This window comes from Gobio gobio (assembly GCF_949357685.1).
Source record: "Gobio gobio genome assembly, chromosome: 20".
Classification (NCBI taxonomy): domain Eukaryota; kingdom Metazoa; phylum Chordata; class Actinopteri; order Cypriniformes; family Gobionidae; genus Gobio; species Gobio gobio.
This window is the reverse complement of record NC_137113.1, coordinates 40,452,535-40,596,713: the sequence shown is the minus strand read 5'-3', so window position 1 is coordinate 40,596,713 and position 144,179 is coordinate 40,452,535. Positions and strand designations below refer to the sequence as shown.

General features: G+C 38.4%; 6 protein-coding genes across 15 annotated transcripts in view; 3 read left to right on the top strand and 3 right to left on the bottom strand.

The window, feature by feature from the left end:
• The window catches only part of g6pc1a.1 (glucose-6-phosphatase catalytic subunit 1a, tandem duplicate 1), an 8,046-nt gene extending 4,036 nt beyond the window's left edge, over positions 1-4,010 (bottom strand). Inside the window, exons 1-4 of the mRNA XM_079846192.1 lie at positions 3,645-4,010; positions 3,006-3,115; positions 536-641; positions 319-434 (exon numbers count right to left, since the gene is read on the bottom strand). Coding sequence (XP_079702318.1) covers positions 319-434; positions 536-641; positions 3,006-3,115; positions 3,645-3,862 — 550 coding nt within the window. The 5' untranslated portion in view covers positions 3,863-4,010. The remainder of the gene's footprint in view (positions 1-318; positions 435-535; positions 642-3,005; positions 3,116-3,644) is intronic.
• A 6,703-nt stretch (positions 4,011-10,713) lies between these two features.
• Positions 10,714-17,367, top strand: g6pc1a.2 (glucose-6-phosphatase catalytic subunit 1a, tandem duplicate 2). The gene is made up of 5 exons (XM_079801743.1): positions 10,714-11,087; positions 11,163-11,272; positions 11,374-11,482; positions 11,589-11,704; positions 16,027-17,367. Exons 1-5 carry the CDS (start codon positions 10,858-10,860, stop codon positions 16,527-16,529), a joined length of 1,068 nt encoding a protein of 355 aa, XP_079657869.1. The 5' UTR covers positions 10,714-10,857; the 3' UTR covers positions 16,530-17,367.
• Positions 17,368-21,798: 4,431 nt separating this feature from the next.
• Positions 21,799-32,870, bottom strand: aarsd1 (alanyl-tRNA synthetase domain containing 1). Of its 2 annotated transcripts, XM_079801742.1 has the most exons (12): positions 32,737-32,870; positions 32,293-32,421; positions 32,039-32,198; positions 29,667-29,724; positions 29,421-29,577; positions 27,940-28,056; positions 27,709-27,839; positions 27,561-27,627; positions 27,377-27,468; positions 25,910-25,964; positions 25,719-25,813; positions 21,799-24,020 (listed from the first exon to the last, which is right to left on the bottom strand). In XM_079801742.1, the coding sequence occupies exons 1-12, from the start codon at positions 32,773-32,775 to the stop codon at positions 23,882-23,884; spliced, it is 1,239 nt and encodes a 412-aa protein (XP_079657868.1). In that variant the 5' UTR covers positions 32,776-32,870; the 3' UTR covers positions 21,799-23,881. The 2 variants fall into 2 exon arrangements, with proteins under 2 accessions (XP_079657868.1, XP_079657867.1); XM_079801741.1 differs by lacking the exon at positions 32,737-32,870 and having other exon boundaries at positions 32,293-32,535.
• Positions 32,871-34,040: 1,170 nt separating this feature from the next.
• Positions 34,041-95,030, top strand: sgms1b (sphingomyelin synthase 1b). 2 transcript variants are annotated; one of them, XM_079801740.1, is made up of 7 exons: positions 34,041-34,297; positions 77,005-77,805; positions 78,559-78,676; positions 87,791-87,944; positions 93,136-93,302; positions 93,385-93,807; positions 94,168-95,029. In XM_079801740.1, exons 2-6 carry the CDS (start codon positions 77,192-77,194, stop codon positions 93,556-93,558), a joined length of 1,227 nt encoding a protein of 408 aa, XP_079657866.1. In that variant the 5' UTR covers positions 34,041-34,297; positions 77,005-77,191; the 3' UTR covers positions 93,559-93,807; positions 94,168-95,029. The 2 variants fall into 2 exon arrangements, with proteins under 2 accessions (XP_079657866.1, XP_079657865.1); XM_079801739.1 differs by lacking the exon at positions 34,041-34,297 and adding an exon at positions 73,427-73,693 and having other exon boundaries at positions 94,168-95,030.
• A 4,115-nt stretch (positions 95,031-99,145) lies between these two features.
• asah2 (N-acylsphingosine amidohydrolase 2) lies at positions 99,146-118,975 on the top strand (the record flags this gene model as incomplete). Its single annotated transcript, XM_079846322.1, has 20 exons — positions 99,146-99,275; positions 101,283-101,392; positions 101,629-101,772; positions 103,360-103,536; positions 103,653-103,780; positions 105,361-105,438; positions 107,313-107,433; positions 107,725-107,850; positions 109,665-109,751; positions 109,839-109,943; positions 111,067-111,148; positions 111,255-111,370; positions 111,576-111,670; positions 111,776-111,815; positions 114,018-114,116; positions 115,282-115,377; positions 115,474-115,626; positions 116,000-116,056; positions 116,154-116,242; positions 118,377-118,975. The coding sequence occupies 20 exons, from the start codon at positions 99,146-99,148 to the stop codon at positions 118,573-118,575; spliced, it is 2,232 nt and encodes a 743-aa protein (XP_079702448.1). The 3' UTR covers positions 118,576-118,975.
• Positions 118,976-128,188: 9,213 nt separating this feature from the next.
• a1cf (apobec1 complementation factor) lies at positions 128,189-142,710 on the bottom strand. Of its 8 annotated transcripts, none has more exons than XM_079801050.1 (13): positions 142,453-142,568; positions 138,826-138,969; positions 137,625-137,759; positions 137,188-137,318; positions 136,860-137,098; positions 136,391-136,555; positions 135,139-135,236; positions 134,919-135,055; positions 134,776-134,828; positions 133,290-133,483; positions 133,056-133,192; positions 132,182-132,318; positions 128,193-129,421 (listed from the first exon to the last, which is right to left on the bottom strand). In XM_079801050.1, the coding sequence occupies exons 2-13, from the start codon at positions 138,922-138,924 to the stop codon at positions 129,282-129,284; spliced, it is 1,665 nt and encodes a 554-aa protein (XP_079657176.1). In that variant the 5' UTR covers positions 138,925-138,969; positions 142,453-142,568; the 3' UTR covers positions 128,193-129,281. The 8 variants fall into 8 exon arrangements, with proteins under 8 accessions (XP_079657175.1, XP_079657176.1, XP_079657173.1 ...); XM_079801054.1 differs by having other exon boundaries at positions 128,199-129,421; positions 132,173-132,318; XM_079801049.1 differs by having other exon boundaries at positions 128,189-129,421; positions 134,776-135,055; positions 142,453-142,710.
• Between the last annotated feature and the right edge of the window lie 1,469 nt (positions 142,711-144,179).

Here is a 144,179-nt window from a genome sequence, read left to right as displayed (position 1 = left end):
TTAAATAACACACAAAATACTGCACTATTGACTTTAGAGCAGGTTTTTGTTGGTCAATGGCGCAGTTGTTTTCAGTTGCCTCAAAATAGCAACACGTCAACAATGCATCTGAACACACCTCGTTTTCAGACCAGCATGCCCATGGGCGAACAGATGGGCGCGAGTGCATTTGCTATTTAAACAACGTGGCATTGGACGTGAAATCGGTAACTGCATCTGGCTGAAACTAGCAAAAAACACTTGCGTCACATCGCATTGCGCATGTATTATAGGGCCCTCGAGGTCATTGACCCACTCACAAAAAAAGAAGACACCTACCTGAAATAACTCCGCTGATAACTTGGTGTGGGAAATGGGCTGCCAGATAAACTCTAGACATGCACACCAGTAACTCCACCAAACCCAGAAGCATCCAGAGCATCAACTGTAAAAATCTAAAAGCAGACATTACTGTATAGTGAAACATTAAGCCCTCAAAACAGTTGTTTTTTTGAGATGTTAAGACACAGATCTACTTTTCATGTCTCAGACTCACCTATAACTTAAAGGAGGCATTTTTCTTTCAGCAACAATGGAAAGCACTGCTGTAACCATTACATACCCAACTCCTGCAGAACCCATGGCATGACCCGACGGGCTCCCTGACAAAAAAAACAAACAAACAGTTAAAGGGTTAGTTCACCCAAAAATGAAAACTCTGTCATTAATTACTTACCCTCATGTCGTTCGACACCCGTAAGACCTCCGTTCATCTTCAGAACACAAATTAAGATATTTTAGTTGTAATCTGATGGCTCTGAAAGGCCTCCATTGGCACAATGCATGGTACACTCTCAAGACCCTTAAAAGGTACTAAAGACGTCGTTACGAAGTTCATCTCACTACAGTGGTTCTAAAATAACTTTATGAATCGGCGAGAATAGTTTTTGTGCGCAAAAAAACCCTAAATAACGACTTATATAGTGATGACGAATTCAAAACACGGTATCATGAAGCTTCGAAGCGCTATGAATCAGTGAGTCGAATGAGCAGTTTGGATCGCCAAATTTCAGCAGTTTGGCGGTTTGACACGCAATCCGAATCATGATTCGACTCACTGATTCATAACGCTTCGAAGCTTCATGAGGCCGTGTTTTGAAATCGTCATCACTAAATAAGTCGTTATTTAGGGTTTTTTTGCGCACAAAAACTATTCTCGCCGATTCATAAAGTTATTGTAGAACCACTGTAGTGAGATGGACTTTGTAACGACGTCTTTAGTACCTTTTATGGGTCTTGAGAGTGTACCGTGCATTGTGCCAATGGAGGCCTTTCATAGCCATCAGATTTCAACTAAAATAACTCCATTTGTGTTCCGAAGACGAACGGAGGTCTTACGGGTGTCGAACGACATGAGGGTGAGTAATTAATGACAGAATTTTCATTTTTGGGTGAACTAACCCTTTAAGGCTTTACAATATTGCATTACTGCCTAAAGTAACTAATTGCATTACTTTGTTAGTTTTTTAGGAAAGTAATGCATTGTGTTACTTTTGTGTTATTTTTCTGTTACTTTTTCCTCAGTTGGGCTGGGCTTGCTTTTTTATTTAATAACCAAAAAAAGTAACATTTTTGGAAAATGTCAAGGCCCTTTAAACACTGTAAACACTGACGCTCAAAATAATTAATTGGTTTGAGTAGAGCCAACTCAAATTAAACAAATTAGTTCAAACAAATGAACTTTTATGAGTATTTAGAACTTTCCTTTTCTTTTGAGTTCTCAAAACGGAAACATTTAAAGTAATCTGAATTGTTTCATTGTTTTGAGTTTTAATTTAGAACTTAAACCAAAACTGGGCTGGGATTTCTGTGGACTCTGAATGACTTCCTGAGGTAAAAGTAATGCTACATGACATTGTTTACAAGCTGTTTTATTGACGTCTTTCCACCGTTGAAACACTGATTGAGCGATTACACGAGATATACTATGTTTCAGTAAGTTGTAATGTATCCTCAACATACCTTCAGATGTTAATTCATGTTTATTCTTTGACTAGGAAGGGATAATCGCATTCACTCGCGCCGTGCTGCCGCTTGAACTGACGCGCCTACACAGTTATCTGCCACGTCACATTAAATAGCATCAAAACGGCATTTATCGTTTGAATTTCGTGATAAAATGGACAGAATACTTAATATGTTTATGTGGGAACTCGGATTTAAGTATGTTCAGGTGCCAACAATGCGCCTGAACACACCTTGTTTTCAGACCAGCACGCACATGGGCGAACAGATGGGCGCGAGTGCCTTTGCTATTTAAACAACGTGGCGCTGGACGTGAAAATGATAACTGCGTCGGGCTGAAACTAGAAAAAAACACTTCCGTCGCGCCTGACGTCGCATTGTGCCGGGTGTATGACAGGGCCCTTCACCTTTCCAGACAGGGAGACCAGCTAAAACTAGATAAAACCAGCAAACCACCTTAGGCAGAATACAAGCAGCCATTTAGATAAAATATCAGTTCATATCAGGCTATTTATGAGCCATTTTAATTGTTCCAGAGTAGTAATTCAGGTCAAGAATGAATGGATACTCGCCAGCAATATGTGTAATATTACTAGTAAGTAATATGTGTGACGGCCCTTGAACTGGAACGGTACGATAACCAGGTGCCAGATCCATTTCCACATGAGAGATTAGATCAGCAGAATAGATCAGTTAAATTGCATAACTACTGGTTTATAGAGTATCAGATTTTATTTGGAGCTGTAATTCACACATAGCATATTCAATTATAAAGTAATAAGAAGGGGATGTAATGTACAGTCAGCCAGTTATTATTGCAAAAAAACAAAAACAAACTCAAATTGGGCAGCTTTTATCAGCGCCAAGATGTATTGTGTGAAAAGAAAGAGACTGTAGAGAAAAACTAGATATCATGGCCAAGTCTGTGACCACAGAAAGCTGTGACTGACCAATCAAAATCAAGTATTTAAGATAGCTATGCAATACATATTATAGTATACCTGGTCCAGTTTCACAAGTGATGGGGAATTGTTGCAGTTCAGGATGTTTTATAGGGCCATAAAACTTAGTCTCATTCACCCACCAGTACGGCCTCTCACCGAAAAGCACCCTATGAATATCACAAAATATAGAAATATTTAAATTATTAATTTATTTGAAAAGGGAGAATAGGAGCACAAAGATAACATAGAACACAATTGAATATAAATAATATTTATTTCATGAATAACAACTTAAATAATGCACGTTGAATATTAATAGAAATAATTAAAATTGTATATTTCTGGTCCCACTTTATATTAAGTGTAATACGGGTAAGGTTAGGGACAGGGTTGGTGGTATGGGTAGGTTTAAGGCGTAAGGCAAGGGTCAACAGTCTAATTACAGGTTAATTACAGCTGTAATTACATGCAGGTATTTTTTTCAATATAAAGACATGCATGTACACAGCAAGTGCATTGTATCATTAATTTAAATGTCAGTACATGGTAGTTAAAGACACTTAATATAAAAAGAGTCAATATTTCTGATAATGCACCAATTTATTATGTACCAGCATAATGTTATATATACTAGTTCAGTGATTCTTTTCCCCTTGAGAAACTTTTTAATTAAGAATACACAAATCATCATCTCACCACTTCAGGACGAGGTTTAGCCAGTCTCCAACCACGGCTACCCAGATGAGTTTAACACCCACGTCTCTGTGCAGATGAAACCAAATGGGGAAAAACACGAAGAATGTGGTGTGGAGATCCGCCACCGAGGAGACCCAATGAAACAGATTCTCATACTCCCGGAATTCTGTCTGCAAATGGACAGCTAGGTTCACCCCCCAGCTGTGAAACAGGTCCATCTCTGCAGCCTGAGATCGGGACGCTCACCCTGGACAAATGCGCTCGGTTAGGGAGGATAGACGCAAGGTGCGGGGATGGGGATCAAACTGGAGATATGAGGGCAGCCTGCCAGGTTTCGCCTAAACTCGGACCCCAGTTTTCTGTTCTAGTTGGACTTTATTCAAGGCTAGATGGTTTGGTTTTGTTTGCATGCTGGCTGGAGAACTCCGGGGCCCTAGATTTCATGACCTTTCACCCGTGATGACGCCGATGAGGCAAACACTGATAAAAAAAAAACGATGAGTGGACACGCGGATTAGTTTTGTCTTTGGTTTCATGGAGTGTGATGTCACTATGATGACATCTTAAAGTCATGCATTTAATGCAAATTATATTACTTTAGTGGATCTGTATGGCTTGTGATCCTTTATCACTCTGTACATGGGAAAAGGAATGAATCATACTGTCTTGCTTTACAAAATCATTGATCCATTCGTGTTCTGACTGATTGTTCTGATTTTGTTTTGTTGTTCCTCATGGTGCTGTGTTCTTACAAACAGATGTTTACATTTCAGTTGGCTCTTTCCTTGTGGAAAAGAAGCACATTCACATACTTTAAAAAAGGGTACTTATTACGGAAACAATATACTTAAAAATAATACACTTAAAGGAACACGCCACTTTTTTTTGAAAATAGGCTCATTTTCCAACTGCCCTAGAGTTAAACAGTTGAGTTTTACCGTTTTCGAATCCATTCAGCTGATCTCCGGGTCTGGCGGTAGCACTTTTAGCATAGCTTAGCATAGATCATTGAATCTGATTAGACCGTTAGCATCTCGCTCAAAAAATGACCAAAGAGTTTTGATATTTTTCCTATTTAAAACTTGACTCTTTTGTAGTTACAACGTGTACTAAGACCGACGGAAAATTAAAAGTTGTGATTTTCTAGACCGATATGGCTAGCAGTGTTGGGGAAAGTTACTTTGAAAAGTAATGCATTACAATATTGCGTTACTCCCATAAAAAGTAACAAATTGCATTACTTAGTTACATTTTAAGAAAAAAACTTTACTTTTGCGTTACTTTTTCTAACCCGGGCTGGGCTTTTTTTTTTTTTTTTTTTTTTTTTTTTATAACAAAAAAGTTATATTTTTGTGAATTTTTTTTATGAAAATACCCTTTCACACCAAAATTGAAATAATAAGCCTCAGGATGCGAGGTAAAAATGCAAATTCACACGTGTACAGTAGAGGGCGCAGCTCAAATGAACCTTTCACCTGTGCTTCCATTCTCGATAATGGAAGAATAGGACGCAGGAGAAAAAAAGTTTAAAACTTACTTCACCAATAAAAACAAATCTAGTCATTTTTGCTCCTGATTTAACTGAATCATCGAAGGTCAGCAGCAAGACATTGGTCAATAAAGTCAGATTAAATGCATACAAATATTTGTTTTATTTAATATTTAATTATTGAAGGTTTGCATAGTATTCTGATTTGACAAATTTTATTCATTTTGAGAAATACTGAATCCTTATTGTGCAAGTGAGATGAGTAAATGCTCACATTTTGTATAGAACTACAATAACCCTTGTGTTCACACAACGCCTTTGCACTTACTCTGGTTTTCTCTCAACATGGGGATATGAGAGCTGGCAGTCAAAAAAATGTTAGATGTAAATTTGAAAAGTAATGCGTTACTTTACTAGTTACTTGAAAAAGTAATCTGATTACGTAACTCAAGTTACTTGTAATGCGTTACCCCCAACACTGATGGCTAGGAACTATACTCTCATTCCTGCGTAATAATCAAGGAACTTTGCTGCCGTACCATGAGTGCAGCGGCGCAATGATATTACGCAGCACCTGAAAATAGTCCCCAGCACAATCCCTGTGCAAGCAGGTTGTCACGTTGGTTATGTTGACGGAAGTTCGCCTATTTCAAACGCTGCGTAATATCATTGCGCCTGCTGCACATTACCTGTCTAGCGATGTATGTTTATGCTAAAATATAATAAAAAATGCTTTCTATTTTAAAAAACATACATTGCGTGTCGTTATCAGTCGTTATGTGTAGTGAGTTGGCTTACGTGATTTAAGTTTCACGCTTCAGAACTTCCGTTAAGGGAACACAGTGAGCATCGATGCCCCTTGGGTTTTACGGTGCATTGTGGGACTTTTTAGGGAGGGAACGTTTCAGTGTACTGGAAGGACTCTGCGATTGAGACCGCCCTTAAAATGACCGATTCCCTCATCCGTGCTCTGACTACTGAACTAGGGAGCTGATCCGAAATCAAATATTTCCATAATATATAGTATGCGAAAAACAGTACGTCAAAAGAGTGTCCGAATTCATAGTGTTTTCCGCATGGTCGCGAAAAGTACCCGGATGACCTACTACTTCTGCAGAGATTGGCAGGACACTTTACTATCCCATGAGGCCACTGGAGAGGATTTGTGAATGGAGGTGAAGCGACGCAGGTAGGTCACGTGATTGTAACAACAAGGCGGATGGAGTACTAGAACACACTTTTTTAACATTTGTGAAGTAAGTTCAAATTTAAAGAGTTAGTTCACCCAAAAATGAAAATTCTGTCATTAATTACTCACCCTCATGTCGTTCGACACCCGTAAGACCTCCGTTCATCTTCGGAACACAAATGAAGATATTTTAGTGTAAAGCTGATGGCTGAGAAAGGCTTCAGATAGGCCTCCATTGGCATTCAGTACATTTACACTCACAAGACCCATAAAAGGCACTTAAAACGTTGTTACAAAGTCCATCTCACCACAGTGACTCTACAATAATTTTACGATGCGACGTCAATAGTTTTTGTGCGCAAAAAAAAAATCTAAATAACGCCTTTATCCAACTTGTTCTTGTCTTCCGTGTGCGCCTCCACGACGCATGCGCGAGAATATGACGCAGATCCGGCGTTCGGACACATGACCCAGAAGCGATTTGTTTACAAGCAGAGGAAGACGCGCGTGTCTAAGCTGTTGGATTCTACATTGATCGTGATTTAGGTCTCGGCGTAGTTCTCAAAATGGGGCTTAAGTGTGCATTCCATGGATTCCCGAACGCCGGCGCTACGTCATATTCTCGCGCATGCGTCGTGGAGGCACACACGGAAGACAAGAAGAGGTTGAATAAAGTCGTTATTTTGATTTTTTTTTGCTCACAAAAACTATTGTCGTCACTTCGTAAAATTATTGTAGAGCCACTGTGGTGAGATGGACTTTGTAACAACGTTTTAAGTGCCTTTTATGGGTCTTGGGAGGATTAATGTACTGAATGCCAATGGAGGCCTATATGAAGCCTTTCTCAGCCATCAGCTTTCAACAAAAATATCTTCATTTGTGTTCCGAAGATGAACGGAGGTCTAACGGGTGTCGAAACACAGAGAGGGTGAGTAATTAATGACAGAATTTTCACTTTTGGGTGAACTAACCCTTTAAACGTATGCCTATTCAGTATACAATTTCGGACAGCCTTTTTGTTTTTGCAGAGTTTAGCAAACACCACTCACGCTTTGTTCGATGCAAAGATGGTCTGTAAATATGTTCGATCAAGGAAAATATAATTGAATAAACACCACAAATATCAGCTAGAAAAAGACTTGCATTCGTTTCAGTTTAGCTTGTCATTTAAGCATCACAGATAAAAGTAATAATTGATTTACTTTGTAACTATGTAACACACATGTAAACAAGCAATTCAATGCAAATCAGAAACTGCTTATGCAAGCAGCCATATGAACGCCTGTCTTAAGAGTGATAGGCTCCCACCGCTCTGAGATTATCTTCTGAACAGGATTCCCCTTCTTGCTTTGGGAAAATGTTGCTCTAGTTTCTCAAAAGTCAAAATGACGTAGGTCTATAGATTAATTACAACACATGTTTGTTTTGGCAAAAAAGAATCTCAGACTACTAAAAAATAAACAAACAAAACACAAACAAGCAAATAAATAAATAACTTGTTTTAAATTAAGAAATTATTTCAATTGTAAATTATTTTTTACTTTAGGGTGGTACTTTGTAATACTACCTTTAATTTATGCTGATTTAAATAGAGAGAAAAAAAAAACGGTATACTTAAAAGTACACATTACAAGTACATTTAAAAATATGCTTAGGGAAATTATATTGTAAAGCAAATCTTATTGGTGCTAAAATAGGCTTCGTTTTATTCATTATGTAACATGTGGGCTGCGTCCGAAAACCTGGGCAGCTGACTCGTTGCCTCGCTGCCTTATCAGACAATGACTCTGCAGGCAGCGTTTTATGCATGAAGGCACCTCACAAAACTAATTTCGGACAGACTTCTTAGGCAGTGTAACCGTTTAATGATCTACAGCAAAATAGAGAGAGCTTTGGTGAGAACTAAACAAATATTGAACTACTACATTAGTAATTTCTCGCTAGAAATGACATCAGAAGTAGAAAATGTTGGTACAAAACTTACATTTAGACAAACTGACCAGCAAACGCAACTTTCAGACGCCATCTTTTCCCCCCAGCTCAACTGTCACAGAATGGAATGCACAGGATTGTGGGATATCAAAGGGAGCGAAGGATACAAATATGCTGCCTTCAAAATTCGATCAGATGAAGGGATCTCAGGAGACAGGAAGTGAAGCTAACATTAGATTCGGAGAACGTGCCTTGGTGCCTTCCTGGCTTGAAATGTGTCTTGAAATGTATTTTCCAGGTTTCAGACGCAGCCATACACTCACCGGACACTTTATTAGGTACAACTGTTGAACTGCTAGTTAACGCAAATATCTAATCAGCCAATCACGTGGCAGCAACTCAATGCATTTAGGCATGTAGACATGGGCTGAATCCGAAATCGCCCCCCATACCCTTAAATAGGGCATTATTTGAGGGGACAGCCATTTGTAGTGGTGTTCGAAACCATAGTGGACGTTATTGAGTGCACTCATTCAATCCCACAGTACACCGCAATAACGAGTGTACAGCCGATGTACACTCAACAGCTGTCCGAATTCACTCATTCATTTTCATTCCCTCCTTCAAGTGAACTAAATTAGTGGACTAACGTAGGGAATAGTGAATGAGGGTATAGGGGGCGATTTCGGATTCAGCCATGGTGAAGAGGATCTGAACATCTGAATGGAAGAAAGGTGATTTAAGTGACTTTGAATGTTGTTGGTGCCACACAGATATCAGAAACTGGTGATCTACTGGGATTTTCACACACAATCATCTCTTGGGTTTACAGAGAATGGTCAGAAAAAGAGAAAATATCCAGAGAGCGGCAGTTCTGTGGGTGAAAATGTCTTGTTGATGCCAGAGGTCAGAGGAGAATGGCTAAACTGGTTCAACTGATAGAAAGGCAACAGTAACTCAAATAAGCACTCGTTACAACCGAGGTCTGTAGAAGAGCATCTATGAAGCACAAAACATCGAACCTTGAAGCTGATGGACTACAGCAGCAGAAGACACACCGGTGCCACTCCTGTCAGCTAAGAACAGGAAAACGAGGCTAAAATTGGTCAACAGAAGATGGAAGAAACTTTGCCTGGTCTGATGAGTCTCAATTTCTGTGACATTCAGATGGTAGGGTCAGAATTTGGCATAAACAACATGAATGCATCGATCCATCCTGCCTTGTATCAGCGGTTTAGGCTGCTGGTGCTGTAATGGTGTGTGGGTTATTTTGGACCTTTTAGTACCAATTGAGGATCATTTAAACGCCACAGCCAACTTAAGAATTGTTGCTCATAGATATACATAATAAAGGCTAGATGTCTTACGGCGGAGTCTCTAACGTCATCACCGGCGGCCATCTTGTCACAGGCAAGCTTTCTGGTGGGCTCTGTGGTACCTGATGTAAGGTGAGGGATCTGCACGAACACAAATACTCTTATCTCGCTGAAATCTTGACGGATTTACAAATGGTTTGGTTTCTTACGAACGTTATTAACGTGGCTATAATTCTGGATGCTTGAACAAATTATGAATAATTATCCATAAGTATGCAGTGTCATAACTACATCTCTGACGTTTATAACAAACCAAACAGTTTGAAAATCGATAGAAAATTGAGCAAGTTATGGTTATTTAAAAAGTACATGCACCATTAAAACACTGTTACGAGTGAATGAGCTGACTGTGACAAGATGGCCGCCAGGTGCCATTGGCCAGCAGCGCGGACGAGACATCTAGCCTTTATTATGTATATCTATGTTGTTGCTGACCATGTCCGTCCCTTTATGACCGCCGTGATCTTCTGATTGCCTCTTCCAGCATGATAGCGTGCCATACCACGAAGCTCAAATCATCTCAAACTGGTTTCTTGAACATGTCAATGAGTTCACTTAACTCAAACGGCCACAGTCACCAGATCTCAATCTAATAGAGCACCTTTGGGATGTGCTGGAACGGGAGATTCGCATCATGGATGTGCAGCCGACAATCTGCAGCAACTGTGTGATGCGTTAAAGTCAATATGGGCCAAAATCTCAGAGCAATGTTTACAGCATCTTGTTTAATCTATGGCATGAAGAATTAAGGCGGTTTTGAAGGCAAAAGGTACTAAAAAGGTGTACCTAATAAAGTGGCCAGTGAGTGTAATAAACATCATTTTATTTATTTGTAAGAATCACTCATAACCTAATATTTTATAAATTGTGCAAATATTTGTAGACTTTACGTTTTATAATATATATAAAAAAATACAATTGCATATGTTGACTGAGGCTGGATGTGTTTTTGAGGTCACAGACGAGTTCAATGTTTCACAGCTACGTCTTTTCTACGTCCTATTTCTCCGTAACTTGTTTGTGCGTTATCTCTTCTGACAGGACAAACACGCTCTTAACTCTAGCAGGGTTTTTTTCTGTTCCACTCGGTGTTTTATTACACATGTGCAAGGTTCAAAGATCAGTTTGTCCATGCGTTGTGGCGGTGGGCCTGCTAGTATAAAAACCACAGGCAGGTGGTGGAGGACTATCACTCTTGACTAGCTCTGCCTCAGAGAACATCTTAAGATGAATGCTGTGATGGATACAGTGCACGGGTTCGGGGTGAGTAGCACCCAATACCTGCAGACCCATTACAAAGACGCCCAAGGATGGTTTCTATTCGTCTCCTTCGCGGCAGATCTGAGGAACACCTTCTTCATCTTCTTTCCCATCTGGTTCCATCTGAAAGAATCAGTCGGAATCAAGCTCATTTGGGTGGCTGTGATAGGAGATTGGCTCAATTTGGTATTCAAATGGTAAGCAAAGGCAAATTTGAGTCAAATAAAATCATTAATTGAGAAAAAAAATGACCGTTGATTCATCTATTAAAGGATTCTGTTTGGAGAACGTCCATACTGGTGGATCCATGAGACTTCCTACTACATCAACAGCTCAGCGCCACATATTGAACAGTATCCCATGACCTGCGAGACTGGCCCAGGTGCGTCTTGCTCTTCTAGAAGTACCACATTTGTCCACCTAAAACCTGTTTCATCATACATCAAAAGACCACTTTGATCACTTATGTGCTTCTTGATGCAGGCAGTCCATCTGGTCATGCTATGGGCGCTGCTGGTGTTTACTACGCATTGGTCACCTCCATCCTCGCCATAATGCTGAGCAAAGAGAAGAAACCATCGTCCAAGAGCGTGTAAGTCTATGTTTAGCATAATTAGGCTACTTTCGCATCATCGGGAGCTTGTTTCAAAATGGTTGCTTCTGCAATATGTTTAAAACATAATCTTTTTTTAAATCAGATACTTACGTGGCTCACTTTGGACACTCTTCTGGACAGTCCAGGTCTGTGTATGTCTCTCCCGAGTCTTCATCGCTGCTCATTTCCCCCATCAAGTTTTCGCAGGTGTCATTTCAGGTAAGCATCTCACGAAACCATCAACTTAAAATTGATTTACGATTTTTAATGCTTTTACAAGAAGTCTCTTTTGCTCACCAAGGCTGCATTTATTTAATTAAATATGCAGTAAAAACAGTAATATTGTGAAATATTATTACAATTTAAAATACCCATTTTCTATTTGAATAACATTTAATTTATTTATGTGATGCAAAGCTGAATTTCCAGCATCATTATATACTTCAGTCTTCAGAAATCATTCTAATATGCTGATTTGGTGAAACATTTCTTATTATTATCAATGTTGAAAAACAGTTTTTGTGGCTTGATATTTTTGTGGAACCTGTGATACACTACCATTCACAACTTTGGGATAAGAAAGGTTTATTCAGCCAGAACACATTAAATTGATCAAAAGTGACCGCAAAGACATTTATAATGCTACAAAAGATTTGCATTTCAAATAAATGCTGTAAACTTTCTATCCATCAAAGAATCCTGAAAAAAATGTCTGTTTTCACAAAAATATTAAGTAGAAAAAAACTGTTTTCAACATAAGAACCATTATTAATAATAATTGAGCACCAATGTTATATTAATTGAGCAGTAAATCAGTATATTAGAATGATTTCTGAAGGATCATGTGACACTGAAGACTAGAGTAAAAATTCAGCTTTGCATCACAGGAATAAATTACATTTTAATATATATTCAAATAGAAAACAAGGTGCCATTTTAGTCTTAAGTGCTGATAATTCATGAAATGTACTCCTACTTTCAAACTTAAGTATAAAATCATCAGGCATCATCTTTTTCAGCGCTGGTTAATGTTGGGCTGAACTTGCCTTTTAAAAAATGTTTTTCCGCTATTCGACTTAATTCAGCAAGCAGTAGCGCTTCTTCCTCCCACCAATTTGGTTTTCTTTTGGATTATATCATAAAATCTAGCCTATATAAACTAAAAAAAAAGTATTTTACGATGCTGTTCACTTTTACCAATTAGATTGATTTAACACAATTATATCAGGTTTCTGGTTCAAATGTAATTGATTCATGTTAAACTGATTTAAAACCGTTACTCTTTGACATAACTTGATGTTTTCATTTTGAAATAACATGTTTCTATCAAGTAACCCAATCCAACAAGACTTTCACGTCCCATCATGCTTGAATTCAGAGAGTAAATGTTTAAATAAAGTGCTATTTGATGCATTTTTAACAAGATGAGAAAACGGAGAGACTTTTTAAAGGTCCCATGGCATGAAATTTTCATTTTATGAGGTATTTCAACATTAATATGAGTTCCCCTAGCCTGAATTTTGTCCCCAAGTGGATAGAAATGTAGATCGGTGTAAAACCGAGTTCTGGCTGTCTTTCTCTGCCTTTGAGAAAATGACAGGCCAGACGAGCCAATCCTGAAGTCTCCTGGTTTGACGTCCAAGCAGGAACGGTTTCCTCCCTTTCCTCCGCCCAGAGAATCTGGCACGCCCATGCAAACGCTCAAGCGCTCGAGAGATCATTACTTGTGAACGAGTGAACGCTGGCAGTTTCTCAGTGTTTGGATGTACAAATGAAAACAGAAGTCTTTCTTCAGTTCCTTCTGATCTGTGATCAGTAATTTCTGATGTGTAGCTAATTATTTATTATTCGTGCACACACTGCGGCTTCTCTCTCTCCCGACAGAAAGGTGTTTTCTATCTTGTGAGTCAGTGTTTTTGTACGTCCTCGTCGCGTCTATCTGTTCTTAAATGTGCATACAGTCTTTTCTGCTCAACACCAGCAGAGTCACATCTTTAGAGATAAACCTCACACACGCCGAAGCTCGGCCTTCAACATCCCCGACCCCCAGTACTGCATCTGGCCCACAGCGGAGGCACCAAACGCGGCGTGAGATTAAGCAGAAGGGGGGTAAGCGTAAGGGTATCCGGCTAGGCTAGCCAGCTTTCCCCACAATAAACTGGATTACATTCGATTACTGCTGTTGTGTCTTTGTTTGCGCTGTGTAAGTTACTCAATGCGCATCACTGACGCTTTTGATATGATTGGAACATATCTAGAAATAATGCTTTAATCAAACTTACTAACTCGTTCATCTCGCTGTAATGGTACATTGCATGTGTTACAAAGTTGGTAGAATAATGATGAAGACGAACTCGGCGTGACTGGGACTCGTGTTTATTCAGAACTCTCAGATACAAACACAATAAACTCGCGCTGACAGACAGCGCTCTCATAACTCAGTAGTTACTATAAATAACTTTGTTAGCAATCGCTCCATCTCCGTGATGTCCGGTTCGCGAACGAATCATTCTTTTGAATCGGTTCTTTTTAGTGAACCGAACCAGTTCACCAAATCGGACTGAATCGTTCTAAACGGTTCGCGTCTCGAGTCAGCGCTGATCCATAATTTACTAAAGTTACTAACTTTCTGACATGAGTGACAGCCCCTCCGACTAGAAATAAACTAATAACCTGAAGTATATGCTAGTAACTACAACAGTTCACCCTGAACTGAGACATGCTGAGAGAACTGATGAGAAGTGAACACAGGTCCATCCGTCTCTGGCAGACTCGTGCCTGCTCGTGCCTCGTTAAACCACGCCCCCTCCGCTCATTTAAAATGCAAAGATGTCAGCCAATCACAACAGTGGGCGTTTTTACTGAAGTCTCACAGCAGACGCGCCTCTTGAAGCAGGGCTTTCAGCCACAGGGCAAACAGCAGTATAGAAAAAATGCCTTTTATTTCTAAATTATGACATTTTATGATGTAAAAATCATAATAACAATATAAGTACACCTCAGGAAACATTATAAAATAATAGAAAAATGCCATGCCATGGGACCTTTAATGCTTAATGTTTTGTTATGTTGGTATTTAAAAGTTGTTATGTTAGTGTTTTTGGAGGTTACCATTGTGGTAATAACAATGCTAACCTGCTTATAACAATTAAAGTTGTTTTAATAATAAAAAAAACAACTGCTTTGGGCATGCCATGTATGTAACAAAACCATCTTCTGGCTAAATTTAATAGTTTTGGACAAAATTAAGAATGTCAACCTGATTTAACTAAATGGCATTGAATTAACCTTGTGTTAAAAAACGCAAGTTTACTGAAATAAACAATGTTAAGTAAATCCAACATATCCCTTTTTTTTTTGAGTGTAGGCAGGTCAGTTAACAGCACAGGTTTAAAATGTTTAATTTGTAAGACATGGTGGAAAATGTGGTTTCCAGTGTGTATATCATAATGCATTCTTTTCAAAACTCTTTATTGTCAAATGTGTGTTGAATGTAAACTCTTAGAAATTTCACCATTCAATGTGAATTTATCTGAGAATATTCTTAAATAAGGAAATCTATTCAGTGATTGGTCCATGCCTATGTCGTCATCCAAAATCCTGTTTGTGGCACAACAAAGTGACGTAAATCATCTCTAAGACTGACACTTAAGATTTTAGTCCTACACTACACTTAAAGTATGACTGAGATGCTTGATAACTTACTTTTAAGCCAAGATTTCAAATCAATTCTTAGCCGTGTTCTTGTGAGTAATTCTAAGAGGCTTGATAAATACGGGCCCAGTTCTTTTAAACTGTAATAATATTCCACAATATTACTGTTTTTACCATATTTTAAATCAAATATATGCAGCCTTAATGAGCATAAGAGACTTATTTCAAAAACATTACAACGTTAGCCTGACCAGCCGACCCACATCAAGATGTCGGGTCTGGGAACTCACCATTGGCAGGGCTCAATCCGAGGGGCGGGATAAACGGTTGTCTTTCAAATTCCCTCTGCACGCAATAGGATAGCGCTACACCCAACCAGAGCAACGAAGAAGGTGAAGCGAAGCTAGTTGATAGATTAAACTTTCGCCGTATCCGGTCGGCAAAACTCCGAACATATCTTCCTTTCTTAAGAAGGACTTCAGTGCTGTTCTTTGTTCTTTTCTCAAAGAAAAGCTTAACTCCAAGTCTTCCAGAGTCACGGCCAAAGCCGATTCAAAAGACCGCTGTTCGCCAGCTTCTTTGTTTACAAGTAGCACGCGGAACTGAGGCCATCATTATGTTAAGCCCGCCCACCGACTCTATACACGATGTGATTGGCCTGACCAGAGTTTGGTTTTTCCAGCTCGCACGCAAGCCAAAGGAGAGTTGCTAGACTACCCTGGCTGCAAATTACATTTGCTGCCGCTAGGGTGCGTCTAGATTTCTAGGCTATTACAACGTAATTATTCCAAACTTTTGACAAGTTATACACTTTGAGATACTGGAGCACAAAAGAAATGTGTAAAAGTATCGAGGTAGTACAAGTGACTTATTATTGTTCTTTACAGGCATGATTGTTGCTGAGGCCTTCAACAGACAGAAATGGATCTATAGTGCCAGTCTAAAGCATTACTTCAACGTCACACTGTTCCTGCTCTCTTTTGCGGTGGGCTTGTACGTGCTCCTGAAAGCTCTGGGCGTGGACCTTCTGTGGACCCTTGAGAAAGCCCAGAGGTGGTGCGTCAATCCAGCCTGGGTCCATTTGGACTCCACACCGTTCGCCAGCCTGTTGAGGAACATGGGCACCCTGTTCGGTCTAGGACTCGGTCTTCACTCCCCACTGTACACGGAAAGCAAGAAGAGCAGCAGCGCTCATGTCAGGATCACCTGTATCGTCGCCTCTCTGTTTCTGCTGCATCTCTTCGATTCCATTAAACCTCCCACACACACGGCTGTCCTCTTCTACCTGCTGTCATTCTGCAAGAGCGCCACCGTTCCTCTCGCCACGGTTAGTATCATCCCGTACTGCGTGTCCGGGGCCCTCGGTTTACAAAGCAAGAAACAGCTTTAAGCTGGGAAAGAACTGTACAAGACTGTAAGCAACTGCGCAACTATTTACAGTATTTCAGACTAGCACATTTTCCATAATCCATCCCATCAGTCGAAGGAACTCTGCCTGACGAACAATTTGCCGGTTTAAATGCGTTTTTTGTAACTAAGGGATGCAAAAAAACAGAGTTTAAGTTAAGCATTGTTATATTGCATGTATTGTTCATGGTGATGTATTGTGTGAGAATTTTAGAATTTTTATATCTTAGGGGCCATTTACACGACACCATTTTCAACTAAAAATTTTAAACGTTTTGTGTGTTTTTCACGACAACAGCGTTTTGGGGGCATGAAAACGAAAACTTTTGACAACGGGATTCAAAGTGCAAGTTTTTGAAAACTACAAAAACGCAAATTTGTGACAATGGTGACGTCATGTGTATGCGAATTATGTGTTCAGTCTATAGACGTGTAGTGTTTCTTTACAAAGTTGCATTGCCAACTACTGGCCTGGCAGCATTTTTAGTCATTTTTGCGGATCCGTGTGAAGGGGGATCGTTTTGACCACGTTGTCATGAGTACGTGGAAAACGCATATAGGAAAAACGATTCAATTTTTAGTGCATTGTTGTCGTGTAAACGTACCTTTAGTGTCTTTGGATCTAGACGAAAAGGTCTGGTATTTGACAAAAGAAGTGTTAAGTTCTTTTTTGAGAACTGAAATAATAAAAAAACTACAGTATATATAGGAGGACACATTTTGTCCTTCCTAAGATGTGTACTTTTTTTGGATGTATTTTCTGTAATATTCTATTTTTTGGAAATACTTTAGGTCTTTTTTAATAAAACACTGAAAATATGTCTTGTCCAGCATTTTCTTTTAATTTGCATTTTTTAGGTTAAATTTATAAAGTAATGTATAATGCAAAGTGTGCAATGCAGTGAGCCAAATTCATACTTGTAGTCATTAATATGAGGTCATAAAAATGGCATGCTTCATAAAATCTGATTAACCAAATCATCTTCAAGAAAACAAGGTATTAAGCATGCTCCTCGTTTGATATGCACTGTACACCCTGCATTTTAAGATTATTTATTACAAGTTTTGTAGTACAGTAGGGTATGAGTGAATCGCTTGTATCGTATAGCAACCTACAATATTGCACTTTTTTAAAGAACATTTTCAGTCTTCAGTCAGTCATATTTATTTATAAAGCACATTTAAAAACAACAGCTGTTGGCCAAAGTGCTGTACAAAGTGTAGACAAACACCCTAATAAGTAAACATAAACAGTACACTACAATTTATACCACTGAACATACTTATGACCAGTGTTGGGGGTAACGCATTACAAGTAACTTGAGTTACGTAATAATATTACTTTTTCCAAGTAACTAGTCGAGTAACGCATTACTTTTCAAATTTACAACAAAATATCTGAGTTACTTTTTCACATTCATTTGACTGACAGCTCTCCTGCCCCCATGTTGAGAAAAATAAGTGCAGAGGCGTTGTGTCTAAACATGATGGTTATTGTAGTTCTAGACTAAATGTGAGCATTTATTTATCTCACTTGCACAATAAAGATTCTGTACTCCTCAAAATGAATAAAATCAGTAAAATCAGAGTACTATGCAAACCTCCAATAATGTATACATAAATGTTAAATAAAACAATTTTTTTTTATACATAATCTACCTTTATATTTAATTTACCAATGTCTTGCTGCGGACCTTTGATGATGAAAATGACTTTTGTTTTTATTGGTAAAACTTTTTTCCCATGCATCCTATTCTACCATTATCCAGAATGGCAGCACAGCAGAGCTGCGCCCTCTACTGTTCATGATTGAATTTGCATTTTTACCTCAGCCTGGAGCTTATTATTTCAATTTTGGTATGAAGAGGTCTTTACCGTTGCACAAAAATATAACTTTTTTGTTATAAACAAAAACAAGTCCAGCCCAGGTGAGAAAAAGTAACGCAAAAGTAACGTAACACATTACTTTTCTTAAAAAGTAACTAGGTAACTCAATTAGTTACTTTTTAAGGGAGTAATGCAATATTGTAATGCATTACTTTTCAAAGTAACTTTCCCCAATACTGCTTATGACCATATGCAACAGTAAATAAATGGGTTTCAAGCAAAGATTTAAAATCATTGTATGTAGGTGCAGTCTTTATATAAAATGGCAAATTATTCCAAAGCTGTGGAGCAGCCACTGAAAAGACACAGTCTCCTTTCAATTTTAAACGTGTCCTTGGAACAGTCAACTGTAAACTACCAGTGGACCTGAGTTTTCTGGAAGCATTGTGATGGAATGAAAGGAGATCAGAGATCTTATAAGCAAACCCTTATAAGCAAACAGTAGCGTTTTAAACTCAATACGATATTTAACTGGGAGCCAGTGGAGAGAAAACAACACTGGCGAAATATGTTCACTTTTTCCTGTTAACAATCTTGCAGCAGCATTTTGAACAAGTTGGAGACTGTGAGACACCCAGTGCATTACAGTAGTCTATTCTGGATTAAATAAAAGCATGCATCACAGACTCCATGTCTCTGGGTGTTAAAAATGACTTTGGCAGTACTCTTTAACTGATGAAAACAACTTCTGACCACACCACTGATCTGTTTGTCAAAAGTCAGAGCAGAGTCGAAAGTAACGCCCATGTTTCTAACATGAGTAGAGAGATTGCCAGCTAGAGGTCCCGATTTACTGGCGACTACCTCTGTAGAAACAGAGGAGCCAAAAATCAAGACCTCCGTCTTGAAGTCATTGAACTGAAGAAAGTTGGCAGTCTTCAACCAGCTTTACTTCTGGTGATCACTAGGCCTGTAAACTAAAACTACAGAATCCCTGAGAGTGAAATGACTTTGGTTCCAAGGCCCTGTTTACACCTGGTATTAAGATGAGTTTTGGTTGATCGGATTACAAGTGTAGACGAGCAGGACACATACCCGTTTACACCTGGTGTTTTGATCCATCTCTTTTGTCCACTTTCAACCACTTCTGTCCAGATTTCTTTGAGGGGAGGATCTGTGTCTTTCGATCTAATGGACAAAATAAGCACGCACAATATACATATGAACACGACCGGAGACGATGGAAAAACATACAGAGAGCAGCAGCTTTCATTTCTGCTATGACAGCCGCAAAACCACACCGAACGCTGTGAGTGTGTGTTAGAAATCAGGGATGCTGAGGGAACATTGTGCTTGGTATGTTTTTCCTCTTCAAACCAAACTTGGGTCTTCAGCCGACAAAGTTTAAATCCCATCTGGCAAGCGCACTTCCCATTAGTTGCTGTTTGAAGGCATTGGACCACAAGAGCGTCTCCACTACGAAAGCAATCCGGTCAAATGTGTTTCCGACTACCTCTGGAAGTGGTCACAAGTGGACAAGCTCAAAGCGTTTCAGACCCCATTTACACCTGTATTTAGCGTTGTCCACTTGTGATCAGATCGACCAAATCACCAGGTGGCCTAAATGTACACACTGATTTCCCAGTCCTATTTTGTGATTTTAAAGGGATAATTCGTACACAAATAAAAATTCTGTCATCATTTAAATTTTGTTCAGATCCTCTTCTGAAGACTATAGTATAACACATGACGCAAATGACTACTTTCATGGTTGTCTGGCTATCACCAAACCAGGCTCAATTTAAGTTTGAACATTGGTCTGGGGTGTCTGCTCTGTATTTTCTACTGCACAAGAGGCGTGATAAACGAGCATAATTCAAATGACTCTGTCTGTACGCAATTGACCTATCGGTAAGCCCCTCCCCTCGAACGCAGATGAGCCAATAGCAGTTGAGTATCAGTTGCGCTGGGACCGGAACTCGGACATCTTTAGGTGTCAGCGCCATAGAGAAACATTGGAAAATCAGATGATGGTGTTTATTCTACAAAAATGCTAAAATGTCGTGCCTGGGGTACTGTAACACTGATTCCAGGGATCCTGAGAGGATTTTCTGTTTGTCGTACTCTCGTTAAGTTACGATTAAAGTCCCTGCTAACATACAAACCGAAATAACTAACTGTTCTCACGTCATGTAACACTGTAGGTCAAAAACACGAAGGTCTACATTTCAGTGCCTCTCCATATTAAACTGGTTATATGTAAATTATTTTCATTTTAGATATGTTTAAGGTCTACATTATCTGTCCTACTAAGGGGGACTCCTATTTTGATGGGTATTATAGTCTACCGGTAGTGAAAGGAAGAGCTTGCACGCAGTTTATCGGAGTTGTTTTGCAGATACAAAGTTTACCAGTTATTAACTGCACCCTCGAAAAGGCATACGGTCTGTGTATATGTTTGTTTACTGTTAGTTGTATGAGTGTTTTTGTGTAATTTGCTGTGTATGTTAATGGTAATGCAACGGAGAGAGATAGTTTGTGAATGAGACGTTAATGCGCACTTCTTGTGCTTTGTTTGTTCAGCTCTTACGATGATTTTTTGGAGTGAATAACGATGCAATAAACTTGATAAACCAGCAGTTAAGTTTGGCCATCATTTGGACGGGATATACGCTACAATCTGTGTCCAAAAACATCTTGGGATAAGGTTTTCACACTGACAGCTGTACATTGTAAGATATAGCAACTCCGTTTGTTTGTCCGAGTTAGCAACAGTAACTAAGGGGGGCGGGGCTTACCGATAGGTCAATTGGATAGTCCTTCAACCAATCAGACCACAAGAGGCGTCATCAACGGGTAACGACCTATCGCTTCTCTAGCCGTTATCGTGTTAAAACCGCCAATAGCGCGCCAGGTGGATAAGCCAGTCTGTGATTGGTTCCCGCAAAAGTGTAACAGAAGCAGTAGAAAAGAATGTACAGAGTTGCAGGGCGAAATCAAATCGCCGGCAGATAAGGCTGGGTTTACTCAGTCTACTCTCATGGACAATTTTTACAGAATGTACAAAAAAAGTTACTTTAAGTGTATGGGGGAAAAAATGGCTTGTCTATCTCTTTTATAAATCTCTATTTTGCTAAATTCATATGGATTTGCAATGAAATTAGGTTTTCAGGTAATCTATAAACACAGCCCAATGATTCAACGCAGTCGGAGTATATATACATATATAAATAAAATGTGATTTTATACAATTTAATTCAGTATTTTCCATCCATCTGTATTACGAAACAGTCAGCTGACAAATAATCATCAAATCATGAAAAATATGGCTTTCTGGCAGATTTCTGGCAGATTTCTGAAGGGTGCGCATTACTTCAAATTAACAAACCAAAAAAAAAAATCAACAATACAATATCAACTTCATATGCCATGGAATAATTTAATTCTGAGCAAACTAAGACAATGTTTTTGTAAACTCATACATACAGAAGTACTCCAATTTACGCTCTCTCAAAATGATTAATTTACTCCAAATTCCACCGGTCAAGAACTGTTTCTCTGATCACAGCAGCAATCGAAGCTGCATCTTACCGCAGTGGCTTGAGTTTGTCTTCACTGGACCTGTCGAAGCTTTCGCCTACAAATGTTTACAGACCAATCAGCTGTAAGCTTAAGAGTATCATTTTGTTTCCTACTTTTTTTTTTCCAATAAAAATAAATTTGTATAAACAACTGAATTTGCATGGGCTATTTAAGAATCATGAAAAAAAAAAAAATTATACGTTAGTACCCTAAACATTATATCACTTGCACTTTACTTAAAGCCTTTATATATTATGCATTATAAAAGTTGGATAAAATGCACCTTATAATGCATTATAATTAGTGCTGTCAATTGATTAAAAATATATATATTATAAATCACAATTTTTTTCTGTAATTAATCACGTTTTTAAATCATGTTTAAAGCATCTGAGTTTTTAATATTTTTATACTGTAATAATTTCCTAGTTACTCTCCAAATTAATATAGAAAGAACTTAAAAACAGTATATTTGAAATATTTGTTGTAATGGCATCTTTTAATAAATTAAGGCCAGTATCACTGATACTAATACTGACACTGATGTCTCTATGAAATTGATTTTTTTTTAAACATGAAATGACATTAAACATATAACTGAAAGCTATATAAATGTTAACATTCATTAGGCTTTAAAGAAATAACTTTTAATTTAAGTGGACTTTAACCCAATGTAATAAATGTCATATTTACCTTTCTAACAGGCAGGGAATATGCAGAAATTGAATAAAGTTATCAAACAGTATGCACTGCATAAATAATAAATTAAATATAGATTAATCCCTATCAAAGCTACAATTTTCTGTTATCTTTGTTCTTTGATGAAAAATAATGACAAATTAAGCTGCTTTTAACACATTTAAGACTGCTATTATGAGAATATTCGACAACATTTTTATGTGATATTGTTCGCTCAAGCACACGTTCTGTGCGCACGATACTGGCATGTGTCTTTCTGTGCGTTGTGTGTGTGTGTGTGTGAGACAGGACATTCACAGACAATGCATTTTGTGACCCCAGCATCCGGAGACGTTTGCCACGCAATACAAACAATAGAGAATCTTTGACTAAACTGCCCAACAGTTAACCAAACGTTAATTTAAGACATAACAGATCATGTCTGCGTGAATACAGTAAAATACAGTTTAAAATACAGTAATTCTGTGTATATAGGGATTGCGTGCTGTCTGAGAAGCGTCCGTCAGCGTGAGTAAGATCGCTTGGTTTACATCAGCATGAGTTTGAAAATCCTATTTCATTGGTTCAGACTCATGGCATCGAGAATTCGCAATGAATATTTACAAATTTGGAATTCCAAACTTGTGCTGAGGGGAAGCGCAGCGCGAGTCATCGAGAAGCGAGCAGAGAAAAACAGCATTTTCCATGGACAGAGGAAAGGTACAGAAAACGTACAAATAAAGATACTTTTAGATGTTTAATTGCTATTTGGAGCATTGGGATCACTAGACGAGGGCTTAATGATCTAATTTTTGTGAAAACCTCAAAATCCACCAAAAATTTTCACTTATTTTGCCTGTAGCTTGAAATTAGCCCGTGGGCATTCTGACTCTCTTTGCCAGCACGGGTCACATATACACATATATACGGCGAGCCTGAGTGTAGTTTTACACATCAGCCAAGTCTATTCTGTAAAGTTAGTGATAGGCCTATGCAGAGTGCACATTCATCTGACAATAAATGTCTCTTTTCTGGCTACGCTAGTGTAACACATTATGAATACTTTTATAATGTATAATACATGAAGGCTTTTATATACAAAACCATTTTTTCGAGTAAAATTACTTAAATGAGAAGGCCTAAGATCAAAAACATCAGCGGTGCAGCAACTTGATGCATGTGTTCGGTGTAGACAGAGTCCGGATCATCATCAATGCACCTGTATGTCAGCATGTGCCTGTGGTCGTTTTACTCCTCTCCAGCGGTGAGTTTGCTGCTATGCTCCTGCAATAAGGCCTCAGCCTCTGCCCTCTTCACCAGACTGTTGGCTTTACCCTGGTAACGTCCAGCCTTTCCAGCTCCTTTACCCTGCAGCAGCTCTGACACCCTGCACATGATGACACAAAGAGAGGAGCATTTAATTCAGAAGAGAACTAATACAGAATAAGTTGCCACTTTTTCTAAGGCATCTAAATTATTAACATGATCAAAACTTTACTGAAAAACCTGTTGTACACAATCTACTATGTGCCTTCTGTGGTCTGACTGATAGTTTATACTTTTCTAGCAAGTAAACAGCATTTTAGAATAATTGTGGCACATGTTAGACTGGGTAAGCCCAGCCCGATCTGTCAGCGATTTGATTTCGCCCTGCAGCTCAGGCTGTAAACCTGTACATATTTATATCCTGCTTGTTCTGTTATAAATTTGCGCGGACCAATCACAAATCGGCTTATCCACCTGGCGCGCTATTGGCGAGTTTAACACAATGACAGATAGAGAAGCGATGGATCTTTGGTCTGATTGGATGAAGGACTATCCAATTGCGTACAGAGTCATTTGAACTATGCCCGTTGATCACGTCTCTTGTGCAGTAGAAAATACAGAGCAGACTCCCCAGACTAATGTTCAATCTTAAAAGATTGAGCTTGGTCTGGTGATAGCCAGACAAGGCACATGTGTCTTTTGCTGTGAACTCTTTACTGATTTATGAAGTAAACGAAAAAATTACTTTTATATTGTTTGTAATATTTCCCTTACTGGACTGAAGCAACTTACTTGACTATCCATACATTAAAAAAAATATGATTCATCAGGCTTTTGAGGAACATTTCTCTCTCAATCATGTTTGTATTTCTTTGCATTTTATGTTTTGCTTACACAATAAAAACTACAGCTTTTTGGTCATAAAACTAAGCATTTAAATATCATCTTAATAAGACATATTACTGGGCGCATTTTTCCTGCTTCTAACACATTAACTTTGAGGAAATTTTTTTCACTTGCTGCCTAATATATCCCACCCACTAACAGGTGTTGTGATGAAAAGATAATCACTGTTATTCACTTCACCTGTCATAATGTTATGCCTGATCGGTGTATACTCTTATGTTTTGGCCATATACTGTACTGTAAATATTAGCAATGGCGTAACATTTTTATTTTTGTTCAGTTTGAGCCTAAAACTTTTGTTTTTTTCCTCATCGTGTGAACTCCATGAAGCCTGATGCTCAACAAAAACACACATGCAAAACCTTTTTTTTTGTTTGTCTAAAGGTTAAATACATTGTTCCATTTAAAATTTTTTTTATTTAGTTACACTTTATTTTAAGGTGACGTATTTACATATTACTATATGTACGTACTATAGTAATAACAGTAAATTATGCATAATTACAAGTAACTAAGCTTGAACCAAACCCTAAACAGTTACTCTATAGTAAATACATGTAGTACTCTATAGTAAATACATTAATATTACTTAGCATTTATATTAATAAACTGCTCCGGGTGTGTGTTCACGGTGTGTGTGTGTGTTCAATACTCACTGCTGTGTGTGTGCACTTGGATGGGTGAAATGCAGAGCACAAATTCAGAGTATGGGACACCATACTTGGCTTCACGTGACTTCACTTAACTTTACGTGACTTCACGTAACTTCACATATGATTAAGTACAATGTAACTATGTCACCTTAAAATACAGTGTAACTTTAGATTTTCCTGACTATTTCTTCATATGTCAGATTTAACAGGGTTAAAAAACACTGCCAGGACGAAAAGTCTTAAATTAATATTGGTCTTACCGAGGTCCCACTTCAGTGACAATATTCTCAGGCCCTGCGAGTAGGAACATTCCTGCACCCTTCTCCTCACCCACGGTCAGGAAGATCACTGTGTCCTACACAAGCACAGCAATGAGAGTGTAAACTACACGTCAATCTCCAGAATGGGCATCTGTGAATAACACTGCACATATACAAAAGCTGTGGTTCACCTGAAATCCAATTTCATTCGCGATGATGTTCATGAACTCATTATCACCATCTTTGCTGTGAAAATATCACCAAAAGGCAAATCAATCTTTCAATCTTTCCCTACTATTTTCATGTCAAAAATCTTGTTTCTTCTGGAAATATATCAGGTCATGGTAGTAGAAGGGGTTGAGAACAGCATTTCTAGATAATTCTATTCCCTCATAAACCTTTAAAGTCACCATCAAAATTAAGGGGCTGTTTACACAACACCATTTTCAACAAAAAAACGGAAAAAAAAATACACGTTTGGTCATTCATTTACACAACAACAGCGTTTTGGTGGCGTGAAAACGAAAACTTTTAAAATCGGGTTTCCAAATGCAAGTTATCATCTTAATGTAAACAACAAAGGGCCCTATTATACAATCGGTGCAATGCGAAGCCATGCGCGAAGCAAGTGGTTATTTCTAGTTTCAGCCCGCTGTTCCCATGGGCGTGCTGGTCTGAAAACGAGGTGTGTTCAGGCGCATTGTTGGCGTGTTGCTATTTTGAGGCGACTGAAAACGACTGCGCCATTGACCAACAAAAATGTAGTCGAAAGTCAATAGCTTTTTTGTGTTATTTAAAGGGCGTGTTAGTAATATGAGCCTATAGGCGGGTGCACAATGCATGTACACTCTGCTTATTACACACAGGGACACGCAGCAGCACACAAACATTTTAAATATAAAAAATAAAAGGATTCCTCTCTGGAGACGCGTTCAGTCTTTCTGCTTGCAAATCCTGCCATGTAAATAGCGAATCCGCCATGGTGCAAGTGCAACTGGCTTTTAAAGGGAATGGGAGATGAGACTCGGATTGGTTTATTGTACGTTACGCCCAAAACACACACGTGACTCATTAAGAGACTAGGTAAAACCCTTTTGGACCATGCGCCTGGCGCGCTGACCGCTGTTTTTTCGTTGTTAAACTAGCAAAAGTGGATTCGGACATGCCCTAAGTACGCTTCAGACCATACGCTCAGATAATTGAAATAGGGCCCAAAAACGCACATTTGTGAGAACAGTGACGTCATGCACATGCGTATTATATTTTCCGTCTATAGGCGCATAGTGTTTCTTTACAAAGTGACATCGCCAACTACTGGCCTGGCAGCAGAATACAGCTTTTTAGTCGTTTGAAAACGTTGAAGTCTTTATGCGAAAAACGTTTCCGTTTTTAGTACATCGTTGTTGTGTAAACATACCCAGAAATCGATCATTTATTTAATATTGCAGTTGTATTATAAATGTATCTATGCACACCATTTTTCAATTCATGTGTACTCAATCTGCTCACATCTCTTCTCAAATGCAATCGTCCACAACCATTGAATTATCCAATCAATATCCGATGGACAAAATCAAGCCCCGCCCTACATTTTTTCTTTTTCAAGAAGCTGTTTCACTCAGATATAAGGCTTTAATAGGAGAAGTTAAGCACCGCACTTGTGTAAGCTGAAGAAGTTTCCCTTGTCCGGTTTGTTTTTGAAGCTCTGCGCTATCAGAACAGCCATTTCCCTCAGGATAATAAGATTGCTCTGTCACAGGAACACATGGTAATGATTAATAAATGCTAAAGTGAAAGTTTAATCCTCGTTTTCCTGACACAGTAGGTTCTACAGTAGCTTACCTTCTGAAGACGTTTGACCGTCTTTTGTAGCTTGTCCACGGCATCAACATGCTCATCAGCCCCTGTCCTAATACACCACATGGACAAACGTTAGTTCATGCTCGAGAACAAGCAGACAGGTCGCCTGATTCAAAGGGAAGTAACTCACTTGAGGAGGACGGTCAGAGATTTTTCAATGTTGTAACTCTTCTCAGCATATTTTAGCACTCTGTTGCCCGCTATGAAAATCAGGTTGGTTTTATTCTTCTTCCCTTTTTCGGTCCCCAAAATCTTTATAATCTAATGATCATGTAAACACAATTTTTTTGAGAGATTAAACAGAACAAAACATCACTATGTCTCACAGGTTATGACCTAAGACAAGGACACAAGGACTGACCTGTAGGTGACTGAGGTTGGACACATGAGTCCCACAGCACATGTTGGCATCTACACCCTCAATGTCAATGATCCTGACGGGTCCAGCATGGTCGTCAGGAAGACCACGGCTTCTCACCTATTTTTAGTTAATCAAAAGTGACAGTAAAGACATTTATATTATGAAAAACTAAACTTAAGCAGAAAAAGGCTGTTTTCAACACTGATAATAATAAGCAATGTTTCTTGAGCACCAAATAAGCATATTAGAATGATTTGAAGGATCATGTGTCATAGAATAATACTGTTCTTACTGTATTTTTTTTTAACGAATAAAAGGAGCATTATTTTTTTTAAATCTTAGCAGTCCCAAACTTTCAAACATCAGTGCATATTATAGTTTTTAGTTTCGAATATGAAAGATAAAATGAGATGCGTTATCTTTTCATTATTACTGCACACTAGGGTCGGGCGACATGACCAAAATCTAATATCACGACGATATGAGTAATTTTATTTCATGATAACTAAATATGTCAAAATATAGTTATTTTTGCTTTAAATAAGGTTTTTGTGATATCAAAATGTTTGATACCACTACAATTTCATAATTCATATCACCATTTTCAATATAATTAAAAAAAACTAATACTAGCCTAAACAAAACACTCAAGCTCACTGAAGACAATTAAACAAACAGTGATAAAGAAAGAGCAAAGAAAACAAACTACAATAGAACAAAGACAAATGAAATAGACCTACTTGAAAAACTACATAAAATATAATGTATAATCATATAATGATTAAAAAAATTAATCAAACGTATACAAAACAATGCATAGTCTTTACTGTGTAAATTAAATATACATTTATTCTTATTAAAGTTACAAAAGTGATTCAGTCAAGAGCAGTGAGTGAGATGCTAACGGTCTAATCAGATTCAATGATCTATGCTAAGCTATGCTAAAAGTGCTACTGCCAGATCCGGATATCGGCTGAATGGATTCAAAAACTGTTTAAATCAAGGGGAGTTGGAAAATGAGCCTATTCAAAAAAAGTGGAGTGTTCCTTTAACCATTCAAGCCCAATTAGGTTGCAAAAGGCACTCAGTTCAGTTCTCACTCGCTTTATGAGCAGCGGCTTCATGTCGCGCGCTCTCTGAAATTAGTTCTCAAAGACTTTATATATAGGAAGACGGTGCACTCTGATTGCTTATGAATGGGAGAAAGTGCAACGCCCAATATGGCGAATAAGCCCCGCCTTCTAAATGAAAGAGCCAATGGTTGATTAGAAGGTCCGGTTGCTATAGAAACGGGCAGTGTTCTGAGACGCGCGTTTATATTGCACATGTGCATTAGCTTTGTTCAGGCTGAAAAACAGTCATGATTCGAGCATTTAGAAACAAAATTTATAAGACAGTTGTATTCTTACCTACCAAGGTAAATGCAGTATTTGAGCTTTATAATAAAGACTAAAAGAAGATTTATAAAGTTGCACTCATGCCTTCTCCACAGCAGGATCATCAATGGACAGAAGGTTGACAGTGACTGGAATGTGTGCACGAATTTTCTCATTCACAACAGCCTCCAAAGCCTCCATTTCTCCAGGCTTCACCAAGGCTGTGTCCAGCTCTATGCTGCTCCGCTGACGTCCCAAATCCCTGTATCATTTCATAACCAGCAAGCTTTAACATTTGGAAATCTAATTTATTTCTGAGTCATTTAATAGATCCTATACCAAAGCTCTTACCAAGACGTAGTTTTGTATCCAAACATTGTATCAGCCAAAGCTGTGATCAAGTGCTGACCTTTAAAAAAGACAATATGCATGAGATAAAATCAGTTTGGGCTTTATTTAATTCTATTAATTTTCATTGCAGACAATATGAACACAAAATATTTCATGTTTTGTCTGGTCAACTTCATGTCATTTGTAAATATGCATCATTTCCTGTCATTCAGACCTGCAACACATTTCAAAAAAAGTTGGGACAGTAAAGCATTTACCACTTTGTAATGTTGCCATTCCTTTTCACAACACTTAAAAGACGTTTAGGGACTGAAGACACCAAGTGATGAAGTGTTTCAGGTGTAATTTTGTCCCATTCTTCCTGCAAACAAGTCTTAAGGTGGGCAACAGTACGGGGTCTTTGTTGTCGCATTTTGCGCTTCAAAATGCGCCACACATTCTCTATTGGAGACAGGTCGGGACTGCAGGCAGGCCAGTCAAGTACCCGTACCCTCTTCCTCCGCAGCCAGGACTTTGGAATGTGTGCAGAATGTGGTTTTGCATTGTCTTGTTGAAATATGCATGGACATCCCTGGAAAAGATGTCTTCTTGAAGGCAGCATATTATGCTCCAAAATCTCTATGTACTTTTCAGCATTAATGGTGCCTTCACAGAAGTGCAAGTTACCTTTGCCAAGGGCACTGACACAACCCCATACCATGACAGACCCTGGCTTTTGGACTTGTTGCTGGTAACAGTCTGGATGATCCTTTTCTTCTTTGGTCCGGAGCACACGGTGTCCATTCCTCCCAAAAAATACCTGAAATACTGATTCATCTGACCACAGTACACGTTTCCACTGTGTGATGGTCCATCCCAGATGCCTCCGAGCCCAGAGAAGTCGACGGCGCTTCTGGACACTGTTAACATAGGGCTTCCTTTTGGCACAGTACAGTTTTAACTGGCATTTGTGGATGTAACTACGTATTGTGGTACTTGACAAAGGTTTGCCAAAGTAGTCCTGAGCCCATGTGGTGATTTCGCTTATAGATGAATGACGATTCTTGATGCAGTGCCGCCTGAGGGATCAGAGATCACGGTTGTTCAGCTTAGGCTTGCGCCCTTGTTCTTTACGCACTGAAATTCCTCCAGATTCCTTGAATCTTTTAATTATGTTATGCACTGTTGAATGTGAAATATCCAAATCTCTTCCTATCTTTCTTTGAGGAACATTGTTTTTAAACATTTCAATAATTTTCTCACGTATTTGTTGGCAAACTGGCGATCCTCGGCCCATCTTTGCTCCTAAAGTATTAGACCTTTCTTGGAAGGTGCTTTTGTACCAAATCATAATTACAATCACCTGTTGACATCACCTGTTTCAAATCACATCATTATTTAACCATTTGACCTCATTACTTGCCCTAAATTGCTCCTGTCCCAACTTTTTTTTAAATGTGTTGCAGGTCTGAATGACAGGAAAGGATGCATATTTACAAATGACATGAAGTTGACCAGACAAAACATGAAATATTTTGTGTTCATATTGTCTGCAATGAAATACAAGTCAAAGTAAATTTAGAAATCACTTCTTTTTTTTTTTATTTGCGTTTTCCATACTGTCCCAACTTTTTCTGATTTGGGGTAGTACATTTTTTTACAATGTAAAAGGTCTTTTAGTTTAACTCTAATTATTGTGAAATTGTGAATTTGTTGTGAATATAACTGTAAGAATAGCTTTTATATTGTTAGTAGTATTTCAAGAACAATTACTGGACTGAAGCGACTTGGGTTTACTTATTTATCCATGCATAATCTTTTAGAAAAATCAAGTTGAAATGTGAGTATTAAATATGATGCATCAGGGTTTTGAGGAATGTTTATTTGTTCATCTCTCAATCATCTCTGTATTGCATTGCATTAAATTGCATTTTGCTTCCCCAATAAAAACTACAGTGCTTTTGCATTTAAAAATCATCTTAATAAGACATATTACTGTGAGATATAGAGAGATTGACATTTAGATGCTCTTTATTCAAGTAGTCTGGTATACTGTTATAAAGATCTCGTTCATTTACATTACAAGCTAGCAGAATTTCATCTTTTTGGCCATTTAATTATATCAGCAACTGCCCCAAATTGCATATTTTGCACAGTTTAGACATCTGAATAAAATGTTTTTTCCCTCTTCAAGCTTTATATGAACTTCATATTCTCCTATTGCATATTATATGAGCCATAAAAGCTTGAAAACGTTTTTTTAAGATATATATTTTGTATTTTTTTCTAAATAAACTGTTCAATAACCTTTTACCGTATTATTTTATTTCACATGTCAGGTTTTACAGGATTAAAAGGAATGGTTCTCCCAAACACATTCCTTCCTTCCTCACCTGAATGCTGCTGCATGTGGTCAAACCGTCTCTCCCAGTCCAGTTTGATGTGGACCTCCTGACCCTCCTCCAGAGCAGAGCTGATGAAATGCACTGCATCTGGACCCTGTCTCAACACACGCAGGACTGGGACACCTCCGACCACCCCATGATCATCAGGCTGGGAATGAAAAAAAAAAAAATACATCAATCTCAAGCAATAAAAATATAGGCTATATTCAGTGATTGCATGACATTAGAGAAACGAAACTCACCTGTCCTCCACCCTCTGGAAACAGAATTGTGTCTTTCAGTTTCACATTAAAGCCCTTCAGCTTTTCTTTTTTCCCATTATTCTCTAGTTTTAATTCTGCAGGCACGCACGACACGACAGACGTGTCAAACTGTAAAAGGCAAGTTGACAAACAAATGGACATTAACTTTTTGGTGTACATTTATACGTAGCTGAACTAAATCGTCCTGAAGTGCATTTTTACACAATATTAAACTTACACTCGTGATTAATATCAACGAGTGTAATAATTATACCTCCAATTATAAGAATTGAATGCAAGGAATCTCTGCAGCTGTCACTGCTGGACATGTGCTGTCACTGAAAACACTGCAGAGATGGTCACACATTCAGATAATGTTCCTCATACACTGCTATGGCGCTACACATATATTGAAATATCATAAAGTCTGAAAAAGCCACATACCTCCTGCATATAACTGTCCCTCTGACACTGAAAAGCCATATTTCATCAAACGGAAAGTACAACTGATCACTACAGTAAACGCCACCCAACAAAAAGTCAAAACACGGCCATTGTTTTCAAAATAAAAGTATCTTGCTTTCATTTCTTTTTCTACCGTATGTAGTTTATTTATTCCTGTAAATATGTATACATATATATATATATATATATATATATATATATATATATATATATATATATATATATATATATATATATATATATATATATATATATATATATATATATATATATATATATATATATATATATATATATATATATATATAAAATGTAACGTAATCTTGTATCAATGTAAGACATTTTGCCCACAGCCACTGTTTTCAAAATAAAAGTCTCTTGATTAAACCGTTTCCATGTGGTTTATTTATTTCCGTAAATATGTATTAGTTCGTATATATCTCTGTGTATACACATACATCATGTAACGTAATATTGCATTAATGTAAGACATTATGCCATAAAGCTACTTCAATACTTGTTTGTGATGTTGTTAAATGTATAAATAAATAATTGATTGTATACATAATGATTTGCTATAACTGGATAATAGATCGTGTATTTTATTTAAGAAACCAGGCAACCTGAAGAGAACCAAATTCCCTTAAAATCAACTCTGGATATGGCACCTCAATATTTTTTTTCTTCTTAAAAGAGTACATGTAGAGTCTTCACAGAGATGATAATTATCATATGACACTTAATTTGACAGATGTCAAGGAACTTCTATCTATGAACAATGTAGACATAAATATATATGTCCATGTGACTTTTCTACGTTTTGTGAGGGGCCGTTCACATTATTAACCAGTAGATGGCGCAATTGACCACAAATAACAGTCTAAAGCAGGCTATTTTAATTAAAATAATTATAATTTGTTTTAAATGCGGCATACGCAAGTCATACTATTCACTATAGTCTACTCATAACACCTCAATATGTGTGTTGTATATGCTTGTGTTGTATTTGTATTTGACATATTATTTACATTATTATAATTGCCTACATTTCAGGGAATATTATCTATATGTAATAAGAATAAAGCAATAAGTAACTTAAGGGCACGGCCTATGGCAGTATGATAATTTTCTCAGCAATCAACAAAACAATCAATAATTGCATTCAACTGAAGACAACAACATCCCATTAACTGTGAAATGAATATCGCACGACTTCGATTTTCCCATTCTCATCCTTTTTGCCCCCCCACACACACCCAACCCAAAACACGAGGTCTCGCCCCGCCTCCAGAGTGGTCAGTGATCACAAACCCTAGAAAACTCTATCGGAGACCTACGTGCCTCAGCTACCAATAATCCATCAACTTCACCCATTGATTCTATGCAACTCCCGACACAACACATGCGTGGTGAGTGAGCTGCCTCGAGCAGCGGAGACTCTTCCAGACGTCTGCAGGCGCGTTCACGGTGACTTACTCCAAGATGAATCTCAAAGCACACGCATCCTGTGGGTTTGTGGTGAAGATGAGCTCTCGTGGTGGTATGTTTTCCTGCATTAAACAATCTGTTCACTGTATTCGCCCAGCGCGTTTTAATGTAACAGCCTGGACGTCGCTGCATTTACAATGTTTCATCTGTTGATCATCGCAACTTTCTGCTGACCTGAATGCTTACAGTTGTTTTTGCACTGAATCATGCTAGAGCTGCTGGTTTAATGTTGTTGTTGTCCCAACTGTTGCGAATTCACCATGTAGCCAATGCACACCGTGGAAATGTATGATTTATGTTGTAATATCGAGCGGTGGCAGGATGATATTGTGACCTCAAAGGTTGCAGTCTTTATCATGATGCCAATGTTAGCCTACTAGCATCCTAATACTTTTTTGGAAGTACTTAAAAAGACTCGGATTCTCCCTGTCACAAATCCGTTGAGGAGAAAACAGTTGGAAATGTAAGGCCTTGGCTACAGGTTACTGTGCCATGCATTGCTATCGTATATGAAAAATCTGGAAATATTAGGGAATTGTGATTCTTCTGGCCTGGAAAAGTCATCATCTTGCGGGAACACTGTAATGTAGATCCCAGTAATGTGAATGTAATTGTTTTCACATTGGTTTCATTTGTTTTTGTAAGTTTGTATAACGTTTTCAACCGAAAATCTGATATAATGACTCTAAAATGATAAAAAGTAGCATACTTAAAAGTTTACTGTAGAAGTAATGCACTGATATGTTGAAACTAGCGCTGTCAAATCGATTAATCGCATCCAAAATAAAAGTTTGTGTTTACATAATATATGTGTTTCTACTGAGTATAATTATTATGTGTATATATGCACACACATGCAAGTATATATTTAAGATTTTTATATATATATATATATATATATATATATATATATATATATATATATATATATATATATATATATATATATAAATATGTATAATTTATATAAATATATACATGTAAATATTTCTTAAATATATACATGAATGAGTGTGTATTTATATATACATAATAATTACTCAGTACAAACCATATATTATGTGTAAACAAACTTTTATTTTGGATGCGATTAATCGTGATTAATCGATTTGACAGCACTAGTTTACTATTTTGTCTAAAGAAAAAGTATAAAATCAGTAGTTTTTAAGGAACACGCCGACTTTTTGGGACTTTAGCTTATTCACCGTATCCCCCAGAGTTAGATAAGTCCATACATACCATTCTCATCTCCGTGCGCCATAACTCTGTCTGATGCACCCACCGCTAGCCTAGCTTAGCACAAAGACTGGAGGTAAATGGCTCCAGCTAGCCTACTGCTCAATAAGTAACAAAATAACGCCAACATTTTCCTATTTACATGTTGTGATGTGTATACAGGGCTCCAGACTGCAACTAAAACGGTCGCAAAAATATTATTTTGCGAGTGATATTTTTGCTGAGATCGCCATTGGCGACCATTCTTATTCATTCTTTACAAGTTCCAAGTACTTGTACAAGTGCAGGAAGGCATGTGCCTATTTAGAGCACACAACTTGGTTAACCACAACAGATAAACATGCAAGCTGTGTGGACGCCAACTAATCAGTAACAATTCTTGTTTTTAATTGATACTGATATGGATTCTTATTCTCAATATATTTTACTCTTATATATTTTAAACTTTTCTTTTACTGCCTTAACTTCACAGGAATACGCAAAACGTATCACCGCCCTGCCCGACCGTAGTCAGCCTAGTGAAAGGGGGGGGGGGGGTTGTTTTTTCCAGAAAGTGGACCTTTTTCAGCACCCAAAAGTTTAAATCACAAATTCACGTGATAGAACTATAAGCTAACATGTTTGTTTCATGTTGTGAAACATGAATTTTTGAAGAAGTCTTAATTTACATTTGTACGAGCACTAACTTATTATTGGGCAGGAAACAAAGATGCTTTAATAATTTGGCTAGGTAGTTAAGGGGGTTAGGGGGTCCCTGAGAAATTTGATTTCTCTGATCTACATATGTGCATTTTAAGATGTTTGAAGGCCAAACAAATTATGAGAAATAGCTTTAAAACTAAGTCAGTGGGCAGTAGATTATTTGTCAATTCCCGCTCTCTGCTCATCTCCATATTGTAGAGTGTTATAATATAATCATGAAGATGTAAAAAAAATTGTCAAACGATTAATTGCATCCAAAATAAAGGTTTGTGTTTACATAATATATGTGTGTGTACTGTTTAATTATTCTGTATATAAGCATACACACACATGCATGCATATATTTAAGAAATATCTGCATGCATACTTCATATATATTTATAATTTATATAATATATATATATATATATATAATATAATATTATTTTTTCCCTCTAAATCTATAAAAAAATTCAATAATTACAGTACACACACATATATTATGTAAACACAAACCTTTATTTTGGATGCAATTAATCACGATTAATCGTTTGACAGCACTCTTTAGGGCCCGAGCACCGATGGTGTGAGGACCCTATTGGAATTGCTCTGTTTATTTGAATATGTTTTTGAATAACTTGATAGATCATCATATTGTTTACCCCATTTATCTCCGATAACATTGTACACCGTGTATTAAGCTGCATGCTTGTTTACTGGAATATTCTGGAAACCATATGCTTCAGGGAAGAAAAGGGTGTTTCAGGTTTTGTAGGTTGACATAATGCAGCATTTGTCTAGATGGTTTCAGTGCATGCGTTCTCGGATGACTAATGACTAAATGTAATTAGGATTAAGCAGGAGGGATTTATTAGCTAGTGGGAAGACTGGAGCATGTGGTGATCTCTGGGTAATTGGATGTCTCTGAGGTGTGTGTGCTCTGGAAGTCACTGGAAACACAAGGCTAGCAGCTGGGTTTCAGTCTCAGAGGGTTCAGCTAGACTTCTGTAGTATGAAAATGTGCGGTTTGCATGTGGAATGAAATGTTTTCTCTGCAGAAAGTTATTCAGCTTTGCATAAAGCTGTTTCTCGTAAGTAAACAGGACAGAGTGACATTTCAAGTCAAATGATCTAACCTCAGTTTTAAGTCTGAATGTTACTAATGATACTTATCAAATGGTTTAGCAGTATCCATCCACTTTAATGATGATTCAGTTTGTGGCTATTCACCTCAGGCTCACACACTAGTATTTGTTTCCTGTGTGGTCTCTCTCTGTGGAAGTTGCTTACACTTGCAGAACCAAGAGCTCCCGGCTGTTTATGGAAAATATGAGGCATGCGCACTCTATGGAGACACGTGCTCCTAATATAGACTTTTACTGTGGAAAGCAGTGCTGTCAAGTGAGTCTGTGGATAGTTGGCCGCTGACACACTGATGCGTTTGTGTGCATTGCAAAATTCGACTTACAGTATGCAGTGTAAAAATTATTTTGAAGAAGCTGTGAATAAATAAAATAATTATGGGAATATGCACTGATAAAAATTAATCATTGAGGCTGGAAGTGTAACGTAAAAAAAAAAATCATAATCTTTGTTTGTTACTTTACTTGGATAATTTGAGTAGCTCAAACTTATTTTTTATAATTATATATCGCACTTCTTATCCTGAGTAATTTAGACAAGGCTTTGTAGACATGTGCATTTCCTACATACTATTTAAGTTACATTTAGGGCTGTAATCTCCCAGTCGATTAGTCGATTATTAGTCGATACGTTCTGGCTCGACCAAAATTCTGATTGGTCGATTTTTTTGCCGCGTTCATTTCATTAGTTTTGCTGCGTTCATTTAATCAGTTTTGCCGCGCCACGTTCATTTCATCAGCTGGAAAGCACTAATTGCTAATGGGGGTGCTTTGAGAGCACCCCTGTTTCACAGGTAACAGTCTGCCTTCAGAACACCCCCATTGTTTCCACTTCTTTTGGATTAGCCCAGCCAACTGGAGAAGAGAGACAGATTGAAGAAGGCTAGTTTTCTTGTATATTATTTATCTAATTGTGAGAGCGTTTTTTCTGCTCTTGATCTGGCTTGTTTAATAAATATTCCCTTTTTATTAAAGTGGACGTGCCTTTTGTGTTTAAGAGTTAAAGCTTTAAGTTAATAGTCTATTCGTGTCTCAGCCGCGAAGCTGAGCTCCTGTTCGAGCTGCACAGAGCGGCTGAAATGAGTGTCTGTCAGTTATTATAATACATATGACAAAAACAATTGTCTAAATTATGTTGCATATTCCTCAAAAGTTCTTGTGATGATATCTAGTTAACAACATAGCCTATGACTTCCGAAAATATAGTACTATGATATTGCGCAGGTGCACGTGATGCAACGCTGTCAGAGCCGACAGACTCATGTGTCAAAAGACTAATTTCAGTGCAAAATAATCAGGTCAAAAACGATTTAATATTCTGCAAATAGCCTACTAGTTTTTTATGTTTATTTATAATTAATTTAGGCAGACAACAAGGCTACCAAGTACTGCGCACAGTGTGCAGCTTATTCATTTAACGTTTTTTTCCTAACGTCATTTTAGTCGATTTTTAGTCGAAAATTTCAGGACTTCAGTCGACTAAGATTTTCTTTGGTTGATTACAGCCCTAGTTACATTTACTTAAAATATTTACTGCTGGGTTTGACTGATGAAATGAACCCTTTTCACATGGTGATGATGTATTTTTCCTTAATTTTGCAACATAAATCTAGCAAATGTTCTCATATTTCAGGGTAATTTTTTAATAACAGCGTTGTCTACATCAGGTGTGACCGTTGTTGTTTCGAGGATGTTTGCTGCTTGATCAATATATTTAAATGAACATTTTATCACAACTTAATTATGTTGCGTACAATCCACTTACCGGGGGTAAGTATAGATTTATAGTTCCCAGAATGCTTTGCGTTAGATTTCATTGGAAGAGAAAATGTTGAATTTATTTATCTTCTTATGTTTTTAAGGAAGATAAATGAAGTAGATGGCTTGTTATTATTGTGTAATGTTCTATTAAGTTGGGATTTAGAATTTTTTTTGTCATGTTGGAGTTTTGCATCATATGAATTGCCAAATATGTCGTATAAGTGTATTCACTTGTTATTTTTACATCTAATTTTATTGCCGCTTAGTTGAATTATGTTTCTGCTACACTAAGTATTTGAGTTGTGTTGATGAGGAAAATTGAGTTGAAATTACTTAAGGTTGCATGTTGAAAACATGTAAAGTCTATTTGGTCAAACACAAATTAGATGAGTTCAAAATACTTTTGCTGTCTGATGCAAATAGTTGCCTCAATTTTTTGGAGTAAAACCAAGGCAATATTTTTTAGTGTGTTTTAAAAATTGTCAAATTTTCGGGGCCGTTTCAACTAAAAAAGGAAAACTTTTTATGCCTTTGGTCTAGGGCTGCACAATTATGACAAAAAATATAATTGTTGATTATGTTATTATTTCCTTGACATTGTCATTGCGATTTTATTAATTATGATCACAATTTACATTGAATGATGTTTTGAATAGCTTTATGCCATTGTTTGAAGCAACTGGATTCCATATTTCTATATGAAAAAAACTCTTCCTGAAAAACTTGTATTGCTTTTCTATAGAATTAATTCTCAAATGTCAACTACATATGGTTTGATTTCTTCTTTAAAGGGGCTATATGCGTTTTTCTTAAATTTAAACTCGCGACTGACACCTGTGGCCAAACAACAGAACTGCTCTTATTTTCTGCTCGCTCTCGCAGCGGTGGTGACGTCACATCCGCAGACAGCGTGGGAAAAAACGACCCGCCAGAAAATAGGAAAAATAGGATACAGGCTTATAGGTGCACCCACTGTGAGCGGACAAGGTGTCAGTATGATCATCAGGAGATGTTTGAGTCATAAATGGTAAAATAAAAAGGCTATTGTTACGTTTATTTTGGGGGAAAAGTTGCATATAGCCCCTTTAAATAAAAAAAAAAGTAAAAATATATTATATTAAAACTAAAATTAAAACCATGGAAAAACTCTTAAGATAACTTGTAGAAAGAAAAAAACACATCTTAAGCACACAGAATAATGGAAGTAGACTTTTTTTTTGTAATTGCGCCTTTGAACGATTATGTAATTGTGGCATTCGTAATTGTAATCCCTGATTAGAATTTCGATTAATTGTGCAGCCCTACTTTGGTCATTAATTTATACGACAACAGCATTTTGGGGGCCTGAATTTTTTTTTTTAAAAACAGAATTGAAAGTGCAATTTTATGAAAACGATACCGTTATTGTCTCCATGTAAACTACAAAAATGTGAATTTGTGAAAACGGTGATGTTCAGTTTATAGGCGCGTAGTGTTTCTTTATAAAGTGACATCGCCAACTACTGGCCTGACAGCAGAATACAGCTTTTTAGTCTTTTTCTTAGATCTGTGTAAACGGGGATCATTTTGACAACGTGTAATGTTTTTAGTACATCATTGTCCTGTAAACGTCTTCAAAATGTCACATTTATTCAATGTGCTACTTGTGGTTTCTTTGTAATTATTTGTGAAATTTACTTTTTCACTCAATTTTAGAGTGAAAAATGTTTCCCAGCTTTATTCAAGTAAATGCTTTTTTTTTGTGTGTGTGTGAATTAGTGTTTCTTTGTAGTGTTGTTTATTCATCCAGTGTAATTTATAAGACAAATGAATACAAATTACTGTTGTATTTTGCTAATAATAATTGTTTTAGAAGATTGTAAAATTTTGTGAAAGTTGATGTTTGTTAAAAAACTCCTATTCTCAAAATTTGCAGGTTGTTTTCTCTAAAATTGCAATACTTTGTCATCTGTCACAGGACTAGGGCTGAAACGATTCATCGAGTTCCTCGATTAACTCGATTACAAAAATTCCTCGAGGCAAAAATTCTGCCTCGAAGCCTCGTTCAATTCCTATGACGCGCACTATACGCGCAGGGATCTGATTCACACGGACCGCTGTTCAATGTTCAGGAAGCACACCATAGCGCGTGATACATTTTGAATTTAGTTGGCGCGGTGGCGGAGAGTAAAGATGTCCATAAACGGAAGAGAATGTCTAAAGTTTGGGATCATTACATTCTTAAAAAAGAAGAGAACAATGTGCAATGTGTCTGTTGCAAAGTATACCTGGCATTCCACAGCGGTAGGACTTCAATGGTAACGTAGCCTAAAGGCCTGTACACACCGGGACGAATATCGCGTGCGCTTATCGCCAGCTTTTTTCGTGCCGTTTTTCGGCGCGTCTTGAGTGTTCACACCCAAGCGATTTTCACGGGCGCTGCGCCGAGTGAACGTGCACATTCAGTCGATGCGCTCCCGGTACACCAGGTGGTGCTGCGGCACTTTAAGCCTCTGACACTCGCTTGTCACACAGAAGGAGAAGAGAGACAGTATTTACGTGCTTGCCAAAACCATAGACATATTGGGCCCTATTTTATCGATCTGAAACGCAAGTGTCAAAGCGTGAAGCGCAAGTAACTTTGTGGGCGGGTCTCGGCGCTGTTGCTATTTTCGCGGCGGGATAAATGGTTCTTGCGCCCGGCGCAAATCTAAAATGGGTTGGTCTGAAGTAGCTTCATTATTCATAGGTGTGGTTTGGGCGTAACGTGAATAAACCAATCAGAGCGTCATCCAACATTCCCTTTAAAAGCAGGTGCGCAAGTTCCATTATGGATTGCTATTATTATGGCGTATTTACCAGGCGCACGCCAGGAGCGGTTCACAGCCGAGGAGACTGATGTTCTTGTAAGAGCAGTGAAAGACAGAGAAGTGAAGTTGTAATGTTGTACATTATGGTAAAGGTGATTTCACAGTCTTTTTTTTTTTTCAGTCTTTCAGTTTTTTCAGTTTTTCAGTCGATTTTTTTTTTCCTGGTTCTTGACGGACAAACCAATTTGTCAGGTGTCCTTATATACATATATGTCTTGCCACTATTGGGCAAACAGGTCTTATCCTTAATTATTACAATTAGCCTGAATCATTTGTAAGCTAGATTTATGCCTATTTTTTTCACATCTTCGTGGCACACCACAATGATTTCCGTCATCTCATGTGTTAATATTTTTTTAGTGTAACAATTTATGATTTGCAAAAATAACTGTTGCATCTGTGTAGATTACATGAGCAAAGTGTATGCGCGTTGTGCACGCTATACATTATGGTCAAGCATGCGCCCTTAAAATAGCATAATGAACAACGCGCAACGCGCCACTGACTTTAGACTAGGTTTTTTCTGGTCAGTGGCGCAATTGTTTAATGGAACAGCAAAATAGCACCAGGGATTGTTTGCGCCGGAACACGCCTCCTTTTTTGCGCTGAACCGCCCAGGTAGCGCAAGTTCATTCACTAGTTTAGCGACGTGCTTCTGTAGAGGGAAAAGCGCGCTTTGCGCGGGTGCAAAATAGGAATGACACATGCGTCGGTGTACAAAGTCAATTGCGCTGGGTGCAAGATAGGGCCCATTATGTATATGGACAAAACCATTCACACACTTTTTGCTAACTGGCAAGCAGCATTAGCAGTTCATCTTCTTCTTTGTCTACTTACCACTTCTTTGTCGTATCAATGCGTGCTCGGCAAGACCGTTTTGTGCTCGAGCGCCACCAAGTCGTGTTTTACTGTCACTTCAGCAGCTCCAGGCACGTGAACAAAAGCGCTGATCTCATTGGTCGGACAGTTTTTTACGCGCCGCGTCAAAATAAAAAAATGAACCCGAGGCGTTTTTTTTTAAATGACGCTTTTATGCCTGGCGTTTTGCGCGTCGGTGTGAACACTCACATTGGCGCCCATTGTTTAGTCCCGAGGCGTTAAACGTCGGCGATAAACGCGTGCGAAAATCGTCCCGGTGTGAACAGGCCTTAAGGCCTGTACACACCGGGACGAATATCGTGCGTGCTTATCGCCAGCGTTTTTCGTGCCGTTTTTCGGCGCGTCTTGAGTGTTCACACCCAAGCGATTTTCACTGGCGCTGCGCCGAGTGAACGTGCACATTCAGTTGATGCGCTCCCGGTACACAAGATGGTGCTGCGGCACTTTAAGCTTCTGACACTCTTCTGACACTCGTCTCTCTCACGCGCCAGTCAGACCAATCGCGGCAATGCATCACATATGCTTAAACTTTTATGTAGCCACGCAACAATAATTTCAGCATGCATTCATTGTATACACTGGGACGTGATGTGACACGATTTTTGACACGAACGGATGCTTCACCTAAAATGCACCGCAATGCAAGTGATGCAAGCCAAATGCAGCGTTCTACTGAAAATTAATGTATGTATTTCTGCCGTACCAAACTGCAATGAAGCAACTGGTCTGACTGGGGCGTCACTTTTCCTCACGCACGGCACGCGTACACACAAACCTGTTGTGCATATTAATAGATTAAATTGCTTTTCCTCTTCATTTTCGTTATGCATTATTTGTTTTGGTTGTTTAAAAACACACAAATTATCCGATTAATCGATTAATCGATCGATTAGGTGTTAGATTAATCGATTACAAAAAGAATCGATAGCTGCAGCCCTACACAGGACTATCTTTTTGACCGACCAATGGTAGATGTATGTATCCAACGCAAATTTGAGATGTTATAGGGCCATATTTTCTAACGGCTTGAGTCAGTGCAAACCCTCTTTTGGCGTTTAAAAAAACTACTGTCAGGATTTACTAAAGACGCAGTGAAACATTAGCGTTGAAAAGGCGTGGACAGAGTTATTTTTGCAGCTGATCTTATTGCATATGCATTTGTAGGAGTTTCCCTTTCAGATGCAAAATTTATAGGAGGAGAGTATTTAAATTAATCATGCAAGGTGATTTGCTAAGGTTTGCGCTTGTCAATTTACTGGTGTTTGCACCATTATTTACCACCCAAAAAGCATGTCTTAAACCAGACACTAACTGGTAGATTGTGTTGGTCATTATGGAAATGACCCGGCTGCGTCTGTGGTCTTTAATTTGCACGTCGTCAGTAGGTCACGCGCAAAACTTTCCACTCCCATCTGCGCTTTTTTGGATTTGCGTTCTCGCGCTAATTTGCCCTGTTAAGTAAATCTGGCCCATAATCAACAATTTAACAATAAAATGGTTCAAATCTGAGCCTGATACATTCAATGTTGAATTTAGTCGCATTGAACATCAGCTGGCGAGAATTTGCTTTAACAAACAAATGCTTCGATTTCAGGTAAAAAGAAAAGTGTGGTAATGTTTGCATACATTTAGAGATCTGCTGTTTTACATTAGGGAAATTACTCAGCTAGATCAATAACTCCACTTTGTGGTTTACAGTCATTTTTAGAATGGTTATCTTGATACTCTAATAGAGGGGAAAATCTTTAGATGTCAGGGAGAATGTTTAACCAAATGAAGCCTGAAGGGTTTTTTTTATGCAGTTTATTGCTTGACATTTTCCCCTTACAAGTAAAGTTTCCTTTGTTTTACTCTTGCTTCCTTTTATGAGAGTGGAGCCAAACATTGTGTTGATGTGATAAATAACATCTGGGACTGGTCTTCCTGGTTCTTCACTTATCTGAGAGTATCCTGTTTTCCTGTGATTGCAGACTATGATTTTACTTTTTTTTTGTTATTGGTCATTTTGCATTTTGTTAAAGCTACACTATGTAACTTTTCCGTCCACTAGAGGTCGCCTGTTCAAAACAAAGGCATAGTTTGATGACGCCACGTTTGAGCGCAGAATCTCGGGACATGTGGTCTTCACCTCACAGCCGGTGGAAAACAGTCAGGATAGGACTCGGGCAGAAATCATGTTCATGGATGCGATTATTAACATTACTGTAGTCTGAAGCAGAGCATGAGCGAGTGTTGTGGAGCTGAGCAAGGCCGCAGGAGCGATTGAAGAGCGGGACTGTTATTATGGCATAGTCGCTGGCGGGACTTTTATTATGACACGGTTGCCGGCGGCACTTCCTCTTCTCCAGTGCAGAGTGTGAGGTAACGCAGCTCTGTTTATCGTATTAGATATATCTGAGTGTGTTGAAAAGGAAATTATGACGTTCGCTCGGGAGCTGCTATTACACTTGTTCACACTGCACTGAGAGTAAAGTGTTTCACTGAATAAAACCGGAGACCGAGGGTGACGCAGATATGACGCAATCGACAGGCGACTCCCTCACACGCATAACTCACACGTCCCGGCTCCTTGGTTAAAATAGCCATTTTCTCACGATTTACAAATAGTTGAAAACATTTGGGATATTCTAAGTACTCAACTGAACAAAATATATAACACTGGCCTAGTGGTTTCTGGATGTTTTACTGCAAAAATCCTACATAGTTCACCTTTAAACGTCAGTGAACATGTAAACAAGTACTAGGGATGACAGTTAACAATTGTGTGTTCTCCTTTGTGATTGGGATTCCATCCAAATCTTTTACTTTGAAAGAAGCCCTCTACAACTGACCTCCCTAATTGTTACTTTACAACATTTTTTGTTTACTATTTTATTTGAATAAAGAGGCCATATTATGTCTTGAAGTTGTTTTTGGGGTCTACTATAAATAGATTTTTTTTTAAATTTATATTATTCACGTATTTTACATTATTGCAGCACCTCTCTTCCCAGTCTTCCAGTAACGCTTTTTTTTAAAACCTCCTGTCTCTATAAAGCCCCTCCTTCCGAAAAGCTCAGTGTGCTCTGATTGGTTGGCTAAACTAGTGTGTTGTGATTGGTCAATGGTCAAACCCCCCACCCCCCTTTTTGTGTATATGCCTTGGACAGGAATTATTTAAATGATGGATACTGTGAAGCTGTCTTTTCTGGAAGAGAACTTAAGGCGTTTCAGGGAGTTCAGAAATAGTGCTTTCTAATATAGAGAGTAACTCCCTTTTCGGATAACCAATAATTCTGTATATTTGAAAGCCTATAACTGATATATTGGCCAATAAATCTAAATTCAAATTTGTATATAATTTATGAGAACCCGATTACAAAAACAAATGTCTCACCATTAATTCAATGTCCAAAGCACACAATTATAATGATGTTCTTATTTATGTAGCCTATATGACAGATTTGCGTTGCGCATGTTGCACTTAATTGTATTTTCCTTTTTGAAGTGATTTCAAATCATATTTCAAGCAATTCAAAAACATCATGGTGAACAGTGTGCATCTGAAGATATCGGCCAAATTTTCTTATCAGGCCAATAACGATAACATTAAAAATAAATATACACTATATTGCGAAAAGTATTGGGACACCTCTCCAAATCATTCAATTCAGGTGTTCCAGTCACTTCCATGACCACGGGTGTATAAAATCAAGCACCTAGGCATGCAGACACTTCTACAAACATTTGTAAAAAGAATAGGTTGCTCTCAGGAGCTCAGTTAATTCAAGCCGTGATAGGTTCTCACATGTGCAAAAGTCCATTCTTGAAATTTCCCCACTACTAAATATTCTACACTCAACTGTTAGTGGTAATAAAAAGGGGGAAGCAATCGGGAACAACAGTAACTCGTAAAACCACAGAGCGGGGTCAGTGAATTCCGAGGCACACAGTCCGCAGAAGTCGCCAACTTTCAATAGCTACAGACTTTGTTTGGCCTTCAGATTAGCTCAAGAACAGTGCATAGAGAGCTTCATGGAATGGGTTTCCATGGCCGAGCAGCTGCATCCAAGCCTTATATCACCAAGAGCAATGCAAAGTGTCTGATGCAGTGGTGTAAAGCACGCCAACACTGGACTCTAGAGCAGTGGAGACGTGTTCTCTGGAGTGACGAATCACGCTTCTCTGTCTGGCAATCCGATGGACGAGTCTGGGTTTGGCGGTTGCCAGGAGAACGGTACTTGCCTGACTACATTGTGCCAAATTTGATGGTGGGGGGTTATGGTGTGGGGTTGTTTTTCAGGGGTTGGGCTTGTTGGCCTCATAGTTTCAGTGAAAGGAACTCTTAATGCTTCAGCATACCAAGACATTTTGGACAATTTCATGCTCCCAACTTTGTGGGAACAGTTTGGGGATGGCCCCTTCCTGTTCCAACATGACTGCGCACCAGTGCACAAAGCAAGGTCCATAAAGACATGGATGAGCGAGTTTGGTGAGGAGGATCTTGACTTACCTGCACAGAGTCCTGACCCTCAACCTGATAGAACACCTTTGGGATGAATTAGAGCGGAGACCTAAACCTTGTGGAAAGCCTTCCCAGAAGAGTTGTAGCTGTTATAGTTGCAAAGGGTGGGCCAACTCCATATTAATCCTTATGGATTAAGAGTGGGATGTCATTAAAGTTCATGTGTATGTAGGTGTCCCAAACTTTTGGCAATATAGTGTGTATGTCGGTCGAAAGCATTATGATGGCCGATATACAGGGAGTGCAGAATTATTAGGCACGTTGATTTTCTGATCTTATTTTTTTTCCAGGCACATTTGACCAATTCCAAACCACAGTAATCCTAATAACTACTATTGATTTAGTATTTAATAATGTATAAGTGATATATAATTGTTCATGAAGGCTGGAAATGAAAATCACCTTATATTCAGGTGTGCAGAATTATTAGGCATGTTTTCTTTTACAGATAAATTGAGCCAAAAAAGAGATTTAACTCAGACTGAAAAGTCAAAAAGTATTAAATGCCCATGAGAAGGATGCAATACTAATGCAATACTAGACATTGCAGTTAAGGCATGACCATTGGACAGTGAAATGCTCGTTGGGTCAGCAGGATCTGACAAAAACAGGTGGTGAAGAAAAGACACCTATTAACTGCAAAAGAATTAAGAATTAAGGTGAAGAATTAAGGGTGAAACCATCAGGAACCCTTTAGTCTCCAGCGCCACCATTTTCCAAAGCTGCAACCTACCTGGAGTCTCCAGAAGTGCAAGGTGTCAGGATCTCAGAGACTTCAGTTAGGTAAAGAATCCTAAAAAATGACCCCCACTAGATAAGAATCACAAGCTGAAGTGTTGTAAAATACATGAAGAAGGTTTTTTTATAGGCTTTATGGACAGATAGGTTGAGAGTGACTCTTGAAGGACCAGCACCACATCCTCTAGTACCACTGTTTGAAGAATTCATCTTCCAGAATCTGGCAGTACGTTTTGGGAGTTCATTTTTAGTCCATCTCTGCAAAACGGACTTCAGGATGGACTAAAATGAACTCCCAAAACGTACTGCCAGATTCTGGAAGATGAATTCTTCAAACAGTGGTACTAGAGGATGTGGTGCTGGTCCTTCAAGAGTCATTCTCAACCTATAAAACCTATAACGCCTATAAAAAAGCAGGCTTCATGTATTTTACAACACTTCAGCTTATGATTCTTATTTAGTGGGGGTCATTTTTTAGGATTCTTTACCTAACTGAAGTCTCTGAGATCCTGACACCTTGCACTTCTGGAGACTCCAGGTAGGTTGCAGCTTTGGAAAATGGTGGCGCTGGAGACTAAAGGGTTCCTGATGGTTTCACCCTTAATTCTTCACCTTAATTCTTAATTCTTTTGCGGTTAATAGGTGTCTTTTCTCCGCCACATGTTTTTGTCAGATCCTGCTGACCCAACGAGCATTTCACTGTCCAATGGTCACGCCTTAACTGCAATGTCTAGTATTGCATTAGTATTGCATCCTTCTCATGGGCATTTAATACTTTTTGACTTTTCAGTCTGAGTTAAATCTCATTTTTTGGCTCAATTTATCTGTAAAAGAAAACATGCCTAATAATTCTGCACACCTGAATATAAGGTGATTTTCATTTCCAGCCTTCATGAACAATTATATATCACTTATACATTATTAAATACTAAATCAATAGTAGTTATTAGGATTACTGTTGTTTGGAATTGGTCAAATGTGCCTGGAAAAAAAATATGATCAGAAAATCAACATGCCTAATAATTCTGCACTCCCTGTATTATGCATCCCTAAAAGAAAGTTGAAAATGTAAAAAAAGAATGACAGGTCCTCTTTAAAACACAACTTTTCTCACTCAAATCAATAATGAGGTAAGACCATCATTGTAACTAAGTAACCGGCTCATAAGAGTCACTTCTGAATTGGACTATATAGGCTACAGTTTTTTTGTTTTTGTTTTTTTTAGTGTGCCACCAGAGAGAACAGTGCAATATTTTAAATTTGATTAAGTTTTCATGTTTAATAGAATTAGAATATGAAAAAGTGAAGTAAGACCTGTTTCAGACCTCATGCATGAGCAGTGCATAAGCCAGGCTGCAACATCAGCTACACATATTCATATTTTGATGAATAGCGTATTTTATTAGTGTGTTGCTTCTTAAAAGACTACATTGCAAAATATTGTGTTGATGAATAGATTTATAATGCATTTTCAACATTTTTTCAGTTCAGCTCACAACATGCTGCAAAAATAGAGTCAACTTCAAACCAGGGTTGGGCAATATGGTAAACATAGCAAGTTCTTTCACACAGGACCACAATCTTATCACAATTCTTTTTCATATTGGCTTTTGAGACTGTTTTGCAAATTGTTGAGAAATTTAGCCAAACTATGTTCACTATGTATTAAAAAATACAGTTCTACAAGATAAGAAAATACCCGTTTTCTTTAATAAAAGAAGAATGACAGTAATTTTATTTCATGATAATACTTATTTTACACTTTTGTTATTAAAAATAAGATTAATGATGAAAATATTGTACAAGTACAATAAAAATACAAACGGGGAGCAAAGGCAAGGCATTGAGAGAATAGTTAACCTTTGAAAAATAATGCACATTGCCTTTAATAAATAAATGCATTTTTAAAGGCAAGTAATTGATATCCTATGGTGAAATGATTGTTGATCCCTAGACATAGTGATAAAGTCTCTCAGTGTCAGAAAGGGCAGATACTGCCTCCAATCTTGAAACCTTACACCGGCACTAAAGGACCAGACAATGGAAAACTGTTCATGCTAAAGATTACAATAGAAAACCATCAAACTGAATAGGTTTCATCGCAGTTTCTTCAATAATTATTTTTTAAATGTATTCAATTTTTCAAACCAAGGCAAGGTGGGAACAAACTAATAAAATAAAAGTGTTAGTGAGGGGGTGTGTGTGTTTGTGCACATTACTTGTATCAACAACCTTAGTGCTGTACTGACTGATTCACTGCTTTGTCTCAAGTGTGCAGGGAAATGCATCTATATGAAAGAAGCTCTTCCCATTTTGATATCTGACTTTCTGAACTGCTCAAATGTATGCTAGTGTGAACTCAAGCCGTGCTGGTAATGCTAATGAGGTTTCAGCTTATGGAATGTGTGTGTCGAGGAGTTTAGAAGAAGACAGAGAGTGATTGAGAGACTCAATGGATCTATTGTGGCCTGTTCTTCCCCATCAGCAGTGTTGCTGGCCATCTTATTCTGACCTGTAGTTTTCGAGTTGAGCGTTTAACTGACCTTTCACACCCCAGTAGATTGTAGATTTGAAATCTGTTACGATGAGTTGGGTCGGTTGATAAATTACAAAACAAAGAAACCGTATTATCAGCCATTTCACAATATTCAATAGATTTCTCTATTTATTAATATTTATGTTCATATGCAGTATTGTATTGTACGTGTTCATTTGCCATTGCCTCAACATGTTTATTTTAATTTGACAATTTTATGATTTTAATTATTAGCTTTTTATTAACTCACTTTAACCCCTGCAGTTCCATCATCAACCCCAGTTTGGGAAACCCAAGGAAAGAATATCACAGACAATTGAAATCACACTTTAAAGGGCAAGTTCACCCAAAAAAATAAAATTCTGTCATTAATTACTCACCCTTATGTTGTTCCAAACCTGCAAGACCTTCGTTCATCTAAGGAACACAAATTAAGATTAGTGTTCGACCGATATATCGGCCGGCCGATATTGGCCGATACAAGGCTGCTGCGTTCGTCGATATTTTCCCCCCGGCATTATCTACAGACAGGCGTCCACAGGCAGCTCTGTGGTGCTGGAGACGCTGCAGTTCATGCAATGCCCCTCCCCACTAGCAGTGCTGTAATCTTCTCTTCAAGACAACGATACATTTTAAACTTTCAAAGCATCTTTTAACTGTTTGACTAAGTTGAAATATTGCTATACACTTTGAAAGTGGAAACACGTTGCTCTATATGTGCTTGCAACTATAGATAAGCAAGTTTGTGCATCCAAATGGAAAACGCAAATGCTGAATGCCTCGTCTATAAAACTGCTTGCCATTGTATTTAGGGAGCTGCAAATAGCTAAGTTGTAGGCTATCCATATGCATACGTTAGCTGTTACGAACACTGGTCATAGGATTAAGTAATGCCGACGTTGTTCCATGGTATTTGTGGGAGTTTTGTTCAGCGACCACCTGGCTGCGATTTGGACGTGTGTGTGTGTGTGTGTCTCTCCAGTGTTTCCCACTCATAACACGTGCGCCACAGAATCAACACCGGCCGCCACATATTGCGTCTTTTGGCAGCTGCCAAAGTAGGGATGTGACGGTGAGGAAATTTCCCCACCGGTTAATTGATGTGTGACAACACCGGTAATACCGGTATCACCGGCGGAGGCTTTTAAATCACTAATTCTATCTAACCGAAAGTAACATGCACACGACCGCTCTGAACTGAAAACGCGTCAGTGCGCACTGCGCACACACCGTGAATGACAGCTCGTCTGTAAATGCGCGCTCTGTGAGGCCATGGGTGCGTCTCAATCAGTTCCCTAGTTCAGTAGTCAGGGCACTGATCAAGCATTGATCAGTCTATGATTGAGATGCACGCCATGAATGAATAACAGTTCGTCCGTAAAGCCTTGTTTATACTCGGTGCGCGTGGCAAAAATAAATGCGCGCAGTCAGCGTAGCGCGGAGGCTCGCACTGCGGAGCCAGGCGAAAGTAAACAATGCGCGCTCTGTGCGGCCGTGCACATTTTACTTTCGGTTTGAATTAGCGCCAATTCGACTGCGGGTTGCTTGAATTGTGGGTTCATTAGCCTATTATTTTTAATGAAAAACACAACAACAAAACAAATGACAAACTCCCTTAAATAGGCGCTTTTACGTTTCGCTTTGAAACCAGATCTTCCGCGATCATCTCCGTCAGCTCCTCACTCTTAAATCTGATGAATGACTCCTGCCGCTGCTGAGACTCACGGTCGGATTCTGCTTTATTAAGCAGATACAGTTCAGTTTTTATTTGTATTGTCTGTTCTCTAACTGAACTAAATTATTTTATTACTATAAAAAAATCAAAAAGACGGTGGGCGGTGCCACGGTGGGCAAGTGATGTAACCGGTGTTGAGTCTGGACACCGGTAACACCGGCAACACCGACTATCGTAGCAAGCCTATGCCAAAGCAAATTTTTATCCTGCTAAAGCCTTATTTGATCGGTGAGTGATGTAGCTGCGCTTGTGATGAGTCGTATGTTGCTGAGAGAACGAGCAGAGAGCGCACCCCCACCGTCTTCAAACTGTCTTGCTCTCCCTCCCTCACGCATATTAATCAAAATCAATTGAGAATTGACACGATGGTAAAAAAAGGTCGGCAGACCAAAATTTCATGTGGAGCATTGGGAGATTTTTTCCTGAATTACCGCTGGTGTTGCTCTACAAGAGATTAAGTTAAGTGCATCTAAGCATTAAATGACTAGGTTGTAAATAGTTGGTTACTTTTAAAATTAAGTATAGTACATTCAGTGTGCACTTTATTATGCTGCTTGCTTGTTGCTACTGTGTGCAATAGTTTAATTATTTTATTTAAGCTTAAATATTTATAAATATTTATTTTCAGCACCGAACTCTTTTTTTTTTTTTATTTTTTTTTTTTTTACTTGTTCTACCTTACCTGTTTTTACTATTTGTTAAATATTGTTTTTTTTTTACTACAATGAATGTTCCTTTTTTTAAATTGAGACTTGTAACATTGTTATCATCATGATCATTGTGTCATTTTTATGATGTAAATTGAGGGAGCAAAAGCAGTATCGGCTCCAAATATCGGCTCAAGAAAATCGGCAGCCCGTGTCAGTCATCGGCTAAGGCTGATGAAAAAAAAATCGGTATCCGCATCGGCATCGGCACTAAAAAACCCATATCGGTCAATCCCTAATTAAGATATTTTTGCTGAAATCCGAGAGGTTTCTGAACCACCACATAGCCAGCAGCGTCATTACAACTGTCAATGTCCAGAAAGGTACTAAAGACATCATTAAAATAGTCCATGTGACTACAGTAGTTCAACCTTAATGTTATGAAAAAACAAGAATACTTTTTGTGTGTAACCTGCCCCCCCCCCCCCCCCAAATAACGACTTTGTTCAACTTTCTCTTCAACGTCAGTCTCCTTAGCCATTCACATAGTAAACACAATAAAGAGCTTCCAGGTTCTACGTCAAAACGTCGGCTCATCATTGGCTAAATTCTGCGTCAGCATCACACGCATGCGGCGTTGTGCTCTGACGTAGTTCCCAGAAGTGCTGCACTGTGTTTAATACCTGAATGGCTAAGGAGACTGACGTTGAAGAGAAGAGAGAGTTGAATAAAGTCTTTTTTTTTTTGTGTGCACAAAACGCATTCGCATCGCTTCATTACCTAACATAACACTGTAGTCACATGGACTGTTTTAACGATGTCTTTACTACCTTTCTGGGCCTTGAAAGTTGCAATGACGTTACAGGATATGTGTGGTTCAGAAATCTCTTGGATTTCATCAAAAATACCTTAATTTGTGTTCCGAAGATGCTTCATGTCATTCTAAACCTGTATTGACTTCCTTCTGCACTGTAAAAAATAATCTGGTAATTTTCTTCCAGGACATTATCCAGTAATTTTGCAGAAATTTCTGCAAACCCTAAAACACAACACAATACGTAATTAAAAAGGCAGTTAAAATACTTCAATGCGGATCAATAAAGAAAAATGTCTTCATGGTTATACAGTACATTGTGCTCTATTTTTATGTGACTTTTTTATAGTCTGTGGGACACAAAAAGGGAACAAAAAAACACTGTGAAAGTATCATAAGTTGTTCACAGGACTATCATGTCTTCTGATGCTATATGATAGATTTGTGTGAGAAGTGAGCTGTTAACCACTGAGATCTGCTCAGTTAGTCATACTTGAGAATGAGATCATTCTAATTCATGAACCATTTCAGACCAGTTTTGTAAACGTAATTAACAGATTAATGGAAAATATTCAAATAAAATCATACGAGTTTGGAACGACATGCGGGTAGGGCTGGGTATCGTTCAAAAATTTGATATCGATACCGATACTTTGACTTCGATACCGGTTCCTGAACGATACTTTTTTTTCAGTACCAAATTTATTTTTGTGTTTTAACAAGATTACATTACCTCAAAAAACAAAAACAAACATTGGATTTAATTTTTTCAGTTTGACGACTTTTTTTACAGACTTAAAGATATATAGGTTACTGGGGGCGGAATATATGCCTCGCACGTAAAGTTTGCAGCAAAGCACAGGCAAAAGTAGCCTAATGTTTATAAATGTAAAAATAGCAAGGAGACATTCATTTTAATTATTTATTAATAAACTAGTGTTTTCTGAGTCCATGTTGGGCTGCAAAGATTAAGTTGACGATGCTATCTCGTCTTCTCCACAGTAGTGAATGCTTGCGCCCCTATAGAGGGAAATGTACCTTTCATTTGGATTACATAAAGTATTCGTTTTCAATTTGAATTGGTTTGTTTGAACATAGATATTTCAAGCTTTCTATAGGCCTATTTCTCATGTCTGTGAGGAAAGTATATGCTGAGTTTCGGTTCATGTATGTGACGCGCTGCAGTTCTTCTTGCAGTCGAATACGGAGAAACTTTCTGCTCTTTAGTTTATTCCATGCACTGTCAAGTGCTTCATATTTGTCGTGTTGTCGGTCTTAGTATCAATTATCTTGTTGTGAATATTGCATTGAATAATGCTGTTGGCATCGAGCCTGGTGACATGTAGCCACACTTTTGATCTTTTCCAAATCTTTTACGTCTATGTGGGTTGGAACGCTTGCCCTCTATTTACACTACACAACGCATCACGGCTCCGACGAGCTTTTGTTCCGTCCTCCTGCCGCGGCACGGCCGGTATAAACATTAGGATTGACTAGAGTGGACGCAATCAGCTCCGGAGCCGCAATGCTCCACAGACGGGGTTACACACAACAGCCTCACGGTCGAGCTGCGTCCCTGGGCGTAACCGCTGTAAACAAATGTTTTTTCCACCACAGCCAATCATGCTGCCTGCTTATTGGCTCACTGACGTTGACGGGATTAACCCCTTTGGTATCGAACGACAAGACCTTTTACGATACTCGATAGTATCGTGGCAATTCGGTACCTAAAAAGTATCGAACTCGATACCCAGCCCTACATGTGGGTGAGTAAATGATGATGGAATTTAATTCTGTCGGATCTCCTCAGTTACATCAGGATAGATGTAAAAACTTGGATGAATATGAAATGGGCTATGCTATGCCCTTTCTGTGGCCTTTGTAGTTATCATAACAATCAATCTAATTTTTATCTTTTCCACTCTGTATTCTGTTACGATCAGAAGGCCTTTCAAAACATTTCAGTCCACGTGTTCTTGAACAAATAAACCTGGATATAGCAGGTGAAAGTAAGTGACACACAATACCGGTGGGAGTAAGAGAGATGGTCGTTTTGTTCAGCATCACACCTTCTGTTTGCTTTGCACAGGAGAAGCTGTTCAGTAACTTAAAACCACCTCGGTTAACAAAGGCTGCCTGAGTTCTATAGATGAGTTAAAGAAATCAGGCGTCCATTTTTACTAGGTTTCTTTTTACAGAAAGTTTTGGTTTGATTGTTCTAAAAAGGAAAGCGTGACTCAAATAAGAACCTGCCGTCATTTCTAAAATATATCCAGCAGTAGTTATAGCAACTGCTTTGCAAATACATGGTATGAGTAAGTTCAGATGAAATATCACTTATTCCTTGTCGCAGATTGTGTATTTGTATAATGAGTAACCAAGCAACTGGATAAAGGAGTGAAGCAACTTCCTTAACTTATATATGATTTTTTTTTTCCTTGAATGAATAAATTGGAGTGGTTACTTAGGAAAAGCTGCCAAGAGGTGTCCAGCATACATGTGCACTCTTTCAGTAGTGTTTAAAAAACATCCCACCTGCACCTTGTGAAGCTGGTTAAGGGAACATAAAGATTGTGCAGAGCTAGAATCAAAGAGTGGCAACTTGTGGATGAACATTTGTCACTACATAATTCTTCAAGAATGTGACGTGAGAGGAAGCATGAGGGTGGTGAGAGAGCCTTTTCTGTGACCACAAAATGTGAGCTCGACTTGGTTGCATGGTTTGTGAATCCGTTTAAATAAAACTATTGTTCAGATGTGTAGGTCAGTGTCTTACTTCCTAAATCTGTATGCAGGGCTCGACAATAAGCACCGCCCCAATGACTCGGGGCCTGCTGAACATTGCTCTGGACATTTGAAAGTAAAGTCAATTGCTCGATCGAACCAGTGTCACATTTTCACAGAAGTTTATAATTTTCATGTGTAGCAAATTAACTGAAAAGCAAATATGAATACTATTTATACATATTTATATCAGCTGTAAGAATTAAAGTTCACCTAAAAATGAATATTCTCTCATTAATTACTCACACTCGTCGTTCCAAACCCGTAAGACCTTCATTCTTCTTCAGAACACAAAATTAAGATATTTTTGATGAAATCCGAGAGCTCTGACCCGATAGACAGCAATTTAATTACCACTTTCAAGGCCCAGAAAGGTTCCGAGTTCTATGCATAGACTGTAAAAAAAAATATGGACGTAGTGTCCGTGAAGTCACCCGTAGGTTTCTGAAGAGTTTTTGAAGCGTAAAGTCGGCCGTTGGATGTAATTTGTGTACTAACTGTAATTTCATGTCGTTTGAGTCTGTAATTATTTACAAGTATTTTGTCATCAAAGCACAGTATTTTGTCATCAATGTCATCAAGTATTTTGTCATCAAAGCACAGCACATAATCTGGGTCATTCAAAAGTCTCTCCACTGCTTTTCACCTTGTATTCTGTAATTAATAAATGTAATAGAGATGCTCCAATTGCAATGTTCTTGGGCGATTACGATTTCCTTTTTTTTTTTTTAAGTGTGACCTGCCGATTCGGATTTTAATTTTGATGTAATTGACAGCATATACAAATAGAAATCTACTTTTTTTTCAATGCAAAATTTTATTTTCATTTAAAAAAAAAGTCGGTAATAAAATAAGAACAAATAAAGTGCAAACAACAGCACAAATAAATGCAATAGAATAAAGAGAGATATGAAATAAACACAGCTTTAAGTTTTTCAGGTGGGTCTAACAGTAGGTGAGTATTCAGTTAAGAAATACTACAGAAATTAAAGTAATCAAATGTAAAATAACTGTATGGTCTTCATTGTAAAAATTAAATACAGATTAATGTTTACAATTAAAGTTACAAAAGTTATTCAGTCAGGAGCAGAGAGTTATTTTCTCTTTGTCTTTTGTTCTTTGATTAAAGGGATAGTTCACCCAAAAATGAAAATTAGCCCATGATTTACTCACCCTCAAGTCATCCTAGGTGTATATGACATTCTTCTTTCAGACAAATAAAATCGGAGTTACATTACAAAAGTCCAGGCTAATCCAAGCATTAAAATTTGATTCATAGTTGCTCTGTTTTTGAAGTCCATAAAAAGTGCAGCTGTCCGTCAAATATCGTGCTCCACGCGGCTCTGGGGTGTTAATAAAGGCCTTCTGAAGCGAATCGATGCGTTTGTGTAAGAAAAATATCCATATTCAAAACTTTATCAAGTAAACTTTCGGCCAACCGCCTTCCCTGTTCAATTTATGGAAAAATTGTTGAAAGTTCCCCCGCCGATCGAAAGACTAACGCGACCAGGTAAGCTCGTCATGACGTCACGTACGCATCTTGAGTTTCACTTGCAACATTCAACACGAAGGCGGTCGGTCGAAAGTTTCCTTGATATTTGACCAAACGAGACCAGTTGAATCTTTAACCGGCTATATCTCGGAAAAGCACCGGCGAAACCTTCTGTAATTCGGGTTGATCGTAGTGCCTGACGTAGGGTTGTGCCGATGGACGATATCATCGTCCATCGTGATGGCAGACCGACATCACGATGGAGCGCGACCATCGTGATGCCACGCCCCCGTTGCGAGTGCGACACACACTAATCTCTTCTATAGTATTAGTTAAACTAAAAACTTAGCAGGAATTACTCTGTAAATTAAATTGAGAATGTAACTAATGCATATAGCCTATGCTATTTTAAATACTGTAGTCTATGCCAGATATATGCATAGCCTACATTTTGAAATCATTTGAGGCTGAAACATCCATATGCATGCGTGTTTATTTTAGCACTTCCGTCAGTGAAACAACACAGCCTATAAAACATTTAAACGATTTTCAGTAAATAATCGTTACCTCAAGAATATAAGAAAATTAAATATTAGTTAGAAAAATATTTTATTCATACTATTTCCCTGCAAAGATGCGTCATATAGGCCTACCGCTCTGCGCTTTGAGAGGAATGTGGGACACGAGCTGGATAGACACCTTCTCGAATATCTTCAAGTTTTCTCCTGATGTTGCAAGGCAACACTTGTTGTAAAAGTTCTGAAGAGCGGATTTTATCTTCCACAAGGGCAAGACATTTAGGCAATGTTTGATTATTCACTGCCAGAGAAAACGAAACTAAAATCACCGCGGCGTGTGTGTGAAATGCGCTATTCAAATAGACCGCTATTCTTGACGCGCCTAACCAAGTTTAATAACAAGAACAAACTGTGTTAAATACAATTTGAAGTAAAAAGGTATTCGTCCTTCAGTGTTTTTTATACTTTACCGCAGTAAAGGATGTGAATAGTTAATAGACTTAATTATAAGCAAACGAAAGGAAGAAACGATTATAATCCCCTGCGAAAATGGCGACGTGAGTGAAGATTTAGGAAAAGAAACGAGATGTCCATGTCCATTGGGATAAAATGGACTGGGCCTATTGTTAAAATTCACGGAAAATCGAGTGACCAGATCCAGATTGCAAAGCAGAATGAAAAAGTGCTATCTGACCATTATTTCCTTTCTAGGCTAAAAGCTTTGTGCTTCACTCCTGTAGTAATATTCACGTGCAAGTTGCAACAGCATTCACATACAAAACACTGGGTTAGTAAAATAACGAAATTATTTTTTAAGAGTAGAAAATAGTATTTATGTAAAGAGATATAATTTTTTTTAAAAAAGAGCTCAACTCTTAGTGGAAGGAACCTATTTTTTTCCCCTCACGTGCAACCTATAGCGGATGATTCATTATTTGGGTTAGTAAAAATAACGAAATTATAGTTTTAAGTAGAAAATAGTATTTATGTAAATAGATATAGTATATTATCTACCTATTTACATAATTACCCCCCCCCCCCCAAAACGACGATATCATCGACCATCACGATGTTTTACTGTAAACATCGTCAACTGCCAATTTAGGGGACATCGCCCAACCCTAGCCTGACGAGGCCCTTTGAGGATCGTGGTCGTAACCGGGAATAGGTGCTTTCTTTGCGGGGCACGCCACTCGTCATCTCTCCACCGGGGGATGAGACGGAGCCCCCGGCGTCCGAGTCTCCCTCTGCACCGCTCGTTACTTTTCATACACGAGAAGCGCGTTCATACCTGGACACAAGTAGCCTAGTTGCCGTGGTTATTAACAATACCTTAACGTGCTGACTTATGTGGACTAACTTTTATTTGAGGAAATCTGTTTATAATATAGGCTAAGCAATTAGGTTTGAATTATTGGTCCTACGCTGTCTATTGACTGTTGATTTATCATTTGTGATTCGCCATTTAAGCACGGAATGAAGGAATGACAGGCGCACCTCTCGCTCCTTTGTAACATTGCGCATGGCCAATAAGAGGGTGACATCTAGTGGAGAAGACTAGTAATTAGATTTACGTTAATTTATGTTCAATTTTTACTAAATAAATATGTAAAAAATGTATTCTTGGTCTTTGAGAATCGATTTTGAATCGACCACATTTAAAAAAAAAAATATTTTTTTTTGCCCAGCCCTAACTCGGACATGTATGGGCCAGGGCTCGCAAAGCCCAATGTCCCGGGGCTATGCGTTTTCAAGACGGGCTATCTCAAATAGTGAATTAACATTCCTTTCTTGATGTGCTTTGTTCACTCTCTTGACTTGATATTTGAAGGAAAAATACAATCGCGGAAGTTTAGAACATGCTGATTTGTCTGACTCTGCAGTGAGGCGCATACGCCTGTGGGCAATTCATTTCGGTTGCTGTTTTCGGTCGTGGTGCTTCGTGAGTTCACATCAGAGGCCTAGACGGAAGACAAGCACCCCTTGAATAAAGTCATTTTTTTTGTTTGTTTTTGCGCACAAAAACTATTCTCGTCGCTTCATAAAATTATTGTAGAACCACTGTAGTGTGATGGACTTCGTCAATAGCAACACATAACAGCGCACATCCATGTATCACAACGATTCTCTCTCATTTCATTCAACTTGCCTTCTTGCGTCTCCGTTTTTGATTGTATTAAAAATTAATCCGAGGACTTTACTATTAATACTACTATAAAGGCCTGTTCACACCGGGACGATTTTCGCACGCGTTTATCGCCGACGTTTAACGCCTCGGGACTAAACAATGGGCGCCAATGTGAGTGTTCACACCGACGCGCAAAACGCCAGGCGTAAAAGCGTCATTTTTAAAAAAACGCCTCGGGTTCGTTTTTTTATTTTGACGCGGCGCGTAAAAACTGGCCGACCAATGAGATCAGCGCTTTTGTTCACGTGCCTGGAGCTGCTGAAGTGACAGTAAAACACGACTTGGTGGCGCTCAAGCACAAAACGCTCTTGCCGAGCACATATTGATACGACGAAGAAGTAGTAAGTAGACAAAGAAGAAGATGAACTGCTAATGCTGCTTGCCAGTTAGCAAAAAGTGTGTGAATGGTTTTGTCCATATACATAATATGTCTATGGTTTTGGCAAGCACGTAAATACTGTCTCTCTTCTCCTTCTGTGTGACAAGCGAGTGTCAGAGGCTTAAAGTGCCGCAGCACCATCTTGTGTACCGGGAGCGCATCGACTGAATGTGCACGCTCACTCGGCGCAGCGCCAGTGAAAATCGCTTGGGTGTGAACACTCAAGACGCGCCGAAAAACGGCACGAAAAACGCTGGCGATAAGCGCGCGCGATATTCGTCCCGGTGTGTACAGGCCTTAATGTTGTGAGCATCTTGTCTGGACAATTGTTTTGTACACTGTACAAAATTAATTTATAAACAGGTAAGATTTAAAACATTAATCTCAATTCAAATGCCCCCGTAATTATTTATGTGGTAAAAAAAATATGTATAATAAGTGTACAATGAGTATATATTATTATCCCTTAATGCACCTTAACAGTCTTGTTTGAACTTATTCGTTCATCTTTGGCTCAAAGCCACTTGCTGCAAACTTTTCTTCGTAATAGCTTCACGTTAATTTCAAGTGAGTTATATCAAATATTTCAACTCAAAACAGCATTTTGTGTCCAAATATTTCCCAGACATAGTTTTGGTGTTAAGTTAACTTGCCAGCACATCCAGTGCTGCCGCTGATGAATGTGCGCTGCATTTCTGCTGCACTATGAAGTGATGAACGTGATAAACAAATTTTGTTTATACAGTCGTGTGATATGGGAACATTACAGGTTCTGTGGTTAATCTAGCTGAAAAATGCTGCGGCCATGTAAATGCATGACGAGGTAAATTGATAACGGCAATACACACAACTACAAACTTGTCAATCGAGCACCACCACACCTTTATAATAATTAGGGTTTTTAAAGGATAATTCAACAAAACATCTTTAAAGTCTGGATCCCATGAATTAAGGACAAAAAGCTTTTTTCTCTTTAAATGTTTTATGAACTTTTTAATAGTTCTAATGAAATTTAATTTAAATGTTATTTCAATGAGAGCCTCATGAAAGATAGATATCAGTGTCTTACATAAATTATGTGCTAACTCTATAATATTATTGTTTTTAAAAGGGTAGTTCAACCCAACATGTGATCATTTACTCACCCTAGTGACATTCCAAACCTGTGATCATTTACTCACCCTAATGACATTCCAAACCTGAATTAATTTCTTTCTGTGTAAAATAAAATAAAATAATTTGAGTCTGTTTTTTTTACATACTATATGTAATGGTTGCCTATGGTTTGGTTGCCAACATTCTTTAAAATATCTTCTTTTGTGTTTAACAGAGGAGAGTAAGTCAAACAGGTTTGGGTGATGATGAGTAAATGATGACAGAATTTAATAGCAGTAAATTTACTTAAATGTATCCTAGCTCAAAATCAGTGCTTTACTGTCAAGTGCATTTCTGTGTGACAAAAGTGCAATATTAAATTTGTTAACTGCATTTGCAGTAAATTCAATATTCTCCATCATTATTTGTCCCTGTCCTAGTTTTATTTATTTACTCGAATTTAAGGCCTTAACCACAGCAAAAACATTCACAGGGGTACTCATGGGCAGAATGGGCTGGGTTTGTCCAGGGCCGAATTTTAGCCCCAGTTCAGCCCTGGTCATAGTTACAGTATAGGAATGTACAGGTGGGGTAATGTGAAGTAATCAGCAATCATGGGATTCATTAATTCTTTTTGATGCCAGGTTAGGGTTATTCTCTAATTTTCTGTCATGGTCTATGAACCCCCTGAATTAGCCTGGCCACCCCCTGTATAAAACTGTAGTTCCGCCACTGCTTTTATAGCCACTGAACAGCTGAGCAGTTTTGTTCTGGAAAAACGAATGCCTGGGATTAATGTATAGCTTTACTCATATAAGTTAATGTTCTAAAGAAGCACATGAGATTGTGTGACTCAGAGCAGGTGACCAGCTCAAATGAGGATGGTTGTTATGGAGTTTATATGTGAACAGATTTTCCATTCTCTAACATAGTTCCACATCTTTATTTAGCTGTGGAAGTGTTCCCCCTTCTAGTTACCCATTGACATTTATGTATTTAGCAGACATCTTTATACAGAGTTCATTCAAGGTATAATGCTCTCAGCATTGTGCTGTCAGAAGTCGTTTCATGAAACTATAAATTCAAACCTAAAAAGATTTGATTTTATCTTTTGCTTTGACGACTGAAATGTGGGTTTGTTTCTACTATTAATAGTTTATTATCATCTTTGGGTTTTGACCACATTGTTACGGTAGATTGCTTGTTTAAATGGATTACTCATTCAGAGTTTTAGAAATAATGTCTGTAGGCCCTGAAAACTATTGCATTGCAAAAGCAGATACCTCATATGACTATAGAGAGACAGACTAAATCTGTCTTGAGAACTTTATTAAGCTGTTAGTCAGGAGTTACCACTGGTGTTTGACATTAACTGTCACATTCTCAGCCTGGTTATCTTTACTTTTTTACCCCTCTGTGGAGGAAAGGCTTCTGCATGTCATTCAAAATGCATTGCAAGTTAAATAAAAAGGCCACACTGAATATGTTTTTATGTTGTTAATCCTTTAGTAAAAATGATATATAGATAAGTAATATACTTATGATGACGAAAAACTGACTGTTTGTTTATCCTGCTTATTGTATGATTAATACTTTCCAACTAAAAAAGCTATACAATTTTTTACATTTTCTCTCATACATCTCTTAATTTAATATAAATATGTTCCTTGAGGTTCACTTATAATTTTAATTAAGCATTTGGCACAAAATAACCCCAAATAAATACACTACTCCAAAAGTCTCAGGCACATTCACTTGTATTTTCACCCCCAAATGGTTTTAAGACTGTTATTTATACCTTTTACTGTAGTGTGTCAGTAGGAATTATCAGTTTACATTTTCAAACATTAATTTTGCCATTAATTGTAGTAATCCAGTGATATTTCGAAAATAATGTCATAAATCGATTTTATGTAAGGGATAATATACATCCAGTCGGTTGTAAGGGGTTTATTTTGCGATAACAACTGGCTAAATGTACATAATCCTGCTTATTACACGGCTACTTGCCACGTATAGACATAAAATATTGATCTGAGTCAAAATATTTTATTAGCTCTTATTTGCAAAGCTTCCGAATAAAATATTTAAAACTTTACATAAAATATTGATTTGACTGAGTTTTAATATTTCATTAGCTCATCAAACACAAAAAACGTTCCTAGCATTCAGTGAAAAGCGCCAACTTCAGTGACAGATACCCAGATGTGCCTGTGTTATTAGTTTTTAGCGGTTGTTATCGGTGACAAACATACCACTGGAAGGCGCAATTGTTAGAGGTCAAATGACTTAGTGAGAAGGAATGTTTTGAGGTGCTTTTTGAACATGGGCAGGGACGGGGCAGAGCGGACATGGAGCGGTAGAGTGTTCCAATGCGTGACTTGACTGGCAACCAGTGGAGCTGTTTGAGGATGGGAGTGATATGCTGCCAGGGCTTTGTGTGGGTTAAAACCCTGGCAGCTGAGTTCTGGACATACTGGAGTCTGCTAAGGGCCTTGGTGGGCAGTCCAGACAGGACACCATTGCAGTAGTCCAGACGGGAGGTGATGAAGGCATGGATGAGTGTCTCAGTTACTGAAAGAGTAAGTGAAGGCCGGAGTCGTGAGATGTTTCTGAGATGGTAGAAGGCAGACTTAGTAACGTTTTTGATATGGGACCGGAAGGAGAGAGTGGAGTCCAGGATAACACCCAGATTGCGCACCTCAGGAGTTGGGGAAATGGAGCAGCCATCCACAACCAGAGCCAGGTCTCCAATTTTCCTGAGCAGTGGTGGAGGGGCCACCACCATGAGCTCTGTCTTTTTGCTATTTAGTTTGAGTAGGTTTGTGGTCATCCATGATTTGAGTTCCTGCAGGCATTTGAAAAGTTGTGTGGGTGGGAGTTGGGAGGAGGGGTTTGTGCTAATATAAAGTTGAGTGTCATCGGCGTAGCAGTGGAAGTTGAGTCCATGTTTACGGATAATATGACCTAGGGGTAGTATGTAAATGGTGAACAGCAGAGGACCAAGCACAGAGCCCTGGGGCACGCCATGGTTGGCCGGTGCTGGATCAGAGTTTGAGCCATTTAGGGTGATGAATTGTTTCCGTTCTGTGAGGTAGGACCTGAACCAGGACAGTGCTGTGCCACTGAGGCCGATGAGCTCAGAAAGGCGGCGGAGAAGGATGGTATGTAAGACTGTATCAAAAGCTGCAGAGAGGTCAAGTAGGATGAGGATGGTGATGATGCCATTGTCAGCAGCAAGCAGGAGGTCATTAATGATTTTAATGAGGGCAGTCTCCGTGCTATGGTGGGTTCTGAAACCAGATTGGAAAGGTTTAAAGAGCTCATGGTGGGACATGTGAAGTTGAAGCTGGGCAGCCACTGCTCTTTCAAGGATTTTGCTGATAAAAGGGAGGTTGGAGATTGGACGATAGTTGTTGGGGTCATCCGGGTCTGACCCTAGCTTTTTGAGGGTGGGGATGACTGCTGCCATTTTGAAGCTGGATGGCACCACTCCAGAGGCAAGTGATGCATTTATGATGTTTTCTACTGGACGGCAGAGAATGGGAAGACAGGCCTTGACCAGGGTGGTTGGCATAGGGTCGAGACAGCTAGTAGAAGTTTTAGCTGAGGTGACCAGTTTTTTTACTTGGTCAGCATCCAGTGGAGAGAAGGTGGAAAGGCAGCACTGAGGTGAGCGGGCAGCTGAGTGGTAAAAATCCTGTTGGGCCAGTGTGGGGCAGGGAGAGAGTCCCAGAGACTGGAGCTGCCAGTGGATGGTATCCACTTTCTGCTGGAAGAAATCCAGGAACCTGGAGCAAAGGTCAGCTGCATCTGAGGGTTTAGCAGCATCAGGAGGGTAAAGAAGACGGTTGATGGTGGAGAAGAGCATTTTGGGGTGTTTTTGTTGGTTACTGATTAGTGTGGAGTAATAGCTTGTTTTTGCCTGAGAAAGGGCTCCTTTGTAGTTCGTGACGTGGTCTTTAAATGCTTCATGATGGACAGTGAGGCCGGATCTTTTGTATCGTCTCTCAAGCCTACGTCCTGTGGTCTTCATCTTGCGGAGCTCAGGGGTGAACCAAGGAGCAGGACGAGAGAAAGACATGTATCGCGTGGTAAGAGGAGCTACAAAGTCCAGGCTGAGCGAGAGGGCACGGTTGTAGTGTTCCACCATGTCATCCACTGTTTGGTAAGGGTGGTGGGTGGCGAGGTGGGTCACTAGGGAGTCAGATAACGTGGAGGTACACACCCGCTTGATGTTCCTGAAAGTGATGTGCCATTTAGTGCACTGCTTTGGGAGAGGCACAGGGACCCAGAATAGGATGGCATGGTGGTCAGAGACAGCCAGGTCAGTGCACTGTAGGTTGGAGGGGGTTATGCCAGCACAGCACACCAGGTCCAGGGTGTGCCCTTTGACATGCGTGGGGCCCTGTACATGTTGAGTAAAACTGAGGCAGTCCAGCAGTGATAGAAAATCAGTAGCAAGAGAACAATTTCTGGAATCCACATGAATGTGAAAATCACCCAGCAGGATAGTAGACGGCGATTTCGGGCATACAGTGGAAAGCAGTTCAGTGAGCTCAGATAGGAAGCAGGCAGAGGCTTTGGGGGGGCGGTAGATTAGAACAACCTGTAGCTGTGCGGACCCAGTCAACATGAAGTGAACACATTCAAAGGAGGTAGTATTCACTGGGATCTCTTTGATCAAGATGTCAGCACGATGGATAACACCAAGCCCGCCACCACGGCCAAAGCTGCGAGGCTTCTGGATATATCCATAACCTGGGGGAGTGGCTTGATTGAGAGTTATGAACTCATGCTGGTTCTGCCATGTCTCAGTAAGACAAACAAAATCCAGTGATTTTTCTGAGATGAGATCATGGATAAGGAGGGCTTTGTTATTTAATGAACGAATGTTAAGCAGCAAGAATGATGTTGTCCTGGTTAGTGCAGTTGCAGAGGTGACAGTGTCCACACAGACCAAGGATCGAAGATTAACTTGTGATGGGCGTGGTTTGCATCGATGACGTCGCCAGCGTGAAGCATGGCACCAAACATCGGGGACAGACAAAGTTTCGTGAGAGTAAACAAACTTATGACGGGCAGCCCTATGAACATAGGGGGAGCGACGCAGGAGGTGGAGAGATTTTATCACCTCAAGGCAACTCAGAGATGTATTTGAGCTAAGACTCATGAGTTCCACTGCAGTGTATTTGATGAGAGTCGTGGCCAAGGGGCAGCACACAGTTGCTAGCATCCTTGCTCGGTTTGCTAAATCCATAATGATAACAGGAGGCCTGAAAGACCACAGCACAGCGAAGGAAAAACGTTTTTGGATAGCAGTTTCAGTTACACGGTAAGTCACTGTACTGCAGTACACAGCGACTTCAGTGTCGTCGTCTAATGAGTTGTTGGTGTAGCGGTGGTAAAAGTTTGCAGCGGCGATAAGCAGCGTTAGACAGCCGTGACAAACGCAACAGCATCAGGCAAGACAGAGCTTATGATCCCGACACTGATGACACTAATGTCCGGATGGCCAACGTGTTTAGGTTGTTTGTAGAACATAACAGCCACAAAAACATTGGTTTAGGTCGGAGATGAGAAGCGGCGACATACACGCCTGCGTCCTCTCAACATCCATAGCTTAGACACACCGAATGTTCCGGCAACCAAAATTATTTGGCCGAAAATAAGTGAAAAGACTGAATAAATTTTACCGAGCAATGACGTTTTTGATGACGCAATCAAATATAGCAGCCAGCGCGTGTGTGAGAGAGGGGCGCACGCTTCTAAATGCAGCAAACATGTCGGAAGTGTGGAAGCATTAAGCAAAAATGGCCATTTGCAGACACTGTTCTGCTGAATTGTCGAAGCACCCTCGAATGCAAGCAAGAGCACCCTCAGTTGATACTGTAATAATATATTGGCAAATGCTCCAGTGCATATTTGTGTCTGTAGAACGTCAAATGTATCCATTTATAACGTGTTTCTGCAGCGGTGACATACTTGTTGATCTCTTGTACGCAATGGCCAATGTGTTTAAAGTTAGTCAGACTCCACCGACTGCTCAAACCGCCAGAGTTTTTATTCAGTCCTGAGATATACAGGCTTGCAAAACCTCTCATGAACAAACAAACAAAGTGTAGACACGAATCGATGCAAGTAAGATATTTATTGTACATTGTTAGCAGCTTCATTGAACTTTCTGAGATTGCGATGAACTGACATAGTGACGGCGTTTAGTAATCGTAAATTAAGCGGTCTTGGCTCGCTTTCGAGTCTACAGTCTATATAATCCATTGAATAAAACTAATGTTTTTCATGTTGCAAAAAGGATTAATGGCCAATTGCATGCAAGTTTCGAAAGTGACAGTGAAATAGTAACACATTAAAGATTTTTCATTTCGGTGCATCCCTAATTTACTTCTATTAACTAAATCAAATCAATATTTAAAAAAAAACGTGTTTCTTTGTACACTTGCACAGTTTTTCAGGTAGCTTTGCAGGGGTTTCTTCAAGCGTCTTGGAGATATTGGCACATTTCTTATGGATTTAGTCTGTCTCAGTTTTTTCTGTTTCTTCATGTAATCACAGACAGACTCGCTGATGGTGAGATCAGATCTCCGTGTGGAGCAGACTGGCTGCTGTCAGACACTTTGCATACAAAAATCTCACTGGATTATTACAATTAATGGCAAAAGGAAAGTTTGGAAATGTAAACTAATATTTCCTATTGATACACTACAGCAAAAGATAAAAATAAATGTCTTTTAAAACCATTTTTTGTTTTGTGTGAAGGGTAGTGTATGTGTAAAAACTTTTGTTTTCTACCCTCATTCTGACTCTCTATCTGAAATGATCCGTGTTAAGGGGCGGCTCCTTTAAGGCTTGTCAGTAAACAGCCACTGTTATGATTTTCAAACGTCATTGCATAGGAAACCGTATCAACGCCCACTCGGTATTGCATATCAATGTTTTTAAAACACTTAAAATTAGCTGTCAGATCCAATACAGCTGACTGCTTCATCTGTCAACACAAGTTTTCTTTTAAACTCGCCATTACACTGTGCCTCTTTTACAAAATCTGCTGTCAAATTCTCTGAACAAACATATAATCCTCAGACTCGACCCAAGACGCCATTAAAAATAAACCATCCACTTGTTCCTGACGCTGGAATCCTTCTGAAGTCTCTACAAAAATTAGCGAATTAGCTGTTTAAACAGGACACGTAAAGCGATCGATCCGTTATGCATCCATTTACTCTTCCATTTGTCTTGTTGTCGGCAGACTCAAGCGCGCGACTTGAGAATGTCAGAAAGTGAACATGCATCTGTATACTGTATCCAGTGTAGATCACATCAGTGATTAATAATGGGTTTTAATTGCTTTTGAAACAATACTTACTTCTGGTGTAGGCAAGTCAGCCGTGACTGAACGCCAGTGGGCTATCCCTATGGTGCAATGTATAACTATTCGTCGATGCATATGTAAATGTATTTGCCCATATGACTTCACAAATCCCACCATATCCAAATGAGCCATTTTTGGAGCTTGATTAAATAAATGTTTTGTCTATAATGAGGAGGATGTTTTAAGCTATGAAACCTGCAGGATGTATGTGTATGTCCAATATGTCCAAAGATTAAAGGGTAACGTCAGTGATTTAGCATTAAGCTTTGTATTTAAACTGGGTCATTTATGCAGTAGAAATGTGAAATTATTTTTGAATTTGGTGCCTTCTAGACTGAGAAAAGACAGAAAATGTATTTTTGTCTCATGTGGATGAAAGACAACAACTCCCAGAATGCACTTGCTTCGCTGCCCTACGAGGCCACTCCGTACACCGTCGTTTTGATCTTCATAGTAATACCAGTCCCTCCAGAAAAACGCGATTATGCGATCGCGTGATTTAACGCATAATCAGCCAAAGTCCGCATATTCATTGGGGGCCGCATTTTTTCCAATACGCCGCACTTTCGCCGCATAAATTGCCTATATTTCCGCGTGCAAAATATGCGGGGCTATCATGATTTCATAATCCCTGCATTTTCGTTGCAAAAAAAGTCATATATATTAGCAGAAAGTTGAAAAATTTTCGTTTACTTCACACAAGAGCCGCCATTTCCGCCTATTGCCATGGGAACGTTTTGAAGTGACGTGATTACCCAACGCGAACGTCATTGAAAAGCTTCAAACCCCGTGGAGAAACCATTGATACCGGTGAAACCATGATGAAGCACAAACTCTCATTGGCCAACAAAAATAACAGCAAAAGAGCAAAGCAGTTTCCCTGTGTGCTGACTGATTTCAAAACACAGCATCATGAAGCTTTGAAGCGTTATGAATCAATGAGTCGATTCAGCGGTTTGAAGCGTTATGAATCAATGAGTTGATTCAGCGGTTTGAAGCGTTATGAATCAATGAGTCGATTCAGCGGGTTGGATCGCCAAAGTCACGTATTTCAGCAGTTTGACACGCGATCCGAATCATGAATCGACTCGATGATTCATAGCATCATGATGCTGTGTTTTGAAATCAGTCATCACTATATAAGTCGTTATTTAGTTTTTTTTGCACACAATAACTATTATCGTCGCTTCATAAAGTTATTGTAGAACCACTGTAGTGAGATGGACTTTGTAACGACGTCTTTAGTAGGCTACCTTTTATGGGTCTTGAGAGTGTACATTGTGCCAATGGAGGCCTTTCTGAGCCATCGGAATTCAACTAAAATATCTTAATTTGTGTCCAACAACATAAAGGGAAGTCATTAATGACAGAATTTTCATTTTTAGGTGAACTAACCCTTTAAGAGATTGCACTTTGTGCATTGGAAGCACTCAAATGTCTGTTTTGTATAGCGACATCTGTAAAACAGGAAGTTATTTATAAATTTTTTCAGAAGTTGTAGCATATTCCTTTTGTAAAGCTACAGAACTTGATTGACTAAATGTTTTGTAAATTTGAGCCATTATTAAGGTCTTCAATAAAACAAGATGAGAACTTAAATATTCCAGCACTTTCTGTGATGTAGTGCTTTTTTTCTCTTTCTCATCAAACCGCAGTTTTTGCAAGTTCCCGCAATTTTATCGCATAAAATTGCATAAATATCCCGCATTTTTCATCGCATTTTTTAAGAAGACGTGCCGCATAATCAAGGATTTTTGCCCGCAACAATCACAAAAAAAAGCCGCATTTTTCTGGAAGGACTGTAATACAATCATTTCGTTCAGTTAGAGAATAAACACTACAATTAAAAACTGAACGTGTCTTTTCAATAAAGTGTGAGTGAGCCGAACGAAAGTCACGTCACAGACGCAGCAGTGTCAGATTTCCTCAGCAGTGTCAGATTTCCTTCCTCACGAAGAGCTGAGGTAACGTTGAGGTAACGATCGCATATGGAAGCTTAACTATCACAGGAATTAATTGAAAAGTTGAAACACTCACTTTGCTCTGCACCGCACTCCGTTATTATGATCGTCTGTGCGGCCATCTGTGTCTTAATTGCATGCTGTGCGTGAGATCTCTCCCCTATGGGCGGGTTGATAACATGCGGAACAGCTCCATCTAGTGGCTGTAGTCTTTAGCCTCTGGCCAAAAAATCCTCAGATGACGCAAAATGACGATATTTGCGTCATCTGAGGATTTTTGTAGGTGACCAAATACTTATTTTCCACAATAATTTGCAAATAAATTCTTTAAAAATCAGACGATGTGATTTTCTAGATTTTTTTTTTCTCATTCTGTCTTTCATAGTTGAAGTGTACCTATGATGAAACTTACAGGCCTCTCTCATCTTTTTAATTGGGAGAACTTGCACAATTGGTGGCTGACTAAATACTTTTTTGCCCCACTGTAGTGTACACACTGTTCATACTGAAACCGCCCAAGGCCATTTTTAATTACAGTTGGTAGTAAACCATAGTAACCACAAGATAATATGATAACAACAAGAGTTTAGCGCTTATTAAGTTAAGTTGAATGACACCGGATGACATCTTCTCCTGGCTGAAAGCTACATAAGTGACTGCAGAAGGCTGCATTTCATATGCATTTTAATAGAAAAAAAAACCATGAATATGCTCAATATACCATGACCAATCAGAATATTGTATTCGGGATATCTGCTTAATAAAAGTGGGGATAAGAAAGTTGGGATCTTAGGGATGCCATTGTGTGATTTAACGCATTGATCTTGCTCAGTTTGATTAGTAATTATATACTCAGTTGCATGCAAGGGTGAGAACGTCACAGGAAACCACAGTTACACTCTGATATAACTTTAGTGCATGAGAGCTACATTCTGTTATTTTAATTTGCTCTGCATAGCAAAATCATTTAAACTAACAGGGAAAGTTTTGCGCTTCTCTTAAACCTAGTCTTCTAATATATTACTGATTCCTGCAAAATGGGGAAGGTTTATCGTGGCTAAAACGGCTTTTGTGTGGTATAGCCTGCAGTCAGCAACGAGTTGTGACAGGAAGGAAGGCCATCGCATGCGTGTTGAAATAAGGACCCCTCCCATTATTTATTTTGTACATAAGCAGCTTGTAAACACAAAATGAACTGTGTCAATTTACATGTTGGTCAAACAATGTCTGCCTGTCTAATTAGCCTGCTCTTGTCCAAAATAAACTGCAAAGTGAACTGGGCTTCAGGCCAATATGCAAGATTATTCTTTAAAGTCTCAATTAAATGGAGTTAGCGACAGATCTTTTCTTTCATTATTGTGATGTACATTGTGATTATTGAGAGAAAAATGTAGGACGAGGACTTGCGTCTATGCATCAGTTCGATTGGTCTTTGAGATGTGGTCAAAGTTGGATAAAGTACTTTTTTTGTTGTTTTTTTAATAGTGATGTGCACAGATAAATCATTTATACTAAACACTGCTATATTCCATAAAGAAATATCATGGTGACTTTAATGTGTTATAAAGAGACAAATACAGAATAGTGATACATAAATATCATTAGATTATTATACTTTTTTCTGTTAAGTCAAGCAACTCATGCTAGAGTTTTGCTTTACCTAAATCCTTCAGTATCATGTATTGCACAAAATTGATCTCATGGTTTTTCAAATGTTTTTTAGTGTTGGCAAGTGAAAAGTTTTTAGTCAGTTAGTTTCATTCACTAAATGCAAGCCAGATGTTGTCCCTGATAGATAGTTCCCTTCCCCCTACTGCTGTAATGTAAACAGTCCTGCCACACCCATGGAAACACACTCGAGAGCTCCTGAAATTCCTGCAGTCGGACGATGCATGTGGTCCTGATCAGTGTGTTTCTGCTTTAGCGCTCGTCTGTTCTGAGAACTAAATGTGCTTCTTTTTGTAAATACAAGAGGATAAAATATAGCGGGAGGTTGTAGCAGTTCACGGTTGCTGTGTCGACTGCATGGGTCCAGTGTCATGCAGTTTGGAAAAGTTTCTTTCAAGGAGTTTCTACTCTGACAGTAAATTATGCCAAACTCGGGAGGAAAATGAAACCTGTGAGTACAGTTACAAGTGTTTTTGAACTGTTGTTTTGCCATATTGGATAGCTCACTGGGCGTTGTTGCACTCTTGAAACTGTGAATCTTGAATCGTTTCATGCATTTGCGAAACACATTTGACTGAATTTGTCATCCTAAAGATTTTTAAATATATCTAAAAGTTTGTTCTTAAATAGTTTTGTACCTAAATATGAATTAAATGATGAATATAGACCAAGGTACTGTTTATATACCGGTATATATTTTATTTTGGTATGTATTATTTTATTTGTATATGTATTTCTATTTTAATGGATAAGGTGGAGCAGATAGCGAAGGAAAATCAAGTGTCAGCATGGATGAGAACTTTTTCAGGACTTTTTAAATGCATCCCAACACCTCATGAATGAATTGGAAGAATTTTTGACAAAGCTTAAATATAATGTTAAACTACTTTTACATTTGATGCATATGATTAGTTTAATGCCTTGGTCACCACATGTTTCCCATATTTCCGTTTGTGTTATTTTATACTTTTAATGACTTTACTATTATTCTAAAATGTGAAAAATTAGTTTTAAATAGAATGAGTATTTGTGTCCAGTTGGGGTGTAACGGTTCAATTTACTCAGTTCCTATTTTATTGCGGTTTTTATTGCGGTTTTAGAGGGTCACAGTTTCGGTATGGTTTGGTAGTTTCGGAATGGTTTGTGCCATGTAGGCTACAGGAAAACATTACTACTGTGACTGTCAAATAAAAATAAAGAAAATAAGAACAAATAATCCAATTACAAGCAACAGCACAAATAAACACCCTGCGCTTGCTATCAACACCCGGGTGATGACGCCGTAAATGACTGGTCATGAGCATACGGCACTCCTGTTGAACAAAGTTTACAAAGAGTGACTGTTTTGTCCATATTTTTGGATCAGTGCACTTATAACGTATTGGGAAGCCAGAATGCATACATCAACAGAAACATATGCTGCATCCCAATTCGCCTACTTTTTTTGTGAAGAAAAGGTACATACTTTTGAGTGTGTAGCAGAAGAGTATGCACGCTTTGGGACATACTAATTTGTCATCTTTAACGGACTCTGAAGCTTAGTTACGTGCATCCCGTCACCGTTTAAACTGCCCTGTCAATCATCGTCACAGTTAAAATCCTCCACATTCAGTTTCATTTCCTACTGTATCGGAGAGAAATGTAGTAGCACATTGATCTGCCATTTGTGGGTCCACAGAGACTCCCCTCATGTGTTTGCAGTTTAAATATAATGATGCATTTACAATTTAATGGGCAAACACATCATTACAAAAGATCACGATGCTGCTGTAGGTGAAATATAATGTGGATAACATTGAATAAATATCTTTTCGTCAGGTTAAATACTGATAATTGATCACTCAAACTAGGGAAGCTCATTTCGGTGTATTTTCCCAACCGACAACCGCCGCTCATTATCCGAATATTTACCGTTAACTGATAAGATTATAATATTGAATTGGCATTAAATAAAAATACAATTGACGAGTGTCTGTGACCCGTTAAAAAGACACTTTTTTTTTTTTTCACTGATTTATTTTACCATGCAAACAGCAGAACAGCTCAACAACAACAGAACCTGGGTTCACACTTTTCTTTAACCATGCAGTAAACAAACAAACAAAATAAAAAAAACCTTTTAAACCGTTTAACTGATAGCATTAATCGGTCAAAATTCTTATTTTCGGTTAATGGTTAAATGGTCAATGTGAGCATCCCTAACTCAAACCCCTTTATATAAACCTCTCTACTTAACCGTCGGACTCGCACAACCATCATGTTTGTAGTTTTTTAACACATTTTATCCACGCTTGTATTTCTAGTTTGTAGATCGAATCCTTGTCCAACTCACAATCGGTTTTGGGCAATATCAGCCGTTAGAGTGTGCATCGATCTGCACTTCGAATTCTGACACTTCTCTAATTCGGAAATGTTTGGCCATTCGGGTATCTTTGGAATACTCTTTTCAACATACTACGATTTGGGACGTACTAATTCTATTTTCGAATACTATTTAGTACGGATAATATGCAAATTGGGACGCAGTGATTAAAAGCCGAACATTATTTTCAACAAATGCGGTTTCAGATTTAAGATGAATCGTTGTTGGAGAACGGTACGTTTAAATTTTTTTTACCCCCCTAGTGTCCAACATGTGAAATAACACATGGTAAAGCATTGTTATTTCAGTATCATTAAGATACTATAGTTTTTATTGTTTTTATTTCAGTTTTAGTTATTTTAGTAGGCTATATCAAGTTAAACTAAATAAAAAAGAGAAATGTAGCTAGCTGAAATAAGTTTAAGTAGTAAACTTTAGTACTTTTTTCAGTTAATGAAAATGTTTTTATGGTTTTAGTTAACTATATTAACCCTTAAAGGGTTACTTCAGTGATTTAGCATTAAGCTTTGTATTTAAACTGGGTCATTTATGCAGTATAATTGTGAAATTATTTTTGAATTTGGTGCCTTCTAGACTGAGAAAAGACAGAAAATGTATTTTTTTCTCATGTGGATGAAAGACAACAACTCCCAGAATGCACTTGCTTCGCTGCCCTACGAGGCCACTCCGTACACCGTCGTTTTGATCTTCATAGTAATACAATAATTTCGTTCAGTTAGAGAATAAACACTACAATTAAAAACTGAACCTGTCTTTTCAATAAAGTGTGAGTGAGCCGAACGAAAGTCACGGCACAGACGCAGCAGTGTCAGATTTCATTCATCACGAGAGCGAAGAGCTGAGCAGAGCTGAGGTAACGTTAAGCGCCAGTCTGGCACGTTTTCAGATCGCATATGGAAGCTAAACTATCACAGGAATTAATTGAAAAGTTGAAACACTCACTTTGCTCTGTATCGCCCCGTTATGAATGTCCGTGCGGCCGTCTGTGTCTTACATTCTGTACGTGAGATCTCTCCCCTATGGGCGGGTTGATAACATGCGGAACAGCTCCATCTAGTGGCTGTAGTCTTTAGCCTCTCGCCAAAAAATCCTCCGATGACGCAAAATGACGATATTTGTGTCATCGGAGGATTTTTTCCAGAAATAAAATGCATAATTCTCTCGTCTCAGGGGATATGAGGGGGGAAAGTACCATAATTTGAATATACTACCGGGTTTCTACTGATACAAAGCCTAATGCTAAATCACTGAAGTAACCCTTTAAGCGTATTAGAAAATGTGGGGCACAAGCCTGCTTTGTCTGTGTAATTAGATATCTGAACAAGTTTAACATGTAGTGCTTTTAAAAAATGAATGTCCTTTTGTCCTTTCTGTTACAGGACCGGCGTTTATGAAGAGGTGGTAGGTGTGCGTCACATTTGGATTAAACCTTCTGGAAGTTGTGAGCCAGTCTTCCCCAGAGCCCTTCACTTGTAATGAGCATGGTCGGAGAAGGACTTCGTGTTTCGTAGCAGTGTGTGCCTATGTCGGATTCTCCATTACTTTTCTACAAGCTCAAGGGCTGATATGAATAAAGCAGAGTCGTGGTCAGAGGAGGAGGTCTCGCTCTGGCTGACCGATCAGGGTTTGCAGGAATACTCTGAACCGTTGCGAAACTACGACGGACAAGCTTTATTAAATCTTACCACGGAGGACTTCAAGAGGGCATCTCTCTCCAGGGTCACATCAGATAGTGGTCGTTTGCTCCTGGAAAAGATAGAGACTCTTAAGATCGAGCATCACATCGTTGTCCACAAGAATGGACATGCCAATGGGCACATGGTGGTGAATCATAATGGGAATGCCGGGAGCGCTGGCAAGGCTCAGCGGAATGGCATGGTAAATGGCTTTCACAAGGAACTGGTGCAGATTCCCATACCAGAGCCAGCTTCTCCGCAGTTCCCTCCCGAATGGGGAAAGACCGCCGTGGCTCTTGTCTATGCCTTATGCTGCTTCGTCTTTACCACCGTCATTATTTCTGTGGTCCATGAACGTGTGCCTCCTAAGGAGGCAACTCCACCACTCCCAGACAAGTTCTTTGACTTTTTTGACCGGGTGGAGTGGGCTTTCTCTGTATGCGAGATCAACGGAATGATTCTGGTGGTCTTGTGGATTATACAGTGGAGTCTCTTAAAACACAAGTGAGTTTTCTATATAGCACACACGTGTATGTGTATCATTTGAGATTCCTTCGTGAATGTTGTCATGAAAACCTGCATCAGATATATTTCACCCCAAAGTGGATTAAAAACAATGAAGAGGATTTTCAGATTTTGACCATTTTTATATGAGGATTAAGCACAGTTTTCACTTAAATTAATATTGCATTTTCTCAAAAATGTAATTAAATGATATTTCTTTCACCCAAATTAGATAGAAATACATAAAAACAGTAAAGAGAATTTTCAGACTTTGACTATCACAATTAAACACAATTTTCACTTAAATTAACATTAGTGTAAGTCTGAATCAAGTGTGTAATTAACTGTTATTTTCTCAAAAAATTATATGATTACTGTTATATGAATAATATTATTCATATATTTTCATATCAAGCACCATTTTCACTAAAATGATCATTACTGAAATGAAAGAAAATTGTCATATTATTCTCATACGGTTTTCTTCCGATTGACTAAAATTATATTTTATATATTTTAATGACAAATAGCAAATTTTTTTGACTTGCATGGTCATGTAATGCAAGAAAATATTATTTTCATTGCTGTTAAGCAAAACAATTATTTTTATATTTTGTTCTGATTGCTGTAATATGAATTAAGCAAATGACAATTAAGCATATTTTTCACACAAATTCTCATCAAAAATTATTTAAATATCTGTAGAACAAATGACTGTAGTTCGCTCATATGAACCATATCTTCCTTCCACAGATCAATTGTTGGTCGACGCTTCTGCTTCATAGTCGGGACGCTCTACCTCTACAGGTGCATCACCATGTACATTACTACTCTTCCAGTGCCTGGCATGCACTTCAAATGCTCTCCAAAGGTAAAAACAAAATAATCTCACTTTCTTTTCCTTTTCTTATATTATTTGTTTTCTTTTCAACATAGTTACTTCATAATCAGCAAAACTAACTTGTTAGACAGGCATGTTGGCCAGAGTAGTTTCCCCAGAACATTCCACCCAAATTTAAAGGTGCCCTAGACTGAATTGAAACAATATTTTAAATTGTTCTCTGATATCTACATAGAGGGTATGTGGCTTATTTAAGGGCAAACATTTTTTTAATTGGTTTTACAGATCCATTTACAACCCTAGAAATTGTCCCTAGAATGAAATGGTCTGTTTTTGCCTGATTTGGAAGGGTCATGAATAATAATGTGGAGTTCTGCTCTGATTGGCTGTTTCACTGCGCGTCAGCAGCCCCTCACGCAATGTTGTCATGACAACAGGTACACAACATACACTTCAGGAGGTTACTATTATTAGTATTATTAGTATTATTGTATTATTTCTTATCAAATACCTTTATAGAAAAGACGAGTCACGTTTGTTTCTATTGAGCTTGATTTCTCAAAATGGTGCGTGTGTGTGCTTATCCTGGGTACCATGACAACAGTACGAGTTATAGTAAGCATAAGCACCGGCTGACGACTCGCACACACAAAGTAACGACCGAAAACTGTATTTTGACTGAATAATACGGTTTCTTTCTCGCAAAACCTTATAGTAGGCCCCCTGAACACTTACCATATATGGTGGATAAAATCACTACTTGCTGCTTGCGGGAATATAGTTGGAATTGCCCCCTTCTTCAGTATCAGACGCTGAGCGAAGCCTGCTTGATATTGTCCCAGGTTAGAAAACTGTCCTTGGTGAAATGGGCCAAGCAAACAAACAACTTTGAATTAAATTGGTGCGGTATCCGGTTATAGATAAACATCAACCATGCCTGTTGACAGTTTTGTTCTGTGGGAAGGGTATGAAAAATCCCCTGCACAGCCTGGAGCCTAACATTTATTTCCATGATCTGTCATTTTAGCTATCCTCGCTTGACGCTTGTTTCTTCACAATACCTGCAGAACTTCCGATGATTCGGCTGTGCAGTTCCGCCTGGCCTTGAACATGGGCTGGCATATGCAAATGTTGGGGGCGTACATATTAATGATTCCGACTGTTGCGTCACAGTCGGTGTTATGTATTAATCTATTTTTCCGTGGTGTTTTTCACGCACGAGATTTACATATGAAGGAGGAAGCAATGGTGTTTGAGACTCTCTGTATGTGATTTCCATATACTGAACTCTTGTTTTTCAACTATGCCATGGTTAATTAAATTTTTCAGTCTAGGGCACCTTTAAGCCATTGTTCAGTGAAAATCTTTGTCGCTAAGTAAAAAAACAACTGTACACAAACTAGAGAACATTAGATAAAACCAATAAAGTATATGCAGGGCTCGACATTAAGCCAGCTTTGACATATTTAAATAGGCATATTTGTGATATTTTTACCTTTTTATAAATGGCATTTTTCCATAATCTTATTAAATAGAGGCTATGCTTCAGCTTTCATTTTATATTTTTAAATTTGATCTAGAAATTAAAAGACACTATAGGCTGTTGCCAATCAAATTAAATTATTAACACTGAAAACAACTGCATTAAATAATGCAATGAGATAATTTTAAATATTTTTGAATATACAAATAAGAAATGTTGGAAAGATGAAACTAAACCACCAGTAGGTGGCAGCAGGTGACCGTCTTAATGAGTGAGTCATTGAGTCGATTCGTTCAAACGGCTGATTCATTCAAGAATTAGGCGGTCGTTTACGAACATGGATATCCATAATAAAGGCTAGATGTCTTACGGCGGAGCCTCTAACGTCATCACCGGCGGCCATCTTGTCACAGGCAGGGCTCTGTGGTACCTGATGTAAGGCGAGTGATCCGCATGAATAAAAATACTCTTATCTCACTGAAATCTTGACGGATTTACAAATGGTTTGGTTTCTTACAAATGTTATTAACGTGGCTATAATTATGGATGCTTGAACAAATTATGAATCATTTTTCATAAGTATGCAGTGTCATTACTACATCTCTGTCTGACGTTTATTACAAACATAGAAATTTGAGCAAGTTATGGTTATTTAAAAAGTGCAAGCACCCATGAAAACAATGTTACGAGTGAGCGAGCTGATTGTGACAAGATGGCCGCCAGTTCCGGACGTCGACCTCCATTGGCCAGCAGCGCACACGAGACATCTATCCTTCATTATGGATATCTATGGTTTACGAATAGGTCATTGAATCTTTGATTCAACCAATTCATTCAAAATGCTGAATCATTCAGTAACACACTGTTGCTGAGAGATGCGTTACGTTTCTGTTGTGATCTTTGTTTGGAGCTATTTTCGCTGCTGAAATAGAACAAAAACAGTCCATATTGCATCTAAAATGTAAGTGACTTAATGTTAATTTATTGTTTATTGAACTGGCGTATGAAATCAGCGTCATTTTCAGTCGTGATGGTATTCAGGAAAACAACACTCTTGTTTGTGTGATGTTGCTTAACTGTATCATATGTTATAAATATAAAAACTACACAATTTTAACAGTGTATGTTTACCATAGATGTTAACTGAGTTTCTTTGTATGAGCGGCGCTCATTTGTTTTCTCCTCGAGAGGCTGCGCAAGCCTCAACAGGACAACCTTGTTAACGTCAGTTCTTTTATATTATTATCCACTATCGATCTCCACTTACACTAACTGAATGCCGAATCATTATTGCACTTTGGTGATTCCCTAGTTATTTTTTTGACGTTTTAACCAGGATACTTGTCCGTCGGGCAAGTAAAATTATTTTTCACTTGCCCCTTCAAAAAATCCACTTGTCGCGGACAAGCGTTAATGTCGAGCCCTGATATGTGTGTTTTCTTTGCTACAGTGAATAGTGCTGTGCTTCTTATTGATGGGTTGTAAGCATTTTATGGGGGAAAAAAAATTATCCAGTGAATATTCTTGATGAGTTCAGTTACAAGAGTAAAAAAGACCATGTAATTTTCTTAGCTCTTGTAATGATCAGTACTGTACTTGTATGATCTTCATGTCACAAAATGTTTATATGTGATTTGTATGTGTTCGAATTTACAATTTTATCCCAGAACCTTTTCAGCTCATTCTGTGTAAGAGGATGAGTCAGGCAAGCATCTATGTTTTGAATGGCTGATGTAAAGAATTTTGTGACCGTTCTATAAATGTCCTCAGAGCAGAGGTCACAAAGGGACATATTTCACATTGAACGGAGAAGCCGTTCATGGAAAATGTGAAGTGTGCTATTTTCATCTGTTTTTCTTTTAATATGCTCTGGCAACCCATTTATATTGTGGAAGACACTGGGGGATAAAGCGACTGAAATATGTTAATAGGACTTTTGGTACTTCATTTCAATGGTCAGTGCTTTTATGGGATCTGCTTATTGTTGCCAATATATACCGCCAATATAATGTTAGGAGTTCCTTACATGCATGGATACAGCCTGAAACGTGGGGTGGAACAAATACTAAATGATTTTTCATTTTCAGAAATGTAGTTACCATGGGTTCTTGTTTTATACATAAGTTGGAGTATCGTTTGAATTTTAGGGATTCCAATTCTTATCGATTCCCAGTTTCGATTCTAATATGGTAAAAAAAAAAAAAAATTCAAATTTTTCAAATTTCACAAAAACAAGTCAAGCATTTAGATATCAAACACATTTATTCTGGGTCTTTTTGCAAAACATTCTGTTGCAGCTGAACAAATATCAGCAGCCCTAAAGAACAGCTAACAAATAAACTAGCTAACTAATAAAGTATGCAAATGAGCAATTTGCACAAATGCATGTAACTGAACGAAGTTTAGAAATTTGAAATCACATGTAAAATAACATGGCATAGTTTTCTTTTTATAAATAAAATATAGATTAAAAAATGTATTCATTCAAGATCAATGAGTGATTTTCGTTTTCTTTTATACTTTGATTAACAGTAATGACACAGACTTCGGCAGGTTTATTAGGCTTCTGTCACTTAAAAAAATAGGCTCATTTAGCAACTCCCCTAGAGTTAAACAGTTGAGTTTTACCGTTTTCGAATCCATTCAGCCGATATCCGGGTCTGGCAGTAGCATCTTTAGCATAGCTTAGCATAGATGATTGAATCTGATTAGACCGTTAGCATCTCGCCTGAAAATAGTCCCCAGCACGCTCTCTGTGCAAGCAGGTTGTCACGTTGGTTATGTTGACGGAAGTTAGACTATTTTCAGGCGCTGCATAATATCATATTGCCGCTGCACCCATGGTACGGCAGCAAAGTTCCTTGATTATTACGCAGGAATGAGAGCATAGTTCCTAGCCATAGCGGCCTAGAAAATCACAACTTTTCATTTTCCGTCGGTCTTAGTACACGATGTAACTACAGAAGAGTCAAGTTTTAAATAGGAAAAATATCAAAACTCTTTGGTCATTTTTTTTGAGCGAGATGCTAACGGTCTAATCAGATTCAATTATCTATGCTAAGCTATGCTAAAGGTGCTACCGCCAGACCCGGAGATCGGCTGAATGGATTCGAAAACGGTAAAACTCAACTGTTTAACTCTAGGGGAGTTGGAAAATAAGCCTACTTTCAAAAAAAGTGGGGTGTTCCTTTAAGACCTAATCACGGATCCAATATACTGTTACACATGCGTTTTCTTTCTCAACTGTTTACTTAAGACATAACCGACTGTTTATGAGGATGTTTTTACATCATTTTGTGTGTATATGTCTATTCAAGCACAAGTAGACGAAAAAGAGAATTAAATTCCGTATTGGTGCACTATATGAGATGCTGCTTTTTGTGCGCTCACTCTGAATGTGCCCAGCACAGAAAACCGCACGCGAGTGCCGAATTGAGTTCTTATTCGCATCATCTTGCGCTTGAATGGTTTACACACACTCTCCATAGACGTAATGGTTTTTATACTGTACAAACTGTATATTCTATCCTTTTACACTAACCCTACCCATCACACAACTTTCTGCATTTTTACATTTTTCAAAAAAACTCATTCTGTATGATTTATAAGCTTGTTTCCTCATGGGGACCTCAATTTAGTCCCCATGAGTCAGTGTGCATTCAGGTTGGCAAGTCACCACCGGGATAGAAAAACACAACGCACACAAACAAATAAATTACAAATTAAAATGACAAACGAATACAATTTTGTTTATAATATTCACATTTTGTGAATGTTTAACTCTATAAATGTTTAACTCTAATAAAGGTGTATATGCATGATTAAGATCGTGAGACCGAAATGTTGCTAATAAAACGTTTTTGATATCTTCTGCAAGTATCGATGGTGTGCAGGATTTCCTTTAACTTTTGTGAAACAAATGTTTAAAAAAGTAGTTGCTAAATACAGTATTTAAAAACATGTTTTTAATGTTTACCTTTTTAATGTGTGAGAAGTACTAATGGTTAACTGTTTAACATGAATTTTTACTTGATTTGTTTTTCATAGTGAATTGTATTGAATCCAATTTTAACATAATCAAATGATCAATTAAAAATTTTAACATTTTACATTTTTTACATTTACTTAAAGTGCTGCCACACAAACTTTTGGTGTAAAATAATACAAACAAGTTAAATTTTTTTCATAATTTAAAGGGGAACTATTTTCCCCACCAGTGGGCCTCTTTCTGGACTGAATGACTCTTAAAACAAAGACTGCACCCACCGGAAAATTTAGAAATATTATTGTGAAGCGATTGTTTACAGTGTATCTGCTCTATTGTTGCTATGCTCCCAGTCCACTGATGATCTTTTCGCAACTGTGTTTGTGACTCAGTGTGGCTGATGGGAGGCTGTGAACACACACTAGCTGCACAAGGCAGGAAATCCACACCACAGGACATGCAGGAAACATTTATTATCAAACCCACCAACTTGTTCACTCTTGTTAGAACCTGATTTCCTGTTGAAGGCATTCGCTGAAAGAAAGCCTAAACACAAACGCCTCGCTTTCTAGGAGCCGGTTGTTGTGTTTATGTTGCGTCTCAAAGCGATTATTTGTTGTTTTGTGCTCTTGACCTGAACATATGCTTAACAAATTGGGTCGAGTAGTGAATGGAAACAGATTAAAGGAACACTCCACTTTTTTTTGAAAATAGGCTCATTTTACAAGTCCCTTAGAGTTAAATAGTTGAGTTTTACCGTTTTTGAATCCTTTCAGCCGATCTTTGTATCTGGCGGTAGCACTTTTAGCATAGCTTAGCATACATCATTGATTCTGATCAGTCCATTAGCATCTCATTCAAAAAATTACCAAAGACACTTTCAATATTTTTCCTATTTAAAACTTGACTCTTCTACAGTTACATCGTGTGCTAAGACCAACTGAAAATGAAAAGTTGCGATTTTCTACACCTATATGGCTAGGAACTACTTTCTCATTCCTGCGTAATAGTCGCGGATCTTCGCGGCCGTACCATGGCTGCAGCAGCGCAATGATATTACAGCGCCTGAAAGTAGCCCCCAGCTAGGTAACTTTCAATGTGACCGGCACTAAGTTTGTGTAGTTGCAGAGAAAGTTTCAGGCTTGCAGCCGACAAATTGTGTTGTGGATTTTCCTGTGTGATTAGCCATGGTTCTGTGTGTTGTAAAGGGCTGTGATAGTAAGTCGAAGGTGTATACTAGAGAGCTGCATTGGGATTGAGTCCCGCCAGGTCCCGCGGGACCCAACGCAAATCTCGCGGGAGCGGGCGGTTTGAATTTTGCTGCGGGCGGGAATGGGCGGCTAAAAAAAACACAGCGGGAATCGGCGGGATAGGGATGTTGCCTAACGACATGATGGAGAAGATGTCAATAGATGATGTAGAAAAGAACCTCAAACAAGGTATTTACAGCACAAAAGCTAAGCAAGGAAAGTCTGACATTTGGAGAAGTTTCTCAATTGTTTTGGTAGGCAAAATCATGCGGTATAACGTTATATGTATCCACATATTGCGCAGCTGGCAAATACATAGCTAACGTTACTTGATCATACCTCACCAAAAACGCTCAGCACTCCCTGCAGGTCAAGTTGACTGTTTGGTGTTTTTGACAAACAATACATTCAAGATTCAAGATTCAAGATTCAAGAGTTTTATTTGTCACATACACAGTTATATACACAATATACAACTGGCAGTGAAATGTAAACAGGTCCGCTCCATGGACAGTGCAAATAACAGTTACAAGAAATTAAATAGAAATAGAATAAAGTTAGAATAAAAAGTATTAACATAAGTAGAATTATAAATAAATCAAGTAAAAGATAAAAATAGGAAATAAGATAAAAATAAAAATATAAAAAATATGTGGATGATAAGTGAGATAAACTGTAGACTTAAAAATAAGTGGTTAACATAAAATATATAATATGTATATATAAAGAAGTATAATGTGCAAGGTTTATTACAGGTTGTTACGCAGTAACAATAGGGACGTAAAGTAAAGTGCAGTGCAATTGCAGTATGTGGATGTTAATGTTGAAAGACCGTATGTTTATGCGTGTGCGGGGGTGAAGTGAGTCACGTGACTGAGTTCAGGAGTCTGATGGCCTGGGGGAAGAAACTCCTCCTGAGTCTTTCAGTCTTTGCCATCAGGCTACGGAAGCGCTTACCAGATGGCAGCAGGGTGAAGTGAGAGTTTGCAGGGTGATTAATGTCTCTGATGATTTTAGTAGCTCTACCTCTGCAGCGTTTGGTGAAGATGTCCTGCAGAGACGGGAGAGCTGAGCCTGAGATGCGCTCGGATAAGCGCACCACTCTTTGCAGGGCTTTGCAGTCGTGACTGGTGCTGTTCCCGTACCACGCTGTGATGCACTGAGTCAGGACACTTTCTATCGCCCCTAGATAGAAAGTTTTCAGGATGGCTGGTGAAACCCTGAATTTCCTCAGCTGGCGCAGGTGGTACAGTCTTTGCCTGGCTTTTTTCACCTGTGTCTGGATGTGTGTAGTCCAGGTCAGATCCTCGGAGATGTTCACACCCAGGTATTTGAAGCTGCTCACTCTCTCTACCGGTGTCCCGCTGATCATGAGAGGGGAGTATGACCGATACATAGAAGTTTAGTGAGTGGAAATGGATTGTTTCTAAATGTCCGTTTGCTATTTTGTGTTCACATTACGTTCTGTTGAAGCATGTTTTCTCAGGTTTCCTTTCAGTCGGTCACGTTCAACGTACGTCGGAACTGACCGACGAATTGGGATCTGTTTTTTGTTTCTCAATGTGTTTTTCTGTTTTCTGTTTTGCAAAGCAGTCTATTTTTATGTGCAAAGTTTTTGATAAAAACGAAATTATATTTGAATGTATTTGTCTTTTTTTTTTTTTTTTTTTACATGCAGGCCAGGGAAACGAAACAAACAACCCCATGAATCTCTTTAATAATATCAATACAAATACGTGTTTTTTTTCCTGCGGGACGGGAGAAGACACAAAATCAATGCATCTCTATTATTGTGCGGGAATAAATTCTCAGAGTTTTGCGGGTGCGGGCGGGAGTGGACATACATATTGCGGGAGCGGGCGGGAGTGTAACACATACGTTGCGGGAGCGGGCGGTAATGGTCAGAAAATCGGCGGGTGCGGGCGGGAGCGGGATGAAGAAAACAGTCCCGCGCAGGGCTCTAGTGTATACTACCACCATGTTTCACAGAATACCAACGAATCTTTGCGCCGCTGCAGCCATGGTACAGCCGCGAAGATCCGCAACTATTACGCAGGAATATGAACATAGTTCCAGGCCATATAGGTGTAGAAAATCGCAACTTTTCATTTTCAGTTTGTCTTAGCACACGACGTAACTGTAGAAGAGTCAAGTTTTAAATAGGAAAAATATTGCAAGTGTCTTCGGTCATTTTTTGAATGAGATGCTAATGGACTGATCAGAATCAATGATGTATGCTAAGCTATGCTAAAAGTGCTACCGCCAGATACAAAGATCGGCTGAATGGATTCAAAAACGGTAAAACTCAACTATTTAACTCTAGGGGACTTGTAAAATGAGCCTATTTTCTAAAAAAGTGGAGTGTTCCTTTAAGGAATTATGGGAGAATAACATGATGCTAATGTTTGTTTGTTTGTTTCTGGCAGCTGTATGGTGACTGGGAATCTCGGATGCGGCGGGTGATGAAACTGATTGCAGGAGGGGGTCTGACCATCACGGGCTCCCATAACCTGTGTGGCGACTACTTGTACAGCGGCCATACAGTCATGCTCACCCTCACTTATCTCTTCATGAAGGAGTGTGAGTATACGATTTGGGAAAACACCGCCCCCTAGTGGACTGTTTAATACAGTGGCACCAAACACATTTAGAAATGTATGAATGGTACTACATTAGATAACAATACAATCAAACTAATTTATCATGTATTTTAAGCACAAATACTTTTCAAACAAAATATTCACAAACACAAGTTTAATTTGTAAGTGGAGTATCTTTAAACCCCTATAATGCATTCAAAATAAGCACACACTTTTTGCACTAATTGAAGGTCTGTTTGGATCAGGTGGAACATAAGCTTATGAAGCAAGTGTAAATTAATATTTGTCATTTAAAACTCTATTAAATCTGATAAGTAGCTTCTCTTAAATGAGTGAATGCATAGTGATTTCAAAGTTATTTCCATGTTACCATGTTATTACTAGATTTACACCCTTTCTATTACTAAAACATTCTTTGAAAGTTACATTTTTATGAGCTTTTTCCATATTTTGTTTCAATATATCATTATGTGAAATTTAACAGAACATATAATCTGAGAATTAACTTTAAATTCCATTTGAAATCAACTAATTTAATTTTAAATCCAAAATTAATTTCTTTGTTCAAAATTCATGAAGTGAACTCCTGACTGTTCAAAAATTGTCCCAATTTATAAAACATACATATTCTTTTTCTAACAAAACAACCTACATTTTACTCTTAAGATGTTTTCATACAAAATATAGCCTATTCTTTGTATACATTTTCACTTTCAGATGAAAAAGATGATACATTTTTCATGCTGCAATGGTTCACAAAAGTGTGGTTCGCAAAAGTGTGTGAAATATGGGAAAGAGGCTAAATATATATTTTACAAAAGTCTGCATAACATCATGTGTAAAGCCTTGGTTGATACGTGGGTCAAAATGGATCCATCCTGAAGGCCTTTACACACCGGTACGAATATCGCACGCGCTTATCGCCAGCGTTTTTCGTGACGTTTTTCGGCGCGTCTTGAGTTTTAACACCCAAGCGATTTTCACTGGCGATGCGCCGAGTGAACGTGCAAATTCAATAGATAGCGCTCCTGGTACACAAGGTGGTGCTGCGGCACATTACAAATTCAAGATTTCAGAGTTTTAGTGTCAGTACTACATTAGACTACTATAATATATAATGTTGAATATAATGTATAATAATGCAATGGGGGGAATATATAGGCTTATCAGAATATAACCGATCAGGCATAACGTTATGATTGTGTGTTGGTCCCACTTTTTCTGCAAAAAAAGCCCTGACCCTTCGAGGCATGGACTCCACTAGACCCCTGAAGGTGTGCTGTGGTATCTGGCACCAAGATGTTAGCAGCAGATCCTTTAAAGGGTTAGTTCACCCAAAAATGAAAATTATGTCATTAATTACTCACCCTCATGTCGTTCGACACCCGTAAGACCTCCGTTCATCTTCGGAACACAAATGAAGATATTTTTGTTGAAAGCTGATGGCTGAGAAAGGCCTCAGATAGGCTTCCATTGGCATTCAGTACATTTATAATCCCAAGCCCCATAAAAGGCACTAAAAACGTCATTACAAAGTCCATCTCACCACAGTGGTTCTACAATAATTTTACGAAGCGGCGACAATAGTTTTTGTGCGCAAAAAAAAAATCAAAATAGCGACTTTATTCAACCTCTTCTTGTCTTCCGTGTACGCTTCCACGACGCATGCGCGAGAATATGACGTAGCGCCGGCATTCAGGAATCCATGAAATGCACACTTTAGCCCCATTTTAAGCACTACGCCGAGACTTAAAGCACAATCAATGTAGAATCCAACAGCTTAGATACGCACGTCTTCCTCTGCTTGTAAACAAATCGCTTCTGGGTCATGTGTCCGAATGCCGGATCTGCGTCATATTCTCGCGCATGCGTCATGGAGGCACACACGGAAGACAAGAACAAGTTGGATAAAGGTGTTATTTTGATTTTTTTTTGGCGCACAAAAACTATTGTCGTCGCATCGTAAAATGATTGTAGAGCCACTGTGGTGAGATGGACTTTGTAACGATGTTTTAAGTGCCTTTTATGGGTCTTGGAAGTGTAAATGTACTGAATGACAATGGAGGCCTATCTGAGGCCTTTCTCAGCCATCAGCTTTCAACAAAAATATCTTCATTTGTGTTCCGAAGATGAACGGAGGTCTTACGGGTGTCGAACGACATGAGGTTGAGTAATTAATTACATAATTTTCATTTTTGGGTGAATTAACCCTTTAAGTCCTGTAAGCTGTTAGGTGGGACCTCCATGGATCAGACTTGTTTGTTCAGCACATCCCACAGATGCTTGATTGGATTGAGATCTGGGGAATTTGGAGGCCAAGTCAGCACCTAAAACTTGTTGTTGTGCTCCTCAAACCATTCCTGAGCCATTTTTGCTTTGTGGCAGGGCACATTATCTGCTGAAAGAGGCCACAGCCACCAGGGAATACCATTTCCATGAAAGGGTCTGCAACAATACTTAGTAGGTGTTACTTGTCAAAGTAACATCCACATGGATGGCAGGACTCAAGGTTTCCCAGCAGAACATTTTCCAAAGCATCACACTGCCTCTGCTGGCTTGCCTTCTTCCCATAGTGCATCCTGGTGCCATGTGTTTCCCAGATAAGCAACGCACACGCACTCTGCCATCCACGTGACGTAAAAGAAAACGTGATTGATCAGACCAGGCCACCTTCTTCCATTGCTCCGTGGTCCAGTTCTGATGCTCACGTGCCACTGTTGGTGCTTTCGGCAGTGGACAGGGGTCAGCATGGGCTCCCTGACTGGTCTGCGCCTATGCAGCCCCATATGCAAAAAACTGTGATGCACTGTGTATTCTGACACCTTTCTATCAGAACCAGCATTAACTTCTTGAGCAATTTGAGCTACAGTAGCTCGTCTGTTTGATCGGACCACATGGGCCAGCCTTCGCTCCCCATGTGCATCAATAAGCCTTGTCCGACCCTGTCGCCAGTTTTCCACTGGTCCCTCCTTGGAGCCCTTTTGATAGATCCTGACTCAGATAGACCCAGTCGTCTAGCCATCACAATTTGGCCCTTTTCAAACTCGCTCAAATCCTGATGAAGAGATAATCAGTGTTATTCACTTAACCTATCAGAGGACAAAATGTTATGCCTGATCGGTGTATATGGGTCCTGATATTACCAAATGTCTGATATTACCAAAGAATCATATTTTTTTGTTCTGGTATCACCATTGTCCTGTGCATTGGGTTTCTAGCACCAAGTCGAAGCGTATTCACTTCCACCCCTAATGTAATACCAGATTTAGCATTTTAATCAACAGTACATTTTTGTTAACCTTTTACCATATGTCTTGGAGTATCATAAAATTATATCGTATTGTTCTGTATCGTGATATGTATCGAATCGTGACACGAGGGTCGCACCCCTAGATACAGTGAGGAAAATAAGTATTTGAACACCCTGCTATTTTGCAAGTTCTCCCACTTAGAAATCATGGAGGGTCTGAAATTGTCATTGTAGGTGCATGTCCACTGTGAGATACATAATCTAAAAAAAAAAATCCAGAAATCACAATGTATGATTTTTTAACTATTTATTTGTATGATACAGCTGCAAATAAGTATTTGAACATGTGAGAAAATTAATGTTAATATTTGGTACAGTAGCCTTTGTTTGCAATTACAGAGGTCAAACGTTTCCTGTAGTTTTTCCACCAGGTTTGCACACTCTGCAGGAGGGATTTTGGCCCACTCCTCCACACAGATCTTCTCTAGATCAGTCAGGTTTCTGGCCTGCCGCTGAGAAACACGGAGTTTGAGCTCCCTCCAAAGATTCTCTATTGGGTTTAGGTCTGGAGACTGGCTAGGCCACGCCAGAACCTTGATATGCTTCTTACAGAGCCACTCCTTGGTTATCCTGGCTGTGTGCTTCTGGTCATTGTCATGTTGGAAGACCCAGCCTCGACCCATCTTCAATGCTCTAACTGAGGGAAGGAGGTTGTTCCCCAAAATCTCGCAATACATGGCCCCGGTCATCCTCTCCTTAATACAGGGCAGTCGCCCTGTCCCATGTGCAGAAAAACACCCCCAAAGCATGATGCTACTACCCCCATGTTTCACAGTAGGGATGGTCTACTCATCATTCTTCTTCCTTCAAACACGTTTAGTGGAATTAAAAATGTTTGTCAATGACCAAAAATTTTTTTGGTCTCATCTGACCACATGTCTTTCTCCCATGACTCCTCTGGATCATCCAAATGGTCATTGGCAAACTTAAGACGGGCCTGGACATGTGCTGGTTTAAGCAGGGGAACCTTCAGTGCCATGCATGATTTCAAACCATGACGTCTTAGTGTATTACCAACAGTAACCTTGGAAACGGTGGTCCCAGCTCTTTTCAGATCATTGACCAGCTCCTCCCGTGTAGTTCTGGGCTGATTTCTCACCTTTTCTTAGGATCATTGAGACCCCACGAGGTGAGATCTTGCATGGAGCCCCAGTCCGAGGGAGATTGACAGTAATGTTTAGCTTCTTCCATTTTCTAATGATTGCTCCAACAGTGGACTTTTTTTCACCAACCTGCTTGGCAATTTCCCCGTAGCCCTTTCCAGCCTTGTGGAGGTGTACAATTTTGTCTCTAGTGTCTTTGGACAGCTCTTTGGTCTTGCCCATGTTAGTAGTTGGATTCTTACTGATTGTATGGGGTGGACAGGTGTCTTTATGCAGCTAACGACCTCAAACAGGTGCATCTAATTTAGGATAATAAATGGAGTGGAGGTGGACATTTTAAAGGCAGACGAACAGGTCTTTGAGGGTCAGAATTCCAGCTGATAGACAGGTGTTCAAATACTTATTTGCAGCTGTATCATACAAATAAATAGTTAATGGATTTTTTTTTTAGATTGTCTCTCACAGTGGACATGCACCTACGATGACAATTTCAGACCACTCCATGATTTCTAAGTGGGAGAACTTCCAAAATAGCAGGGTGTTCAAATACTTATTTTCCTCACTGTATATCTGTTAAAGTCTTTTAAACAGTTAAAAATCTAAATTATGTGTATTTTGATCATCTTGTCTGTGGTTGTCAATGTCAATGGATCATGGTGATAGTTAATGTGACAAACTTCACCTTTGCTTATGTTATTCTTCATAAAACATAAAACATTCTCTGTTATAACACCCCCTAATTTTCTTGCACCTCACAGATTCTCCTAGAAGGTTCTGGTGGTACCACTGGGGCTGCTGGGCTTTGTGTGCAATAGGAGTGTTCTGCATCCTTCTTGCACATGACCACTACACGATTGATGTTGTTGTGGCCTACTTCATCACCACACGTCTCTTCTGGTGGTATCATACCATGGCTAACCAACAAGTACGTCTGTCTGTTTTGACGTCAATATCCATTCAGAGCCCTGTGTTGTATTTTAACCTCGAACCATCTGCATCTGTTTTAGGTGCTCAAAGAGACATCCCAGACCAACTTTTTCACCCATGTGTGGTGGTACAGATTTTTCCAGTACCTGGAAAACAACGTTCCTGCTGTCGTCCCCCGCCGCTACCAGAAGCCCTTCTCGTGGCGATCGCTGCAGTGGGGCCACGTGAAGTACACACGGATAGACTCAGACTGACTAACGTGCAAACACTCCATTTTGGAAGTTTATCTTCAAAACATGTGCCCAAAGTGCCGGAACAAACCTGACATTGTAGCTAATCCCTTTAACTAACAGACTAGCCATCCAACGCTTCTCATTCCTCTGTGACGTCCTCACAGGATTGATTTTTGGATGTAAAACTTATCGTATGGGGCTGAGAACAGTAGAGAAACCATGGTCAGTGATAAGCAAGTTGGCCTGCGATGGCCTGTAATATCATCCTACGTCAATAAAAATTAGGGCTGTCAAAAGATTAATCGCGATTAATCACATCCAAAATAAAAATTTGTTTACATAATATATGTGTGTGTACTCTGTTAATTATTATTAATATATAAATACACACACAAGCATGTATATATTTAAGAAAAAAACATTATTTTTATATATAAAACATTTATATTTATATATATTATAGATTATATAAATGTGTATACAGTATATACATGCAAATATTTCTTAAATATATACATGCTTGTTAATTATTATTTATATATAAATAAACACACAGAGTACACACACGTATATTATGTAAACAGAAACTTTTATTTTGGATGCGATTAATCGCGATTAATCTTTTGACAGCCCTAATAAAAATATTCATAAAAAACGAGCCAGCAAGATAAATTGGAAGTTATTTATTTTCCAGTATCTTTGCCCCTGTTTACAGGCGCACAGCCATCTTCTCAAGATATTTTTCTTAACTCAAGTAATTAATGTATTGACGCATTAAATATTGCAAATCTGAGCAACATAAATCAGTTTTGTACAGCCTTACATTTTTCTAGTCGTCTGCTAAACAACACGTGCTGTCAGAGGAGGTTTATATGAATATAATTTGTATTTTTGAACTAATTCTTTGATTTTTTTTACTTCGAGAGCTACAGAAGACGTATATTGTTTGGATAATCGAATGCTCCTCAGTGCCTTAATAGTTCAGAGGGAACGGTGTTCTGTCAGTCATCTATAATAATGTATTTATGTTCATTCAAAGACAATTTCAGTGTTTTGGACTATATTCAGGGTGGTCGTGCTGTAACCACCCTTTGCGAACCACATATGCTTGAAACAGAACTCACCTTGTCGACCGAATGTAACAATCCTGCTCGTTTTGAATGATTATTTCCATGACAGTGTCAGCTAAGCTAATTTCGTTGTCTATAACCATTTCTCTGATGTTGTTTTCGGAATGTATTTATTAATGAATTGTTGTGTATTTCCATCTGGAATCATATTTTGTCAGACAGCTGGTGCTTTATGGCTCTTACCGAGCTCCAGGTGTCTGGAGGTTGTTCTGGGTTTGAATGACAAGAACGATGTGACCCGATCCATCCTTTCCGCAAGCCAGAGCAGATGTTCTGTCCCAATTCAACAAGCTGCTATATTGTGATGTAATTGTAGGAGGTGTTCGTCCATGGACCAACAAATAAATTACAAATATTAGCACAAAACTGCTTTGTATTATTATTTATTTGATAGTAAAGACTATATAGTGTGAATATAGACAGATGTATATGTGTGAATGTAGACAGAATTGTCGAAAATCATCAATGCTTAAATGCTTGAAATTAGTTTGGTAGAAAAATAAGTTGTTCCTGGTCATGAAACACTCCAAAATGAAACTTAATGGGCAATAAAAGGGCAATAAGTCCCTTTGATTATTCTCCAATTCATTTATAATTCAGCACATTTGGCAAAGTCCCCCGGTAGTCAATAATTCTATACATTAAAACTTATCTTTGGTCACCAAAATGACATTTAAAAGTTGCCTTAAAATAGCTTCACCAATAGTAATAGTAAAGATTTTTACTGCTTGTTCAAATTGCTTGATTAAAATGAGCTAAAGCAACACAATTGCTGTACATTTTGTCCTAACTTAATTTGATTGTGTTCAATCCACTTAAATATAAGTCAAATCGAAGTTTACTTAATCCGTTTGTGTTGAGATTGCATGAATGATTTGTGTTGCATTAACTGAAACTGGGCGGGGCATGCTTTGCATATGGCTAAATTAAGAGAGAGTAAGTGCTGTTATTGTATATGTAAAAGTGTTATTTTATGTATTTGAGCAAGATGAGAAAGAGAGAGACTTGCTTGTGTTCAATAGTGTTTACTATTCAATTATGTTGGAATTATTAGAACAATTTAAATTACAGTGGGTTACCATTGTGGAGAAGAGTGGAGCATTTGCTTAGGGTGATGCTCTTCGTTTAGGGGTTGCATTGGTTGTCTTCCTGGTCATAAGTGACCGGACATTTAAAAATTAAACTGCCTCCACCCCAGTAAAACCAAAGCAATTTATTTGTCTTCAATAATATTTTCCTTTTTAATTTTGTATTTTGGGATTATTTGATGGCATTTTTTATATAAAGTAATAATTATGGTCTATTTTTACCATTGAAAATTATATATATATATAAAAAAAAAAAAACATTTTTTAATTTTATTAATTATTGCAGTATTGGAGGTTAAAAATAGAGACTAGGGCTTCAAAATGATTTTTTTTGAAGGCAGATTAGCACCCTGTTTTGGAATTATTTAAGAAATCATGCAACCATGGGTGTAATCACTAGAGGTCTCTATGGAGAGGCTTGAGAATTCCCTAGTTCTCTTTTGAACACATTTAATGATTTTTTTGATGGTTTTGAATATATATTTAAAAATATCTCAAAGACTATTTATTATAAAGTTTTATATATATATTTTTTTTTGTTAGAAATATCGATTTTTTTCTGTGAATTTGTGTTTTTGCAGATTTCCCATTAATTTCCTATGGTGGTCATTTTTGACTGAAGAGCACAAGCAGGAGTATTTTTTTACGACCACTTAGCATGCTCGAATCATGCCCTCAATTTTTGTGTGTGTTTACATACCTAATGTTAGAAAAGTCACCAGTTTCATATCATTCTGATGAAGCTGTGATTTTTAGAAATTCAAAATGTGTTTCATAGGTTCAGTTTTTCATAGGTGTATGTGTGTGTGTGTGTGTGTGAGTCAATATCACACTCTTGATGTTTTAGAGTGTCACCCCTTTACTGCTGTGTTCTTTTTTTCAGCATCGTGGCCGATTTGTAGATTGTACACACAAATATTCAGAGAATTTTTGTGTTTTTGACGATTTCCCATTCATTTCCTATGGTCAGTCATTTATGGCCGAAGACAATGAACGCTACACGATGAACTCTTTGTTTTTACGACCAATTAGCATGCTCGAATCATGACCCCAATTAGCATGCTCGAATCATGACCCCAATTTGTTTGTGTGTTTACATACCTAATGCTAGTAAAGTCACAAAGTTTCATATCATTCCGATGAAGCCGTGATTTTTAAAATTTCAAAACAGAAAATTTTCCGGTCAGAAATGACCGAAGAGCACCAGAGGGTTAATGTCATAATGGCTTTGCTAAAGGAACTTTTAATGCTTAGCATTTAAGATGCTAATGTGTGCTATTGCTAGCTAAAATTATTATAATTCAGTTGTGTAACATTAAAATATATGAAATTGAAGTGGATGAATATGAAATTGAATGTCTGAATCATGTCAGGGAGCCATATAAAAAACGTTCCTGTAGCTCAAACAATAGAGTGTGGCGCTAGCAACGCCAAGGCCATGGGTTCGATTCCCAGGGAAAGCAAGAACTGACAATGTAAATGTGTACCTTGAATGCAGTGCAAGTCGCTTTGGATAAAAGCGTCTACCAAATGCATAAATGTAAATGTAAAATCACTGAGACTACTTAATTGGGTCACTTAAAATGTATTTATTCCATCATGTTACATGAACAAATTATGTTTGTTTAACTTAATTGCTTCATGTTGGACCGATGTACACAATTAAATCATGTAAAGCCTACACACTCTTTTTCCGTGTGCGTTCCAGGCTGGTTTTTGAACCCGTGAGTTACAACTTCAAACCACGACTCGCGACTTTGTAGCGTTCGAGGCAAAGTCACGCCAAACTGCCTGAGCGCAAGGAATTGCGGTAGCTAGATGTAAACAAAGCTTGGCGGACCGTACGGGGCTCATTTACAATCATTTCTATAGCCAAAGGTGCTTACTCCTTGATTATTTGATGGAAATGGAGAAGAAAAAACGGCGCATAAGGCAAGAGATGTTACCTTTTATTACGTTATTTGTAAAATACTGTGTAAGACTTCCATAAACAAGGCATCCGTAGGGGCTGCCATTGTTGTTTTGCGGGCTATGTGACATCAGAGCTCGTAACTGGGAGTATATCGATCTAGTATGAGTTCACGGGTGGGAAGTCACAGGTTTGACTGCTGTTCCAGTGCACTTTCACGGGTAGAAGGTTGGAAAAACACAAGTCACAGGTAACACGGCATAAATCTTCACCCAGGCTTCATTTAGTATACGCATATTGTGGTATTTATCATTAACTGAAAATTCCTTCTGTAGTTAAAATTAACGTCTTGATGGTCTTTGTTATCTCAAAAGTTATGCAACTAATCTAATCTAATCAGAGAGTTTGGTTTCATACTGTCAACATTAATATGGCTATAAACGGTGGACAGAATACCACCTTTGTCCTTGTGCTATACACTATAAGTGTGCACTTCTTACACACTTGATTCATTTTGCGTCCTCTGGACACAACCTACACCATTTACTGAGTTTGCACCCAGAGTAACACATGTAAGTAGTTTCCTGCATATTATGTATAATTATTTGATCATGTGGAATGTTTGTACTGAAATGTTGCTGGTATCTGTGTGTGTGTGTGTGTGTGTGTGTGTGTGTGTGTGTGTGTGTGTGTGTGTGTGTGTGTGTGTGTGTGTGTGTGTGTGTGTGTGTGTGTGTGTGTGTGTGTGTGTGGACTGGTAATCATCACGTTATGGGGACAAAATGTCCCCACAAAGATAGCAATATCCGAAATCCTCATCCTTGTGGGGACATTTTTAGGTCCCCATGAGGAAAACATCTTATAAATCAGACTAAGTGATGTTTTTTGAAAATGTAAAATTGCAGAATGTCTCCTGTGAGGGTTAGGTTTAGGGGCAGGGGCAGTGTAGGGGGATAGAATATACGGTATGTACGGTATAAAAACCATTACGCCTATGGAAAGTCCCCATAAAAGATGAAAACACTACATGTGTGTGTGTGTGTGTGTGTGTGTGTGTGTGTGTGTTAAACCACACAACTGTTTTCAACATTTACAATAACAAGAAATTCTACATGAGAACCAAATCTGCATATTAAAATGATTTCTGAAGGATCGTACTGAGACATTGAAGAAAAACTTCAGCTTTGCTTTATTATATGTATTGTATTAAATGGTATTTAATATAATACATATAATAAACATATTTCAAAATATCACCTTTTATTATATTTTTGATTAAATAAATGCAGCGTTGGTTCATGGATATTAATGAACTAATGTACTTACTATCAGGTTAGGATTTGGTTTAGGGTTAGTTGCATATAATTATGCATCATTTATTGTAACTTAATGTAACGTGTAACAAGGACACTGTAAAATAAAGTGTTACCATATTTTGTATATTGCCTGACACGTATGTTCTGTGTGTCTCTCAGTGAAGAATGGCACGTAAGACTGTGTGCTGTCGTCTCAATGGTCTGGAGCTCTCGCTCATAGTTCTCTTCCTTTTGATGACAGCAGTGTCAGTGGGGCTTATTACGATCTTGGCCCTCAGAATGGATTCGGAAAAACGTAATTACACTTGGTTTAATTACACTTTTTAGAAAAAAGGTTCAATGGTGTTCTATAAAGAGCCTTACGGTTCTTGACTCTGGGTTCTATATAAGGAGAAATGTCTTGATTGCATCTTTCATGTTTAATGGGGTTCATGTTTAATGTTTCTAGTGACAAAGTATGTTCACGAGCTGTTTAATTCATAAAATGTCATTAAAATTAATTAAAACTAAATCCATAAAATGATCTCATGATGGAAACTTCTAATATGAAGCACATGACAGATCCATTTTATTCTATAATAAAATATAATATTCTATAATAATAAAATTATATATGGGTCAATGACATGACATGTATTTTTTTTTGTCTGAATTAATTTATATTATTATTATTGGTGCGACCGACCGTCCGAACGTACAAGCAGAAAACAAACCTGCAATAAAAAGGTTAATTTTCTCAGTAAAATTCTTAATCAAATAGTTTGGCATGATTTTACATTAAATTCCTTATAAATGAGGAGGGAAAATAGTGTATCAGTCCTATTTCAAAACTATTCTATTACTTAAAAAACTTTAGTCCGAAAAATTTACTTCTCCAAATGTCAGGGAGAGCGACCGACATAAAAATGCCATTTTATTCAATGTTACTTTAAGAAAACCATGTGACAGCATATGACATCACACAGAAGACCCCAGAGGACCCTTTGATGCAGTAACAATGTTAGTCACCCTCCCATAAATATTAGATCATTTGACATTTTTAAGTAATGATGAGGTTGATTCAACTTAAGTCAGGTGGTATGACCCCTGGAAAACTTTGAAAATGTGTTGTTATTATACAAATGTGTATTTGGTTTAAAAAATGTATGTATAACCTTGAGCATATGGTCAAACATTTGTATAGGTGTCCAAGTTAATGCCTGTTAGCAGTGTTGCCACAGTTACTTTGAAAAAGTAATCTGGTTACTGATGGCTGATTACTCCTTTAAAAAGTAACTTAGTTACTTTACAGATTACTTGATTTTAAAAGTAACTAAGTTAGATTACAAGTTACTTTATTTACCTACAACACCGTTTTTGACAACACTCACTTTATTGGAAGTGCATTTTTAACAGTAACGTCGACAATGTATCTCCTTTTTAATTGAAATTAAAAAATATTTCCTGAAATCTTTCTTGACTTCACTTAACATAAATACTCTCCCCAAGACGCAAAAATATTTTTATTAAGGGAAATTACAAAAATAGTAGCGCACAGTGATTTGGATAAATTACTTTAATCTGATTACTGGTTTGTAAATAGTAACGCGTTAGATTACTCGTTACTGGAAAAAGTAGTTAGATTACTGACATCACTGCCTGTTAGATTTGAATTGAGTTTGAAATGTCAGGTGGTGCGACCAGCAAATTTACATTTAAAAGTATCAGTTCCCGCTGCAATTGCAAAATGAAGTAAGAAATATAACCGTAAACGTTGTACAATGTATACAAATCATTTCTACAGTTAAAAACAAAACATAAAAAGTCCTTATGGAAAATTGGGTGTTTGAACACATAGAAAAATGTCCGTTTATATGAATTGGACAAAAAGGGCAATACATAAAGAAATGGAAAGGGAATTTACCATGTGATATGATTTTTAGACACTACAATGATTTATATGTATATTATTTTAAATGAACATATGGTCGCACCACCTGACATTTCCTGGGTGGTAAAATCAGAAATTTAGTTTAATAATGAATTCATGCGGCCTTAAAAGCTGTAAAACCAATATGAATCAACATCATACATTTTTTTGGACATAAAAATGCATTTTAAAACTGTCTTGCTTAAAATTATTATTTTTTTATCTTAAAAATCTTATTTGTCATTGACTCATATATCATAGACCTAAATGTATTTTTCTTGAGCAATAATATCAGCAAGCACTAGTGGTCTTAGACTTGGTTCCCAAGTGTAATTTGTCCATTCAGCTTATTGAAAAATCACTTTGTGTCTGGTTTGAATGTGTGTGAACCAGAAGAAGTGACTCCAGATGAACCGACCCCCACAGTAAATCCTCCGGAGAACCCGTATCTAATCGGTGTGGGTCGTGCAGACTGCACAGGGCCCGTGGCTGATCTGCCTATGGTTAGTTTCATTTTTTTAATATTCAGCTGATTTCTTAGATTTTGATCATTTGATTTGACTAAATCTATTGCCAGCTGTTCTGTTTGATTATTGGTGAGGCCATCATCTTTATGAGTTGTTAGAGTCTGATAATGTTTATGACTGTCCAGATTGATCAGATGGAATGATAAGAGGCAGATAAGGCCTTTAAGATTGTTGTGAATGCTGATGTTTTTGTATTTTTCTTCATGGGAAAGATGGGTTATGCAAATACTGAGCAGACGGCGAGAGGGATCCACACACGTCTTTTCAGTAGAGCCTTCATTGTGGATGACGGCGGTAAAAGAGTGGTGTTCGTCACTGCGGACATCGGCATGGTCTCTCAGAGACTGAGGCTAGAGGTAGTGCACACTACACTGACACATTCACATTAGTATGGCTTCTGATTACTGTATTAATGGTAAATGCTTACATATAAAGCACTTATATTATGAAAAGTTGCATATGGGCCATTGATGATGGTATTTTTTGTTTGTTTTTGCTTTTTTTGTTAGTTATTCAAAAATGAAAAAAAATGTAAAAACAAATTTTTATGAATGTAAAAGCATTTACTTTGAATCAAATTTTAGTCAGACATTGCTAGTAAATTTCACAAATTACAAAGAAATGGCATGAATGTGAAAATTTGTATAGAAAAACTGAAAACTTGAATTGTATTTTCCTGTAAATCATATATACTATATTACCAAAATACACTATATTGCCAAAACATGCTTCGCTGCATCCAAGCCTTACATCAAGTGCAATACAAAGCGTCAGATGCAGTGGTGTAAAGCACGCCGCCACTGGAGTGATGAATCACGCTTCTCTGTCTGGCAATCTGATGGACGAGTCTGGTTTCACCGGTTGCCAGGAGAACGGTACTTGCTTGACTGCATTGTGCCAAGTGTAAAGTTTGGTGGAGGGGGAGGGGGTTATTGTGTGGGGTTGTTTTTCAGGGGTTGGGCTTGGCCCCTTAGTTCCAGTGAAAGGAACTCTTAATGCTTCAGCATACCAAGACATTTTGGACAATTTCATGCTCCCAACTTTGTGGGAACAGTTTGGGGATGACCCCTTCCTGTTCCAACATGACTGCGCACCAGTGCACAAAGCAAGCTCCATAAAGACATGGATGAGCGAGTTTGGTGTGGAGGAACTTGACTGGCCTGCACAGAGTCCTGACCTCAACCCGATAGAACACCTTTGGGATGAATTCGAGCGGAGACTGTGAGCCAGGCCTTCTCATCCAACATCAGTGCCTGACCTCATAAATGCGCTTCTAGAAGAATGGTCAAAAATTCCGATAAACACACTCCTAAACCTTGTGGAAAGCCTTCCCAGAAGAGTTGAAGCTGTTAGAGCTGCAGAGGCTGGACCAACTCCATATTAAACCCCACGGATTAAGAACGGGATGTCATTAAAGTTCATGTGCATATAAAGGCAGGCGTCCCAAAACTTTTGGCAATACAGTGTGCGTGTGTATATGTGTGTGTATATGTATGCATGTTTGAAATACTGTTTTGTTGTTGTAAATAAAGCAAAGATTATTGGAGTTTTACATAGAGGCAGTATTTTTAAATATTATTTATAAGTTGAAATTTCTATGACCGTTTTTTAGGAACCCTGAGAAAACAAATATGATAGTTCAAAAACTTCAGATTTTTACACCTCTTCTCTTTTCTTTCTTAAAAAAAAAATATTATAAAAAATATAATTATATAATATATTATATTGTATTATATTTTATTAATTAATTAATTAATTTATTTATTTTATTAATTATATTATATACCACTTGACATTTTTGCAATCATTAAATACAATTTTGGTCCAAAATTGTATAAACAAAATGAATACAAGGGTCTTATGGCTCATGTGTTTCAAACTAGACTTTCTCCTTATAATCATCCCTGGCATTTGTTTATTTGTCTCTGTCTCATACATTTTAGGTTTTTCAAGAGCTAAAGGCGAAATATGGAGACCTGTACCGACAGGACAATGTGGTCATGAGTGGCACGCACACACATTCAGGCCTGGGAGGCTATTTCCAGTACACACTCTTTATGATCACCAGCAAAGGCTATATTAAGCCATCTATACAAGCCATCGTCAGTGGAATAGTCAAGGTATGCTTGTACTGGCAAACGCTAATTTGAAATACATTCCTGATATGTTGGCCTATATAATGCTTTGTAAATGCCTTCGACATGTCATTGATAATGATTTCTCTCCTCTCTGTTAGAGTATTGATATAGCTCATAGAAATATGAGACCTGGGCGAATTTTCATAAATAAAGGACAAATAGCCGACAGCAACTTGAACAGAAGCCCACATTCATACTTGAACAACCCTGAGGAGGAGAGAAACAGGTTTGTTTGTTTGCTGACATGCTCATATTGATCCAGCTGCTGTTTAAAAGAGCTGAAACCCACCAGTGTCAGAAATTGACTTTTGCTGTACTACTACTCCTACTATACACTCTAAAAATGCTGGATTGTTTTAACCCGATTTTTGGTAAAATATGGATAAACCCAACCATTGGGTTAAAAATTTAATTTAAACCAACGTTTGGGTTCGTCCATATTTGACCCAAAATTGGGTTGAAACAACCCAGAGTTTACTACTACTTCTACTAAAACTTAACACTTCAAGGTCTCATTTGTTAACACAAACTAACCATGAGCAACCATACTGTATTTTATTAACAATTGTTAGTTAACTGTTAGTTAATAAAAATGTTCTTGTTAGTTCACAGTGCATTAACTAACTAAACTGTTAACAGATACAACTTAAAGGGATAGTACACCCAAAAACACCCTAAACCTGTATGAATTTCTTTGTTCTGCTGAACACAAAGGAAGATATTTGGAAGAATATGGGTAGCCAAACCGTTGAGCTATGGAACCATTGACTTCCATAGTATGGAAAAAAAAATAGTATGGAAGTCAATGGTGCTCAACTGTTTGGTTACAAAAAATCTTCAAAATATCTTCCTCATTCATACAGGTTTAGAACAACTTGAGGGTGAGTAAATTATGACAGAATTTTCATTTTTGGGTGAACTATACTTTTAAAAATCTAGTAATAATTGAGATTATCTATAAGATTAATAAACGTTGTAGAAGTATTGTTCATTGTGTTAGCTAATGTAGTTAACTAACGTTAACAAATGAAACCTTATTGTAAAGTGTTACCTGTAATATAGTATTATTATTAATAATATTAAAGAAATATAATAATATTTACATTTTTGTAACTTTCTTGGTAATTAAAAAAAAAAAATTCCAAAATGACAAAAATCTTCATCTGGAAATAAAGAAATTAATTAATTCATTAACAAAATAAAATACAGAAAGTCTGTAAATAATGCATAAGACATAGACAGGGTTATTGTCACACACATATATTCCAATAACTTAAGGTTTAGAGTTACATTTCACAAATGCTTGTTTTTTTAACATTCTAGTATCTTTATATTTTTGTAATAGCTCTTGGAAAAAACACAAAATGTACAGGTTGACCGTTCTAAATTTATACTATGTATCGTATTGTAAAGTGAAAGCAAATTTGACATCTTTCTCACTTCTGATCAATGTAATCAATCTCTCAATATTTGTTCCTCTTTTGGGAAGTTTTTGTAGTTTATGTTCACCATATAGTTTACCCAACTATGGCGACTTCCGTTTGAAAACGGTCCATTATTGTAAGTTGGAATATTATTGTCACAATAGCATTTTTACGATTTCATTGTTTTGTCTCTCAAAATTGTTTTACAGTACAAATGTGTGACACAACTAGCCCCAATCTCTGTTAATGTATTAACTTTTTCATCAAAAATCACTTCATATTGGCTACACATTAAACAACACTCGCCTCTGAGACGATTAATACAGATTTCTTACAGCTGAAAGTCACTACAAGTTAATTTATGACTCTGTTTCCAACCCAGATATGAATTCAACACAGACAAGCAGATTGTCATCATGAAATTCACAGATCTGGATGGGGATGGCATGGGGTTGCTCAGGTATTATACACCTTTTACCATAGATATGTATACATAGATGACACATTCGACCGCTCCTGACACGTCGGCGCACCCGCCATTTTGGAACGGCCAGCTTGTTGTCACTCACATAAGAATCGATGATGCCACAACATTGCGTGTCTTCGGGTTGTAAAACCGCTGTTATTTAAAGTACTGATGAAATGAGATAACCTTTCACAGGTGAGAATGTGTTGGTTTATGTTTTTATATGTATTAACTCAATATTACAGGTTTTTACTCTACTAACATTTTAATATCGTGTTAGCTTGACGCCTTTATCTTGTATTGTGTTAGTTTAGCACAATCATCTACTGAAGTCTATTGCAGATATAGATATTTACACATGCGTCTAACTACAGTTCAGACGCTCAGTCAACTTGCTCTCGAATGTTCAAGGACTGGCTTTGACTGTTCCAAAATGGCGGATGGCGCGTATAGCGGCCCATATAAACAGCCGCTAATGAGGCTTCTACTATGTATATATACACTCACCTAAAGGATTATTAGGAACACCTGTTCAATTTCTCATTAATGCAATTATCTAATCAATCAATCAATCACATGGCAGTTGCTTCAATGCATTTAGGGGTGTGGTCCTGGTCAAGACAATCTCCTGAACTCCAAACTGAATGTCAGAATGGGAAAGAAAGGTGATTTAAGCAATTTTGAGCGTGGCATGGTTGTTGGTGCCAGACGGGCCGGTCTGAGTATTTCACAATCTGCTCAGTTACTGGGATTTTCACGCACAACCATTTCTAGGGTTTACAAACAATGGTGTGAAAAGGGAAAAACATCCAGTATGCGGCAGTCCTGTGGGCGAAAATGCCTTGTTGATGCTAGAGGTCAGAGGAGAATGGGCCGACTGATTCAAGCTGATAGAAGAGCAACTTTGACTGAAATAACCACTCGTTACAACCGAGGTATGCAGCAAAGCATTTGTGAAGCCACAACACGCACAACCTTGAGGCGGATGGGCTACAACAGCAGAAGACCCCACCGGGTACCACTCATCTCCACTACAAATAGGAAAAAGAGGCTACAATTTGCACGGGCTCACCAAAATTGGACAGTTGAAGACTGGAAAAATGTTGCCTGGTCTGATGAGTCTTGATTTCTGTTGAGACATTCAGATGGTAGAGTCAGAATTTGGCGTAAACAGAATGAGAACATGGATCCATCATGCCTTGTTACCATTGTGCAGGCTGGTGGTGGTGGTGTAATGGTGTGGGGGATGTTTTCTTGGCACACTTTAGGCCCCTTAGTGCAAATTGGGCATCGTTTAAATGCCACAGCCTACCTGAGCATTGTTTCTGACCATGTCCATCCCTTTATGACCACCATGTACCCATCCTCTGATGGCTACTTCCAGCAGGATAATGCACCATGTCACAAAGCTCGAATCATTTCAAATTGGTTTCTTGAACATGACAATGAGTTCACTGTACTAAAATGGCCCCCAAAGTCACCAGATCTCAACCCAATTGAGCATCTTTGGGATGTGGTGGAATGGGAGCTTCGAGCCCTGGATGTGCATCCCACAAATCTCCATCAACTGCAAGATGCTATCCTATCAATATGGGCCAACATTTCTAAAGAATGTTTTCAGCACCTTGTTGAATCAATGCCACGTAGAATTAAGGCAGTTCTGAAGGCGAAAGGGGGTCAAACACAGTATTAGTATGGTGTTCCTAATAATCCTTTAGGTGGGTGTATATGCCCTGTACATTAGAAAATCACAAGTTTCATTACAAACAGAGTATGATCTTAGGGTCTTCAAGTTAATTGACTTCTGCCAAATATACTGATAATTACTGCATTGGCAATTGATTCATTGGCTTTGCATCTGCCCTCAGCTGGTTTGCTGTCCATCCCGTCAGTATGAATAACACCAATCGCATGGTGAGCTCGGACAACCTCGGCTACGCATCCTATGCCTTCGAGCAAGAGAAAAACATTGGCTTTCTACCCGGTGAGGTAAAAGGTCATCCTTTTAATTAGTCCATCTCCCTCTGAGCTCCACCATCAAGGTTAATTGATTGTCTTTATTACTTGTAATCTACTCGAAGAGAATACAAGGACGTTTGTCACTTCAGAAAGTCAATAGTTCCCATGAGAATGCTGTAAGCACAGAGGAAGTTTAATGAAGATGGTTAATTAATGCTGTTATGCTTATGTTACCTTGACAGTTACGTTTTATTAGACTTTTTGAGTTGTGGACATTATGAAAAGCTCAGCGCCAACGCCTCACGGTCTGTTTACCTCCAGGGTCCTTTTGTTGCCGGCTTTTCCTCCAGTAATCTTGGAGATTCATCTCCCAATATTCGCGGCCCTGTCTGCGTGAACACGGGCGAGAAGTGTGACTACCTTAACAGCTCCTGCCCCGTCGGTGGAGTGAGTTATTATTACATACATGCTGTACTGTATATCAACAGGGTTGTGCATCATTTACTGTCAAACTGAACTGAGGATTTCTTTAATTTTTACACACAGCATATGTGGTATTTCCAGAATAGTTCAGTCTCTTAAAGGGATTTTTTTCCAAAAATGAAAATTCTGTCATTAATTACTCACCCCCGTGTTGTTCCAAACGAGTAAGACTTTCGTTCATCTTCAGCACACAAATTAAGATATTTTTGATGAAATCTGAGAGATTTCTGTTCCTCCATTGACAGCAACGCAACTACCACTTTTGAAGAGACCACTTTTCTCATAAAGAGATCGTAAAATCCATAATCCATATGAATTGAACGGTTTAATCCAAAGTTTCTGAAGAGGCTCGATCACTTTATAAGAGGAACAGATTAAATTTAGGCTTTTATTCACATTTTAACATTCATCAACTCCTCAGTTAAATGGAAGCTTAAGCATGTTCGCAGCACGTGCGAGAACCAATGAGGTTCATTCTCGTGTTACGCATCACATTTGAGCTTCCACAAGAACCAATGAGGTTCATTCTCGTGTTACGCAGCACGTTTGAGCTTCTGCAAGAACCAATGAGGTTCATTCTCGTGTTACACAGCATGTTTGAGCTTCTGCAAGAACCAATGAGGTTCATTCTCATGTTACGCAGCACATTTGAGCTTCTGCAAGAACCAATGAGGTTCATTCTCGGCTTACGCAGCACATTTGAGCTTCTGCAAGAACCAATGAGGTTCATTCTCGTGTTACGCAGCACTTTAGAGCTTCTGCAAGAACCAATGAGGTTCATCCTCGTGTTACGCTGCACGTTTGAGCTTCTGCAAGAACCAATGAGGTTCATTCTCGTGTTACGCATCACATTTGAGCTTCTGCAAGAACCAATGAGGTTAATTTTCATGTTACGCAGCACTTTAGAGCTTCTGTAAGAACCAATGAGGTTCATTCTCGTGTTACGCAGCACTTTAGAGCTTCTGCAAGAACCAATGAGGTTCATTCTCGTGTTACGCAGCACATTTGAGCTTCTGCAAGAACCAATGAGGTTCATTCTCATGTTACGCAGCACGTTTGAGCTTCTGCAAGAACCAATGAGGTTCATTCTCGTGTTACGGACGTTTGTTCTCACACGTCAAGCAGGCTCGGTTGAGGTTCTGTTTATGTTCGCTGATCAATTTAAATAAAAGCCTAAATAAAATCTGTTCATCATATAAAGCGATCCCATCTCTTCTAAAATTAGGACTCAATGGCTCAATTCATATGGATTTGTTTTACAATCTCTTCATGAACTTTTTGAAGTGTCAAAGTGGTAGTTGCATAGCTGCCAATTGAGGGAGAAAGCTCTCAGATTTCATTAAAAAGATCTTTAATTTTGTTCTGAAGATGAACGAAAGTCTTACGGTTTTGGATCGACATGAGGTTGAGTAATTAATGAAAGAATTTTCTTTTTTTGGGTGAACTATCCCTTTAAGTACCACCTACCACTATTTTTATCTTTAATTCTTTCTCCTTTTTTTCTCTCTCAACTTGAAACTAGAAAATTCTTGTTGCGGGATTGTGAAATTGCATTCCAGTAAATTTCTATTTTCTGTCATTCCAGTTCAATACAGTCACTCCATTTATTTTATTTGATATACTCTATCAGTCAAAAGTTTGAATAATTAAGGTTTTTTATTTCTTTGAAAGAAGTATCTTATGATCTCTCTTTCTAACTTTAACCCTGTATTTCAAAACAATTGTAGACACTTGGAAATATTCACTCACCAGTTCTAATTCACATTGCCTTTCAATAGAAAAAAGCTTGCATAGCTTTTGGGCCGGGTGAGGACATGTTTGAAAGCACCAGGATCATAGGAGAGAACATGTATAAAAAAGCAAAGGTGTGCGTCACTTCTCATATTCCTTGATTCTTATGAGTGTCTGTGCAGCATGAGTGCTCTTCTTCACCTCGTGAATTTGTTCTGCAGGAGCTGTACAGCAGTGCAAAGCAGGAGTTACACGGGCCGGTTTACGGTGCACATCAGTGGGTCAACATGACCGATGAGACTGTCCCAATAAACTCCACTCATACAGTGAGTACAGGGTTCCTGTGCACAAAATACGGGTAATGAAACCAGGAACATGCACTAACACTAACAAGTAAAAAAAAATTGTACAACACTTTTCACAATATTGTTTTAAAGCAGCTTTACTTTTTTCATCCTGTTGACTTTATACATTTAGACAATTATATGTGTATGCACAAGACTAGTGAGACACTTACCAACTTCTGTAAACTGTAAAAGGGATGCGACATAATGATCCATAAAGCACTGTTAGGAATTATTGAACAAACTTCACACTCAGGAATTACATACGTTAATCTACCCTAACAAGTATTACTATCTCAAAAGGGCAATTTATACAACTTCAAAATTAAAAATCACATATTTTGCACTGCATAATTCCTGTAAGTGCTTTTAATATTAAATACAAGCCTCTTAATTCTGCTTTTAACCCTCTAAAATGTCTTTCCTCGTGGACTGAAATTGTAAGTGCATCACCATAAACACAGTTTTCCTGTTTTTTCAAACTAAAGGAAGAGTTCAAATGATATTCTATGGTTATCAGCAGACTGTCACAGATGCTGTCTGTAGACCTTAAATGCATAGTTCACCCAAATATGAAAATTATGTCATCATTTACTCACCTTCAAGTTGTTCCAAATCTGTATGAATTATTTCTTCCGTTGAACAAAAAATAAGATATTTTGAAGAGCAAACAGCTGATGGACCCCACTGACTTCCATAGTATGGAAAAAACAATACAATGTTGTTTTTACCAACATTCTTCAAAATATCTTATTTTGTTTTCAGCAGAAGAGAGACATTCATACAGGTTTGGAACAACTTGAGGGTGAATAAATGGACAGATTTTTCATTTTTGAGTGATCTATCCCTTTAACATGTATACAGTAGCGTGGTTAAACACCTGTTAATACATGCAGCTGGTTTTGTCTTTTGCAAATTTCATGTGAAATGACACCTTTACAATGCCACTGAAGAGCAAAGTGACATATTTCAGAGAAAAAAACAATTGTGCATAAGTGTGCACACCCCTGATCGTGTACTTCACTGAAGCATCCTTTGAAACAGAGGCGCACTGTAGAATCAGAAAACTGTGCAAACTTCATGCTGACACGCTTTCTGTCACCAGGGACGGACGTGTAAACCTGCTCTGGGCCACAGTTTTGCCGCTGGTACAACTGATGGAGGAGGAGAATTCAACTTCATACAAGGTAAGGAGATAGGCAAATAGCTATGTCACAAGATTGGCAAGTACTTTGACAGTTCTTATTGTTGTTACATATCTGATAATCATGGCTATTTTTTTCTTGTCACCAGGGGATACAGAGGGAGACCCCTTTTGGGATGGCATAAGAGATGCACTTGTGGGACCCCCGTCTAACGAGTCCATGGCTTGCCATCGGCCTAAACCCATCCTCTTCAGCACCGGGGAGGTATACATAAAGCTCAAAAACAAACAGAATAACAAAATCTGATAATACAATACATTATCTTTTGTTATAAACAAAAGATAACAATGTGGCAATCACTCCAGAATTGGCTCAGTGCTTGACAATGGCTAATGGAAAGTACTGATAAGACACACTTGATTGTTTAATTTGTTTTGAAATAATAACAGCGATTGCCGTTTTCATGCAGCTGGATACACCGCTCCCATGGCATCCAGCCATTGTGGACGTTCAGATCCTCACTATTGGCTCTTTGGCCATAGTTGCAGTCCCTGGAGAATTCACGTGAGTTCTGTTGATTTGCAAAAGCAGCAGCTGTGTTAATATAGGAAAAAAGTGGCTCCATAACCAATCAATATTGTTCAGCTCAAGTTGTCTTCAATGTTCTAGTACCATGTCAGGGAGAAGGATACGGGAGGCAGTCAAAAAGGTGAGAACTGCACATACACTCTTGGTCAAAAGTTTAGAAATATTTTTTTTTCTTTCTCTTATGCTCAACAAGGATGCATTTGTTTGAAAATTGTAATGCTAAATGTATTCCTGTAATTGCAAAACTTAATTTTCAGCATCATTACTACAGTCGTCTTGTCTGGCTATCACCAGACCAAGCTCAGTCTTAAGATTGAACATTAGTCTGGGTAGTCTTCTCTGTATTTTCTACTGCACTAGAGGTTTGATCAACGGGCATAGTCCAAATGACTCTGTACGCAATTGGATAGTCCTTCAACCAATCAGACCAACGATCCATCACTTCTCTATCCGTCATTGTGTTAAACCCGCCAATAGCGCGCCAGGTGGATAAGCCGGTTTGTGATTGGTCCCAGCAAATTTGTAACGGAAGCAGGATAAAAATATGTACAGGTTTCCAGCCTGAGCTGCAGGGCGAAATCAAATCGCCGACAGATCGGGCTGGGTGTACCCAGTCTAACAGTCTTCAGATCTGTCAGAAATCATTCTAATATGCTGATTTGCTATAATTGTCTTTACTGTCAATCAGTTTAATGCATCCTTGCTGATTAAAAATGTATTTCTTCTTTCCCTTAAAAAAAAAATCTTACTTAGCCCAAACATTTGAATGGCAGTGTATCAGAATTTCCACAAAAATACTAAGCAATGACAATGTAGTTGTTTTCAACATACAACACAAAGATAAAACCTTTTCATATCTTCAATATATTCAATATTTAAAGGAACATGCCAACTTTTTGGGACTTTAGCTTATTCACCATATCCCCCAGAGTTAGATAAGTCCATACATAACATTCTCATAACCATAACTCTGTCTGACACACTCACTGCTAGCCTAGCTTAGCACAAAGACTGGAGGTAAATGGCTCCAGCTAGCCTACTGCTCAATAAGTGACAAAATAACGCCAACATTTTCCTATTTACATGTTGTGATGTGTGTAGCTACATCGTGTACTAAGACTGACTGAAAATGAAAAGTTGCGATTTTCTAGACCGATATGGCTAGGAACTATTCTCTCATTCCTGTGTAATAATTAAGGAACTTCGAGCCGTACCATGAGTGCAGCGGTGCAATGATATTATGCAGCACCTGAAAATAGTCCCCAGCGCTCTCTGTGCAAGCAGATTGTCACGTTGTGTAGCGGACCCTGTCCGAATGATGGCCAGACTTTACTGATGTTTCATAGAGTTTATTGAAACCGTTTGATCTCCAAAAAATCACTGTAAGAGCTGAACAAATAAAGCAAAGAAGTGCGCATTAACACCTCGTACACAAACTCTCTCTCTTCATAGCATTATCATTAACATACAGCGAAATACACAAAAATACTCATTACAGATGACAGTAAACAAGAACATACCTTTCTGCCTTTTCGGGGGGTGCTTAACAAACTGCAAACTTTAAATCTGCCTAACCACTCCGATGAACCGCGAGCTCTCACTATCTTTCCGTAGACCACAACATCCGTCAAAATAAAAGTCCCTACTTATTAAGACAGATAATGCAGACCTTAAACCTATTTAAACACACAGAAATGTCAAAAATGTACACAAAAAACTAATTATAAGATAAATCACAATGGAGTCTGTTACACGTTGGTTATGTTGATGGAAGTTAGCCTATTTTCAGGTGCTGCATAATATCATTGCGCCGCTGCACTCATGGTACGGCAGTAAAATTCCTTGATCATTACGCAGGAATGAGAGTATAGTTCCTAGTCATATCGGTCTAGAAAATCACAACTTTTAATTTTCCGTCTGTCTTAGTACGCAATGTAACTATACACATCACAACATGTACATGTTCACAGAAAATGTTGGCGTTATTTTGACAATTATTGAGCAGTAGGCTAGCTGGAGCCATTTACCTCCAGTCTTTGTGCTAAGCTAGGCTAGCAGTGAGTGTGTCAGACAGAGTTATGGCACACACGGAGATGAGAATGGTATGTATGGACTTATCTAACTCTGGGGGATATGGGGAATAAGAAAAATTCCTAAAAGTCCACGTGTTACTTTAATGGTATCAAACCTGGCACAACAGGTTGACACACACCATTTATGAATCCGAATAGGAATTAGATTATTCAAAATTCTCTCTTTTTTTACTGTATTCAGTTATGTTAAATACATTTTTTTAAAAACATGTATCACATGATTTTCATAGGAGTTGGAGGTGCAAGAGTCTTTCAGTAATGCAGAGGTGGTCGTCGCTGGTCTCTGCAACATCTACACCCACTACATCACTACATATGAAGAGTATCAGGTATGCTTCAGTTTTAGTCCTGACCACCGACCATTGATCACCGTCGTGGTATCAAAAGGATAGTTCACCCAAAAATTTAAATTCTGTCAATAATTACTCACCCCCATGTTGTTCCAAACCCAACTTTTGCTCATCTTCAGAGAGCTTTCTGTCCCTCCAGCAGTTTAGTCCAAATTTTCTGAAGAGACTCGATCACTTTATATGATGAACAGATTGAATTTAAGCTTTTATTCACATATAAACATTGATAATTTAACATAAACAGAGGCTCAACCTGCTTGACGCACGAGACCAAACCTCTTGCAGAAGCTCAAACGTGCTGTGTATCACGAGAATTAACCTCATTGGTTCTTGCAGAAGCTCAAACGTAACACCAGAATGAACCTCATTGGTTCTTGCAGAAGCTTAAACGTGCTGTGTATCACGAGTATTAACCTCATTGGTTCTTGCAGAAACTCAAACGTAACACCAGAATGAACCTCATTGGTTCTTGCAGAAGCTTAAACGTAACACCAGAATGAACTTCATTGGTTCTTGCAGAAGCTCAAATGTAACACCAGAATGAACCTCATTGGTTCTTGCAGAAGCTCAAATGTAACACGAGAATGAACCTCATCGGTTCTTGTAGAAGCTGAAATGTAACACGAGAATGAACCTCATTGGTTCCTGTAGAAGCTGAAATGTAACACGAGAATGAACCTCATTGGTTCCTGTAGAAGCTGAAATGTAACACAAGAATGAACCTCATTGGTTCTTGCAGAAGCTCAAACGTGCTGCGTAACATGAGAATGAACCTCATTGGTTCTTGCAGAAGCTCAAATGTGCTGTGTAACACGAGAATGAACCTCATTGGTTCTTGCAGAAGCTCAAATGTGCTGTGTAACACGAGAATGAACCTCATTGGTTCTTGCTGAAGCTCAAACGTAACACAAGAATGAACCACATTGGTTCTTTTTCATCAAAAGTATCTTCATTTGTGGCGAAAATGAATGAAAGTCTTAGGGGTTTGGAAAGACATGAGGGTGAGTAATTAATTCAAGAATTTTCATTTTTGGGTGAACTATCCCTTTAACATGGTGCTCCAAGGTACATAAACATGTCAAAATGAGATGACAGACATGATGTGTTATTTGTCTTTTCAAATGGTTTTCTTCTTCTCTTACAGATCCAGCGATATGAGGGCGCATCCACCATTTTTGGCCCTCACACTCTCTCGGCTTATATCCAGCGCTTCAGAGGACTGGCCAAAGCTATTGCTCATGTAACGCTCCACCTTCCATTGCCTTGCAGTGATTTGTAACTTTTTGATGAACTTAAATGATCTGGCTGATCTCACGAATGAACCAATCTTCCACAGGGAACAATAGGAGAGTTGCCCAAGGGTCCAGAACCCCCTTTCTTTGATGAAGACAAACTTTTTAATCAAATGACGGACCCCGTGGCAGATTTAGCACCAACTAACACCACCTTTGGTGATGTCTTAAAGCAGGTTGACCCTGTCTATAAAGTGGTAGGTCAATAATTGTGATGTACATGCAGTAAAGTTATGGTCACGAACCTCGACAAAATTTTGTGGGCGAAATCCAGTCATTTCAATAGGAATGAAAATTTTGCATGAGGGCGAATAAGTTCCCTTATGCAGATTTGGCTCATTTTCAAGTAGGTCACATATTTCACATAATTCCCATATTTGCTGTACTGACCAACAGAAAGCTGCTTGTTTTGAAAGTAACTTCTGTGTTGGCAGTTCAGACATTTTTGCCCGCAAAATTTCACTGAAATATCATTAATGTGACTAACATTTTACTGAAATGATTGAAGTCTAAGCTTGCAACATACTTAAGCTTGCTATTATAAATTGACAAGATTTATTTATTCTAAAGGGAGAAATCGCATCTGTCACATTTGTTGCTGGAAACCCGAGACACTCTGGAGATATTGTGAGTTCTTTAGTAGCAATAACCATACAGTAATCTTTTGCAAAACATGCTCTTTTATGCATGAGATATAACTAATCTGTGGTTATTATGATATCAGAGAGATAAGACACTCGTCACTGTGGAGATGTTTCACAATGACACCAACATATGGGAAATAATTCACACGGATGCATCATGGGAAACAAGGTAATGTTATTTCTACATACTTTATACAATATGTGTTTTTTTAAATGTTCTCTGTGCTAATGTTTATATATCATATTGATTTGTATCATTCTATACTTTGAGCTTGTGTTAATGAAGCTGACAGTATCTCTCAAGGTCTGTCCCCCGATAAGGCAAACGCTGAGTCAAGGTCTTATCACTTATTATATAGCCAATTCAATCCTCGGGCCGAAATCCACAATCCTCAATCACTTGTAGATTAGACAACATTGTACAGATTCTGTACATGTATACTGACATAATTGGCAAAGGTAAAACGCAAGTACGTCAGTAACACTGAAACGAAGAAAATGGCTTCAAGGTTTTTTGATTGAATGTTGATCGGTTTTCAAACTCTGTTTCCCTCAATCTGAGCGTAGCCAAATCTGTCTGTAATATAAAATAGTGTAAAAAATGTTAAATGATAACAATTACATACATATGGCCTACTATAATAGCAAAGATTCTGACTTATTTGGAAACACTTTACAATAAGGTTGTATTAGTTAACATTAGTTAACATGAACTAACCATGAACACCTCTCTTCAGCATTAGAACTTTGTTAATGTTAGTTAATAAAAATACAGCTGTTCATGGTTTTTGCTTGTTAGTTCACAGTGCATTAACTAATGTTAGCAAGATTTTAATAATGTATTAGTAAATGTTGAAATTAACATTAACCTCTTAAGCTCTGGGGCCATTTTTGGGATTTCCGCCTGGATTTTGCCTACCCAAATTGAAAAGCTTCCCATACCCACAAATAAATTAAAGGAAACCCTTTGAAGTTCGGAAAAGGGTTTCCACCACACCCCCGACCCCCCAAAAAAGTATCATTTTGTATGCAAGATTTATGGAACAAATGGATCTGAAGGGATCCCCCCCCAATACCAATATACAGTGGTATAAATGCAATATCCCAGTGTCATTGAATTCTTGGTAAGGGGCAGACAGAAATTACATTAAAAAGGTCATATTCCTCCATTTAGATTCATTTGAATAAATCTTGCATACATGATCCAGACAAAAATCTTTTTACCAGTAAATCTTTTTTCCAGTATTTTCTGGAATTTAGTGGAAACAGCCCAAACTGTCTGCAGGGTGCTAGAGCACACAGGGCACACAGAGTTACACACCTTCAAAACTGAATTTATAACCAAAAAAAAATCAAAAAGTGCCTCTTTTTTTGAGCTCAGACAAAATATACTTACATGTTTATCACTTTTAGCAGTGTTTTATGTAACTTCAAAGGGTTTCCTGTAAAATGACACAAATCTTGAATTTAGACCACTGGATGTGGATATGGGAAGCTTTTCAATTTGGGTAGGCCAAATACAGGCGGAAATGGTACCAGAGTAATTTAGTGTAAATAAGTTACTTTTTGTAAAACAAATGCCAAAGGGATGCATATCTCCAGAAAGTAGAGACTCTGAGCTTTCAAATGGTACCACATATGAGACCTCCTCCACAGACATTTAAAATTGAAAGTATATACATGACGATGTCATTCCAAACCCTATACATATAGTTTTATTTTTACCAGCTGAGAACTCACGAAGAGCTCATAAAATGTTCAAAACATTCAAAACAACACCAGGATTTCCTCCGTTGTATGCAGAAACGAAGATCTGCTGCAAAGAGACGGCAGTTCATGCTCGTCGGACCAAATATTGATGAGGCACTTTACCTCCTCGTTGCTCCACGTTTGCCCTCTACTCATTTTGGATACACCGATCTTTCCGCGTCGTCAAATCAGCTGACTTGAAGCGTCGCATCTTGTGACAGCACGTCCTGTTTTTGGTTCGTTTACATGTCTTTGGTCCGTGTTGCGTTCATATATCAATCGAACCGCACCAGAGTTCATTTGGAAGCGGACCGAGGCCCATCGGCCCGCTTGTTTGGTGCGCACCAGGGTTCGGATGGCAGCGTTCACATTATGTTCAAATGAACCACACTAACCGAGCAATCGCACCAGGGTTCGTTTTAATCGAACCAAACAGTGGTTAACAAAGATAAATAAAAGCTTTATAAGTGCAGTTCATTATTAGTTCATGTTAACTAATGTAGTTAACTAATGAACCTTATTGTAAAGTGTTACCACTTATATTTTGTAACCAGGTTTTACTGGAATAAAGGATTGGGCGGCCGGAGTCAGTCAAAAGTGGAGTGGCACATCCCGCTCAGAGCGCAGACAGGAACCTACCGGATTCAACACTTTGGACACTTCAAACAATCCATTGATAACAACACCATCATCACGCCATATGTGGGCACCTCTGATGCTTTCAAAGTCACCAAAAGTTTTTACTACTTTTGATCAGTGCATCACTGAGGAAGAACATTAGATGCTGTAGAATATTAGCTGCTCAGTCTGCATCAATCTGTAAAATAATGCTGTTGTCTAGGGTAAACTTTCATATGTAACGAGGGTATACGTCAAATGCACAAACATTGACCTTTCTGCCTTTTTTTTTATTTCTAAGGTAAAGTAGTTGTTTGGTGAAGTAGCCTATATCTTTTCCAGTCCTAACTTCTGATTGGTCTCTATACTGCTAAAATACACAATATACAGTTTTCACAATATTGTACAGCACACACAGAGGCAAACTATTAAAGTTAGGTAGGTATGTCTTCTCAACTTTCAGTTGTTTTAAACTGTGCTCTAGAAACACATTTGACGTTGACATTGAATGTATTTAATAAAATCATGTAGGCCTATTTGTGTCCTATTATTTTAATTATGCACTAATTGTTTTGTAGATGTATATAGCAAGCACCTTGCAAGCGGAAGAACAAAATGGCTCAATGAAGAATAACCAGTCTTAATGATAATAATAAGACTTAACTATAGTGACTAGTTCACCCAAACATAAAAATCCTGTCAATAATTACTCACCCTCAGGTTGTTCCAAACCCAACTTTTGTTCCCTGACAATCATTTTTGGCTTGAGAAAGCCAAAGCACGTCTGTTCGATATAAATAAGTTAAGTCCGATACTATAGCAACAGTAGACACCGGTGCGTTTTCTTTCAGAATCATCAAAAGGAAAAAGTTCCGTATAAAGAGAACAAAGAAGGCTTTTCTTTCTATTCCGTGACGAAAAGTTAGTGTAGGATTAGTTGGAAAAGTGCATGATATTCTAGTCTCTCCATGGAAGCATTGCATGTTTAATGCCTGGAACACTTTAATAAGGTTGTGTAGCCATTAACATTATCCTACACAATAGTTAGCATTAATTAACAATCATTTTAAAGCCTTTTTAAATATTGGAAATTGTACATTTCTAAAAATGCACCTTTTATAGGCTATTAAAATAAAGTGTGTAATAATAAAAAAGTAATAATATGAACAAACATTAAAAATGGACAGAAGTTTTTTTTCGCCCACTCTCTGACCTCCTGAAGGCCGCTGTGTAATTCACACCCTGACTAAGAAATATTGGGGGAAGCATTTTAATAATCCTATGAATGCATGTAAAAAAATTTTATCAAAATTATCGAATCACATCGAATTTGAATGTGAATCGTTCTGAATTGGCAAAAATCGTTCTTGAATCGAATTGAAAACCTGTTAATCGTGAATCGAATCGATTCTCTGCATACCCAAAGATGAGAGGAGGCAGCTCTATGATTGGATATGATCGGTTATTTTTTTATGGTCTATCTATGGTTATGATTGGTTTGTGTGATAAATCCCGCCTCTTGTTTTCGTGCGTGTTCTCATCGGCCTGAATGAGTCATGGCAATTGGGAAGACTAATTAAAAAGTAAGTAAAGAACTCAGCCATTTCACCGCTTTGTCACGTCAAACTTGACATGATGACTGTGGGGGTTTAGCTTGGGGGTAATTAAAGGTACATCTTCGTGTCTGTGACCAGTACAAACTTGCTGAAAATAAGTGGACTATTAAAAAGAAAAGCTTATAATTATGGTACAATGGGGTTAAAGTCACACCTTATGAAAAATTAGCTTTTCACTCCTCCCATAGTGTATGATTGCAGAAAAAATATATACAGGTGCTTGTCATATAATTAGAATATCATCAAAAAGATTTATTTCACTAATTCCCTTCAAAAAGTGAAACTTGTATATTATATTAATTCATTACACACAGACTGATATATTTCAAATGTTTATTTCTTTTAATTTTGATGATTATATCTGACAACTAAGAAAAATCCCAAATTCAGTATCTCATATCTCATATTCATAAAATTTGAATATTGTGAAAAGGTTCAATATTGAAGACACCTGGTGCCACACTCTAATCAGCTAATTAACTCAAAACACCTGCAAAGTGTTTCATTAACACACCTGCTCTCAGTCCAGTTCTGTAGGCTACACAATCATGGGGAAGACTGCTGACTTGACAGTTGTCCAAAAGACGACCATTGACACCTTGCACTAGGAGGGCAAGACACAAAAGGTCATTGCAAAAGAGGCTGGCTGTTCACAGAGCTCTGTGTCCAAGCACATTGATAGAGAGGCGAAGGGAAGGAAAAGATGTGGTAGAAAAAAGTGTACAAGCAATAGGGATTACCGCACCCTGGAGAGGATTGTGAAACAAAACCCATTCAAAAATGTGGGGGAGATTCATAAAGAGTGGACTGCATCTGGAGTCAGTGCTTCAAGAACCACTACGCACAGACGTATGCAAGACATGGGTTTCAGCTGTCGCATTCCTTGTGTCAAGCCACTCTTGAACAACAAACAGCGTCAGAAGCGTCTCTCCTGGGCTAAAGACAAAAAGGACTGGACTGCTGCTGAGTGGTCCAAAGTTATGTTCCCTGATGAAAGTAAATTTTGCATTTCCTTTGGAAATCAGGATCCCAGAGTCTGGAGGAAGAGAGGAGAGGCACACAATCCACATTGCTTGAGGTCCAGTGTAAAGTTTCCACAGTCAGTGATGGTTTGGGGTGCCATGTCATCTGCTGGTGTTGGTCTGTGTTTTTTTGAGGTCCAAGGTCAACGCAGCCATATACCAGGAAGTTTTAGAGCACTTCATGCTTCCTGCTGCTGACCAACTTTATGGAGATGCAGATTTCATTTTCCAACCTGCACACAGTGCCAAAGCAACCAGTACCTGGTTTAAGGACCATGGTATCCCTGTTCTTAAGTGGCCAGCAAACTCGCCTGACCTTAACCCCATAGAAAATCTATTGGGTATTGTGAAGAGGAAGATGCGATATGCCAGACCCAACAATGCAGAAGAGCTGAAGGCCACTATCAGAGCAACCTGGGCTCTCATAACACCTGAGCAGTGCCACAGACTGATCGACTCCATGCCACGCTGCATTGCTGCAGTAATTCAGGCAAAAGGAGCCCCAACTAAGTATTGAGTGCTGTACATGCTCATACTTTTCATGTTCATACTTTTCAGTTGGCCAAGATTTCTAAAAATCCTTTCTTTGTATTGGTCTTAAGTAATATTCTAATTTTCTGATATACTGAATTTGGGATTTTCCTTAGTTGTCAGTTATAATAATAACATTTGAAATATATCAGTATGTAAACATTGAAATATATCAGTATGTGTGTAATAAATGAATAAAATATACAAGTTTCACTTTTTGAATGGAATTAGTGAAATAAATCAACTTTTTGATGATATTATAATTATATGACCAGCACCTGTATGTTTCTATTGAACATTTATGGAGCAACAGATTTTGTGTGAAAATAAATCATAAAAGTGGTTTATTTTGTTTAAAAATCTTATAAACACATGGGGTGGCAAGGGGGTAAAAGGCTCACCAGCATGGGGGAAAAGACACACACAGTATTGATACAAACACTTTAGCTAAAATAATTTTTAATCATGTCTAAGTTCATAATTGTCCAAAGCAATTACTTTAGCAATTTTCTGTTTGTTTTGATAAATAAAATAATTTATTTTTGTACAATGATGTCATTAAAATATGTTAATATAGAAATATCTTTAAAAAATATTTGAACAAAATCATTTTAAAAAGTAAAGATTCTAAAGTAATTCTAAAAGATCCCATAATAATTCAATATAGAGTTACAGTAGTAACAATAAATTATATTTTATTATATGATATTATGTAATTTTTTAAAGTAAATATGATGGTTTCATTATAAATATGGTGATTAGGTGGACACCCAACTTATTATATGATATTTCCCATCTGAATCTAACCATGTCATGTCAACAAATGGAAAAGTCATCCATGCTGTTTATTATCATGTTAAATATGTAAAACAAGTGCCTTTAAGCCTTACAGCAATGGCGCCTTTTACCCCAAATACCATACTTTTACATATTCTTCCGTTATTAAAAAACTTGCTTTAATTATCTTGAACAAAATTGAAAATCATTAAGAAGACCTTTGTCTCAAAACATCATTTTAGTATTTGTTCATATTTACGCGGTGAGAAGTCATGTTTACGACATCATGTGCGTTCAAGTCTCTTTGGTCGGAGCAAGATGGCAGTGCACCTTCTTTTAATGAATTTCTCGAAAATACAGCAACGTTTGTTAACTCTGCTTATAGAAAATGAAGAACAAAGAATGCGCATCAGGTGAGTTTTAATCTTTTACGTTTTTAAATAATCTATGAAGCCACTGTGTAATCTGTAGCTATCATTTTAGGCTAATAGGGCCCGAGCACCCTATTGGAATTGCTCTGTTTACTAGTGTTATATTACAATGCTAGCTTATTTTGTTGTAAATGACAAATCCTGGCAGTGTCACTGCTAATAGCCGTTATATTCAACTACAGATGTTGCATCGATTGATTCCGCCATGTTTCTCACTGACACGCCCCAACTCGTACAGATCTGGTCTTAGAAAATCCCGAACTGTATTTACGACTTCGTGGAGGCGTTCATTAATGCGATCTTTACGACATGACTTGAACGCACCAAAAGAAAAAACACGAATGTAAACATTGGTACGTCTTACAAGAGGTTGAAAGATTTGATGATAGAGTAGCTTGTGATGCCCAAGTTGCAGCTTTTTGTTGGAAAGGTAAGGGGATTCGTTATTTTGTTTACTTCTCTCTAAAACTCACTAGTAGGCTTATCAGTGTAATTTACATAAAACTCAGACGACATCCCTGAAGCCTCTAACAGCATTGTGGTATCAGAACAACGATGCTAACGCTAGCTAAAAAAATAGCCTGCTAGATGCTTTAATGATAAATGTCATTAAAGCATCTTTAATGCCCTTTAATGATAAATGTGCAACCTACATGATAACATAATAAAAATCTGTTTTGGGTTTCATGACACTTCAAAACACACACACACACACATTTAATTATTTTATTTGGAATGACAAATACTGATTAAAGCAACACAGCATCCAAATATTCATAAAGAGCTTATCATGTTTAACCTGACAATACAGACAATGTAAACAGTCCCGACCACATCAGTCAATGGGCTATGGATAAAGATGACATCGTCTTCTCCAAACATGCAGACTGCCTATGATTGCTGACACAGAGCAATATCTGGCTATTTGCTTAGAGCTCTTTTTACTCAGTCCAGCAATCTGCAAGCCTCGGACACATAATCTGTGCACATGCCCTAAGCTACCCAAAATAAGAACAATTAGTTTGGTCCTGTAGCCACACACTGCCATAGCATTTGTTAACGGCTGGTACTTTAACATTTTCTCAGAAAAACACACGTCCATGTAAGCATCAAAACAACAGCCCACTTCTAGAATCACGCTATCTTTAGAAAGTTCATCAATGACTACAATGTCTGGAGTATTTGGGTGTTCACTTAGAGCACTTTTAAGAAAGTTTATATTATCGTTCAGGTTTGAGAACCAGCTGGTTTGAACAGTCTTATTTACGTGTATTGCACTTTGTCCAGAAACTTTGCGCAGTTCTTGAGCTATTGTGTTTACGATGCGATCGTGGCGCGCAATGTAAAGTCCTTTGAACGCAGGGCATCCGTTCATTATGTGCGCTGTAGATTCCATTATCTTATCTCGGTGTAGTAAGCAGAATGGTTCGTGATGTTTTGGAAACCACAGGGAGAGATTGTATTTGGTCGGGAGTGTTTGTAGCCTGGCTTTAATAACAAACTTTAGGATACCGCCGTTTACGGCTGAGTTTTGTAACGCAGAGTGAGAGACTGTATGGTCCGCACTCTGCAAGCATGCCAGCTTTCCTTGAAGGCGCAGGTTAAACCAGTAATCGCGCTGTTGTGTTTGAAAGTACTGAAGGATTTCATACCTGCACGTCAGGCTGTTCAGCTTCTTACTGTGATGAAGAGTCGCCTCAGCATACACATTAAGATCCATAATCTGTCCCTGGCTGATACTCACCTGCTCCCCACCAGTTAACTGTATATTATTATTGCTGCACAAGTCATTCAGATCAGGCCAATCCGAACGTACTCCGAATCCCGTAGCCCTGGTGTCCAGCTTTCCGCTAGGTTTCTTTCGGAAGCCGAGGAAACCCGATTCTCCGACTGCAGAAAAGGGGACCTTACGTTTGCTCAGATCCAGCACCAATGAGCGCCGGGCAACTTCACGAACTGTAAGGTCGTCGTTATTCAACATATGCAGTAGATGCTGTACTCTGGTAGCTGTATAAATCCATTCAATGTTGGGAATCCCCAGTCCCCCTTCGGATTTGCTGATAAAGAGAATACTTCTTGTCGTGTGTGTATTGAGATTTAACCATTTTCTTACCAGTTGCACGGTCTTATTGTTCAGCTCCGTCAGATGTTTTTTAGCGATGTGGACGTTGGCAAACAGATGTTGGATCTTAGATAGTGCTATGTCCCGAATGGCCTGGAGTTTAATGCAGATCGGTAGAGGACACTGGTCTATCAGGTCCAGTCTGCTGGAGTATTCTTTACAGATATCGCTCACTTGCTCTTGCCATTCTCCCGCAACATTAAACATATGTCCTAGATAACTGTACGATTCATGTCTTGAATAGACTCTAATTGTGCTTCCGGCGATTGTAAATGATGGAGGCTGATCATACTTGGCCCTATACCATCTATTGCCCCCGCTGCGTCGTTCATAGAACACCGCACATTTGTTGTTCTTAACTCCAAGTCCAGACCATTGCAGGAAGCGATCGGTGTATGACAGCATGTGTGTAATGACATTCTCCTCTCTTGATACAATGAGGACGTCATCGGCAAAAGCCTGAACTGGGTTTGGAGATGTAATGTCAAGCGGGGCAAGAGAGCATAACCACTTCAGCCATTGGTTTAAGGCCAGTACGAAATTCACGGCACTCCACGGACACCCCGTCTTAATGCCAACTTCGAGTTTAACCGGTTTCGTTAGTTGATGTCCGCAAATCACTTGTAAAAATGAATTATCGTACACATTCTTGATTATATGTATATACTGTTCCGGCAGTTTTATTTCTTCAAGGGAGTGAAGCATTACGCTATGTGGTAGAGAACCAAAGGCGTCTCGAAAATCGAGGAATACCGCATAGAAGCGGGAGGATTCATGTTTAAAATCATCAATGGCAGTTTTCAAGCAGAATACGTGCTCATTCATTCCCTGCCTCTCTATATATGCTTTCTGTTTTGGTGACAATGTTCCTGATTCCACTAGCCAAGGTAAAATCCTGCATAAAATGCAGTTCATAAATACCTTGTTTATAGTGGGGAGCAGCGATATATCCCTCCAGGTGGAGGGATCTTCTGGAACGTTGTTTTTCTTGGGGATCCTATATATAATAGCCCCTTTCCAGGAATCGGGAACTTTCCGGTTGTTTAAACAGACATTAAAAATCTGAGTGAGTGTCACTATTGAGAATTGTTTTGTTGCCTTAAGTACTTCATAGGTCACACCGTCTGCGCCGCATGCTTTGTTATTCGGGAGGCTGCAGAGCACGGCTGAAATCTCCTCCGCGGTGAAATCCGAGCTTACGGGATAACACCTCGGGTCTTCCAGGTCAAGAGCGCCGCTCCACGGAGGACTGCTGGTCTGCTGGTGTATCTGTGCTGGTTGGCATTTCGCAACATAATACTCATAAACGTTATTGACGTCGTTTATCGCAGGTGGGGGATCTAGGTAAGTGCTGTTATTTAGAATAATATCAATTGCCTTACTCCTACGGTGATCCCAAAGATAAGCTAGTTCGTTTCCGCTTACCACTCTGGTTTCTCTCGTGCTGCTGGAATTCGTCGCTTCATTGAGCGCCGGCTGGATGGTTTCCCGTACGAAGCGCAGCTGCTGATTTATCCATTCAGTGAGCGTCTCTGGATCGGGCCTCGGTGAGAGCGTTCTACAGAGGGGGAATTTCCGAAGAATTCTTACGGTGTACTTTAGCAAAGGTATTCCTAATGGTCTCCCATCTTTATGAGTTGGTGTGTAGGATCCATTCCTGTAGTATACTCCACATAGGATGGTTATAAGTTTAGTCCAGTGACGCGGGTTGTTTCCGGTGAATTGTACTGTTTGTCTGTCATTAATTAGTTTCACATCCAGGGTTTTCCTGAACTCTCTCTCCTGTACCTGAAAGTGCATCCATTCTTGATCAGAAAGTGGGCGATTGTACTGTTCAAAGTTCGGCCAAGTGGCGTGCAGATGGTTACTTTCAGGACAAACATTTGACGGGTCATGGATTCTCCATCCGATATTACGGATCTTACCTTCTTAATGCAGCTTTGGTTGCAAACTTCAGGGTTGAAACCACGCACATTGTAAGTAGTCCTGATATTAACATGTTCAAGCTCTTTCTGCGTTTTCGCCGGCAGCTACGACGGGTGTAGATGTTAACTTTCTTAGTGCAGCATGTCAGCGTGAAGCGTGCGAGCATGCCGCTGCCGCCATGACAGCATGACACACACACACACACACACATTCACTGACACGCCCCAACTCGTACAGATCTGGTCTTAGAAAATCCCGAACTGTATTTACGACTTCGTGGAGGCGTTCATAAATGCGATCTTTACGACATGACTTGAACGCACCACAAGAAAAAACATGAACGTAAACATTGGTACGGCTTACAAGAGGTTGAAAGATTTGATGATAGAGTAGCTTGTGATGCCCAAGTTGCAGCTTTTTGTTGGAAAGGTAAGGGGATTCGTTATTTTGTTTACTTCTCTCTAAAACTCACTAGTAGGCTTATCAGTGTAATTTACATAAAACTCAGACGACATCCCTGAAGCCTCTAACAGCATTGTGGTATCAGAACAACGATGCTAACGCTAGCTAAAAAAATAGCCTGCTAGATGCTTTAATGATAAATGTCATTAAAGCATCTTTAATGCCCTTTAATGATAAATGTGCAACCTACATGATAACATAATAAAAATCTGTTTTGGGTTTCATGACACTTCAAAACACACACACACACACACACACACACACACACACACACACACACACACACACACACACACACACACACACACACACACACACACACACACACACACACACACACACACACACACACACACACACACACACACACACACACACACACACACACACACACACACACACACTTTGTTTTTGTGAAATGTGAGGACATTCCATAGGCGTAATGGTTTTTATACCGTGCAAACCGTATTTTCTATCCCCTTACACTGCCCCTGCCCCTAAACCTAGCCCTCACAGGAGACTGTGCAGTTCACTTTCTGTGAAAAAAAACTTGTTCTGTATGATTTATAAGCATTTTGAAAAGTGAGGACATGGGGAACGTCCTCATATTTCACCCTCTTTTTGTAATACCTGTGTCATACCCATGTCATTATACACATTTGTGTCCTGATATTTCACAAAAACATGCCCACACACACACACACACACACACACACACACACACACACACACACACACACACACACACACACACACACACACACACACACACACACACACACACACACACACACACACACACACACACACACACACACACACACACACACACACACACACACACACACACACAGACAGTAGACATGTCTTTAGAAGTGAATTTGGTTTATTGATGGTTAGTTACACGATGGTTAGATTTACTGGAATTATACTTAAACAACTCTCTTACTTTGTAGCACTATGAAGCTCTCAGCTTATTTTTTTTTTTCCCTGACGATGCCCATCCAATTCTCCCTCCAGTTCCGATGCCAATCACCGAAAACAATAAATTATCAGTCTTTTTTAAAAGTCCATGATCGAAAAACAAAGTTCACATAAACAGAGTTGGAATTCAGGTATAAAAATAAGTTCTAAGTGCTACACAAACTTTAATACTGTCACCTTTAAGGCATGTGTCCATGTATATTTAACAGTGCTCTCATATTCCCAACTTATAAGAATGAAGAGGGAAATATTAGTAGCAAGCCTGTAAATATCTTATAAAATATAGCAAAACTAAAGAACCAGATACAAAGTGTCAACCATATCTAAAATGATCTCAAAACATGCAGATACATACAAAAGCGTATGAAAGCATATGATCTGTTAAAACTCTCTGTACTTGGGTGTTAATGCAAATACTGAAAGAAAACCAACACAAAAAAACAAACCACTTTAAATACAACTTAATACCAAAGATTTCTAAAGTAAATGTCTAAAAGTCTGTAGCACAATAGGGTTTTACTGTGTGTTTCAAAATTACTCAATTGTAATGATTCAGTTTTATAGGCAATCGTTCTAAGGCAGCATTTAACAAGGGTCCAGCCTACATTTCTGTAATTTAGATCATTTAAAAGCTAGTAAAAATCATACCTCATATTTGATTGGGTCATTATTCTGGACGACCCCAAATTATAAAGTTTCAACCAAGGCAATTTATGCCTTGACAAACAGCAATAAACCATAGAACATAAAACTGGACATTTTCTGGAAACGTTTGAGTTGTGGACAGCCTTCAGGTCGCCCTCTTCCTGAGTTAAGTCAAAATTTGACTCATATTCTGCAGTATCGCAAAATGCTCATAAAACACTTGGGAAGGAATAAAGTTATAACTCTGAACAAAAACTACTAAACATATAAACACAAAGAAATGCACAGAACAGATTAACATAAAAATGACAGTTAGTTAGGGGTATCAAAACACTCCATATCCATCCCCACGGGCTGCCACAGCAAAGGCCGGGTAACCCTCGTAGGTTGCATAGGCAGTCAGGTCCTGACCCAGAGAAACAGCCTGTTTCAGCTGGGTTGCAGTGGTGCTGGCAATTGTATAACCTGTGAAACCAAAAGGAAAAGACTTAGGGGATAATAAGTATTTTTAAATAAAAATACGATTGACGAGTGTCTGTGACCCGTTAAAAAGACACTTTTTTCACGGGTTTGTTTTACCGTGCAAACAGCAGCATACAGAACAGATAAAATATAAATAAAAAGAATACAATAAATAGGCCTACACTAAATATTTTTCACTTAAACAATTACCAAATTAAGATGACTAAACGAAAATACACTGAATCCGTTTGAATCTTTGAAGAACCAGAATAGTTTTTTCGTCAAATAAAAATAGCAGGCCTACCTCAATCCACACCTTGTATGGTTTTTTTTATTTTAATTTTTTTATTAAGTAACATGTCTAAGTGATGTAGGTTAGTCTGGAGCACAGCCTGTTGATAAAAGACACCCTCTCAAGCCTCGCTTATACTTTTGTCTGTCTCCGCAGCGCGCGCCTCTGCTGACTGCGCGCGCGCCTTCTGCGCTCCCATTATGTTGTTCTTTGGGCGACTCGGGGTAATTGTTCTATAAACCATCAGGAAACAGCGGCGAGAAGAACATAAGTGACAATGTTTACTTTAGTAAAGACCAAAACCACACTACGAAAAGCTTTAAACAAGGCTTCATATGGCACTGGTGTCCTGGGAATACAGAGATAACGCGCTTCCCGAGGCTGGCCACTCTAGTGAGGCCTTTTATTTGCTTTCCACCAGTCAGGAGCTTGTACTACTGCTGTATTTTAATACCGCATAGCATATTTTGCAATATGAGCATCCCTACACTGCTGTGGACATTGTTTACTTTATTCATGTGTTTACTGTGATAATGGACTGAGGATGGGAGTAGGATTCGGTTTCGGATTCGGCAGAATCTTAACTAGTGGATTCGGTATTGAATGAATGAACCTTTATTGCCCCGAGGGGAATTTGTCTTGCACTCAGTGGAGCCACATTGAACATTTAAGCACAAACAACAATAAATAACAATACATAAATAGTAAAAGAAAAGACACAACAAACATCTAACCGCATTGAGGACGTAAAGAATACAGAACATTGACATCAACAACAACAAGATCAACACAGTAATGACAGCGCATCAGTCCAGTAGCTAAAAATGCATAAAATTAAGTAAATAATAAATGGTAAAAGGTGCACATTTAAAAGATCTATTGCCTGAGCTTGATTTGTTCAGTAACTGCATGCTCCTTGGCACAAAAGATATAATGGCACGTTTGGTTTTAGTCCGGGGCATTCTGAATCTACGTCCAGAGGGCAGGGGGGAAAACTCTGAAAAAAGTGGGTGGGATGGATCATCCAGTATTCGACCGAACCACAAAAATTCCGGGATTCCTAGTATAAAGACCTTGCATAATGTACCGTTATGTTTTTATTACTTTAGAATGAGCCATTTCTATCTACATATACCGCGGGTCCCCTTACTGTGAAGTCGCCATTTTGCGTCGCAATGTTTCTACAGTAGCCCTAAACGGACAAACTGCTCTACAGAGTTCTAGTCACCATAGCTTCTCTATGTGCTTCGAAAGGGAGGGGGGAGCGGTGGACGGTTGCAATTCGCAAACTCACCACTAGATGCCGCTAAAATGTACAAACTGAACCTTTAAATGTATTTTAAAGACCCCCTGTGACGAAAATCAAGTTTTTAATGTTGTTTAATGTCCATGTGGAGTGCCGGGGGCAATTTGTATATTCATGAACCCGCATATACTAAATGAAGCAAGGGTTTAGAGTTACATTCAAGCTATTTTAAGGCATGAAGAATTTTCTTTTTCACAGGAAAAACATTTAAATGTCATTTTGGTTGTTAAAGATAAGTTTTAAGGTATAAAATTATTGGGGGACTTTTTTTAAAATAAATAATTCTATACAACATTTGAAATCCTTTTTACCACAGTTGTACATTTTAGAGTAATATTATACAAAAATATGTCTGACTCTGTCCTGTTAGAATTTTTTTTTTGGTGCGGTACTATATTGAACTCTAGGGTTATTGAGTATTTCTTAAATAAATACATAATATTTTAATGTTTTGAGTTATTAAAAAAAAAAAAATCTAGTGAAAAAGTACGTTCATGAGCTTAAAATGAAAAAGGAATGAAAACAAAATTGTATATATAAAGCGCCATACAGAAACCTTTAAGGTTCTAGAACCTTTTCTTCTAAAGGCATCTTTACACAGCTGAGTTAAGGCTGCTCTGTGCCCGTTTAAAATTCTGTGTAAAGACAGTGCAGTTTATGCCTGCTCTGATCCACCTCAGCCCCTACACTCTAAAAAAAAAAAGGTTCTATATTGCACCAAAAATGGTTCTTGGCTCGTAATCATAGGGGAACCTTTTTTAGTGCTATATAGCACCAATTTTGGTGCTTTAGTGGTTCTTCAGCGGTTCTTCAGAGGTTCTTCAGCGGTTCTTCAGAGGTTCTTCACCGGTTCTTTGACTAAGGTGCTATATAGCACCTCTGAAGAACCGCTGAAGAACCACTGAAGCACCAAAATTGGTGCTATATAGCACTAAAAAAGGTTCCCCTATGATTACGAGCCTTTTTTTTAGGTAGTATTAAATCATACAATTGTAATTATTGTGTAAATGTGTTTATGCCACCTCTGAGCAACATTAAACAGTCTGTGCAAAGACTGCTTCAGAAGCGCTTCTGTGTAAATTTGGCATATGAGTGTATGTGGTTAGAATTAGAGTTATAACAGAATTAGCATCACAGTAAAATAAGTCTTACAGACCTCACATACCTGGGAATGCAGCAGCGACGGCCGCAGCAGCGTCAGCGCTCTCAGTCTGAACTCCAAGGATCTGCAGAGTGTGTTCGGCTGCATGCAGCTTAGCCTCATCCATCGATGTACAGAGCTTGGCGGGGGTGAACGGGTGTCTGGTTGGTCACACAGAGGGAACAGTGGTAAAATAAATTGCTAAAATGTATAAATATATTGTATATGGTGTTGAGAAAATAGGTTAGATATACTGTATGCTGGGAAGTGTTGTTTGCTACATGTCGTGTCTGACTGAAGTGTTAATTTAGCTACACTTCAGTTCATTTGAATACTTTTCATATCTCTGAGATTCCACTCTGAGTTTATAATAATGTTGCTGATACTCTCAGAAAAAAAAGGTACAGTGGAGGTACAATTTTGTTCCTTGGGGAACAAAACGTATAACTACCTTTAAAGGTACACAATTGTTCCTTAGGGGTTTTCTTCAACTTAAAGGTACCACCCCAGTGACGACCACTTAAAAGGTACAATTTTGTACTCTCTTTTCTTTTTTTTTTGAGAGTGAATACATTAATTCACCAATCACCATATTCTATTCCCTTTGCTATAGTATAAGGGCGATCAGGAGAGACATGTTTGCAGTGAATTCATAATTAAGTTTTAAAGCTCAGACATAGTTTTTTATAACTCAGAAACAAAATGATGGTGAATCCAACATAATGTGAATGGTTCACTATCAGAATCTGAGGTAATGAGGTAGCATAATGTTCAACTTGAAGCAGCCTTAATGTTCTTCATGTGACCGTAACGCACAAGAATCTATCCAGGTAGGCAGCTCACTATAGGTTTTGAGACAGTTAATGTGAGTATGGTTGAAGCAGAGGTTATGGCGTACATATTTGGATATTGAGTAGCCAGAGCAGGGATGGTGACTTTGTAAAGGAACAGTTGCCTCTGATCTGGTCCAATAGCAGAGTGAAGCTGGTAAACAGGTTGACCCCAGTTATTCTTTTGGCAAATATCCTCCAAGATCTGCAAAAACAGCAAAATGGTCCTTGGAGAAATGTTTCTTGAAAATTCCCGCCTTTAAAATCCTCAAGTGACCTTTTCAGTGAGGTTATGAGTGTACCTGTGGGGCGTGTTTGATGCCTTGGGGCTTCAGAGTGACTGGGTTCATGGGCGTGAGCTCCATGCCAGGAAGAAGGTCATAGAGTTTGTCATCAGGGCGTTTGTCTGTCTTGAGTTGGTATGTGGTGCAGCCACGACCCACGCCTGCATAGGCAAGGTATCCACGCCCACCCAAACCACGTACGCCCGCTGCCCCTACAGGTACATTCATGTAAATTTCTAGGAATGCAAGAAGGCATTAAGTTGAATCAAATCACCAGAAATCACCCAGGTTTCAATCAAGAAAATCATAGATATGTTCCAAGCCAGCACATTACAGAAGCTGCATCTCTGATTCTTTTGTCTGATCATAACTTTTATAGATTTGAAAGGCTTGATTTTTGTACCCCCTCCATTCAGATTAATATATTATTGTCACTGGACTGTAATATGCAGGCATGGATAACACATTCAAATGCTAGATGGGACAAGAAAAACAAACAGTATAACAGAATATTTTGTGTTTATGGTCACATGCAAAGAAGATGCAAAAATCATATGTTTGAACTGCCGTAAATGAAACATTATGTAAAGATCTTTCAATACCAAGTACTTTGGCCTCTTAAAGTCAACATGGAATTAAAATGTGCTTCCTGATCCTTAGCTCCCAACCCCCTAATGTTTCTTATTCTTTTTATTAAAATACAATAAAAACGTATTCCCTCCATCCACCTGGCTCCATTCAGGTGCATGTACATAACACAAACTTATTGATTTCATCTAATAAAAAAGGTTCCTGTTTTTTTCATGTCTTTATTTTTCTCATTCACTGTAAAACATTTCAGGCCTCTCCAATTAAAATTTTTCTAGTGACTGGTCACATCAAAATTTTTCAGTTGGCCAAATTGAATTTCTGTGAATTGATACAATTCAATTCACAGAAATTAAATTTGGCCAACTAAAAAATTTCGATGTGACCAGTCACTAGAACATTTTATTTTTACAGTGTTTAATATGTCATTTCAAGCTGAATTTTCACATTATGAATGTAGCATTTATAATGTTTTTCATGTTGACTTTAATAAGTGTAGTTTGGCCTTGCCTGTATTCATTTTGTTTCTTACTTGATTTATTGATTTTTTTAGATATAAAGTGGATTGTTTTGGTAAGGAGCCCCTAAAGGGACATGTTGAGGAAAAAAATGAGATGGAGTAAAAATCGCATTCTTGCAAATGTTTGGTGTTCCTTGAGAAACTTTGCGTTTTTGCATTGCCAAATAATTTTTCCTACATCTCATATTTTTTTCCTCCGCTATATCCCTTTAGAGGCTCCATAATTTGGTCATTAATATTCAGAACAATTTGATATATTCATTAAGATCTTCTGCATTTTTAGCAGATAATTCACAAGCTTGATTAACAGTTACAGAATGAGATTTATTTGTAGATGATTGTCACACCTTAAATTACATTTGGAACAGATTTCAACAAATTAATCAGATTACCCACCTCTCACAGAGGGTGAGCGCACCAGCCCTCTGGTGCTGATGTGCCCTTTGGTACTGGGGAAGCGGAATTGATTAGGGATGGTTGTGTATGCATGGGGGGCGTAGAATATTGGTGCTCCTAGGTAGGCAGCTGAGGGGTCGTACATTTGGCCCACAGTGTAAGCATAGTCTCCTTGGAGCAGAGAATTGCCACGACCCCCCGTGCCTCGGGTGTACCGCACATAGCTGTCTTTATCCACAGGCTTGGCTAGCGTGACCTCAATGGGAGAACCATCAATGACCTGGGCGGAAGTCAGAGTTTTTTATACAGCATTTTTTCGTAATGATTACATTTTCCTCTAGGTTAGATTTCGATTGGGTTCACCTTTCCATTCAGTGCGTTCATGGCGTCGATGGCATCTTCTCTTTGAGAGAAATGAACAAAGGCATAATCTCTGATCTTCTTCACCCTTTCAACAGCACCTGTAGATTAGCAAACACTCTAAATGAAATCACATAAAACAAATGAATTCCTTCAGACTTCAGAAACAGGTTCTTTTCGGTCCTTGCTAAGGTAAGCATCATACATATCATTGTTCAAAAAAATATTTGAACTTGACCTTAAAGGGATCCCAGCATGCAATAGCCATCATTTCACCATCTCGGTTAACTATAGACCCAATATAGTCTGGCTATGAGTAACCAACTTCTAGCCAAAAGAACCTTGAATTTGGTTACATATCATTTTTGCTAAAATAACTTGCGAGATGTATGATATTCCATCATGTAAGCAAAGTCAACAGTGATTACAAGGTGTTTGGTTTCATTTCTTTCGTTCATGTTCTAGATAGTCTATTTTTGGACTATGGTTAGACATCTAATACATTTTCACTGACAGCCCAGATTTTGCCTTGTTTTAGTCTAGACGTCAGGGCTGTGTTTGGATGGCTATTAGACGTCTTTTATGCAAAATTGCTTGCTGGGATAGTTCACCCACAAAGTATCTCCATGTCATTCCAAACCTGTTTGACAATTTTTCTAACATAAAACACAAAATGAGTAATTCTTTGTCCATACAGTCAGTGGGGTCCAATGTTGTTCGAAACAATGCTGTTGAATGTTGTTTTGACATTTTTGTGTTCCTAGTTTAAAAAAAGAAAAAAAAAGTCATACAGCTTTAGAGCGACATGATGGCGATGACATTCATTTTTGTGTGAACTATTCCTACGAGTGTTACATTTTGGTGTATAACTGCAGGTTTAATACTGATAGCAATGTGTTTCTAATTGTTTGTGCTATAAATATGCTTTTTGTGGAGGGGAACGCTATTAATGTTCTAAGTCAGGGGTGTCCAAACTCGCTCCTGGAGGGCCACTGTCCTGCAGAGTTTCGCTCCAACTTGCCTGGAAGTTTCTAGTATTCCTAGTAAGACCTTGGTTCAGGTGTGTTTAATTGGGGTTGGAGCTAAACTCTGCAGGACAGTGGCTTTCCAGGAGCAGGATTGGACACCTCTGTTCTAAGTGATCGCACTTCTGGTTTTCGCCTGGTGGATGATAAAACGTGTGAAAAAACCCAAAGACTTGCCATATCCAGAGACCAGAATATTAAAGTGACTTTTTATTGTTTCAACAGCTCACCAGGTTTGATGCTGTTAAACTCTTTCTCAATGGTCTCCTCTGTAGTGGGCAACATCAGATTACGGACATAGAGGATCTTCACTGTGGCCATGGTGTCCTCGTCTACCTCTACTTCCGGTTCAGCCCAGTCGACTGCAATAGGATGACCCCACAGTTGAATTCTCCCTGGAGGGAGATGGTGAAATCTGTGTCATTGGCTATTCTTTTATCTCTCACTCAACTCCTTTGGGCAATGAACTAAGTATCTTTGGACTCAACGTGAGTTCAGCCAGAGGGAAATCAATAAAATCTTGTCTTGCTTTGCAAGCTGATGATTGCTTTGAAAAACATCTGTACATTTGGAACAAGTATGAGTGTTTTTTTTGGACACTACGGTTTAATATTACACTCTAATGGTAAGTAATATACTATATATAGTATATAGTATATGTGATATATAACTGAAATTATTTGTTGTATTGAGTTTTACCTGGCAGCAGTTTCCTCCTAGCCATGGCGGCAGCTCTATGGCTTTCATACTCCACGAATGCAAAACCTCGGTTCTTGGTCTTGTCAGCAGCACTTGGATAAACAATGACTTCCATGACGCCATCCGTCACCTTCTTCATCTCTGCCAGGATTTCTTCTCTCTTTTTGGTCTTAGGAATGCCGCCCACAAATAGACGACAGTTGTCTACACTTGCACACACACCCAGAAGTCTTCCATTTCTGTGTGAATATGTATGAGGATTTTTTTGTCAGTTTTTTGTTTAAAATATGCTTCATCCACTAGATGTCCACTTTGAACAATGGCTCACCGGATTTCATAGTTGTTGAGCTGTTTCATGGCATTCTTAGCCTCTTGTTTTGTGGAGAAGGTAACAAATGCATAGCCTCGATTGTTGCCATTGAAGTCCATCATCATCCGTACTTCGTAAATTTTACCAAACTGCAGAGACAGGTAAGAGTAACATTTTTAAAGCTGCACCACACTAAAATTGATCTCCAAAACATTTAATATTTTTTAAATAAGAAATATTCATATTATGAAATATGAAAATAAATGCATTTGCAAGATAAAGTTGTGATTAAATTTTTATTTATTTATATTCTCAGGCGGGAACAGACTTCCAATGTCCTTCTATCATTTTAATCTATCATGTCCTTCTATCAAAAAGTCATTTTTTTTTTTTTTTTTTAGATTTATTTTAAATGGTTAATTTAAAATGAGTTTGTTGACCACTTTTCCCCTTACTTTTTCACAGAGTGGCACCAGTTCATCCTCAAAGAGGTCTCGAGGAAGCTTTCCCACAAAAATCTCACTGCCTCTCTCTGGAGGAAGGCCTTCCCAGCCAGGAGGTGGACCACCATATCTCCTCTGGCCATTTTCCTGGGGAGAAAACAACTGATTACTCTAATAATACATGAGTTAATATGCACACTGAGATCACCACAAGGACTAAGCAAAAACATAAATGATTATGGTAATACTATAGACCTCAAGGATGGACAAAGCATTGCACTGATCCACAGACATATGCTTCTTTTTTTTACAGATGGAAAGGAAGGAGTTTTTCATTTCCACCACATGATGGTGCCACTATACTACATACTAAAATTGCTGAATATCTCCAGTAGTGAAAACGTGGATATTATAGACACTGAAGTTCAGTCTCAGATTTCAACTTCAAGGGTTAGTTCACCCAAAAATGAAAATTACCCCATGATTTAGTCACCCTCAAGTCATCCTAGGAGTATGTGACTTTCTTCTTTCAGATGTGAGTTATATTAAAAAATGTCCTGGCTTTTCCAAGCATTATGCCAGTAAATGGCAGCCCAAAATCTGAAGCCCAAAAAAGTGTACTTCACACGCCTCCGGGGGGTTAATAAAGGCCTTCTGAAGTGAACCGATGGGTTTTTGTAAGAAAGATATCCATATTTAACACATTATAAAGTAAAATATCTAGCTTCCGGCAGACCACCTTCCGTATTCAACGTCGTGTACGGAAGTACGGAATACGGCGTAGCGTAAGTGTTTTGAACTGCGAGAGGCGTTACACTTTCTTCATAAGTTGAATACGGAAGGCCGTCCGTCGAAAGCAAGATATTTCAAATGATAAAGTTTTAAATATGGATATTATTCTTCCATCAATTCCCTTCGGAAGGTGTTTATTAACCTCCTGGAGCCTTATGGATTACCTTTTATAATGGATGTATACACTTTTTGGGCTTCAAATTTTGGGTTGCCATTCACTCCCATTATAAAGCTTGGATTAGACAGGACATATTTTATTATAACTCAGATTGTATACGCCTGTAAGAAGAATGTCATATACACCTAGGATGACTTGAGGGTGAGTAAATTATGGGATCGTTTTCATTTTCAGCAAGTTTTTCTATCCCATAATCGCCACAGTGGCACCTGTCCTGTTACCTGAGGCTGTGGTAACTCCTACCTGGTGTATGTGATATCCTGTGCGCTGGATCAGAGTGCGCAGCGCAGCCTCTTTCTGCATGCCAGTCAGTCCATCCCCACATTTTTGATTGGTTTCCATTGTGAGTGATTATCAGCAATAAATCAGCAAAATTAGGGGTGCTCACTGAAATTAAATCAAAGTTCAAACACACATAAATGACAGGGCAAGATAGCACACTCTTGCTTTAAATCTGAACAAGATAAGAAGCCAAGAGATTTTGCTCATGGAGAGGTTCAAAGGTAAGTTGTTCATATGTCCTAACCATGCCCTTTTGAACAACGCTGATCCATTACTAAATAGACATTCTTCTCATTCATATGTAAGTGTATTGTGTGAAAACTCTGATCCAGGTTAGAGGGGAAACGTGTTTGGTCTTAATAAAGGCATGTAACATCTTAATTTAATTATTGTTTCTGATCAAATAGTCTGTTTGAACTGTATGGAGAAAGCTTTGGGTATATGTTGGCTTTTTATCTGCTGGACAGTGTTGGCAAGAAAAGTGGGGAAAGAAACATTTTCCTCACCTCCAGGTCAAGGACCGTGGTGTAATTATTAACTGACGAGAGCAAATCAAAACAGCAGACGATCATTGAGTCACATATGTGTTTTAAGAGGAGGACATCTGCGCCCTGCCCTCATTTCACACCTCGTTTCATCTAAAAAAATATCTTACCTCAATCAGAACTTAGAATAAAAGCATAATTCTATTATTACATCTAAAGATTGCTCATAAATAGCTCAGCGCTCAGAAGACTTTAAAGGGATAGTCATAAATTAATAATCTGTTATCATTCATGTCATCATTATGTCATTCCAAACTTGCATGACTTTCTTTCTTCTGTGGAACATAAAATATGTGTATAACTGTTTTTGCCAATGCAATGAAACAACATTGGAGCCCATTGATTTTCACTGAAGAAATAGACATTTTATTTTTGTGTAAACTCTTTTAGATGACAAACAAATATCTTCTTTTTCAAACTATCATTTTAATTTCTCAGTTACAGTATGTCATAAATGACAAGAGTATAGATCTAAATAGCAGCTCTGATCATTTTATTTCATTTGATGATATGTTCACATTTAAATCTATCACTTTTGATTGCAGACAGCAAATCTGAGCACAATTTAAGACTTTGTATTCTTCGGACGCCCGATGGAAACTACACGATTACTAAACTCTGTTTCTGAAGAGACAAATAGGGCAAGCTGGAGACTTGAGCAAAATGTATGCACAAGTCCCCTTTTGTCTTGATCTAATATAAATAAGATATCCTTTGTGGTCATTCTTTCTTTTGAGATGAGAGTGCTATCAAGTGTGATTGAATGACACGACCACCGGTCTTTAAAATCATCAGTGTCTATTTGTCTTTGTCTTTTTCAGCTTCACTTGATCAAAGGGAGATGCTGAAGACAACAAAAGATGGTGAGTACAGAATAGGGGTCAAAGGTGACATGACTGCTAGTCTTTTTTAAAAGCTCTTCGGCTTTTGTAATCATGACAGCAATGATGATACCATGATCTCTGTGGCTCAAACAAGACAAAGGAAAGCTGTTAGCTGGCCTTCGTTTGGCTTTATATCCATTTATAGATAGATGCATGTACAGTAGTGGAAAAAAGTTGACATCTTCACCCTTTGTTCAAATATTATTAAAAATGTGTTAAAGATTTTGTAAGTATATTGCATAGCTGTGGTTGTAGTCAATTGTTTTATTTGTGATAACGCATCATTTTTGGCTGCATGAGCTGTCATAAAAAGTATGGAAGCTTGTTTCCACCACAGAGTAAAACAATTTAAAAGATAACTGCAACCTTTTATCTTATAATTCTGACTTTTTTCTTACCGATTCTCACTTTATAACTCACAATTGCAACCATATCATGCAGTTCTGAGAAAAAAAGTCAGATTGCGAGATAAAAAGTCGCAATTACCTTTTTTATTATGTGGTGAAAACCCACATCCCACATTTGGTACGCGTTGAATCCACATGTACCAGATGTGGCCCGGATCTGGGCCGACACTATGTTGCTGTAAGGGTAATTATGAACACAAGCAAAAACAAGAGAGAACCAACAAAATATCAATAACTGATTATGTTGTAGTCAATGTATGTTTTTTCCTGTGGCTTTCTATGCATTCAAATAAAACCTGTAGGTATAGTTTGCCTTTTTTTTGCCAAATAATTTCGTCAGATGAATGCCTCAATCTGAATTTGTTTCTCCCTCATATTTAAAAAATGTCTCATATTTTGACGGTTTAATCGAACTTGTAGAGTCTTTAAAAACATCACTTTTGGCAATTACTGTATATACAAACCAAATTGTTTACATTTAGGCCTACACATATTAAAAGAAGCACTAAGATGTTAAAATATACTGTTTGCAAGTCTTATCTTGCCTTTGATTGCCTTTGGTGCCCCCTTTAAAAATAGGTGCATGATGTGTGCAGTTTGAATGTTTGTTATTTCTTCTTTTCATTATCTACAATGCAATGCATCTAACCAGCAATGACAGCGCTAATGTGTTTGCCTCTACAAATTCAATAGCTTGCGCAAAGCACAGAGAGTTTATCCAAACTGAAAAGACTGGTAACAGATGACTCACTGAGTGAGATGCTATTACCGCACGCTTTTGCAGATGGTGAATGTTGCCTTTTATTCAACCCATACAGTGCATGAGACCAAAAATCGCAAATGACGGTTTTCTTGTAACTCAAACATCAGGGGTATAAGAGAGATGGCTGAGCATTAGGAATCCATTAAAGAGAGCGTTTTAAGACAGTTGGGAAAGGGCTCCATTAGTCTGCAGTCCATCCACTGCTCTCTCCTAGACAACCTGGTTACCGTTTGCATAAACAAGATAACTAGACGTGCGCTTATCATGCCTGGATCTCTGGCTGCTTTTCAGCCCATGTTGACTGAGGCTAAATACACTTGTTCTGAAGGCCACTGTGCTGGACAGAAACTGCAACACAGGTGCCGGGAATATCATATTTGTGATTGCACTTCAGTTGCATGTTACATTTGCTGCCTGCATCTGTATTTAAGCTTTTAAGACCATAAATCAAGAACGATATCATATGCACTGTATCTCCCACCCCAACCACACTGTTGCTACTGTTTAAAACCATCTGTGTGCTTGTAATTAGTCAGCATGGCAAACCGTATGATGCCGAAGTACCATATGCTGAAGCATTTCGGTTACAGCAGTGATTAGCACAGTTAAAAACTATACTGAAATTCACGTGTGCATGTACATATGTTAAAATGTCACAGTTGAAGAAAGGTTAAAGGTGATGAGTGGCTCGTTTCTGCATTATAAACACAGATGAAGCCTATAGCAATAGAGTTTGCACTGTTGAATCTTAGAATTGAATGATCTTTCCTATAAATAAACTGTGATAGTATAATTCATTGGTGTCCCGTTTTGTATTATAGTAATTTGCCTAGACAGTGTCCTTACTGGGCAGTTTAAATGCAAAATTATGAATTGCAATGCACAATTAAAAACATTAACAGAGCCATGTGGACGAGCACAGTGTTTTCTAACGCCACTACATGAAGACTCCTTATGTCTCACAATTTAGAATTAAAGATGCAACTTACCTGAGCAATTTCAGAGATCACCACCCGGAAGACTCAGACCCTCATTCTGCTGAATTTGGCAACGTGTCACTGGGGTGATTCTGTAATCACATCATATCAAACTCCAAAGGTTCACTGTCCTGGGGCTGTTTTACAAGCCGGCGTGGTTAAACGTTAACCAGCTCTATCTCTGCCTCTCGCTGTAGGCCAGCCCTTTGACCAGGAACAGCACGATCATGGTTTGCCTGCAGCAGGGTGCCTCCTGGACCAGAGATCATGCTGCAAAAGAAATTGGCCTTTTTTTTGGTCCCAAAATTATTAGCTCTTGATCTCTTGTTTTCACATCATTATAAAGGCCAAATTCCAATGCACAAATACTGAAAATGTAATATATTCGCATGAATTCAACAATTGTACCTTTAGGGGTACAACAGCTTGTCACTGCAGGGGCAATACCCTTAAAAGGACATATTTGTACCTTTTTTTTTTTTTTACCACAAAGAGGTCCATAGTAGTACCTTAAGGTAAGTATTTGTACTCTAAGGTAACTTTTTTAGGACTAAACAAAGGTACAAATATGTCTTTTTAAGGGTACTTCCCCATTGACAAGCTGTTGTACCGCTAAAGGTAAAATTTTGACACCCTTTTTCTCTGTGAAGGGGCCTGAGATTGATTATAAAGGTGGACCCCAGCAATTCAGCCGTATATAGACAGGTTTTTCTGGATCCCCCTTGACACAGGGCCCGGGACAATGTTTAAAGTTGCCCTTACTGCTGACGGTCCTATCCTATTTGTAAGGTAACATTTAATGATCAAATGCACCATAAGTCGCCATCGTCTCTTAAACAGATTTTACACAAAAGAGTTTTGTATAAGGGCGGCACAAGAGGGTGCTAGAGACACCATAGAAAACAGAGACATACTAGGGCTTTCAAAGTCAGTAAATGTACTGGTCAAAAGTTTTATTTTATTGCAGCAACAGTGTATTAAATTGAAAAACTAAAATTCTGAAATCACAGTTTTCAAAAAAAAATATATTAACAGTGAACTCAATATTAACATAATAAAAAATATTTCTTGAGCATATTCAAATTATTTGTGAAGGATCATGTGACAATGAAGACTGGAGTAAAAATTCAGCTTTGCCATCACAGGAATAAATAAAACTGACATTAACATTAAAAGAAGAGTAAAACATTATTAAACTTCTATAATATTTCACTATATAACTTTTCCTGTATTTTTGATCAAATAACAGCAGTCTTTGTGAACATAAGGTACTTTCAAAAACATTAAAAAACCTCAAACCTTGAAACGATCATGCATATACATAATTCTATAATAATATCATGATTTTTCGCACACAGAATAAATGGGTCTTTAACCATGAAAATATGCCTTTATATTTTAGCAATGGAACCACTGATCATCATTTTTGAGGGTCTTTTGCATCAAAGAGTCTGAAAACTCATTCACACAAGTCTGAAAACACTGACCAAGTGCCATGTTTTTCAGTTTTTAACTCCTAGATTGTCCTTTCTTTCCACTCGACACCAGGTATTGATAAAGTAAACATGCTGCTGCTGATGTCTTGTTGTCATGGCCCACTGTTTGCTGTCTCCCGACTTGTTTGACTTTGATATGGGCAAGTGGTCCCATGGTCCCTGTGCTCTCAGGACAAACTCTGCTGTGCACTATGTGCTACATTACATCTACTGACCTGAATTTCACATAGATACAGCCAGTAC

Bases quoted from the DNA above. Each gene is read 5' to 3' on its own strand.
- sgms1b (XM_079801739.1), top strand. From the start codon at position 77,192: ATGAATAAAGCAGAGTCGTGGTCAGAGGAGGAGGTCTCGCTCTGGCTG. The intron at 77,806-78,558 runs GTGAGTTTTCTA...TTCCTTCCACAG, and splicing joins TGGAGTCTCTTAAAACACAA to ATCAATTGTTGGTCGACGCT. The intron at 93,303-93,384 runs GTACGTCTGTCT...CATCTGTTTTAG, and splicing joins ATACCATGGCTAACCAACAA to GTGCTCAAAGAGACATCCCA.
- a1cf (XM_079801047.1), bottom strand. From the start codon at position 138,924: ATGGAAACCAATCAAAAATGTGGGGATGGACTGACTGGCATGCAGAAA. The intron at 133,193-133,289 runs GTACACTCATAA...CTGTTTTTGCAG, and splicing joins GCATCAAACACGCCCCACAG to ATCTTGGAGGATATTTGCCA. The intron at 132,319-133,055 runs GTACGCCATAAC...GTGACCAACCAG, and splicing joins GCTACTCAATATCCAAATAT to ACACCCGTTCACCCCCGCCA.
- aarsd1 (XM_079801741.1), bottom strand. From the start codon at position 32,472: ATGTACACCAAAAAGTTAATGTCCATTTGTTTGTCAACTTGCCTTTTA. The intron at 27,840-27,939 runs GTCAGTCCTTGT...CATGATCATTAG, and splicing joins CCAACCTCAGTCACCTACAG to ATTATAAAGATTTTGGGGAC. The intron at 25,965-27,376 runs GTGCGGTGCTTA...ATATTTTCACAG, and splicing joins AACTTCTTCAGCTTACACAA to CAAAGATGGTGATAATGAGT.
- g6pc1a.2 (XM_079801743.1), top strand. From the start codon at position 10,858: ATGAATGCTGTGATGGATACAGTGCACGGGTTCGGGGTGAGTAGCACC. The intron at 11,088-11,162 runs GTAAGCAAAGGC...CATCTATTAAAG, and splicing joins CTCAATTTGGTATTCAAATG to GATTCTGTTTGGAGAACGTC. The intron at 11,273-11,373 runs GTGCGTCTTGCT...TTCTTGATGCAG, and splicing joins GACCTGCGAGACTGGCCCAG to GCAGTCCATCTGGTCATGCT.